At 38.6% G+C, this 144,179-nt stretch overlaps 1 protein-coding gene across 1 annotated transcript; it reads left to right on the forward strand.

Moving 5' to 3' along the window:
- The first annotated feature begins 15,762 nt into the window (after positions 1-15,762).
- trabd2a (TraB domain containing 2A) lies at positions 15,763-100,111 on the forward strand. The gene is made up of 7 exons (XM_041810390.1): positions 15,763-16,414; positions 18,160-18,720; positions 54,846-54,992; positions 55,430-55,604; positions 88,676-88,766; positions 92,067-92,336; positions 98,651-100,111. The coding sequence occupies exons 1-7, from the start codon at positions 16,310-16,312 to the stop codon at positions 98,844-98,846; spliced, it is 1,545 nt and encodes a 514-aa protein (XP_041666324.1). The 5' UTR covers positions 15,763-16,309; the 3' UTR covers positions 98,847-100,111.
- Positions 100,112-144,179: the final 44,068 nt, after the last annotated feature.

The raw sequence follows: 144,179 nt of genomic DNA on the forward strand, positions 1-144,179 counted from the left end.
GCGACGTACAGGGGTTCAGTGTTACTGTCTTCATCGGGGGATTCAGGTGAACTGGTTTGGTCATCATCGGGAGAAGAGGGGGTTCTGTCTGGGGTTTCAGGTAAGTCTGAGTTTTCCAAACTGTGGGATGAGTTATCCATTTTAGGTTCTACAGCGTCCTGGTCTGGGACAGCTGTGTGTTGGGAGGTTTCAGGAGTAACAGGAGTTGCAATGGGATCTTTTGGGATGTCAATAACTGTTGTAAATCTGGATGGTTCAGGGTTTGGTGGTCCATGGTACCAGTGGAAGGGAATGAGCTCTTCTTCGTCTGAGGAATTGTCCATATCTGTTTGACTGTCAGGTGGGTTATGGCTGGAGCGAGTTTTTGGTCTGGAGGGTCTGTTGGCAGATGTCTGCTGTTTGGGTTGAGGCAGGAAACCACAGGGGAGCAGGAGGTCGCGGCGTAGTGTTCTTAGAGGGGTGTTTTTGCTTTCGGGTCTGACAGTGTAGACAGGAAGGGTACCAGCTCTTTTCACAACAATGTAGGGTTCAGATTCCCATTTATCTGCAAGTTTGTGTTTGCCTCTTAGACGGACATTCCTCACCAAGACTCGATCTCCAACAGATAGATCAGATGCAGTGATGTGTTTGTCAAATCTGGTTTTGTTCCGTTGCATGACTCTCTCTGCATTTTCTGTTGCCATTCTGTAACTTTCTTCCAGGTGAGATCTGAGGGCCTGAACATATTGTGAATGAGATGGTTGTTTCTTTCCTGAAACCGGGAGTCCAAAGGCTAAGTCTATTGGCAGGCGTGGTTGTCGTCCAAACATTAATTCATATGGAGAGAATCCAGTGACATCATTTTTGGTGCAGTTGTATGCATGTACTAGGGGTTTAACAAAATCCTTCCAGTGGGCTTTTTCCGTTCCTTTAGGGTTCCCAGCATGTCCAATAATGTCCTGTTAAACCGTTCACAAGGGTTACCTCTTGGATGATATGGTGTAGTTCTCAGTTTTCTCATTCCAGTCAGTTCACAAAGTTCTTTTATTGTTCTTGATTCAAAATCTGGTCCTTGATCACTGTGAAGTTTTTCTGGGATGCCGTAATGAACTAGGAGGTTGTCCCATAGACATTTTGCAACTGTTTTAGCTTTCTGGTTGGTGTGGGAATGGCTAATGCATATTTCGTGAAGTGGTCTGTGATCACTAAGATGTCTTTGATTTTGCTTTTATCCGGTTCAAGTGACAGAAAGTCCATGCAGACGAGTTCAAGGGGTCGTGTGGTCTTTATGTTTACAAGGGGTGCTGCTTTTTCTGGCAATGATTTTCTCTTGAGACATCTTTCACATGTTCTAACTTTGTTATACACGTCGACAGACATTCTTGGCCAATAGAATCTGGTTCTGATGAGGTCAAGTGTTCTTTCAATGCCCATGTGGCCCATTTGATCATGCAGATTAATTAAAACGATGTCACGAAATTCCTGGGGTAGAACAAGTTGATACGAGTAATCAGGTCCTATTTGCCTCCTCCTCACAAGAATGTTGTTTTGGAGCTCCAGTTTGTTAAATTCTCGCAAGAGAAGGGAAGTTCAGGAAGTTGGTCTCGTAAGGCAGGTGGTGGTGCTTCTCCTTGTTCTAGCTGTACTATGATGTGTCTTATTGCTTGATCCGATCTCTGTTTTTCTGCTATTTCCTTTTCTGTGAACTGAGGGATAAGTGAGGTTCCAAACTGACTGTCATCAGTGAAGCTGTCAGGAAGTGAGTCAGCAGAGGTGGAGAGGGATTGTACAAGGGCAAGGTTATGATCTGTGAAGTTTGAACTGTAAATGAGTTGTCGGTCGCAGATGGCTTGAACAGTGTATTGATCAATGTTAACTGGTGTGGGGTCATGCAGGTGGTGTTGAGCAAATCTCCAGATTCTCTCTCTCTCCTTCTGGGACTTTTGATCATCATAGAGATTGCCATGAGGTCTGCGTGACAGTCCATCAGCATCTGCGTTTTGTTTCCCTGAGCGGTACTGGATCTTGAATGAGAATGTAGATAAGGCTGCTAACCACCGGTAGCTGGTCGCATCTAACTTTGCTGTGGTGAGAAGGTATGTTAATGGGTTGCTGTCTGTGATGACCGTGAACTGGTTCCCGTAGAGATAATCACTAAATTTTTCTGTCACCGACCATTTCAGGGCGAGGAATTCGAGTTTATGCGCTGGGTAGCGAGACTCGCTGCGTGAAAGACCCCTGCTGGCATAGGCAATTACTCAATTGGTTCCATCATGCTCCTGGTAGAGCACAGCTCCAAGACCAGTGGAGCTGGCGTCTGTGTGGAGTTGGTAAGGCTTGGAAGGATCAGCAAAAGCGAGAACAGGGGCGGTGGTGAGTTTTTCAATTACTGTTTGGAAGGCTGTTTGACATTCTGAGGTCCATCTGCCATTGAATGGTTCTCTTGGGTTTAAATATGTCTTGTCTGGACTCAAGGTTGTTTTGAATTTCTTTTGAGTTGGGGGATAACCAGATGTAAGATCGTGCAGAGGTTTTACGATGGCAGAGTAACCTCTCACAAATCTTCTGTAGTATCCAGCAAAACCGAGGAATGACCTGAGTTCTTTTAAGTTTTTGGGCACAGGCCAGGTTGTGAGGGTAGAAATCTTGTCAGGATCTGTCTCAACACCATTTCTGGAGACTACATGTCCTAGGTAGCGTACTGATGTTTGGAAGAAGGTGCTTTTTTCTAAGGATAATTTTAGGCCAAACTCCTTCAGCCTATTCAAAACCTTCATCAGCCTTGCTTCATGCTCTTCTAATGTAGGGGCAAAAACAATCAGATCATCGATGAAGACCAGGACTTCTTTCAAATTTATTTCTCCCATGCATTTCTCCATGAGCCGCTGAAAGGTGCTTGGTGCATTTGTCACTCCCTGGGGCATGCGATTGAACTCCCAGAACCCAAGGGGGCATACAAAAGCTGTTTTTGATTTGTCTGCTTCATTCATTTCTATTTGGTAGTACCCAGATTTCAAGTCGAGGACTGAGAACCATTTTGAACCGGAGAGAGCGGAGAAGGTGTCCTCAAGCTTTGGAAGTGCATAAGCATCTTTAATGGTCTGCAGATTGAGCTTTCTGTAATCGATGCAGAGTCTGACACTGCCGTTCTTTTTCCGGACAACAACGATGGGTGACGCGAAGGGAGATTCTGATTCTCGTATTACACAGGCTTCCAGAAGTTCTTCCAGATGTTTACGAACTGCATCCATGTCTTGAGGATGGATGGGTCTGGGTCTGTGTTTGAATGGAGTTTCATCAGACAGTTTGATTTGGTGAGTGACTTTATCTGTTCTGCCAAAATCAAGATCATGTTTTGCAAAGACTTCTGGGATGGTGTTGAGCTTTGCTGTGATGCGGTTTTTCCATTCAGGTGAGAGTGGTGAGTCAGCAAAGTTGAACTTGAACTGTGGTTCTGGAGATGTTGGATCTGGAGAGTGGGCTTGGACTGGATTATGGACACTTTGTTCTTTGGAGATGATGGCTCTTATGGCACTTATTTCTGCAATGGAGGATCTAGCAGGGATGATGATGTCATGATCAGATTCATTGGTTATAATGACTGGCAACTGACATGGCTGATGTCTGGGAAGGTCAACAAGACAAGATTTAACAGTCAAGCCACCTGGCAGAGAGAAGGAAGCTGGGTGCTCAATCATGACAGATTTTTCAAGGGTTATGGAGTGAGTGGTAATGCTGCCCTCTAGTACTACAGTTCTTCCCGCTGGGATGGTCTGGGGACTGGTTCCATGTAGTTTGAGGATGGCATGCTGGCTGTCATTGGACTGTTCGTGTCTCAATTGGAGGATGTGTAATACTGCTCTATAACCAAAAGGAAGAGGATGATTAATGACCAATTTGTCTTCAAGATATCTTTCATACAGGATGTCCAGAGTGTTGGTACCAATAAGCAGAAGAGACTGGGATGTATTCATGTCAGGTACAACCAGAGCAAGGGTGTGGATGTCTACTGGAGAACCTAGAAACTCAGCTGGAAACGTGATATCAAGTTCAATATATCCAAGGTATGGTACAGCTTGGCCATTAGCACCCTCTATCTCCAGGATATTGGTCAGAGGTTTGATGTCTTGGTCTGATAGGTAGCTATTGTAGAAGGAGTGGGGAATGGTTGTCACCTGAGAACCTGTGTCCAATAAACAGCTGAATGGCATATCTTTAATGTTGACTTGTGCAGTGCTTTTGGTTCCTATGAGTCCTGACGGTAACTGCCAGTGATGATGAGTGGGGTGTTGTAGAGTCAATTTCTTGGGACATTTCTTGACTGCAGCCTCCATCTGTCCCTCCACAGAGACTGCTTCTAGTTTGACTTTTTAGACAAGTGATCTTTCATGTCCCACATCTGTTGTTTCTGCTGCAGTTGCTTTCTTTTGCTTGCCACCAGCTCTGGATTTGCAGCATTGGTGCATGATGTGCTGATGTGGCCATCTTCACCACATTTAAAGCAGTACCAGGGTCTGGGCTTGTTCATCTGTGTTGACACGGGAGGAACTGCAGGTCGAGATCGAGGTGTGTAAACTGGGCGTTGTTCATGGTGGGGTGTAGACTGGGTCTTTTTCTGGGAAATCAAAGATGCTAATTGGTTCTGTAGTTTGTTCATTTGTTTCTGGAGATCTTCTATGGCTTTGAAATCATATGGTGGGGTTGTAGCACAGGCACAAGTGTGTTGAGTATTGATGTTGACTCTTTGTCTAGATGAGCTGATGTGTTTTTTCATTCGATGTTCTTTTGCAAGCTGTCTGTCTTCTTCTGTGCGCAACTGGAGTAAGAGGTCGGAGAAGGATGGAGGATTTTCTTTTTTCTGTTCCAGCTGCAGGTTGGTGATGACTGTGTTGTCCCAGCATCCACGGCAGAATTGTCTAATGAGGTGTTTGTTAGTCTCAGCTGGCAGAATACCTCCTCTTTGACGACAGAGTTCAGGAGAACTGGAGTCTCTGGAGGTAGGATGAGGGCTTTTCACCAGGATCTTGTAGAGTGTTTAAAAACTGAGCAAAAAGTTCCTCACCATCTTGGACTGTGGCAAAGGCTGAATCGAGGACCTGGAGGTAGACAGCAGGTAAGGTTTCAGGACCCAGACCTTTAACCACGTCAGCTGCAGGGGACAACAAACTCTCTAGAATTCTCCTGGTCACATTTAAGGCAGACAAACTTGGATCAGTGAGCAGCAACTCGATGTGGGATCTCCAGGTTTCATAATCTGTTTCATGGCTGGGTTTTGGGCATTTTCCAGAGAAGGCACGTAGTCTAACTGGAGAAAGTGCAGAGGTACTGAAGTCATCTTTTCTTACGATGTGCTCAACTACAACTCTTTGTATCTCAGGTGGGTTTAGGTCGTTTGCAGAGAGGAGACTGTTCCTCTTGAGGTAGCTGTAGGGTTTGTCTGAGGTAGGGGCTGGGCAGGCATGGAGGCTTCAGGTTGTGTGGGCTCAATTAACTGAACTGAGGCATCTTCAGTGTCATCTACACTGCTCTGCTCTTCTAACTGCTCACTAATTTGGTTCATCATATCTTTTAGCAACTCTTCAAAACTTTTACCACTGTGGCTTGCCAACTTTTTAAGCTCATTGAGGTAGTTAGTGGTATAGCTGCTACCTTCTGTGGCTGCATACTCATTAGCTAGGGCTTTAACGCAGTATTTTATCTCAGGCACATCTTTTGGAGAATGTGTGTAAGGCAAAAGTGGCATTAGAGCAGCTATAGCTGAACTATGAGTAAACTCAACGATCAGGTTTTTGTAATAAGGGCTTGTCAAATCATCAACAGGAACTATTTTCTTAATAGAACCATATCTCTTCAAACAATCAAAAATTTCTTCATCTGTTTCAGTGTGAGTAACACCACTAATAATAACTGAACATGAAATGTCAACATCTGACTTAGCAATGAAATCCATTTTGATGCTAAATGAAACTTTTCAAACTCAACAAGTTATTCACACAACATAGGCTCCTGGCTAGCTCGCCATTTTTTGTAACATTTTGAATATGTTAACCTAGATAAACGAAAATTATATTAATTGGAAAAAATTGAAATAATAAATAGTGGAAAATTAGGTAATTCAGAAAACTTAGGTTCGTCTCAAAGGAAGCCCAGGGTGTGTGAATAATACAACAAATACAGAAGTTAAGTTTAAAGTAAGTGTATTGACAAATAATATTTTTTCCAAATAATAAACACAAACAACTTCAAACAATCCATCAATAATAACAAAGGGAGGCCTTTTTAAAAAAATGCAAAAAAATTAAAGTTCTGCCCTTTCTTTAATCGACCTTAAATCAGTTCAGTTCCTCATGTCCCAGAGTCCTTGTTCCTACCCTAACCGTGGTAGTCTTCTTTGGGGAAGGGGGGGAGGTGTGGGGAGTTCAGAGTTCCTTGGGTAGCTCGCCAGTCTTACGACGGATCCAATCCAGGGAAAGGAAGGGGTAACAAAAAAAACCTGACCGCTGAGTCTCTATAATGTTAGGATCGACCGTTTAGTGAAGGTAGTGTGTAATTTCTGCTGCCAACCAGCCGTGCTGCCTGCGTGACCCCAGGTGAGGAGATTGCCAAAGAGGAAGTGACCTTGTGCACCGGATATTTATGTGTTATGGGATGAGCTCGAATTGGATAATGAGTTGCGGATTTGGGGTGTGGTATGAACGGTTTGTAAACAAAATAAACAGTTTAAGGAAATTAGTAAATCAATTTGGGGAAAAAATAAAATAACCAGTTTGTTATGGCGGCACAAGGTCACTCCTGCAGGCAGGCAGGATGGCACAATCTGTATACATTTAAATTAATTCACTGGGTTACAAATGCTTGATAATATTGTATGTAGGTTCAGAAGTAACAAAGATATATGGAACCAGTGTCAGGGTTTAACTGGTGTTGGATGAAGTGGTGTCTCCTGCTTGCCTATTTTGGGAATTTATAAGTGTGTTTTGAAACATTAATGCTACTAGGGGGGAGTTTGGGCCACACAGTACATTTATAGAGATGGATGTTAGATGCTTACTAACGATGGGAAGCAACGTAATGAAAAAGCCTTCGTCTTGAGCAAAACAATTCAAAGTCCAGCAGACAATCGGTCTGTTTTAATGTAAGGGCTATCAGTGGAGCAGTCAATGCGTCTAGTCAGACATGTGATAATGTCTTTATTTGCGGAGGAACCCCCTCCCTATATCTGTCTGACTCTTTTAACTAAATTAACATGTTCACAGTGGCTTCATGTGACCCAGACGGATTCTGCAACTCAATCAATAAAATCAAGTGTTTCAGCTCAAGCCTTGTAAGATGGCTCCACCTGATGACAGAAATGGAATGTGGCCAGTCCATCATCTCTGCAGGGTTATGAGGTATGACCCCTGATGGAAAATCAAAAAACTAAGCAGACTTCAGATGAGTTGAGCCTGTACCAGATGGTGAAAGTGCAACATGAGCGATCTCCCCTCTGGCTATGGCTGCAATTGAGCTATAAACATGAGTAAAACCTTTTATTAAAATAAAACAAAACAACTAAAGAGGAACTTTGCCCTCGTGTGACAAAAGAAATTTTGCATTTATTCTTTTGACAACCTCCTGAATTCACAGTGGCTGTTTTTACACATCTGCCTCATGTTTTTTCCCATTTCCTACCAGTTGTGAATGCATCTCCTCGACCAACCCTCACTGACAGGGAATGCAAGCATGCAGACAGTCATACTCCAAATACAGTGAGACATACAACACACAGACACACAGCTATGCAGACACCAGTGCCAGGCCTTTTAAATCAGAGTTTAATGTGCTGTGAAGGAAGTGGACCATGGTTGATATGGCTGACCATCTGTAAATGGACTGAGTCACATGAAGTCAAACTCTTACTGGAAGACTCAGCTTCTCTTCTTCCTTTCCTCTTCTTTTTATCTTTTTCTTGTCTAATCATGTGTAAAATAAGCGGATACATCTGGCCGGCAGTCTTTTTACAGACAGTATGTCTTCTCTGGTATTTGTTCAGGATTATAAAAACAGCAGAAATGTGTAAACGTAGTGTGCACACATGCTAATCATGCTGAGTGTAGAAAGGGGTCTGGAAGCATTTGAAGCCAACATACAAACACAGGTCCTCTTGTTTATTAGAAATATTGTTTTTCCAGCTTTGCTTGGGGCTTAATCAATCAGAAATCAATGTTGTGACTGATTTTCTGTTTCAAAAATAGATGTTGGTCATTATATTCCCATGTTAGTGCGCCAAATTGAACACAGTTGGGTCACCTGACAGGATCAAACACATCCACCTCCCAGTCCATATAAAACCAAACATATGTGCTCATTTCCATATTGTGAAATCCTTTTGAAGACTTGTCTAAAGAGCGAGAATCAGGCATTTGCTCGGGGACTCTCAGAAGAGCCCAGCACTGTTTGATCCTCACAAACAGAGCCACTTTAAAGTGGAAATGTACAGATGTGCCATAGTATCAGTATTGACGGGAGGTCAATGAAGTCCAGGACCGACTTCAAACAGATTCCCTTTCATAAAATAAAAGAACTGCATAAAAATGTTGCAGGATTTGTTTTATGTTGAGATTTGTTTTATGTGAATGTAAAGGGCTGGGCAAATAAAGGAAGCAGGAAAATAAGATGCAGGGACAAACAATAAAACATCAAAAGCTTTGAGGTGTTTTTATGACAGCCTGTTTCATCCATTTGTAAAATAATGCCTCTAATCATTTGCACAAACTGTTGCACTACCATGGACCTCCACCTCTAAACTAAATTGAAAATTAAAATGACACTGGCAAAGCGATTTCATAGACAGAATGTGTTGTAAAAAGTGACATGAAATCTAAGATAGATCTTTTGAGAAAGATTGATTACTTGTATATCTTAAGCCAGATATACACTGTGCAACTTTGAACTGTCCCAGATGAGAGATGACCAGTCCTGGAAATATCTTTGGCTCTAAAACTGAGGTCTCATGTCGTACTGTGAGACAAGTTGAAAGTCATAGTTTTGCAACCAAAGATAGCCTGGAATAAAATTCTGATAGTGTCAGAATTTAGGATGACCATCTCACAATGTGACTGCTGTTACGACCTACGTCAACTAATCAACCAATAGGAATGCAGGAAGAAATGATGAAACAATAAACGTGTCAACAGACAATTTAGCACTGGAATGGAGAATATACCAAAAAGCAGAAGTTTGTGGGATTTGAACAAGGAGGAAAATCTTGAGCTCATATGCAACAATTACAGCAGCTTTGTTGTTACTTTGCTTCGTAATTTACCATGATACTGGCAGATGGATGACACACACTTTATTTCTTGCATATCGGTGTACATCCCAGCCTCCAATTCAGCAACGTTTAAAGGGAGTTACCATCATACAATCTGCACACATCAAACTTGATGTGATATGAGATTCATGTCGTACAGTGTAGCATACCAGAAACGTATAAGATTGAGAAAAATGCGCAGTCTTTAGGAGGCTTTAGGCCAGATAGGAACTCCACCAAAAGCCCTCGCAATCTTAATAAATCCCTTTAAATTATGAGATTTCCAAATCATTAAAAAATCCTCAACGTTTACAAACATTACCAAAAATTTCTGTAAAATTTCAGAAAACCCTTTAAAAAATACCCCAAATGTCCTCAAATATTCTCCAAATGTTTCAGTAAACTTTTCTGAAAAAGCCTAAAGATATGCATGAAACTTTCATCAAAGATTCAGAGAAAAAATCTGAAAATTCTCTGGTAAACTCCCCAAAATTTCTAATAAAATTTGACCCAAAAAAATTGCAGGTTAATTTCCCCAAATTTACAAATAAATTCCCCCAAAATTACATGGAAATGTGTGAAAAATTTCTGAACAAATATCCCAGCGCATCCAAACACATTCCCTAAAAATTCAGGAAATGTTGCAAGTAATTCCCCACTCAAATTTTCAGTCCCAAAACTACCAAAAAATTTCAAAATTTCAAAGCACACTGCCCAGACTCCATGTCTGTCATCAGGCAAATCCATCTTGAAAAGCTCCAACCCACAACATCCGTGCTGTTCAGAACAATCAGTGTCATTTGAGGAGAACGAGGTGTCAGCTATGGGTGGGTTTTAATTGTAATAGACGACTGCCATGGCTGCCTCTAGTGCAGTAATTAGCTCAGATTTAGCTACAACATAGAACAGTTTTGTCAGAACTGAACAACATTTCCTTATTAAAACAGAGAAAAAAGCCATACTGAAAGCTTTTCATGATGAAAAAGATGTTTTTGCTCTCCTTCCAGTCTGCTTCGGCAAGGGTTTGCATTTATTACAGATGGGGTCTGCTGGTGTATCCAATGGCTGCTATGTAGCTTTAGGAAAGCAGCAGTATAATCCGAACTGAACCACATTTTCCTTTGAAACAAGAAATAAGACACACCAAAAGCTTGTCTTGGCAGAGATGTTTTTGCACATCTCCTGACTGGCTTTGACATAAATTTATTCACAGAAGAACTCCACCATTCACAGCTACGGCAGTGGTAGCCTGTCTGCTCAGGAGAAGCACATGGCCCGGCATGAATGTGACAGACAGAATATTCCTCCAATCACCTTCCGAGAATTTCTTTGAAAAGTCCTGCACTTCAATAGGTATATGGAACAGTGTATCAGCTTTTTTTGACAGCTATTTTCCTTTATTTTATCTAAAGGAAATGGTAAAAAAGAAAGTTCAGTAAAGCTTGCAGGGTGCTGACTGACTGAAATGAACCCTCAGTCCAAGACAAGTGAACATTGAGTCTGGATGATGTAGTTGAGCCATGATAAGACAGAGAGCCATGGAAATGATGTATTGACTTCCAATCTCAGGTTCTCACCACAGATATATAAATTACTATACTCAACATGGATGCTAATGCAAAATATAAATAGGGGAGTCTGCTTCAGCAGCATGCAGTTTTTTTTCAATACCTACCCTGCTGCAATTTGAAAAGTCATTACAGCCACTCTTATTTTGTTGGTCTTGTGTGCTACATGTTAGCCCCATCCATAATTCCTGAGCTGTAATCAGCTCTGTCAACAGAATTAGTTAAGACATGAGTGGAACTGGACTGATGCTAATAAACAAAGATTTTTCCTGCATTCTTGGTGGACCCATTACTTCATATTACTCACACATAAAACACTGAAGAAATAAGATTCAGCAGACAACTGATTTGATGTCCTAGCTGATTTGATGCTAATGAACAGTATATGTGGTGCATAGTTTAATTTAAGCACTTATTGAATGCAATTCACTAAATACTTACTCTGTATGAACTAAATGCTTAATAAAAATCTTTAAAAAAAAAAGATTTTTCCCCATCAACATTATACCATGTGGGTTTTAGCTGTGGAAACATTTTGCTTTGTTATGTGACCGCTTATGTTACTTGTTATGAATTCCTGGCTTAGAGGTATGACCCCAGTGTTCCTCCCGATCCCCCGTTTAGTTTTTGAAATATGTGGTTTCAAACCCAGCAGCAAATACATCTTACCTCCAACATATGTGATGCTCCATGGAGCTGAAAAAGATGACGTATGTCGGATGAGAATTTATGTAAAAGATCCTCTGTGGGCTTAGTGGGGAGATAATGGAAATCAGAAACAGGTGTGAGTGTTGTATGTGTGTCTGCACTTCCCCGACCTTTTCAGGCATTAAAGAGGAAGCTGTTGCAGGTGTTCTTTTTACATTTCTACAGATGCACAACATAAACAAAGATCAGCAGACAAACACAAGCACATCTAAGTCCTCCTTCATCCCTTCCTGTCAGGTTATTTTTACCTCTTTCATTGTGAACTGGCAACAGCTTGGATCATTTCACAAGAGGCAGATGCAATTTTAAGCTGGTTGCATGTGTGTAATTGACATTTTCTTTATTTACAAGATATCAACGTGATTAATGGATTTTTCTCCAGGGCTTTTGATGCTAAACAAGACAAGTTTTGCAGATTTTCCCCTTTCAAATAAGTTGAATGATATGGATAGTGATGCTGTAAAGCACAAATAATGACTTTTTCCACTGTCTGAAAACAATACAATGAGAGCAAGGAAGTCAGAGTTTGAGCACGAAGCAGGCTTTAATTTATGGTATGTTCCAAACAGCACTGAACAAAAAGAACAACAGTGAGACAGAACAGCCAGATCCCAAATTCTTCCGATTAATGCATGTTGGAGCGACATCAGTCAGTCTTCACAAAGTCCCTATCTGTTACTGTTTGTCTCTCCCAGATGCCTTTAGTCTGTTTTTTTTTTCCTTTCTTGTCTGTGTTTTGGCTTCTATCCCTCCCTCCATCCGGTATTAGAAAAAAAAAAACCCTTGTGAATGGCAGGATAGGGCCTGGTGTAATGCTGTCAAAGCCTGGACTAGTTACAGCACAGCTGAATGAAACTGGCAAGGCTGAGTGGAGCGATGCACTGCTGGTAATGAAGAATGTCTCCACTAGGGGGAGCTTTAGCAGAGTCACACTACAACCATAGGCCCAAACTGCACACAGACTGACAAATCTTTGGCCCATGTAGTTAATTAAAATGTATATGTGCAATGTCCCTTTAAATATCAATATATATTTCATTTCAAATTTATAATTTATAATTTTATAAAGGGGATCTTCTCTTCTCAGAACAAAAATATAGAGAGATTTCTTTGACTGTAAACGATGAACAGAGAAACCCCCAGGTCATTCCTCACAACAACAACCCATTTTGTATTTACTCAGACGTCTGACAACATCAACATGTGGCCCCTGCCCCCGAGTGAACCAGCAGTTTGACGGCAGGATACACAGCAAAGCACATAGATGGGTCTCCAGCACACAGGCTTTATCAGAACACTGTGAATACAATCCAATATCTGCAGTTTTACTTCAGACCATGGACTTCTCAATGATTTCTTTAGGGGCGTGATTATAGAATTAACTACAGGCCTATGTTTTTGAAAGCTTTCATGACAGATGAGGACAGAGTTGGTAGAATCTAATATTGTAGTATAGTCTTGCAGTGTTTTTCAAGATTCATGTGATCTGTATTGTGCTTTTGTGTCAGCTATGTATAATTTATTAATCATTGTGCCATGCAGTAGTGTCCAGTCGGTGGCATATAAGACATTATAGCAACCTACTAATAAACAAAACGATAAAGTATGGGAATGTTTTCATTCTATGGTGGCCTGCAGAGGACAAGCATACTTAATTTTCCAGCTCTAACAGCTACATTTTGGGTTCTCTTTTAAGATCTCCACTTATTTATACCATTATATTAGGATAAAAATGCTGGTTTTCCCTTGCGAATGAGTTGATTTAAGTTGTTTTCTTGAGATGTTAAGATACTAACAGCAACACCTCTGAATAATAATACTAAGAACGACAGGATGGGAAAAACATATATTTATGTTTGTATGTGTTGTTACAAGTCAGGCATTCAACCTTCTGTTAAGAGTATGATATTGGCATTGAAAAATGTCTCAACAATGAGCCTTTTACACTGAATAGCTTTAAAATAATACACAAATGATCATAACAAGTTGAATAGCCAAAAATTTTTTTTGCAAATAGCAGTGTATCTAGTCTTGTGTTTCCTTTAAAAAACTAAAACATGTTTTGCTTCTTTCTACCATTGTTAATAATTAAAGAAAAAATGTGTATAAGGAAAATAGATCTTCTTGTTAGGGGAAATGTATGGTGGTCCTAAAGGCCAGTTGTAAAAATATTTCATGGTTGCAAAAAGAATTCCACAAGACTCCATAAACATTTAACCAAATTCAGAAAAAAATCACTAATTGAACAGAAAAATATTGTCAAAATCTATTATTTAATAAGGAAACATTAAAAAATCTTCAACTTACTGCCAACATATTTGAATATTTTGAATTTTTTTGCAGGTTTTGCAGATTTTGTTAATTTTTTTTTTTTTTTTTTTGTCAAAATGCTGGTGGTGTCCAGTGAGATGTTTTTTTCTCCTGTGAAAAACCTGTGAAAAACCAATGTTGGTATGTCAAAAATAAAAACAAAGAATGAAATTAACTTTACATTACTTTTATCACATAAAATAAGGTGCATGAATTTTTGCCCACTTGGGGCTTCAATATAATTCCTCTTGCCATCGTTTGCATACATTTTCACTCCTGTGAATGCTGTTCATGATATATATTTTTAAAGCCTATTAATTTCCCACTGAGACTAGGATTCACACCCCTGAACAACTGACTGAGTCCCTTGTATTGTTAGTGTGAATAATTTGGCCACTAAGGCAGGTTGATTATTCCATGTGAATACATTAAAATGAATCACTTTCTTCTGCTGAAAGTGCTGTATATTAAATATGATATTTTTTAGATATGCAATATTACTTATACTGTCCATTCAGTGGTATTTATGCTATTATACCAGCTACTAATAAACAAAACAATAAAGTAGAATTGTAACTATGATTCTATAGAAGCCCTAAGAGGACAAAAATCCTCAGTTTCCCAATATTAACAGCTGAATTTTTGGTGCTCTTTTAAGATCTCCACTTAATAATCTCATTGTATCTAGATAAAAATGCTGGTTGTCGCTTGCTTATTAGATCAGTGTGGTTACCTTTTTGAGATTCCAAGATAATAACTTGTTTTAGCTGAAAAACCAATGTTGTTATTCCAAACAAAATCAAAGAATTACATTAACTTGACATGATTTTTTTCACAAGGTTTAAAATAAGATGTATGGATTTATACCTGTGGGTTCCTTATGTTTACCATTGTCATCATTTTCATTAGTTTTCTTGTACGTGAATGTGTTTATGATAGATTTTATAGTCGTACTAATCTCCAACTGGGACTGGTAAACATGTATGAGTCCCACTGTTGGGGCCCCTGCTGACATGGGTGGTAAGCCCCCTGTATTGTTAGTTTGAGCAATCATGCCTGAAAGGTAGCTTTGTTATCTAACATGAAATACATTAAGATAAAACCGATTTTATAGTTTCAAGTGCAGTTTATTAATGCGATGTTTTTAGAAATAGACAGGAATTTAATTCCAATCACATTTTTGCTGGTTTGACTAGTTTGTGTAAGAATAATATAAGGTCAAACATCTTAGCTCGCTGGCTTAACTAGCTTTCTAAAGCTTTCCATATTTTAGAAGCTTTTTTTATTTTAGCTTAAAGTAGTGGTTGAAGACGTAGTTTTTTTTATCAGAATTAGAGCTTGTTGAGGCCAAAGAAACTCTGAGGTACTTTTTCTTTAAATAAGAAGTAGCAGTTCGTGTCTGTGCTCAATACAACTCAAAGCTAATTGCGGTTTTCTCATGTTAATGCGGCCAGTTTGTGAGCCATTAACTAACCAGGCCCTAATCTTTCCACGGAATCTCCACTGGCACCTTTGAGCTTTTTATAGTGTGACAGCAAGACAGTTTAGTCTGTAACTTAAAATAAAATTAGTTCGTGGTGGTGTGAATTGACACCAGGGCTAAAAGCTTTATTAATCAGGCTTTTAGTCCGCTTGTTTACCCAGTTATTGTAAAACTTAATGGCTCTAGAGGTCTGCAGGCTAACACACCTTGTTTATTGACATAGCTGATGTGAATGGAGACTTTACTTGTCGCGGGCGGGGTGGTGTTTAATCAGATTACTGCTCTGTGTTGGTGTGTACGTGGGAGAAAGAGGGGGAGGTGGATCGGAGTGGGAGGGAGGGGTATGCAGGCGACCCAGGGGGTAGGTAGAGTTGCCGGACGGGGATGCTCGCACACGTACTCGCCCGAGAGAGTTGCAGAAACTAACACAGGCGGGCTAAGCGGTGTTTGTGTTGTGAAAACGCTTCGGTTTTGGACTTACAAGTGCAGCTTGCTTACTCACTCATTCACAGTTACATTCAGCAACCCACCATCAGGGAAAGGGATCAAGATTTTACAGAGTTTGGCTCCAGGTGCGTTAACGCGGCGCGGACCTGTTGACTCTTTAGCTGCAGATCCTCAAACTTTTGAAGAAACTCGCACTAACTTTTCTAACTCGCGAGGCAATGCAGAGGGGGGAGATGTGGGGAAAGCAGGGTGATGTGACCCTGTGTAAACTCCAATGACCACCTCTCTCTTTCCCAAAACACACGTGTAACAGCAGCAGCGCGTCCATGTCCAGGCTGGAGCCAGCATGACTCTGTCCGGCGGTTTGTCGGATACTTGTCAGCTCGTTTCACGCGACCGCATGGAGCCCGAGCTGTGGAAATAACTGAGCTTCACTCATGCTTTCTCAGGATTAATCGCTGCAACGCGTTGGGAAGCAAACACAAGCCGCCGCGCACACTTTGGGAGAGAGAGGGAGCTACGATGCGGGGCACTTTGGGCGCTTTCATTCAGTCCTGTGTGATCCTCCTGGTCCGAGCAGACCAGTGGAGGTTAAAGGACTCCGCCAGCTGCGAGCTTAACAAGAAAGTAAGTCAGTAGAAAGTACAAATAGACAAATTATTACACTGTTTCACGACCAAATACCAGCTTCTTTACAGGATTTGTCAAATTTGACACGTTGGTTTTTAATTGGCAGTATCAGATGTCAGCAAATGATCCCTGAAGTGTCATTTTCCCTTTTTTCTTTCTTTCTGCTGCGTGAAACAAACCTTTCTGCTCTAGAGATAGACTCTTTTGGCATTTTAAGGCTTTTTGAAACATATTTTAGTCTCAAACTGGATTGTATTGTATCATATGGTGCTTACTTTTAGTAAGCTTAACTCTCTATTCCAGCAGCTGTGACAAAAACAGTTAAAATGTGCATCAAAGCCCCAAAGCCCAAGTTATCCTCTATAAATTGTCTAGAAATAGTCCAAACCCACTCTTAACTCAATCAAAATCAGATTTAAATGACTTTATAGTCATACAAAAACGTACATTCTTGAAGTATATGTTTTGTAATTGTTGATATACTCCAATAATGCAGTGCTTTTTTAATTCAGTCCACTCATTGACGGATTTTTTTGCATCGTGTTTGTGTAAAAGGTATATGCACTGTTTTTATAAGCGCTTATATCTAAAAATTCACCACCTTATGTCATATTTAGTCTGTAAGTATTACATCTTTCACTTACAAATACGGTGTAAAAATTTCCAACACCATGATAGTTTTTGATAGCTCCTGGTTTAAATGATACAATCAATATCACTGATGCCATGGAAGATCACTTAAGCTTTTAAAACCCAGTTCTCTTTTTAAGATGGGTTTGTACTGAAGGATTAAATCCACAAAATTGCAAGCAAACTCCTGCACAGTGTCAAAAATGCACCAATACAAAATTGGCAGACTTTCAGTGTTGTTTCTGCCTATTGGGTGTCTGGGACTCCCGTTTTTCTAAGCTGTGGGAAATGAGCATTACTGTCAATGACTTTTACAAGAATCAAATCAAAATTTTAAAAATCTAGTCATGTGACAATCCTATGACAAGCCTCTCTATGTTAAACTTATCAGATATCTTCTTTAAACCCGCCGAATTATTAATTTTTGGCCTGATCTGCAAGACACAGGAAGCAAAGCATTCAGCACACTGTCTGACAGCTGCTGATGTGTATTGTTGGTTTGGCACTCATGCTCTAAGTGGCCTGTTAATAAGTCATTATCAGTGTGTTAGGAGCCGGTCTAATAAACAGCCTCTTGTAGACAAAGTGTTGGTTTTGCTGTTTGGTGTCAGACAGGCACAGTGAAGGTTATTGTTGAGTAAATGGTATAAAGGGGAAATTTCTGCAACAAAAAACTGTCTGGATGCCAGTGGGTAGATCAGGCACCCACAGACAAAAACAATGGTCCTGTACACACTGGCCACAGGTTCAAATCCTGATCCCAGCTCTGTTTGGTGGATGTCTTCCTTCACTCTTTCTCCCCCTATTTTCTGTATCTCTTCAGCTGTTCCTTATGGGCAAGGGAAGGCCCTTATAAATATTGTCTGGCTGTTTTGTGTGGCTGCTTTTTGATTTACTTCTATTTGGGTATGACTTCACTAAATTTTTGTGCAAAATGATAACGCAAGAATTCATTTTTTAATAATCGTTAACATTAATATTAACCCTTTAGTATTATTTTTACATCAATGAAAACTGAGAATTTAAAAAGTGGAATTTTAACCATTTTCATAACAAAGTCCTTTACCATATACCCTGTTAACCTTATGTTAACCTTTTCATCTCCCCCTCAGCAAACTGACCTAAACTCCTTCTTGTGGACCATTAAACGGGACCCTCCTTCATATTTCTACGGTACAATCCATGTCCCCTACACGCGGGTTTGGGACTTCATCCCTGAAAACTCCAAGCAGGCCTTTCAGGAGAGCAATATTGTTTACTTTGAGCTGGACCTGACGGACCCGTACACCATCTCAGCCCTTACAAGCTGTCAGCTGCTTCCGCAGGGCGAGAACCTGCAGGACGTCCTACCCAGGGATATATATCGCAGACTCAAAAGACACCTGGAATATGTAAAGCTCATGATGCCTTCCTGGATGACCCCAGATCAGAGAGGTAAAGGACTCTATGCAGACTACCTCTTCAATGCCATCGCTGGAAACTGGGAAAGAAAACGACCTGTTTGGGTGATGCTGATGGTGAATTCGTTAACAGAAGCTGATATAAAGACACGAGGGGTTCCAGTGCTGGACTTGTACCTGGCACAGGAGGCAGAGAGGATGAGGAAGAGGACAGGGGCCGTCGAGAAGGTGGAGGAACAGTGCCATCCACTCAACGGGCTCAACTTCTCCCAAGTAAGTTTGAAACTGTACAGATTATTCAAGTCTGTAGGTTAACAACCTACTTTTTGGAACAGAGTGTGTGAATATTTCCTGTGATTTAAAAGCCTTTTACAGAGAACAACAGTGGCTTGTATTGTGGTTGTGCTGGTACATTGAAGAGGGCAGCTAAAAGCCAACAAACACTCATGGCGACAAACACTCAACTTTGAGTTGGGTTTATGCCAAGTGTGTAAAGGGGTGGCGCTGTCCCCTGCCATATCCTGAAGGATAGTGAGCTTGCATGGACCGTGAAGGGTGGCGGACCACAAAAACAGAATGTTTTTTCACAGAATAATATTGGAAACATTTCTTTGATTATGTTCCTTTCTGGTAGTTTGGTAAAAAGTAAAACTAGGGGTGTAAAAGATTGGATTTTTACCAATAAAAACTGATATGCCAGCTTCTCCAAACTTATCTTAACTGGTACTGATGAGAAAGGGTGAGTCAAGCATAGCTGGCAAATGAGCAGGGGAGTAGACGGGCTGGTATTTGTTTTTTCTTGGGCTTCATGCAACATGTTCAGGGCTCATGATGGGCCTCCTTCAGTGTGTGGAACCTTAGGCAACCAACTTTACCTGATGGTACAGTTGCTCATTTTGCTGGTATTTATGGCAGATATATGATCTGTGTTGCAGATATGTACAGCTGATATTGGCAAAAAAAAATCGTATTGGCTGATGCTGATATCATACTTATGATATTGTGCATCTCTCGTAATAACACCCAGATGTCTGGACCAAAATACTACAGAGGTGGAACTGTCAGTCCTTCTTATTTTAGGCAACTTTTGATAACACAATGCTCCAGTTCCTCCTTCTAATTTTGTTTTAAAGCCCCCATCGACTCACGCTTTCATGGCACAAGCTGAGCCTGTGAGGGCTCAGACTTTTTAGGCTGAAGTTTGGGATTGGTGCAAGAATAGTTTTTAGTTGCACTGAACACCTATTTATGAGCTGCTGCATTTACCACATCACTCCTGCATTTTCCTCTCAGCAAGTCCATTTTTATATGAACACGGCAGTAGGCCATCGACAGTGACATTCAAACAAACATATGTAGCTAACCTAGCTCTACTTCAACACATTTACACACCTTGAAGGGAAGTTCGTTTGGAAATTTTACACGAGCAAAAAGCATTTCATTACTTTATTGGATTTTTTCCTATTTTTCCCCTCCATATGCTTTTTATTTCTAGGCTGTGTAAACATACTGAAATGGTAATGACACTTTTTTGAAGTGGAGTTGTATGAGGTACTTGTCAATAATAAGTGTATCAGACATATAAGGATACGGTCAACATGACCCCTTCGCCAAGAAACTGTTCAGAGAACTGGCTCAAAAGCTGAGATATACAAAGTTATGTTTTTTTTAACCACCTAACAAATTAATAAGAATAATCCAAGAACAATTCAGGCTATATTCAGTGCTTTACTTTGCTGTCTGCATAGCAATTAAAAACAAACAAAAAAGAAGTGCTATGTTGCTATGTAGCATATGCAACCAGCCAGCTTAAAAGAGAAAACAAATGACATACAATCTAAACCATTAGTGACGACAACAGCAATATTGACATGCCATTTAATTGTAGATGGAGGGGTGTGATGAGAGGAATTGCTCTGAAATTAAAGGCTTGTAAAGCGATGCATCAGCAGTGAAACTGGAGCGACTGGTGTTAAAGACACTTTGCTGAAGCTTCGTTGTTATAGGTTGGTCTTGGCTTTTTTGACCAAATGGTTTTAACATACTAACAGGATGTGACACAGCTCATGCTTTAATGCTTTAAACTCTTTTAAGTTAGTGCTAACTAATTCAGTTTCACATCCCTTTTTGTGAGGATATGTTAAAAAGGACCAGGGGAATAGATCCACATGAATTTATTTACAACAGAGGCCTGTAGTTTGTCTTTTCCTACCTTTTCCCATGGCTATCCCAGTGGAAGAAGGTGTGCTGTTAATAATCAGCTGTACAAACATTCAGCCATGCTTCACCATGCTCTTTGTTATTAAAGAAAAATGGATCCTAATGACTCAAGTCTAAAATCACCAGAAAAAAGGGACCTTGTTCCTCAAACCAACACATAAGTCCCCCCTGTCTGCCTTCCTGCCTGTCAGTCTGTGCCCCTCACTGACCTTTTCAGTTTTACAAACATCTCTTAAAGGCAGCAGTCACTATGAAATCATGTTGCGTATTATTGAGGAATTTCTGCTAAAGCTGGTCAGGAGCTAAGGGGATTACACTTGACCATTTACCTTAACATCCAGAAGCTTTAAGTGTTGTTATTTTAAAGCAGGCCCACTCAGCCCCTCAGACTATAAGTCTCGGAAACCACCCGGCAGCACTTTTATTGGCATTCTCTTGAGTCGTAGAAGAAGAAAGGGGGGCAGGTAACAAACTGATTTACTACTGCAATGTTGATGTATTGAATGAGAGTTAATAAAATATATCTGACAGAGATGAGGTGATTGAATTAATCTTTTTAATAAAGAAGTTTTTGTTTCTAAAACCCTCAATTATGTCTTGTTTTTGGCTGAAGAATCAGCAATTCTATGTGTTATTTTAAATAAGTAAGAGTGTTTTTGACAAGGCTGTTGTCACCAGAAGTACTCCAACATCAGCCAGTAGTTAACCTTTTCTCTGAATTGCTTTGGTGTGGTTGTTTGATCCAGGTCCCCCAACCACCAGGCTTCAGACTGGTACCAGACCTTGCGTCATTTTGAAGAAATGATTCATTTCCCTTTTTGATATTGGAGTCTACATGGTGTTTTATTTTGAAAAATGACTGTTTTCTCTGCCTGTCACATCCGTCCGTGCCTCTTGAATGTCAAGACCCGATAATACCCATGTCTCAGCTGTGATCATGCAAGTATAGACTACTTGACTTTGTGTCCATAAACTCATCCGACTGTGTTATGAGCATAAATGTAAATAATTATACTTGAATATATGCTACATGTGCTGCCAGACATACAAGAGACTTCAGGCTGGATAACTACAAGATGTGTGGGATGTTGACTACAGCAGCATTTAAACAATCTGTATTACATGGTCAAAAATACATCTCTGTGCATCAACTTTACACTTCTAATAAAATGGTGTATAAGCTCGAAGACAGGTTAAGGACAGCTAAGTGATTATATTTGGTCTCTTTTTGCACAGCTTGTATTAAACAAAGCAGTGTCATCTCCAGTTCCCTTTCAAGCCACTGTTGTATCTTGGTTGGTCAGAGACATGGTGAGACCACAGTTTTTGGCCTGTGCAGGGCCCTTGCAGAAATCCAGCAAAATTCCCTGAAATGAAGCCCCATCGAAAAAGGAAGTACATTTTAACTAAAGAGCTGAAGACCATTTGCATGCAGGCTTCACAAGCAGAACAATACTGTGCAACTGACTTGACATAATGTTTGTCTTTTAATGGTGCCATTGCTTTCTGCTGCCTAAATTCTGTCTTGAATTAAAGATGCACTCCTTTTTTAATCCAGCATGCAGATGAAGAAGCCCAAAGACTGGTGCAAACAGGACAAGCTGATGTGGCTGTTGTATATTTAATGTACATTTGTTTAATCTGACTTGAAAGTTGAAGTGGAGCAGCCCAGGTTTATGGTCCTTTGTGTTGTTAACAGTTTTGCATAAGAAACTTGTGAAAGAAAAAGAAAAGAATTTAAATTCTTGTGGTCCTTAGGTTTCGCTTCACTGTTTTGGCAATTTTGTCAGAATTGTACATCAGCTAAAGCAGATCTCTAAGTTTATTAATACTTACACTAAAACTATGGCTTGACTGCTGAATGTGGAAGTATAAATTAAGTTGTGCCATGATCATGCTGTTGTTTTTGGAAGACATTTGCTTATTGAATTACTTTGCCGTTTACACATGGGGCCTTTTTGTTTCGGATATCAGAGGAAGACAGTGGGTGGCTCAAACTGGATTTGTCAACAGGGCTATAAAGAAAGAAAACCTCCCATCATCACAGCTTTCATTGAAATAGGTCCACAAAACCTCCATAAAACTCAACAATGACTTCTAGTGTCCTAGAAACCACCCCAACCCCAACAAAAGCATACAACCCGGCACACAGCTTGGCACTCCAGAATTTCCACACTCAGTTTCATTCTAATCAGCTGCAGCTTGATGGACGCCTTCACCCTGCTGGCTTGTGGCAGCCCGCTTGATATTTCTGTAAACATTTCTCTCACAGTTTAGCAGCGTAGTTGAAAAGGGCAATTCCATTTAAAGCCTTTTAGCTCAACTCAGCTGTAAGATGTCCAGATAGAGTGTGATGAGTGAGATACACCAATGGTGAAACAAAACTCCTGCATCAGCTGCCATTGATGACTGAGACTTTAGTTAAATCAGGCTACAGCTCGACCACTATATTTATTCTTAATAACTAAACCCCTCTGTAATGTTTTTACAAGCTTTTTACATCTGGCATGACGCTGACATCTATGAAAGGGAAAGGAAATTAAAGTAAATGTATTGATCATATGACTCAATGCCTTTAATTATATCCCGATGACCTGATTTTGATTGCATAGCTTGTACAAATGTTGTATGGTAAAATTCAAAAAACAATGCAACAATGTTTATCCAATTTTAGTCTAAACAGGTGAAGGTGCTTTTAATAAGCAGAACGTTGTAAACAAAGCCCTTTACAGCTGGATGATTTGATTTTTTTTTTCAATTTTATAGCAGCTTTGCAATCATGCCTTATGCCAACAGCACAGTTTAAACTGTTTTCTTTGATGTTTCAGGATATCTCAAGACATTACCTGTCATCTTGGGCAGGTCTTTAATTTGAGTGGAGCACTAAAGGAATTGATACGAATGACGGCTGCGTGACAGTTTTCTCTGAATGTGATTGTTAAAATGCCTTCCAGACTGGTACTGTTGTAAACAACAAGAAGTGACACAGTTTAGCAAAAGTTGAATAACTTTTGAATCGTAAATCGTTACCTCTTACTCGTTTTTCCTCTTGAAGCTAACTGTTGTTCCTTCCCATTGGTGCTGTTGATGCCTTTGAATCCCGTGCGGCAGCATTTTTAGTAAGCCTGGAACTCGTGTTACTTTTGGGGACTTTAATGATTAAAACCACACCAGCAAACCCGATGTCTAACGTCTTTTTTAATCCATTTTAATCGAATTAAAATCATTTATTACTGCTAGCTTGAATGCTTACTGCCATATTTGTTTGGGTCTGTCAGCCAGTTGCAGGCTGTTCCAAAGTCACGTCATGCTGCCCAAATAGAGAACAACGGAGAGAGAGAAGCCTGTGATGCAGAACCCTGTACTATTGTTATTATTGTAATATTTAGGAGTAAAACTCAATCATCAGCAGGAAAACAATTTACGGTCACAGAGATGCTGTACATTATGATTCTATTTGTTGAGCCATATTCTGGGTCAAATATAGGTCTCAAATAATTTGCTAGTCTGCACAGTCAATCCAGAAAGTTCACACTGTAATGGATCAGTACTCTGTATCGTCTGATACCCAAGACCTTGGAGTTGCAATCGTATCGGGTGGGAAAAACTGGTATCGGATAGGGATGCACAATATTATCAGCAGTATATCGGTATTGGCCAGTATTGATGCGAGGAGGAGCACGACAACACGCCTTCAACACCACCACTTTAATTTTGCATCTTAAAAACCGTCACCCTGATGACTACAAGGACATTCTTAAGATAAAGAATGACAAAACTTCGTGCCAGGGAAAACTCGACAGCAGCCTCTACTGAAGTCATTTGACAAAGATTAAAAAATACAGCAGTGGTCACCCCAAGGTAAGGGGCTGAAGAGGAAAATCATTGAATTTATAGCTCTTGATAATCAGCCTTTCAGCGTGGTGGAATATACAGGCTTCCGCGGGCTAATGATGCATTTAAAACACAGCGACGTTACACCTAGCAGGTGCTTATAGCCTTACCTGAGCTGCAAAACTTTGTTTCCAGTCACGTGGAGAAGCTCCTCGTTAAAGCTAAACATATTATCTATGGATATATGGACATCAAGTGTTTGTCCTGTTGAGCCTCACTGCTTAGTGGTTAGATGAGGGTTTCACTCTCAAAAAGCCTGTCCTCCACTCACAGGAGTGCTCACTCAGCAGCCACAGTTGCATCCGCTTTTGATAACATGTTTCGGATATGGAAAATAGAGAAAAAGAACGTGCATGTCGTGCTACATCACAGTGCGCAAAACATAGCAAAAGCAATGACAGATTTCTTTCCGTGCATGGCACACACTCTTCAGCTGGCTGTGCAGTGTGCACTAAGGTGCTCTGTCTCCAGCATTGATGTGGGTGTCACTGTGTTGTTACAGAGCTGTTTACAGAGAAATACCCATTAAAGTTGATTGCTTAGTTAGTTAGTTAGTGCTGTTTGAACCAGAATCAGGAGAACTACTTCAGTTGAAGTTTTATTTCTGTTGTTTGCCTTGAGTCTCAAAAATTTTAAAGCATATTTAAGCTCTGATCTATAGCTAGATTTTTTGCATTCAAGAATCTGTCTTTTTGTTGTTGTTGTTATTCAAAGCACTTTGTCAGGAGTATCTCAGGGAGTCATCCTGCAAACTGGCTGAGTAATAAGGAGAATCAATCTAAATTTATAGGCTATATCTTTTTTGCCCTGTGGAGCTCTGTATCAGCAGGTCATTTTGCTGCTGTTTATTGCCCGCAAAGATGCAGATGACTTTGGCTGTACTGTTGAAAATACATGTAGCATGTAATGCACATGTAACCCAAAGACATTGCTGTAAGTTTTTCATTAGTATATGGCTGTATTTTTAAAAAAATCCTTCAAATCTGGTAAAATCAAGTGTTTTGTCAGTTTCTAAAAAAAATAGACTACCAATATAAAAAAAAATTAGTACAGGATGGAAATGGTGTTTATTACACTGGAAAAAAAATGTAGTTAAATATCGGTATCGGCCAAAATGAGTTTTAAAATATCGGCATATCGGATATCAGCAAAAATCTGATATTTTGCAACCTAGTACCAGAACATCCCTAATTTTAGGAAAATTAATGGCAATGCCTGATTATCAAACTAAACACTTGTTATGCAGTCTGAATTTCTTCAAGCTGATGATCAGATGTTGAGTGTCTGGGCTGTTTTCTTCTTACTTTCTCCCTAATCTTTGTAAATTGCTATTGCTCTGATTAATTACTCCCCAGTAATCCTGCAGTGTGATGAATCTATCACCTGCTGAGCTGAATCAGACTGCTCAGATGTGACACAGCTTGTGAGTTAAATGATCATAAGCACCATGTTTTCTTTTTTACAGTATGATGTTGTGCTGTTTTCTCTTAAGCTTTATTTCAATTCAATGAATGAGAAGATTTTGTCCTCTCAGATCAGGTTGTACATTGTTAATTCAGAAAAGAAGAAAAGGGTGGTGCTTTTTTGTTGATGTTGAGAAAAATAAGGTCTAAGAGTCGCCCAAGAGATGCCACATGCTGCAAACTTGGCTGATCTGGACAGACATCCGGAGGGGTGTGTGCTCACAGCAAAAACTTGTCAGACCGCTGTCCATCCTTTCTTTTGTCATATTTCAGCATTTTTCTTTTATAGCTGCATGCACTTCAGATTTGTACGTTTTACATGTTTGACCAACATAGGCAACTATCGTGTGCATGTCTTGCATTTTTTGCTGATGGGCTGATGAGGCTTCACAAGGCCGCCATTGGCCGATGCAGATGTCCCACTTACGCACTGGTGCATGGTTTTTGGTAAGCACACCAGCATCACTGACTCCGGCTGTGTTGCAAACAACCACAACAATCACTGTGCACTTCCTTCACTCGTCCCCTCATTGTACGGCTTAACACTCCTCCCCTCTCCTGTCTGTGATCTGGGAAGTCTGCATTTTCTTTTTCTTTATGTAAAAAAATAATCTAAATCGTGTACTGCAAGCATTCCCTATTTTGTTGTTCCATTTAAATGAAGAGAAAGCTCAAACTTGTCCTGTAGTGGATAAACTGGGGGACAGAGCTGGCTTGCAGGAGGACCTTCAGGCATGCATGGATAAAGAGAGAGGCATTTATGTGCTGAAAGAGCAGGTATAGCTTGACCAGTGAGAAACATTTGAAACAAGTGTGTACATGAATTCAGATAGGAATAACATTCGACACATTCCAACCCTCTTATTTAAAAGAAATTTTATTTTGAATGGACCGCATCCCAGAATCTTTTGATTTGTGTCCATGTAAGCACAGCAGATTGTTTGCATCATGATAATGACTCTCTACACACAGTTAAAAAAGAGATTTGTCACCTGCATCTGTGTTTGAGGGCAACATTTGTTGCATTAAACAGCTTGATTTATCTAAAAAATACAACTTAAAAATCTCATCTTACAAATGATATGTTCATTTTTGAGTTTTCGTACTGCTATAAAAGAAGCCCATTGAGCTCATTATTTCCAAAGCACAATGAATAATACTTTCTTTACTCAGATCTCTAATCTGTCTAAGCATGACTGCTCTTATTCTTGTGCTGTGCCCCTCGTCTTTTGAAGAGCGGCCTCGGCCTTGCCCATTACACTAAGTGAGCTTGTTGAGGACAACAATGGCCGCATGAAGGCCAGCTTTCTCTGTCACTGTTGTTGGAAACCCGCGGGACATTCCACACCTCAATGGAGCAGACCTGCTAATGAAAGTGTTGTTTCTTTCCTGCCATCACTGGGAGTAATGGTGCATGCAGAGGTGATGAATGCAGGTCTCAGTGAACATCTATGAGAACAAGGACAGAATGTTTGAAACTCATTTTGGGTTTCATTCATGACGGGGAGGGAGAGGGGCAAGGAGAGTGGAGATGCAGACTGAGATCAGTAGAGGAGCCATTAAGGAAGGAAGGCGTGACTCCGACTCCATTAAAGGTATCATGACGTTACATCTGTTTGACAGCCTCTTACCTTCAGATGTGGTGTTTTTGTTTCAATTGAACTGACGGCGATACAGAGCTCAGGATATGCTGCATTTCTTAAGAAAAGGTCAGACGAAGTACAAACAAAAGACACTTTTACAACTTTAGAAAAAAGCAAGGCTTTAAACCTGAAAATACAGACTTTTCTCTTTTAAAAGAGCAAAGAGTTCTTGTTACACTTTTTACCTTCATTTCTCTCCCTCTCTTTAATCTTTATCTTTGCCAGGAAGAAACATTAGATCTGGAAAAGATTACTTAAGCCATATAAACTACTCCCAATGTGCACCAGACTTCATACACTGATACCCACTTTAATGAAAATGCACCCCCTTAAATATGACTAAGAAGCAAAAAAGTAACTCTTCTATATTAGAGATTGCCTTTATCTTTCTAAAATATGTATGTCCTTATATAAGAAAAACATTCTGAATTCTATGGTAGAGTTAAAGTTTCAATGCACAACTTTTGAGGAAACTTTGCAGATAATAAATACTCCATGCACAAAGGAACAGTTGCCTTTTTCAATCACAGCAAACGCAAAGTTATGTGTTTGTGGATTTTTAACTGTAACATAAAATAATAAATCAAAGTTTTGTCTTTTCTTGAATCAGCAGAATTGTGGGAAAATGTCTAGCATTATAAATCAGTTTTGAGAGGACATACGACAACAGATGGCTCACTCTGCACCAAAATCATTGGCCAGGATAGTTGCTGTCACAAAGTGTGAGCATCTCAAAGCTCCCACACCCACAGTGTCGTCCCCATGGTAATAACCACTAAGTATGTTGGTTTTGTGGATATTATGAGAAGTGAAGGTCGACATCCTGGACAGCACAATGACTGTCCTTATTCTCCAGCACGGCATGGGCGGCCCTTTGGGAAAACTGCTGCAAAATTTGCCCATGGAGGAAAGTCTGTGTAAATCCCTTCAGTAATGAAAATAGATGGCAAAATAAGTATGATGATAGCAACACGGTGGGGATTCATGGGAAACCTGTAATTTCCCATTTTGATTCTTAGTGTCATGAATTGAATTTTGCTTAATTCCTGATTTTTCATACTTCACTCATTAATGAAACTTCTTTGTTTGAGCTTCCTGTGGTCACTATAAAGGGCCAAGAAATGGCTCCCCTAGAAAACCAAACATTCAAAAGATCTTAAGACTCCTCTGTTCTTTTTTATGCATGATTATAATAAGAAATATTTGAATAACCAGATTAAGAGGATTTTGCTTTTGACATAATTTCCTTCCTTCTGTCCAGTCTTGTTAAGGAGTTAAACTACTTGGCTCCTAGAGTAGCTTCATTTTTTCTGTGCAGCCTGATCTAATCCTTGTAATGAAAGCAAATATAAACTTTTCCAAATGTCCCCATTCCCTATAAAAAATAACTAAGGTGCCGAATAGATTCAGTTGCTGTATTTACCTGCTGTATATGTGTTTGTGTATCTTAAGGAAAAAGAGCATGTTGGCATGGTTAGAGTATTACACGGTAATACACAGGCAGCAAATCTGATTAGATCTCATTTGTCAAACTTGCAAACCAACAACCATCCGGTCTTGATTCAGAGATCTTCTGAGTAGAACGGCCTGCAGTGAAGAAATGCATACGGATGAATCTTCACTGCTAAAGTCATGACAGCAGTAGTGCGTTTTGCATGTTCTTGGATTAATGAGCTCATTAAGGTACCCCAAGGGGGATTTACAAACTCTGCCAGATGATGGTTTGGCTGAAAGATTTTTCACTTGTTTCAATAAATTAAGAAACATAGACCTCAATAGCTGATGGAAGATTTTTTCCAAGATAATACCATCCTTGAGATATCAACAGTAAAAAGGCTATATAATATAGAACCATAAAAAAGTGTAAACATGTGTAGACAGGCCACAAAATGTGTTTACATGTACACATTTTAAAATGCATGAAATTATTTCCATTTATACCAGAGTGAAGTAATTGTGCAGTATAGTTTATCATCTAATGTGCCTATAGAGGGGTTTGTTTAATAAGTTTATGCCCCCAGATGGCTTGCTGATAACGATAAGACTTTGATAAATTTTGATAAAATACATTTCAATGTTTTGTTTCTAGTGTGCATTCTTAAGTATACTTGTTCACTAGGGGTGGGTAAAAATATCGATTAATCGATGCATCGCAGTATTTCCCGCCCAATTCAATGTCGATTCAGCAAATCCTCTGAATTGATTCACCTCCTGGCCACGCTGTGCGTGTGATTCGCGTTGTATGGACGGAGGCTGACTCGACCAAACAACAACATACCATAACCATGTTATGTGAGGTTTATCACAATTTCCAAGAGGAAAGAAATATTATTAAAGTTTACATGCACTTTACATATTCAGTGTTTATACAGCACTGTCATGGTTTTTACTTTTGTTCTCCATATGCACAATTAAGTTTATTATTGTACATTTTTTTATTTTCAGATGTTTTATTGCTCAAAAATGTGAGGTGACTTACCAAATATGTTCACATGGGCACGAAAATGATTATTAACAAATTGTCAACAGGTTATTTGTGTATTTCTACTTCTTACTGAATCGACATTGAAGCATTTAAATCAATATCGAATTGAATCGATATCGAATCGAATTGCAACCTAAAGAATTGAAATCGAATCGAATCGTGAGGTTCTTAACAATACCCAGCCCTATTATTCACATAATTGCGTGTATCTTTCAGCTTTGTGCATGCTTGAAGAATGCACATAAGCATATCTGTACATTCTTGCAAGAGCTCATGCTTATGTCTAGCTATTATGTATGTGTGTTTATGTGTTTGCATGTGTGTAAACAGTTCTGTACTTGAATTTCCAACGTGTCCTCACGTCTTCTCTTGAGCCCCTGGTTTCATGTGGCACTGAGATGCTTGATTTCCTCTCTGCTGTTGACCAAACAGTTCCATATTAGATGTCTGACGTTCCGTCAGACATTATCTGTCCATCTGTCTAGATACATGACACCGGAGATGAGGATGCTGTGCGCCTCTCGTTTCAAACCCCGACTTTTTTTCCCTCTCAAAAGCTTCATAAACAGAAACTTGAGTTAGGTCTGCAAACAGTTTATGAAGAAAAAAAGCTACTGAACAAGGAGCCCTGGATCATCCATGTGTTCTGTTTGCTGTATTGTACAAGCTAAGGCTGTTAAAATGTTCCATACTTCAATACTGAATGATGCCACAAGTTAGAAAACAGTATAGCCACCTAAGCTTTAAAGAAATACAACTCTTCAGGAATTATTTTAAGACAAATCTTAAAAACACAATGTTAATGTCTTGGTATTGAAGCATTGCCAATGTAATTCTAAAACCAAGACCATTTTCAGGAATTTGCTTGTATTTTTTCTTGTCAGTCTCCAGGACTTCTGTTTCTGTTGTGAGCTTGGAAAGGTATAGCTGTTTCTGATTTTTGTTGGTATTTGTTGAGATAATTTAAGATGATTTCACAAAAACTGCTTTTAATTAAATGTTAAAAAAAAGAAATGTTTTTAATCTCTGTGCATTTTTTCTTTTTTGAAACAGTTAAACGTTTACAAACATTGCAACACTTTCCATTGATCTATAAGCAATTCTTGCCTTCGCTGCTGCCATATCAAGGTAAATTAGGCTCATACATTTGATTTTTCCATTCTTGTGAAAGCCCATCCACTTTCAAAGTTTTGTTTTTCCTCGTGCCTTTGATTGAAAGCGGATCGGATGCAGCTGGATGGTGCCAAGTGTGTGCCAAAAAAGAGCTTAGATCTTTGAAAGTATATACAGTAATACACTCCAGTGTGGAGAGTCTGACTGCTGCTGACTGCCGCAGGCCTTTCCTGGTTGTGTAACTCTGGTTTCTGCAGCTCAGAAAGGGATTTAATAGCTTGTCTCTATGACTTAACACCAGGTCATGAAAACCTTTGCAGACTGTGGAGAATCCTGGCACAATCATTGCTTTGCACCTCTGCTAATGTTTGACACCATTTGATAATATTTAGGCTCTTTTACATAAATGTTGTTGCCTGTAATTATCAGCCCTTTGGAAATGATTCAAAACCTTAAAATAGGCAAGAGAACATACTTTTAAACCCAAAAGGACTAGTTTTTTCTTTGACTGCTTCTTATATTAAAATAGATTGATTCTGATAAGACCTAATGGTACTCACAGTAATACTTTCATTGGCAAAGAAGCTCTAGAGTAACACCCCAGTTGAACCTTAAAATTAATTATTCAATACCTCCATCCACACCAAAGGTTAATGCCTACTAACTTAAACGAAACATGTAAAAATAACTCTGAAGGCAATTATAGATGAAATAACATACATCTCTGCCATTTTTCTGTTTAAGCAGGCAGCTTCCCAACAGCCCTGTGATTGTGAAGGCTTGCAGAGGCCAAAAAGCCTCCAGAAAAACAAGGAATGCATTTGTGTTTGTTACCTTGCAGTTTGTCTCCACCTTCATTTAAGTAAGAAAAGGTCAGCATCTACAAATGTACTTAGCGCTCACTAACAGCAGCCTTCCCATGTTTAAAGCTAATGTCAGTTTTACGTAAGAACCATTAGAGTCATTACGATGCTAATTTGAATTTGTTTGGCGCCCATCATTCCCTCTGTTGTTGTGCAAGTTAAGGTTTTTGCAGGGTGAATGTTGCAGGGACCCCCGGGTAACTGTATTACTGAGCTATGATTAATTAAATTAGCATGAGTGATAAAAATTAAGAGTTGCTATATAAACTTAAAGCAAAAAGTAAGAAAATTTGTGTTTGGTACATTATTTCTTAGTTGTAACAATGCTTCTTGGCAATAAATTTTATACTGTTGGAAAGCCTGTTTATTACCCTTTTAAATGGTGCTGCATTTGTAAGGATCATGCATTTGTAGGATGAGCAGCAGAGCTGAGTATGTGGGTTGCGCCCATGAAAAATGTGCCAAAACTTCTCTGCCAATGCCAAACAGCTTTTTTCGCTGTTGCTATAGACTCTTGTTTTGAGCTTCTGGTACCCCCCCCACCCCCAGGTGCTGCCAATCAGGCGCCTGATTGGCAGCACCTGTGAGCATGGGCCCTGCTACAGTGGTCAGTAGATGTCTACTTCAAGAATTGGCATGCCACGTTTGACTGATCTGGATAGGGCCCGTCAGTTGGGCAACTTCAAGCTGGTGTTCCGCAAAACCAAGTTGTGGCATTGTTTGGAGTGAACCCTAGTACCATCTCCAAACTGAAGGCCAAGTTCCATATAATGGGGAATGTTAGAGACAGGCCGCAAAGTGGGCGTTCCAAGAAGACGACACCCCAAGAATACTGTTTTTTCACCCTGTCAGCAAGAACTCTATCCTCCAAGATGACAACACTCGCCCCCATAGAGCGGGGTTTATCAGAGACTACCTCCAGAATTTGGGAGTGGAGAGGATGGAATGGCCTGCCAGCAGTCCTGACCTTAACCCCATTGAACACTTGTGGGATCAGATTGGGTGTGCTGTTCGTGCCAGAGTGACCAACACAACCATGTTGGCTGACTTGCGACAAATGCTGGTTGAAGAATGGGATGCCATCCCACAGCAGTGCGTGACCAGGCTGGTGACCAGCATGAGGAGGAGGAGCCAGGCTGTTGTGGCTGTGTATGGTTCTTCCACACGCTACTGAGGCTCCTGTTTGTTAAATGATGAAATTGTTAAATTGTCAATATGTCTTGTTTCTTCAAACTTCAAACATCCAATCCACCAAACAAGAGTCAATGGTAGCGTCAGATTTTTGGCATTGGCAGAGAAGATTTGGCACATTTTTCATGGGCACAACCCACATACTCAGCTTTGCTGCTCATCCTACAAATACATGTTACTTACAAATGTGGCACCATTTAAAAGGGTAATAAACAGGCTTTCAAATGGTATAAAATTTATTGCCAAGAAGCATTGATACAACAAAAAAATAATGTACCGAACACAAGTTTCCTTACTTTTTGTTTATAAACAGTATATGTGGAGAAATTAGTTACATTAATTGCCTTTAAAGATTTTGTCATTATAAAAACAAGTGTAGTTCAACTCCTCTTTTTGCTGGGTGTTTGCAGATGTCTTCTGTTGCATCATAATAAGATTTTAGTTAAACCTTCATCCAAAACACTCAGAATACCTTGTGTGAGGCTGTCATTGTTTCAACATGTCTCAACCCAAAGGGCACAGTTTACAAGGTGGTTTGATGTGAAGCTGTGATCAAATCCTCTCCCTTTAATTTCCTTTTCCTGTAAATAAAGAAGCATTAATTTTAATTGGCTAACTGCAGTGTCACATGTTTGGTATTAGTTGTGGCTAAATAATACATTTTCTTCCATTAGATATGTACTCACTTGAATAAAGCTTTCTTGTATAACCCCAAATCCAAAATAGTTGGAGCACTGTGTAAAATGTTATTACAGACAGAATGCGGTAATTTCCAGGACCATTTTCTTCTTTTTCTACTCAGATAAATTCTGAAAAGTGCTCCTAAACCATGTAGCAGATGCATTGGTAAGAAATATTGTTCCAGCGTGGAAATCCATGGTGGAATAAGCAGGAATAAAGTTAATTAGCAAATTTCAAGGGCTGAAAGATGTTTTTATGATGCGTTCAGGTAACCCCAGTAAATTAGACAACAGTATCCAGTATGTCATGCCGTGTTCCCTTGTCACATAAAAGGGGAAAAATTAGTTTTTGACAAGAAACTTCATTAACTACAGTTGTGGATATAAGGGCTGTGTTCATATTTGAGAGAATTAAAATAGATATAACAGACTGAATCATAACTTTTCAACTCAAGCACTACTCAGCTTAGACCACTTACGATGTTGTAAATATTTGTCATCATTTTATCTTTCCACCAAACACTAGAGTAGTTGTATCTATAAGGACTCTGGTCGAGAAGAAGTATTGATAAGGGTATCAGTATCAATAAAAATGAATGATCTCTATCCCGAGTCATGATAGATAGTTTATCTGTACACAGCATAATGGGACTTAAGCAACAGTGATCTTATCACTTGAGCTACAGTAACAATAATACAATGGTACAGGTAGACCACCTACTCTTCTTGAACATAAACCCCCTTTACATGAGATAGGACTATGGCACCTTTGTTACTCATAACTGTCAATTGGTGCTTACAGATTGCCTGTATAATTGAACCCCCTGTTACACCTCATCTGTAATGTGAAACACATGGAAGTGGAATGGTGGGGCACAGTTGTTCTTCCCCTGATCTGCTATCGGAGGCAGTAATAGAGGCGTAATGGGCGGCTTGGACAGGCAGTGTTTGACTAGTAGCCGACAGGGCAGAACGGGGCTTTGTGCGTGTGCAGGCCTTGTGTGTGCAACTGAAGTCCCCTCGCCATGTGCCTATATGCTGTGCCTCTTGTGCTCCCTTTGAACTTCTACAACCCTGTAATGAAATGCAAACCCAGTCTCTTGGACACCATTGTAATGCTGTTTTGGTTGCAATGTGTAAGCTCAAAGGGACAAAACTTTGTTATAGTACAACTGAGGAAAAGCAATCTGTAAAGGGTCTTCTGTTAGAGATGATGTTATGAGTTAAAGTTGTTCTGCCACTGAGACGGCATCAGAGGTAGTAACATTTAGAACTGGGCAATTTCGACCAAAATAAATGTAGTGATTTTTTTGATTTGGCAATTCCCAATGTTTATCTCTATTTTTTCTGTAAAGAAATAACAAAAAGTTTGAAAGTTCTCTGTCGAATATATTGATCTTTAAACCTGTACTTTTGAAAGTACTCCGTTCACATTGTTTTTGTTGTTTTGAAAGTTTTATTAGTGATAAGGGATATGAATAAATCATGCACTTATTAAGTACTGAGTTAAGCTATTGTGATCTGAACTTAATATGCACAGAGATCTAAGATAAAGGTGCTTTGAAGACAGTGTTTTCTCTTTAGTTGTTCCATCACAGATTGATATGAACTCATAAATATAAGCCTTCTACTGTAGTGTGCATGTAATTTCTCTGTTCTGGCCCGGCCTGTGACTGTTTTGGAATAAATCAAACCTCTCCACCCAGCAGCAAAAATGAGCCAAACCTGGCTGGATCTCAGCCGAATACATGAGGCCAGAGCTGTCCGCACATTCCAACACAGAGGAGTGACAGTCTCTGTATTCTCAAAGATTGTCACCTGGAGCCTGTGGAAAGATTTTCTTTGCGATCAACCAAAGGATTAAAGATTATTTGACAAATTTGATGGCAAATTCAAAAAAGAATCCTTTTTAGTTTAGGAACTTTAGGTGAATACTATTGACAACTGCATTGTAAGTAAGATGTTTGTTTTTTATACTGATGCTGATATCAGCCCATAAAGCACTGAAATTCAGTCAGATGTTTACAGAGTTTTATACCTAACTTGCTCTTCAGTCCACCTGTGTCTTCCTGGCTCCAACCCACATATTTGGTGGCTTTTGTGGAATCTCACATGTGAATACAACACTTGAGGGTTTTGTGAGACCCAGTTTTCTACAGGTTTTCGACCAAACTCAGACTCAGACAAGCACATATCTGGGCACTGCTTGTTATTTTCACACATATGGCTGTAAAACTACGAGTTGCTTTAAACATGGACAGGGTTTTCTCAGCAGAGAGAATTTTTCAACCAACACTGCCAAGTTGTTCCTTGCATTCATGCTGTTGTGTGGCTATAGAAAATGTAATGTATGTTAAAGATCTGCTACTGAAAAATGTTTTCAAAAAAAGCATGCAAGCTAAAATGGCAGTTAACCAGATTTTGGATCGCTAAAATCTATTCTAACTTTTATTGGATGTAAATAGCAAGTAGCAAGTAAATAGCAACAAAGACAATCAAGATAAATGACATAGTAGCTTTGGGAGCTTGTAGATACTTAGATGTTATAGTAGCCTAATGAGTTATCAAAATAATGGTCAATGGTCAATAATGGTCACCAGCTAGTCCAGTGATCAGTCACTCAGTTCTCTTCTTAGATGCAAAAATGTAATTTTATTGTATTAGTGGGACACCATTGCACTTTTAAAATACCTGTAAACATGTTATTCTGACTGAAATCATACATATTTAGATTTCTCAGTCAGACTAACACAAACAGCAGGGGTTGATTTTAGATAATCAAGTTTTAATTGCAGTCATGATTTTGGCTTCCAACGATTAGTAAAACAGGATACTTGTAATTTAAAAGTTACTCTGCCACCTGCCATATTATGCTTGTTTGGTCCATAGGTTTTGTTACATGGTAAGTAATTCAGTACTTAAAAAAAAAATATGTGCATATTTTTAAATTTCTGAACATTGTGATGAAACAGAAATAAGATTTAAAAAATATCGAAGACTACCAGTTTCGTCTACCCAGCTGTGACTGAATGGGGTATTTTGATACGAGATGGTCTATTTGCAGCGTTTCCAGCATGTAAAACACTGAAACCCTGAGTGTTGCCAGCTCAAACAGTCCGTTTAGTTCCCTGATAAGATCTTTTCATTGGAACACATCTTGATAAAAATGTTGTTGCTTCTTGCATGACTGAGAGATATTGGTATGACCAGCACTGTAAATGTGATGGTCTGCTGCTCAGACTTGTTTTGCATCCCTTAATTAAATGGAGAGATGTTTTATAAATTGGTGGTAGTTACGTTTTTCTGTGCGCTGCATGTCTGTCTGCATGTTGTATGGTTATCTGTCAAGTTTTCAGTAAAGCATGCAACAATCAGATGAAAATATGTCTGTCTACTGCACTAAAGTAAAGATGCTCACATCAGTATTTGCCAGAATAAAAATGATGATGCATCTGTGATGCATGGTCCATCTAGAGCTGTCTCTTGGATTACAGCTACGATACAAGGACCTGCACACAGAGGCACACAGAAAGCTCTATCATGCACACTTTCTTAAAGCATTTGTGTAAGTATCCACATATTTCAGACCAACACAAACATGTATTGGATTCCTATGTACACCCTGAGTCAGTTCATAACTCTGGATGATATTTTTTAGAGTTGTTTTAATGTCCTGTGTTTCCTGTAGACTGTTTGTTCTTTGGGGATTTGTCTGCCTGTGGTGGTCAAGGTCATAAACCTGTAAGAGCCTAACAGCGACGCCACTGTCTGGTCTCCTTGCTCATTTCACCACTCGGTTTTACTCTCTTTTTGTGTCTTTCTGCTATGTATTTCGACCCATTACCTTTTACAAACCTTGGTGTTATTTTCATAGCTTTGGCTGCTAAGCCAATATCATAAACTTTCTAGCAGCCTGGGTGTTCGTTTGTAAGGCAAAGTCAGTCAGTGAAATGGTTGGACCACCTCTGTTGTCCAGACTTCACCTTTGTAAGACAAACATTTTTCCTTTTAGTTCAATGTCATCACAGCTCTGGGATGGCCAGTGTATAGTCATAGTCCTCAGATGACAAAACCAAATGTTTTAAATGACTTTTCATCCAGTGCCACCAGTAGGTACTCTAGGGCCCTATGAAATCCATTTTATTTTTTGCCAAATTCCATTTTTTCCATTTTAAATTTTTGGAATTCTGTTTTTTTTTTAACCTTTCCACAAATTTTACCATAAAAACGAGTTTATGTAAATAAATAAATGTTCACTAATTAAGTAGAAATAACCATAAAATTATTGAAAAAGGGCCACAGTTGGCCTAGGGGCCGTTGTTTTGATAACCCTGATATAATTATAATCAGTCTAACAGTCAGATATTTCCAACATTTTAAGACACATCCATGTGTATAATCACACCCTAACTGATGTTTATAATGCAAATGAAGAAATCCTTCTGTTCTCTCAAACACAGAGTAATAGTGACTTAATAAGAAGGTCAAATTAAAGTTAAATAGTTAAAAGTAAACCTGTTACCTAAACTTTTCTTTACCCTCACAGTCTGTAACAGTCAGTGAGATGCTGCATTCTGTTCTTCTCCTGACTGTAATGGTTCTCTCATCATCTCTCTCCATCCTCGCTGTCTGTCCGTCTGCCTCTATATTGGACCGCTACATTAATGCAGACACATATTGGCTCGATAAGCAACCAAAGGGAACCACAGTATCTACAGGAGGAAATATTAAACTAATGGTTACTCGAATGTAGCATCATTTAGACTATGGCGCTGCATAAAATCTCGAGTCCGTGCAGCACGAGTTTGAAGCCCTCGAGGGATGAGGAGGTCTTCAAGTTGTGACTTCAGCTGTGCGCCTCGTGCACAGACACACCACAACTGTTTAGGTACAGTTGAAACCAGAAGTTTACATACACTATATAAAAAGGCACACAAACTTTTTTTTCTCACCGTCTAACGTTAAATCAGATTAAACTTCTCCTGTTTTTGGTCAATTAGGATTACCAAAATTATTTCTGTTTGCTAAATGCCAGAATAATGAGAAAAGCATTTTTTTAGACAATTTTTTATTATTTTCTTCAAAGTCAGAAGTTTACATACACTAACATTACTAGGCCTTTAAACTATTTGGGAAAGCCCAGATGATGATGTCATGTCTTTGGAAGCCTCTGATAGGTTTATTGACAACATTTGAGTTAATTAGAGGCACACCTGTGAATGTATTATAAGGCACACCTGAAACACACTGCTTCTTTGTGTAACATCATGGGAAAAGAAAAGAAAAGAAATCAGCCAAGATATCAGGAAGAGAACTGTGGACTTGCACAAGTCTGGTTCATCCTTTGGTGCAATTTCCAGATGCCTGAAGGTGCCACGTTCATCTGTTCAAACAATTATACACAAGTATAAACACCATGGGAATGTCCAGCCATCATACCGCTCAGGAAGGAGACAGGTTCTGTGTCCCAGAGATGAATGTACTTTGGTCCGAAAAGTGCATCTCAACCCAAGAACAAAAGCAAAAGACCTTGTGAAGATGCTGGCTGAAGCTGGAAAGAGTGTGTCATTATCAACAGTCAAACGAGTCCTGTACCAACATGGGCTGAAAGGCCACTCTCCCAGGAAGAAGCCATTACTCCAAAAGAAACATGAAAAAACCAGATTACAGTTTGCAAATGCACACAGGGACAAAGACTTTAATTTTTGGAGACATGTTCTGTGGTCTGACGAAACTAAATTGAATTTTTTGGCCATAATGACCACTGTTACATTTGGAGAAAAAAGGGGGAAGCTTGCAAGCCTGAGAACACCATCCCAACTGTGAAACATGGGGGTGGCAGCATCATGTTGTGGGGTTGTTTTGCTGCAGGAGGGACTGGTGCACTTCACAAAATAGATGGCATCATGAGAAAGAACATTATGTGGAAATACTGAAGCAACATCTCAAGACATCAGCCAGGAAGTTAAAGCTTGGGCGCAAATGGGTTTCCAAATGGACAATGACCCTAAGCATACTGCCAAACTGGTTACAAAGTGGCTTAAGGATAACAAAGTCAATGTTTTGGAGTGGCCATCACAAAGCCCTGATCTCAATCCCATTGAAAATTTATGGGCAGAGCTGAAAAGGCATGTGCAAGCAAGGCGGCCTACAAACTTGGCTCAGTTACGCTAGTTCTGCCAGGAGGAATGGGCCAAAATTCCTGCAAACTATTGTGAGAAGCTTGTGGAAGCATATCCAAAACATCCGACCCAAGTCATACAGTTTAAAGGCAATGCTACCAAATACTAATGAAATGTATGTAAACTTCTGACTCTCAAGAAAATAATAAAAAATTGTCTAAAAAATGATCTCTCTCATTATTCTGGCATTTAGCAAATAGAAATAATTTTGGTAATCCTAATTGACCCAAAACAGGAAAAGTTTAATCTGATTTAATGTTAGACAGTGAGAAAAAAAGTTTGTGTGCCTTTTTATATAGTGTATGTAAACTTCTGGTTTCAACTGTATATGGTGATGAAAGCTGGCGCCACATAGTCACTTGGATTTTGCCAGTTAAATTAAAAAACCCTCAGGTTTCAAACTGTAGAGGGCAGTCACCGTGCATATTCGTAACACAAAATGTCAAATTTCCTAAGCTCTTTAATGTCAAGATTTGGATCCTCTCTAATCAACAATACGACTAAACATCCATATCCATTTTATAAAGAATTATATGAGCCTCAGCTCTGTGTTTAAGTGCTCATTAGCAAAGGTAAATTAATTAAATCCTGATCTTACTTGTGTTTCCTCAGTTGATGTCCATCCAGTACCGCTCATTGTGACAGGAAATCTGTTTTTTTAAGAGATCCAGATCATTTGGCTCTGCTCTGTAGAGCTTGTTGTTTGGCTCTTCATCTGGTACCAGTCTGGCTTTTTAGATGTGCATTAAATGACGACAATGGATGGAGGAAAGGAAACTGGCGCTCACACAGGAGCTGGGCTAAGATGGCTTACAATCTAGAGCCTTTTAGGAGGACAGGCTCGTTCATGATAGGCACATCATTACCCGGTCTCTCACCCCACTAGGTTTATTCTGCTGATAGTACGTCGCATCATTTTTAATAAAGAGATGTTTGTGACCAAATGATGATTTTTTTTATGTGTTAAAGGGGCTCAGCTGGACTCTTAGCTCAGTACTAGACGCCTATAGATTCTCATCTTCCTTCATCTAGATAGACAATGCTAGAAGATCCACAGGGCTGAGTATTTGGGATATCGATCACATTCACACCAGGTAAATCAGTGAAACTGTGGTAAAAAACACTTTTTTGTAAAATGTCGGTACTGTACTCAGTGCATGTAGATTTTTTGATGATAACTGGAGCATAGAGGTCCATTTAGAGCTGTAAAGAACTAATTTTCCTCTGTTCACATTCATTCTTAACAACTGACCCCAATTTCCTGACCCCCATCTGGAATTGGGGATCACATGATTGCAAACAACCTATGGCAAACAACTCTTGTCAGATGAGTGATTCCAACAAGCCCTGTGTCAAACTGTTTTCACCTTCAATTTGTAATTGAATGCAATATAAAAGGAAAGTACAAATTATCCCATTCCAGTTTCTGAAAGGTGAGTTTTTTCTTGCTTTGTTATCATTTTGAATTAATTTCATCTTTGGGTTTTGGTGACTGTAGTGAACTGTTAAGGAAATAGTTTGAATGAATTGTCACTACATCACAGAGATATTAAACCTCATTAAAGCCTTTGAACAGTTTTCAGCTGAATCCCCTAAAACTGGGATCAAAATCAGACACAAACTTTTGTCTGTGCTGTGTCTCTGATGGGGCCTTCATTTACTGTTTCTCTTCCCATAGAAGTTCTTCCCTGATCTAAAATTAGTGGAAATCTTTTTTAGTAAGGCTCACGTTGTTTGTGTAGCTTTGACAGTTGTTATTTTGTCTTAAGCTTTCATAACCAAAGTAAACATGTGTCTGATCTAAGTGAATGGAAAGAGACACTTTCTGAAACCTTCGCTCCCAACACATTTGGGATGCGTGGATGTTTTTCATATTTTGCTGGATTTTATAGTGCTGTGGTTGTGTGTTGGCAGACGTTTGCAAAACAACAAAGAAGCAATCTCTCTCTTCTCTCAGTCTCCATCTCCTTCATTCTTTCATCTCTTTACCTACTTCTGTTAATCCTTTCTCTGCCTTCCTCTCAGACGTGGTTCTCTCTTCCTCCAGTTGTTTATCTCTTTGAATCTCTTTGTCTTCTTATTGATCAGTCTTTCACCACAAGAAGCAAACACATTTTCAGATGGTTTGGATTTTAGGTCCTGCTTTCCATGACATAGAATTACTCAGAATGTAAAAGTGCATGTGAGGTTCAGGGTTTGGACTGGTGATGCTGTTTAAGGTTGAGGTTAAGCATAATACAGGTCAGGGGTTTGTTTACTTCTGAGGAATAAATGCAACATGAACGCAACTATTTACATACATATTAATGTGAAGATGCCTGGTTGTGTTCTTCCACATTTGCATGCTTTGGTTCAGACTCTGGGCCAGTGGTTTAGGAGAAATGCAGATAAATGCATAAATAGCATTGTGTGGGTTTTGATCCCTCCTGTTCCTTTATCTGACTTCTGCAGAGTCAAAAGTTAGAGATTTACTCCTGGTGCTGTTTGCTTTTCTCATTTTCAACTGTTATGAACATGTTGTCTTGACAAAATTATAGCCATCATCCTATGTGGGAGGACATTTGGCGTCTTAGAAGTTATCTCAATTCCTGACAGGTCTTTGGGACCACTTCTTCCACCACTTGAGATTTAAGCTTAAATAAGCTCAAATAAGCTTAAATGCAACAGAATCCTCTTCTAAAGAAAACTTCTTTTTCTGTCTCATCTGAGAAAAAACAACACTGCTCACAACTCATGTTAAATCAGTAGTCGTAACTTTCTGCCAAACTGCTTTTCCAAATGTGATGATTGAAATAAGTATGTATCCCAAGTTTAAGACTCCTGTGAATGATTTTAGTTGGTTTTTAATCAATTTGATGGAGAGGGGCTAGAATAACATGTGATTACATTTGGTAAATTTAATGGAGCACTAATTTCCATTGGGAAAAACCAAAGATTTGGTGTCACATGCAAAGTGCAAAACCTAATTTTAGGATCTTTCTCTGTCAAAAATCACAGGCTGAATTTTTCCCAGTGCATCCCTGCCCATAAGCACAGCAGAGTTACGTCTTTCCAAGCAATTTTTCAAGTAGTTTTAGTGATGATTTTTATGTGACCTCAGTAATGGAGTGGTCAGCCTGGATATCCATTAGTGACTTTTAGAGGATAGGGAGGGGTTAAACTGTCTAACCTCAGTAGTTATGTGTAGATGTTTATTTGTGATTGCATTCAAGTGAAAGCTAAAGCAAATTAAATAAACCCTCAAATTTCATATATTTTTGTGTCTAAGTGTGTAGTGCTTAACTCGCGTGTAGTTACATGCATTGAAAAAGTAATAACAATGAAGAGCAGCCAGCAGATGATATTGCAGTTGTCCACTGCAGGGAGTTTATTTCATTTATTCCTCCTTCCATTTTTGCATGCTAACACACTGAACATTTCTGTACTGAGCACTCACAGCTGTATTGTTTGATTCTCAACATGAAGCAGCTTGGTAGTGTTGTTACTGACTCATGCTGTGTTAAAGAATAACATTGTTCTTTCACTCAACAGACATGTTATAGAGATTGATTGCTGTTTTGTGGCTTGCTGTGCTTTCAGGCTCTGGTGTTGTTTCTTAGAGGATTGGTGGACTGAGTGGCTGGCGTGGGGTTTTGTATGTGCGTTTGTGTGAGAATATGAGTAACAAGAGAAAGAGAAAACCAACTGACAGACAGAATGAAGTACATGAAAAGTAAATATACTAGTTTACAGAGTATTTAATCCTGTTTGGTCAATGTGATGATCTGCACCTCTCCACTTTCAGTTCTGACAAGTTCAGTTTACTGAAAATACTGAAGAATCTGGTCAGGAAAATAAAAGTAGCCTGCACTGATTGGGTGCACTGAGAAAAATGAATATGGGCAAAAGTAAATTTGACTTAATTTAATCTTCGATATCAACAATAAAAATCCAGGTTTCTAGTTTCACATAAGTAAATCTAATTTTGTTGTCAGTTTCTTTTGTTAAAAATACAAGACACTGACTTTTTTCCTCAACAAGAATAATTTAGGTAATGTAAGACAATATTCCAAAGTTTATCCATATAACTAAGCCTTCCTTTCATTTAGTTTCATTCTGTGTTTCAAAACTACAAAATACTACATTATCAATGAATAAATGCCCCCTGTGATGCATTGTGGGTATTTAAAATTAGCGATAAATGGCTTTTCTAACAATAAGGTATAGATGAACTGCTAACTGAAGACATGGCAGTGACGATAGATCAGATTGCTGGGAAACAAATCTGGGGATATGTAGGCAGAAGTTTCCCATGATGCCCTGGGGCAGAGTGTTTCTATGTGGTTAGATTTGTTTAAGTATGGTCAGTTGAGTTTAGATGTCGAATGTTGTCCGGAGATCACTGCTGGGATTCCTTTGTTCATCTTTCTAAGGGATTATTGTTGATATTAATGGGCAACACTTTTGCACCATGAGTGAAAAGAGGACTCCTGAAAATGAGTTTGACTGCCTGACTTACATTTGTTGTCTAATATTTAACCATTCTCTGTTAATTACATTGATGAGGGAAATAAAGAAGGTGTGGAAACAAATGCAGATACTTCCTTTGCCAGCGGGTGTTTCTCATGAATACTGCTCATGGGAGAGAATCATAAATAATACTTTTCATATTATTGTGTTAGACTTTATTGAAAGTATGAGTCATTTTTACAAGCTGAGTTTAATTGAAATTACATGTATTTCAAAGAAAAAATTAAGTTAAACAAAGATAAGTCTTGTTTAATGTACTTGAAAATGTAAGTAAATTTCATTTTGACTTTTTTTGTTCTTGAACTAAAACAGACTAGTAGTTTTTACAAAGATTAATCTGTAAGGTGTTTATAAAAAACACCTGCTCACCTACAACATCATCAACAGTGAAGGCTGTAGATTCATGATTGTTTTTTTCCTCTGACAAGTTTCCAATAAATCCTTTCTTTAGCCAAACCTTTTTCTTTGCTATAACTGCAATAGAAAAAGGCTTCAAAAATGCTAAAAGCATTATTTCAGCATATTTTATTAAGCCTTTTAATGCCAAATAATAGCATACAGCCCCTTAATACACAGCAGACTGGAGCAGATGCCGATATTATCACCTCCATATAGGAAATAGGGAATTTATTTGTGGATCCTAAATCACTAGAATCGGAAATCAATTCTGAATCGAATCGTGACCCCCTGAATAGGAATTGAATAAGATCTTGAGATTTACATCTATACTTCTTGGTTTGCTTCCCTCTCTCTACCTGGATTGCCCACTACTACTTCTCTGTTTCACCAACCAACCAACCAACCAACCAACCAACCAACCACATTTACCTCCTTGCTTGAAACATTGCAGAAATGGGGCAACAAGGGCATAAAACATCTTCCTGACACCGGTACTGTGTAAAGGGATTTTGAATATCAGGATTGTTTGTTGACAAACTATCAGTTCATGAATAACTCAGCTACATGTCTGACCTGATTGAGGAAATGATGCATTGTCTAGTTAAGTGGTGATACATGGTCTCTCTGAAGTGTGTCAGTCAGCATTAATGCTGTCAACTGATTGATGGACTTACCAATTTTTTTTTTGGTCAAATATTAATCATTTTTCATTGGATGATCATTGTTTCAGTGTGCTCAACTCTGGTGTTGATACAGTTGTTTGTTTAAGTTGTGATGGACCTGTGAAAGGCTTGTTCATGGTGTCGTGAAGCAGTATGGGGTGGGTGTGGGGGGTGAGAGGTTGACATTTCAATAACCACAAACTCCAATACACACACACATGCACACAGACCTCCAGCCATTTGGTTTGAGGCTGATTCTCAGTGACAGTCTAAATATTTGGCTGCGTCCAGGCACCAAGGTAAATGCACCCCACAAGAATGTTTTTACAGAGAGTGAGAGAGGGAGAGAGATGCAGATTGAAATGGAGAAGAAAATAGCACCAAATGGCTTGACGCTGTATATGTTATTGTGTTGTACTTGTCACTTGATCACATTTATGTTGTAAAAGTAGCCATAAAGCACATTATAACTTCACCCAGCGTACTGCTTCAGGCAGGAAATGATCAATTGATTATAAAATAATAGTAAAGTTTAGTTTGACATTTTTAGAACCCATCTACTTTATTGCATTCACATTTTCACTTGTATTCATTGTCAAACAGGTGGAGTTTTCTTGTTTTTCATTGATATGTGCTCAAGAATGAATTTTACTTTTGAAAAGGGAGGGTATTACTATCAAAGGCATAAGCATGGAGACCCATGCATGTGCTGCCTCCTATGTAGGAAATCTCTACTCACCATATTTCCTTTCATTTATCTCATATCGGAAAATTAATAAAGCTTCAAAGGTCTGCTTTGAGTTCTGCAGAGCCTGCAGTAATCCATGATGATGAGGCATTTAAACACGTGCTCATATATACATGTACATAGAAAAGACCCAACCCTGCACAGGTGTATGCACATGTTCATGCACGTAAATACACATACACAGAGGCGTGGAGGGAGGAGGTCATGATTGACCTGAGGAATGCAGGGGTCAAATCTTTAAAGACCTGGCTGATAGAGGGGATGTATGGGATCAAAGGAGAAAGGGAGAACGGGAGGGAGAGATGGATGGAAGGATCAGAGGGAGGGAGGGAAATGTACAGGATCAAAGGGGAGAGGAAAAGAGGACTGAAATGATGAAGGGGTGAATGGAGGAGTGAGAGTAAAGGTGTACAGGGGGGAGAAGAGTGAAAGAAAAGGGGTTCGGGGGAGTAGGGAGAGAAAGGAAAAAGGGAGACTGGTGGAAAGAAAGAGAGAGACACAGTGTAAAAACAATAGAGATAACTCAACCTGACAGGTGTGTGTATGTGTGTCTAAATGGCTGGTTTTCAGACTGAAAGGGAAAGCTCACTTGGAGAGTGCTGAAAGATTTATACATGAGAAGTTGTGTGAGTGTGTGTGTGTGTGTGTGTGTGTGTGTGAATGGGGAGTGTCAGTGAATACCTGCTGAATGAAGCTTTGACCTTTCTTGCAGTAGCGCTGATGAGCTACCATTGACTTCTGTCATGTTTTCCTTATGTGACTGAGTTAAAACAAAGGTCTTCCAAATGTAAGATTCCAGTCTGCAATAAGATACATTTTCCGCCACTAAGGACAAAATTTTACGAAGTTTAAGAGCAGCCTAATTTGGTGTGATGTTTGGAGCGAGTCAGGGCAGAATCACTGCCCCTCCTCTTGGGCTCAGGATGGGTTAATCTCTAGGGGAGTCAAATATTTCCTATCAGACGTAGAACTATATCTGTAAGTTAGATTATGTCTATTTTTCTTAAAATTACTTCTCACCAGCTACCCTTGGTGAAGACTTGCTGCATAAATCATGCTGGCCAGCCTTGGTAAGGTTTACTGTTTTATAAAGTCTAAAAGACTACACACTCCAACCAGTTTATTTACAGAGCACATCTCGTCTTTGTGTTTTTTGACATAATGAAGGACAGAAGCTGTCAAAAAGTTGAGTGTGGGAGAACGTCTCAAATAACGCTGAGTCATAAGCTTCAGATTGAACCAAAATAATTCCTGACAGCGAGTCCTGAGGTTGCAACAGTTTAGGTGTGTTTTACCTTCAAATAATGAAGAAAGTCTTTTTATGAACCAAGGATAGGTCTGGCGCATATCAGTCCATTAAAACACCCAGCAGGTACTGTTGGCGGTGCCTGCTCTTGTCCACCACACCTGTGATACCTGGCATGGCTTCACTGAGGTGGGGTCGGCTGCATCCGTGTGGGGAGACATAGCGAGCTGCAGGTTGACAACCGGTGAAATCTTCATGACGGTGACTGCAACCCAGATTTTACCTCTTAAAACCACATGTTTAAGAAAGAAAAATGCTGAATGGTGCGCAGACTGTTGAAAAGACCGCTGATTATCGGGAAAGTAACCCATTGCACAGCTCACGCACAGACTCTCAGCCAGAGGAAAGGACGACATGGGCCGAAATAGACAGTTTGGCTCAAACAGCTGCCCCTCTACTCTCCACTTGACTTATAAATCCACTCATGGAATAATTCACAAGAAAAGTCCATTGTTTCGCTTATAAAAATTTAACTTTGGCAGCCATCAGATGCTTTGGTTACGCTTTTTTTCCCAGCATACTTTGCGGTCATGACCAAAACTTAATGACTCTACTCCATTGCACTCAAAAACACTCACACAGTCACTTATCTCTGAAAAGTTGTAGAATTTACATTTAGATTTTCTAAGTACTGGTATAAAACTTGGGAATTCTTAAATGCATTTAAAAAGTGAAATGCGTTTGAAATCCAGGCTTACAGTTTATGCAACTCAGTTTACTTATGAAATGAGTTCAGACTGAAAAAAACTCCAAACATTCAACGCACAGTGATGTCTGTAAGTCTACTCCTCATCCTGTCTGCTGTTTATCATCAACAATAAATAGGCCGGATCTGCAGTGCATGATTCATTGTTATGCTAATTGCAGTGTTTTTGCCATAAAAACAACTCTGCCTTGCAGTTTCAAAATCAAATAATAAGACAGCTTATCTAAAAGATGTCAGGTTTATGTGGGCTCCGGTCCATACGCTGAAGGGGATGTGCCCTGCTTGGGCAGGGTGGAGCTGGAATTTCTTTGGTAAGATCTAAGCTCTGATCTAGGGCACAAGCATCTCCAATGCAATCAAGCAAAAAAAAAAAAACAGACAAAAACAGGCACTGCACTGATTCATAAATGCTTGTTCTATTCCATGATAACAACCCATTCACTAATCATTTTCCCAAAGTATTTGTCCTTATTTCTAGTACTGTTAAAGAATTTGGTTATGTGTTCAAGCCGAGGCGATATTGATTGTATTTCAGTGTCTACTGAATGCATCTAAGTTCTTTTCGTACTTGTGCTCTTTTCCTGTGGTGGATGCAGGTTGATACCAGGTGTAAATGGGGCCACAGAAACACTGTACAGTGAACCCCTGGCTGTGTTACTGGGCTCCTGATAGGTCTTGTTTTAAGGCTAACTGCTCTGACTTACATTTCACTGATAACATCAGTCAAAAGTGATGTAGAATCACAGTCTCCATATCTCCAGTGTGCTGTTGTTTCTCCCTGTGCTCTCATCCCTCTTCCCTATCAGTTCACTTTTTCTATCTCTGCTGATTTTTGGTAGCAATCATAGAAGATGCATATGTATGACAGAGAGGGAGAGAGAAGAGAGAAAGTTGTGATAACATCAGGGAGTCAGACGGAAACAGAAGAGCTGCTGGGAGTCTACATTTGTTTTTGGGATTTGGCCAAAGCTAAGTGAATTTGCTGCAAGTGTATGTTTTTTGTGGGAGAGAGAGTGTATTTTTGAGCACAGCTTTGGCAACATGTAATTTTAAAATGCATATTTCAGCCGGATGTGATTTAATCTACGCACACATACAATAAAGCAAGGAAACAAGGAAAAAAATCAGCAAAAAAGAGAGAGATAGTATCCAGGCACACACAAACTCCTCTTTTTTCTCATTTATGTTTAATTGTCAGTGATGTTGATACACTCTCCAACTCCAGTACTATCACTATTTAATGAAAATAGCACCAGCAAGCCACAGGCTCCACCACACTAGACATATAGGTTTTTCAAAATTGCAAATGTTAATTTCGAGCTGTTGATATTGAAACCAGGACTCAAACATAACCAAAGTTTTATGGCACATATTTTAGACACTTATTTAAAACTATATTTGTAAGCGATGCAGAGTGATATCTCAACCAACATGCCAGGATTCTTTTCAACCTCTTAATCACTCAACTTCTGCTGTGATTCCTTGACATTAACTGACTGTTATGTAACTAGTGGACTTATAAACTGTGAGGTCATCTATTTGTAGCCATTGCCATGTTTTTTCTGTTGTAGAAGTGACCGTATTTTGCTGAGTATGGCACAAGCATTTGATGACCAGTAATACAGTGTTCATTGGCTCTTTTATAAAGCTAGTTTATGGTTGTGTTCTCCGTTAAATAAGACTTTAGTCCAGTAGCTGTTGAACAGAGTAATTTATTTAATTGACAAAACACCTGATAGAGCTTCGAACTTTGCGGGTTGTCTAATTCTCCCCCATCACACCTATATCTTGGCTGGCAGAGTGAATGGCTCATAACCAGCCTAGTAGAGTTCTTTTTATGTTTGGGGTCTTATTGTAGAGGACAGCAAACAAAAAAACGTATCCCCATGCATGGACTGCAAAAATAGATCGATATAAGTTATATAAGCAGGGTATGGTTCCCATTAATTTCAGTACCTGCTATGTAGCCTACTCATTGATAATGTAAAACTACATTTTACTCTTTGAAAACGCTTGAGTACCAATTTTTCAGATACCCTGTCAATAAACTACATATTAGGCTTCAGTGTAAGTCCAATATTTGTTAAAAAAATAACAGCAGCAACACAGCAGACGTAGGTTAAGTTTCATTACTTGAATTAGCTCAGGTGACTCCTGGTTGGCAGCTTGTTGCAAGCACCTGTCACCTACAACACCATACCCCTAACTAAGCATTACATTATGTACCGAGTTTTGTTATTAGGTCCCTGCTTAGTTGTAATGATTAGGAAATTACTGACAAAACGTCACTCCACATCATGTCACATCATGCAAAGTCATGCCATGCCATGCCACGTCCTGTCACTTCACGCCGTGATATAAAGTCATGCGCGTACGTTTTGGGCAGGGTGCTAAGGCTTCGTCACAGGGCCTGATGTGCCACCTGGAGCTCAAGGGGGTGTGAGGGCAGCCAGCGCCAAGCTTGATACATGTTGACACACTTTTGTCTTGGTCTTTACACCCCTGGTAATACGCCCGGAGACCACAAGCAGTTTCTGGGCTCTTTGGACATCTACTGCACCACCAGGGGCTTGTGGTAACCCTTCTACCTGCCTGTATGTTACCCTAGCCAACCCTTACTTGCCATGTCCACCCCTTTTTCTGCCCTAAGGGTGTGGGTCTTTTTATTTTTGCAACAGATTATTTCCCCATGCCCCTGGTAATATGCAAGGACATTCAGAGCATGACTGGGGTTGAGTCAATCCTCCTTCCCTCCCAAGGGTGCCCTCAGGCATCTTACTTGCCACATCTATGCCTACTTCAGCCTACAGTCTTGGGCCATGCTTAAAGTCTCTGCACAGTACTGTATACCATCTCACTTAGACTCCATTGGATTAATTAAAATTTTGGTTAGGATTGCAAGATGCATTGGTTTACCATTGGTATTGGCAGATATTGACCCTGTTGCCAATTTTCTCATGAACTTATGTCAGTAGTGGATGTTTATCTGACGAAATATCTTATGATATTGACTTGATTTGTCATATTTCCTTACTTTTTAAGCTAATAAGTGCTGATTCTGATATTATGCAATCATACTGTGCATCCCTATTAAAAAGTTTCTTCTAAATTGGTCTTAAACTCATGCATGCTCAGCTATCCTCTCTTAATTAGAATAAAAGTATCTCTCTTTTTATTTTATTCATGAGAGAATGATACTTTTTGTGACTGTTGGACAGTGATCCGGCATTTTATTATTGTACTTATTGTAACCTCTCTTTGAAGCTACTTTGCTAAGCTTTCTGAATACTTTTCTTGCAAATCCTAATCTAAGCCAACCCTTCAGAGCGAGAGCAGCAAGGGCTGTTTCATCTGTGCCGCTGAACACTCCAAAACTCCACATGTGGGAATCTGCCTGTGATGATGTTTGCTCTGGATGCACACACCCACCCCACTCCATCCCAACAAGAGGGGACATTTCCATGACAAAGGACAATTATTGACTTTCATTGGCTCCGCTTGCTTTGATATCAGCAAGGGGTGTGTCTGTGTGACTGTGTGTGCGTGCTGGAAGGGGCAAGATAGGGGGCAGCCGTGGAGTAGAAGAAGAAACAGGGGGGACCTGATGAAAGGAGCCGAGTGGGAAAATGCACCCACTGACCCACAGTGCACTAACAGAGGAGGAGGATCATAGCAGAGAGAAAGAAATCATTCATTAAGGCTTTTTCTGTCTTTCACTTCTCCTGTCTGCTCCTGTTTTCTGTGTCCTTCCTCACTTTCTTGCTTGAGTTTCCCTCTCTGTCTATTTCTTTCCTTTCCTAAATCAACCCCATTTTTTACTCTTTTTATCTTGCTATGACCGATCCTCCCCCTCTCTCTGTTCTCCTTTCCCTCCCTCCCTTCACAGCCATAATTTAAGGGGCTGAAAGGCACGGCGAGTGGAGAAAGAGGAGAAGAGAGAGCTGAAGAAAAGGGGAGACCCTGCAGATGAGGGCCTTCCTTCACGGACGTGGCACAGATGTGAGGGTGTTTTTTGTGAAATGAGCCGGGGAGGGGCGGCGATAGGCTAATTTGCGTGGCATAAAGACGGGCCTCTTTTCATATGCAGAGCGCTACTTTGATGCGCGGCCGATGAAAGCTGGAGGGAGTGCGGAGGAGAGGAGAAGAGAGAGGGTGATGGAGGGGTTCTTTGTCCCCTGACAAGAAGGCATCTGCTCCACGCTGCCCTCCTCTCCTCCTTTCCTCTGCTATCCCGAAGCTCCCACAATGAGCCGGTCGGGAGGGAGAAGTGTCATCGAGCACCTTAGAAAACAGAACATAAAAAAAGAAACAGCCGCTTGGGTTGGGTACGGGTATGCATATCAATACTGAATTCATTTGACAGAGATCTGAGGACAGGAACGGCATATTTCCACAGCTGACAAACCACATCTTCACTTTCACTGATTGTTCCCTTTGAGAAACAAATAAACTATACAAACTCTCCTCCTTTATTAGAATCAACATCAATGGCTGCCAGGGTGAAAGGTGCGTTTGTGTGTGTGTTTAGTGGAGAGATCAGAGAGAGTCCATGTGCTGAAGCGAGTGGCGGTTTCTGTTTGTGTCCTGCTGTGAGTAGACCGTAGAACCTCCACTGTGTTTATCTGTATTTGTGTGCATGTATGCGTATGGGTGTCCCTGTGGCTCTGATCACAGGCAGTGGGCTCACCAGGGCCCTGTCACCAAACACTGACTGATTTCATGCTTGCACAATAGCTGAATCTTTACAGCAGAGCACAGGCTGTTTAGCCAGGAGAAACTCACACTGTCTCCTTTGCCTTAATGGGTAAGGTAATCATTAATGTCATCCAGTCGAAGGGCTGTAGATCAGATCTGAGAGTCTGTCACCCAATCAAAGTTTAGCTTAAATCATCAGTAGAAGGATTTCTCTTCTACTTGGGATGTATCTACCGGAGAATCTAATGCTTTACATACTTTTTATCTTTTCAGGCCAACAATTGAAGTCTAATGCTCTGACTAAAGTGAAATGCAGCTGCCAGTCACTAGTAGACCTTGAAGCTGTCTTCTGCCTTGCTACAACGATGGCGAAGTTTGACAGCATCTCGTAGGAACAGTGTGGTTTAGCACTATTTTTTAAGATATATTTTGGAGCTTTTTATGCCTTTTATTTAGAGAGGAGGATAGTGGATCGAGTCAGAAATAGGGAAGAGAGAGATGAGGTGAGACATGCAGGAAAGAGGCCACAGGCCAGACTAGAACCCATGTACATGGGGGCACCTAAGCCATCTGAGCCCCAGGTGTAGCACTATTTGGATTTAGAAAATTGGGGCAAAGTTGTCCAGAGCATGTGTGAGGTTATATTCACATTCAACCAAAGCAATGAGTGATGATTTTCAGGACAGGAATGTGGACGTTAACCTGTGAAGAGCATTGAGGTCTTGCAGCGTTAGCACTGCGAATGTTCGCCACACTCTGCAAATCAGCTTTACACTGTTGTAATTTGAGGTTGGTGCACTGGCACAGTGGTTTACAGAGTTTGTCTTAAGACTAGTCAGCTCAGCACAGTTTTAGTTTGCTCAGTATTGGTCCTGTTGCTGGGTAATTTTGTTGCTTCATCATCCACATTCAGGGTGAAATAACTAAAATACACTGGGATATATTGGCTTGACATTTCACGTAGACAGTCATGGTCCCCAAAAGATGAAGTATCTTCTCTACTGAGAGGGGAAAATATTTTTCATGGTCCTCTGAGGATTAGTCTTACAGATACTAGCATTCCCCTGTTTCACTTGAGTTGTAAAAATTTCAGCTGCTGTTTTGACAGATTGCAAAAATAACTTATTCATACTCTTCAGATGATGAATACCACTAAGTTTTTGTGATCTGACTTTTGCTCCAGCATATCAGTGGGCCAAAGTTTTCCTATAAAATACCATAAATATATATATATATATATATATATCTGAAAGAATTACTCAAACAGAAGTAGACTGACATTTTCACAGTCCTCAGAGGATGTATCCTGCTAACCTTTGAGTTCCTCTCATTTTTGATGCAGCACACTAGGATAGGGACAGGATTTTCAAAGCTGTTGCTTTTCGTTCAAAAAAAAAGCGGTAGATTTGCAAGATTGAAAGAAAAAATAATCAGCATTCATGATCTGTAAGCTTATTAGATGAAATTGCAATTTCTTGCTACAAAATTCATTATTAAACTTATAGGGGCCTCTGAAATCACCTGGCTAAATGTTGTCTAGCTCTACTAGTAAAACTATACTGTTGCCAGAAGTGCTTTGGGTCTTTGAACAGAGAGAAATTACATAGATCGATAAGTAGATACCATTGTCTCATTTTAGGTGATCTTTGCCCTGAACCAGACGTTACTTCAGCAGGAGTCTCTGAGGGCAGGTAGCCTGCAGGTCCCATACACCACCGAAGACCTCATCAGGCACTACAACTGTGGAGATCTCAACTCAATCATCTTTAATCACGACACCTCACAGGTCAGTTTTATCTGCTTTAATCATGTATTTTCTTATGTAACAGTGGTCTTTAACTACTTTCGCTTTAGTTAATAAGCTAAGAGTCATTTTGACCTCTCGACCTTTGGGAGTGTCCCAGTGACACAACCCTTGACCTATTACCTTCACCCTTAACCCTCTAACTAACCTTTTGGCCTCCCCCTCCTTAATTCTTCAGTATCCTCTTCTCTGGAAGCTTTTCTCTACTACCAATGCCAGTTTAGTACTTTACATAACTTTTATCTTAAATTTGATAATTTCCTAAAAGTTAGGAATAAAAAAAGAAATTTGTTTATAGTTTCTCATTTTCTTTCTTGAAATTTAAATTAGAGCTCCGAAAAATACAAAACCAAAGAAATATCCTCTTCTCCTTGTCATCCCTGTGACATGACTTAACACTCACTCCTTTAACCCACCAGGTCCCTAATTTCAACAACGTGACACTGCCACCCAGTGAGCAGGTCACTGCCCAGGAAATAGACAGCTACTTTCGACAGGAACTCATCTACAAGAGGAATGAGAGGATGGGGAAGAGAGTGAAGGCACTGATGGAGGAACACCCCGACAAGAGCTTCTTCTTTGCTTTTGGAGCAGGTTGGTGTGAGAAAAAAATGGTATAATGGGGTAAAATCTCACAGAAAAGGTTAACACTTAGGTTTGTTTGTTCGGTGAGATTACTTTTATCCTTACTACAAAATGACTTTAATTCCTCTTTTTGTTTGGCGATCTCTCCTGCAGAGTTGAGAGAGTAAAATAACGGTGTCTTAGTCCAAGCAGCTTAACAAATCTGTGTAGAAAAGGAGAAAACAAAGACTAGAAATCCCAGCTGATCAGATGAGAGAGGGAACACACTAATGAGCTTCCCTTTGTAGTCTTGCAGGGCAGTCTCGTTTGGGAGATGTATGCATTTAAAAATAAATGAAATGATTTACTCAACTTTTCCACTCTCTCTTCAAATATGTTGGGAAGCCATCCTGTTAAACAGCCTTCTAACTTTAGGGCCGATCTGACTTAACTAGACCAGACTAGACTGAGCCATTGATCTACTGCTTTATCAGCTCAGGGTCCAAATAAAACAGAGCTGTGGTTGGTCTTCCCCAAAGCCAAGGCTCAATAAATCCTTTTTTATCAGTTCAGGCCTAACCAGAAACAGACATTTGGCCTGCTTGATCCTCTCCCATACTTTTAAACATGTCAGTTCAATACTTTGAATTCCTCTATAACTATGCTGCAGCCTCATAAGCAGCACCAGACTGATAAGAGCGTTGACTTAAAACGGAGAGGATAAAAAGGCCAGATAAGAGCCAAGAAGATTCCACACAGTTGTCTACTCCAACGTAGATGTCTTCGTGTCTGGGTGTTTCTTGGCTGGATGATGTGTATCTAAGGCAGACAGTCTTAGGTCTACAGGATTTGAACTGTTTTAAGACCTCAGGTTGTTTAATCAAGGCATTGTTCCCACCTAGTTAAGAAGTAAAGGTAATTTTGTAACATTCAGGAAGGTTTTCAATATAGATAAATTAGCTGTCCCTTTTAAATGCCGTACCAAATGTTTAATGTTCGACACACAATGAAACAAACTATGTTTGCATAAGAATCTTAAATCATCATTCAGTCTTTCCAACTCAGATGTAAGACCATTATGAGTTAAAATCAGCCTTTTCTGGTCAGTTGTTGATTTATTTGTTTTGTCTGTATTGCATTTTATAAGGACTTCCTCTGAAGACATTTCCTACATACTTAGTGCACATCAACCCATTTTAACTGATATTTTAACTACACTTTCAATGCAAAATAAGCTTAAGTCAAAACAACAGAATCGAGCAGTCCAGATTAAACAGATCCAGGGCAAACGTCATCATTAATCAGCATCATCACTAAGAAAAAGTTTTAAACTTTAATTTTTCAATCAAAACATACTGCTGCTATTTGAAAAGTACATTTACATGCCATAATTTTCAAGCTAGTCCTCAACACATAAATGTCACACTGTAATTTTTGACTTAAGTCTATTTATGGCCACGGAAACCATAAAAGCCCCCTAAAAGTTTATGATATTTTTATAGTGAGAGGTTCATACACTTTGGAAAGAATCTGTATGCTCAAAATTTGATTTAGCTCATTATAGGATATGTATGGAGCAAAGAGCTTCAAATTTAAGGGACAACTAATCTCAGTCAGATTTTCATCTTGATGACATCATTAGAAACCTCCTCCTTCAATAACTCTCTGGTCATTCAGATGCAGAAAAGCAGCAAAAATCAGAGCAAAAAAAAAGAGCAAGACCTTCACAGTCTGTTGGTGCCTGAGCTGGCAGGAAACAGCTGAGGAAAAGCAGAAACACACACACTAACACACACCAGAGCTCTAACAAGGAGTACATTTCACGGCTTGTCCCAAAGGAGGTGCCTTTACAAGGGCTTGGTCTTAAAAGGTGTGTGCCTCTGTGTGTTAGTGTAGCTATGTGTGAGAGAGAGAGAGTTGGTGAGTGAAAGTGATACGGGCAATCAGCCCAGAAGCACTAGTCGTAGACATACTGAGGGCAGGTTGGGTCGTGGAGTACAAGAAAAGGGATGGTGCACATTAAGAAGCCTGCACATGTGCACTCACATACGCATAGACACACACTCACATGCTCAAATTGTACAGACTCACATGCAGACACACTCAATACCTAAGACAGGCCTGGGAAAACGTGTCCTTGATTATCCCTGGAGGGGTCAGGACACAAACGCAAACTAACAATGGTCTCCATTATATCAGCACCTCAATGTTATAAGTACACCATAGACCGTTCTTGTTAATGATGTTATAATTTCCCAGCAGATTAAATTCCAATTTTAATAGCGTTTAGCCAACTAGTCTTAACTCAAATAAACATATTCTGTAAACCAACTTCACACTGCAATGATAAATGTCAAGTCGGTTTGCAGAATGTGGCTATTAGCAGTGCTAGTGCCACTGGGCTTCCATCTATTTTGCAGGTTAACATCCACATCATGCTGAATATCATCACTCAGTGCTTGTGTATATAATATACCTTAGAAATATGATAACCAATCTGATGTATGTATTTAATGTATCGAAGAAACTAGAGCCCTATTATGAGCATTGGTAATGACAAACACTCTTTTAGGGTGACATAATTGACAAAGCATCCTTGACACCCATGACCATGATTCAAAAAGACCAGCATGTCTGAATTTTTCTTGCAACACTGCCTAGTTTGACACCCTGACCCGACACCAGCAAAGTGAATCCTGATGCTAACCAATAGAAGAGGATTTGCTTTAGTCATCATTTAACAGGGTGACTTGAACAAGTCCTCATTTTTTCCTCCCTTTATGTCTACATACAGTGCACACATATGATAGTACATTGGAAAAAGTCCAAAATTGTTGGACTACTAGCATCACATAGGGCAGTGCTATGATTCACTCCATTTGGCTAAGACAGGACAAGAGTCTCATCGCAAAGTTTGATGTGGTGCCATCATGAACGACCCAAAAGATCTTGTAGCTTCAACCAGCCTTAAGACAGTGCAAACATTAGCCCTTGGGCCATTTATATGGAGACCCTGACAGTGTGATATTTGTCAAATCACAGTCACTGTCAACGTAGCGGGAAGCGCAAGAGCGCACAGCACAGTGGGAGCTCACATAGGCACACATGCTGTGCCAACCCCACCTGCTCTGCTGATCCTGTTCTTGCCTCTGTAACACCTCGGTGACTGACTCCCATGCCAGCAAAGAGGTGGATCACCTCGTCTCCCCTTTACGCCTCTATGAAATCCATAATGAAGGCAAAATGGGACATCAGTAGTTTTAACTGCACTATGAAGTGGGCCACACAGTTAGCTATCAAGTACAATAAGTGAAGCCCTTATTAGGGTCATATTTAGGCATAACTGGTGTACTGTTAAGTAAATAACTTTGTGGAGTGCTGATTTGTTTGAAAAGAATCCTCAATTAAAGACAGCGATTGATCAGTTGTGTTGTACAGCGCAACCCACTGGCTATGGGTCTGTACTTCATAATTTTAAGACTCGCCCTAGAGCTTAACGATCGTAGCTTACCGGAGTGCAGACTTCACATAGCGGAAACAAATGACATAGCTACACAGAAATTGCACATTGTGGACTTTCATGGACACATTGAAAATTGTTACTCAGAAAGACTATTGGAGCTATTTACTGTATGAACAGACACTTGTAAAAGAACGGAGAGCAAGCAGAAATCATTTAAAGCAGCTTGATTACATGCATGGAGATTGCACCGACTTCGTGGTGTAAACATCGTCATCCATGCCAACTCACTTGATAGTAATTTTTAAAAATATTTCTTGCACTTTTCACACAGTAGCTCACCTTGATCTCACATAGTCATTTTAGGGGCCCGGCAGAAAGAATTCAGCATCATGTTGGGGTGAAAACTACAGCTTTTTGTGTAGGAATTTTGTGCATGTGTGGAAAGCTTTAACAAAAAGTTTTCCTTGCAACCATAGTGTGTGCCGATGTTGATTGTAGTTGTGTCTCCAATAAATTATAGAGTATAGGCTAGATTGGCTCTGTATTTAAAGTTTTGTTATTTGGAGCTAAATTATATTTCAGTTAGTAGATTTATTCTGACTCTTCTCTAAGTTTAATCCAGAGGAATTAGCTTTGTGTTTCTTGATGGAGTAATCACATGTTTTTCATACTTCCCATCCCAAGTAATGATCCTGTTACCCTGCAGGGGTCGACCCGCAGATTCCTGACTGACCTATGTGGAAAATTGTTGAGGGTTTTCATTTTTTCTTGTAATAAGCCTTATTGCCACAACAAGTTAGCAAAACAGTTTATCTATGATGATATGTTTCCTGTCACACTGCCAACATGGATTCAGATTGTGCTCGGTCAGAGGAAAGAGATGATATTAGAAGAATCGTTGATGATGATGTTTTGATATCTCAGTGATTTGAGGAATCTTCATCCATGTTTCTTTGTCAGGAATTATCTTTTTTATATGATAAGAAAAATGCTGAAAACTTATTTGAGAGATCTGTTAGTATTCAGTATTTTTGATGCAGCAGTAGAACAAAAGACTTCCAGAAGATATCAGACTTTATCTTGAGTTACATAACTTAAAATTACAGAAGAAGCAAACACTGTATTGAGTCATAATCACAAAAAGCTGATTCTGCACTTTGGCTAGATCATGTAGTGATAAAAAGTGGAACAGAAGTGAAGAAAAATAGACAACCAGCTTCTTTTAATTTGTTATCTGTGTCTGCTGGGAGGAAATATTTTGTGTTGGTTTTGGAAATTGTTTATGCAAGAGGCATTAATGGTTGACAGTCAGACACTGCCAAACCAGAGCGAAGGTTTTCTAACCATAAATGATTTCTCATGTGCTTACGGCACGCTCTCACACAAACCAACATGACCAAGTATTCATTTTGCTTTTGCTTTCAGTATGTGTCTGCACTAAGTAGGCCAGATCTTTGCTTTTATAATGTTAAGTGTTTAAGAATAAAGGGTAAGACTTTCAATATTTTTTTAGAGGTTTTGAGTCTTAGTAGCATCATTACAGCAATAACAGAGGCTTATGTTCTCAGGTTGTATGTCTGTCTGTTCTTGTGAGCCTGGTATCTCAAGAATACCTGGAAAAATTGTACTCAACACTAATGCCAGCTGTGATTCAAGGATGAAATGATTAGATTTTGGAAGTTAAATGCCAAGTAACCAGACACGCTAGATTACTTTTTGATATGGAATTCATTTCATATGCATCTTGGAAACCTCCCATAGAAAGCATTTGGGAAGGGCAGGACTTTTCACAAATTTCTTGTAAGGTGGTTGGATGAATGGTCTGTCTGTCACATTCATTATGGGTCAATTAGAGAGCAACAAAAAGGAGGTGGCAGGCATGTGTAACATGAGTAACATAAGTGCTGCAGGCTGGCCACTTAAACAGTGGAGCTAGTAGGTGGATAAAACTCATGCTGAAGGCGGCCGGGAAACAGGACAAGTGCAAAAACATACTCTTCACCACGAAAGGCTGTCAGTGTGGTTCTTTGCTCCTCTTTCTGTAAAGAAATATTGTCTTGATCTGAGCAAAACCTGTAATTGTAGCTACATCCAAGCTAAATGCTACACCAGCCATTGCTACCAGCTTTTCAATTAAACCAAGACTATAGCTACTGCCTTGTGTTACTAAAAATGACACTGATTTGTCTGATCCAATCTAAGACTGGGCACAGTTGTTTCAGATTGAAGCTTTGCAAGCTGGATTTTCCTTATGACAGACATGGGATCTGGCCTATCCATCTCCCTTGCAAGGAAAAAAAATATAACAACTTTGGGCATATATTTATCTCTTGCTTGTGATTGCTCAAGAAAGAAAAGCCCCCCCCCCCCCAAGCCACTCTTCTTGACTCACCACTGTGCTTTCACTGTTGGGTATTGTATACCTTATTATATGCTGTGCCTCTTAAAAGTATTAACCCCCTTCAATGTTTTCCCCTTTTTATTGGTTTTAACATCAAACATGGTCAATATGATTTCAGTAACCCTTTCTCTGAGTTGCTTGGAGTGTTCTTTTGTCTTTATGGTGTAATGGTAGCCAGAGATACTTAGAACTAGTGACTGGACCTTCTATAAACAGGTTTCTTTATACTACAATTGCAGACTTTTTTTTATACATCACAGACCCTTGTTTTTTTTGTCGGTGGTCTGGTCAGAGTAGTGGCCAGAAAGGCAACCATCAAATAAACAAGAGTGGTCACTGGTCAGCCCAGAGAGGAACACACACATCTTTCACTCTCTCAACTCCCTTTCCTCTCTCTTTGCTCCCTTCTTCGACCCTCTCCTGCACCCTGACCTCAGTGTCATTTTATTGTGTCTGTTTGAGATCCGTCCTCATTTCTCAAAGTCATTTTGTCCAGAGACGTTCTAGGCTACACTTAAAGTGTCTTTACTCAAAGCAAAGAAGTGCCAGACATGAACAAAGAACTGGGATTGAAGGGCTGCTTTTTAAAGTGGCACATTTGCAGTCTACATCCTCAGTGAGCGACCACCCTGTACTTTGCTTGATATCTAAATCAGAATCACAATCAGCTTTATTAGCCAAGTATGTGTACATAGCCAGGAATTTTACTCCAGTTTACAAGGCTCTCTTTGTACAGACACAACACACAACTGTGCTTTATGACAGTTGTGCAAGGAAAGTAGGTAAAGAGGATGATGACATTACTTCATTGGTTCAAAGAAATTTAAAGTTCTCACTAATCCATGTTTTTACAGTTTTAATGTATTGAAAACAGGATGCATTTTAAGCTCACATTGTTTGATCTGTTGTGAAAATAACATGTAACACAAAGTTTCTTCTGAAATCAGCTTCTTCTGATTCTCATGACTAGCAAGCCTTTCTTTGCAAAATACTTCAATTTTCTTCCTTCTGTGATCGTCTCGTCTTGGAAAATAATCTTTGACAGTTAAGATTTCTTACACTATACAGCGCTTGAATCTCAGCAGGCCTGCAGGATTTTGGAAGTCTGACTTTGCTTGAACACTAACATGAAATGCTCAAGTGTATTCATAAGGGTGGAAATATGAACATTTGTTTTCCAGTTTTCTGATGCATGGCTAAACTGCTGCCCTCTCTGACCCCGCTTTGAGTTAAAGGCACTGTCATGCCTCGCTATACTTAACTGTGCTGTAAGTAAATACCTCCTCGAAATTTGTCTTTTCCCCCCATCTGTTTGTCTGAAATACCACGGCCATCACTCACCATAAATGATGATGTATAAAAGCACCATATGTTCAGACAGGCATATGGAAGCGGTTATTGCTGCGCTCCATAGGTACAGTAACCTAATCCATGTATACAACCTGAGCCTGTGTTCCCTTTATAATCTCTGCCATACCCTGGCACCCCTGACGTTAATAAAATGATGTGTTTACATATCGCTGAAGGCTGAGAGCTCCAGTTCTGCAGGCTCTTACTAATGCTTGCCTTTTTTCCCCCTTGGACTGAACTTGAATGCATCCATGTTTCAGTCTCAGCCCCCAAGCCGCTCAGCACATCATGATTCCCCCTAAACTGCACTCCAAAACCACAAATTTAAATATTTGCGGTGGTGTAATTGCCAGGGAGGTTGACAGGCTCTAACGGTTACTGTACTTTGAAATGTTTGACTCTTTTCACAGACAATTAAGGTTTGCCTTTGGATCTTGTGCTATTTAGGTTGGTAGGGCCACGTTGAAGTGAATACTCCTGGGTTAGTGAGGCTGTAATAAATGGATGGTTTGGCCCTTGCGCTGCGGCTCATGACAGAGGTTGACATGAACTCATAACTCACACAGAGCACCTTGACTTGTCAGTATGTGGGCAACTCTTGGTACTGAAGCAGGGAAATAGTCACTTAATACTCTGTATTTACTGAAACCAATGTAATGTCAGTGTGTTACTGTGTGCTGACAGAGGCAAATTTTTAATAGTAAAGAAGAAAAATGACCTAATGTGTGTTAATGGAGGTTTATTTCACCTTTGGAACTTGATCTTGTTATACCAAGCACCAATGAATACAACACATGAGACAAAATATCAGACACAGCAGCATGTTCTCTTTGATACTGTTCAGTGAAAGTAAGCCAAGAACTTATACATAAATATATGATTAAGCTGCAGATATTATAGGCACTGGCATAATACCACGGATAAAAGATTAGTGTAAGACATGGAGGAGAAAAAAAAGGATAAATGTTTGAGAAAATGTGAATATTTTTGTGTCTGTGGTGTACCATTCGTATAGTTAAACAACTGCAAAACTTGCTGAGTTTTAAATGATTTTAAAGACCAAAAGTCTGTCTTTTATCTTGATTACAAACATATGCTGTGCAACAAAATTTCCTTAAAACACACAGATCTTTTTTTAAAATTCTGGTGGAGAGCTCAGAGTTTTCCAAATATGCCAGGTTATGATGTTAAAAGATTTGAAAAAGATGGAAGAAAATGATGACTGTGATATTACAGATATTTAAGATGAAAAAATCAGGCAGCAATTAGTGTAATTATAATGAAGCTCTATAAACTGAGCTTTTATGATATACAGTTTAAAACTGTCACACTTTATGCAAAAAGTAAATGTGAATCTCATTTAACAAGGACATTTGAAGACATTAGTGTAAAAACTCCACTCTAACTACCCTTTATGTGTAGTGTTTTACACCTACAGTCAAAGCTTATAGACTGTACATTCCTCTTTCATTCTGCTCTCAATCCCCAAACTAAACCTTCCACATACCTGACCCAAATCCCCTTTGTGTGTTTTTCACACTGAGTACTACATCATTACAGCAGCCCCGTTTTTCTCTTTGACTATGTTTCTTCCACAGATGGTGTGAAAGTTAAAAAAGCAGTGCTTTTTCACGGCACCTCACGCTCATAAACAGCCAGTTTACAACTGTTTTGGGCCGTCGCTGACATGAGTACACACATGTCATACAGCACCATTAAAAGTCCAGACCAGACCTACCACACACTTGGTAGCGGGCAGGCGGCGGTGAAACATCTGCCAAAGCTGGATCAAGTCCCAGGTTTACATTTGAATGACACCTTTATACTAAAACGGTTTTTTTATGTTTCCTGTTGCCTTCATTTCTGCTGGAATTAAAAAAAGTTTTCTGATGTTTTTTCCTCATAAATGCTACCAAAAGGCCTTTACCAGAAGTTTAAGATCACATTGCTTTTTAAACATGTAGATGTTACCTAATACAGGGAAGCAAAAACAGTCAAGCTTTATCATGTTCAAAATGTTATAACGCATGCTTCTTCTATTGTAAGATATAAATAAAAAAACAGGCAGTGTCAGGAATTTAGTTAACAGTCCTTTTACACTAAAGCAAGGTTATACTAAGTCATTTGATTGGACATTAGAGGTGTTTTAATATGTATTGCATATATTCTTGTAAAGACAACAGTGTGAGACTTAATGCATAAATCAACTTCATATTATTGTGTATACCATTAGCTCATAAAATGGTAGTAGCTATACCCTGTCGAGGATAGGCCAAGACAAAAAATGCCCCAAGTCCTGTAAGTCCATCTGGAATTAACTCTAAGGTGAATCAGGCCCAGGTTAATAAGCAAAATGAGAACTTGCATATTGTTTTTGGTACTTGTGATTTCAATGTCTGCCTCACATTTTTAAATTATTATGTTATTATTTCCTTCCTTACAAACAAAAAGCTATGAAACACAACAAAAACACATCATTAGTTTACAATGGCTGACTGTGGCTCACTAGGCAGTTGGTCGTCTCTCAACTAGGGATACATGTGGTCAAACAGTTAAATTTGTGTATCAAATTAGCCTGCACAAGATTTATGAGTCTGTTAAACTAGTAACCCATCATGTTTTATAAATATAGGCTTTAAATCCTGGTCTAATGCTCTTAAACTGTAATGAAGCCTCCTGCCACTAGAAGCCGTTTAGCTTTAGTTAATGGCCGCTGTCTCCCCCTGGCACGTAAATATGAGAAGCTTAGCAGTTAGCGTGTAGTAGGAACAGCACGATATGACCATTTTTTTAAAGTAGAAAATAGAAATAAAGTGTTATGTAGGCCGTTGAGGGCTGTACTCGTGTATAACTACTCAACCAAAGTGAAAAACACCACATATCGAAGCAAGATATGAATCTACAAAGAGGAACGAGCTGGGCCAATGGAGCCAGCTGCTAATATTAGCCATGCTCCACAGAGAATATCAGGCTCACATCATACCCGCTGACACAATGACCCTCTTTAGAGTAGTTGGTTAAATATATCTTCATTCGGCATTTAGACAAACAGGGAAAAAGATGCCTGGGAACATCTATACTCCCAACCAGAAGGAAGATCCCCAGATGCCATTTGGAGCGGGGGATTGAACCCACAACATATCAATGTGTTCGCTGGCAAGACACAAGCTCTATGCAAGCTCAAGTCCACCTACCATTTAACATAAATGTTGTATGTGTGTAATACAAATTGGCTTGATTTCTATAACTTATACTAATACACAAAGTAGTAAACCACAGGATGTTTTTTTTTTCATCAGCACCACTTGTGTCGACAGAGCCACATAAAAGAACAAATCAACAAAAACTCTTACTCAAGTTACTCAAACTTGATTACCAGGCCTCTTTTGCTGTTGAATAGATACAGTACCTCACTTGAGGACATGGTTGACAACTTCTGGTAACAACCATTCGCATATTGATAACCATTATTCATATTTTGATTCTCAGGAGCCATTTATATTGTTTTAACTTGCCTCAACCTATGTGAAATGTAACCCCAACAGTAACTCCAAATAGTAACTCCATATGCTAAAAAAGTCAAGTCCGATTTTGTTGTGGAGGTCACAGTTTGAAGGTATTTTCTTCATTTTACACGTACTAAAACCAGTATATTGCATTTTTGTCAAATTTGTATGGATAAGTAATAATTCTTCAAATTTAAATCCAACCCTTGTAGCTAATGCTTACAGCAAACATGGTATACAAAGGAAAATCATGACACTTAAGGTCCTGCTCTCTCCTCTCTGATGTGACAGTGGTCTGTCTCTGCACAACATATTTACGATCCTAAATAAAACCCAGATAAACATGAGAAACTCTATAACCAAAAGGATGTTAACATGTCAGGAGCGTCTGTGATGCATCATCTGCTACGTCTCTGTCTCTTCTTAAATGGGAGGATAAACCTGTCATCTCCTCTGAATAACTCACCCTCTGTTATGCTGCTGAGTGAAAAGCACCTAAACATATACATTTTGTTGCACTCATCGGGTCAAAGGCCTCAGTCTCTGTACTTGAAAGACATATTTTATACAGCTCACACTTCTCTCCCAGTCATAGCGCTGCACGCCTGTCACAACAGCTTGTTGTGATTTATTGAAAGAGTTGAACTCCTCACCCCTGACCCCATTCAAACCCAGCAGTATTTCCTTCTGCACCTGGAACAGGCTTTTAACATGCCTGCCCAGAGGCCAAACTTTCATTTGGAGCTGAAATACCTCACTGCTATATGAAAGGGAAAGGGAAGGGAAAAATTATAGATGCAGCAGTGCGGCTAGTGATGATAGTACGAGGGAATTGTTATGAAGGAGCTGTCCCTTTTCATTTTTAGGGGAAAAAAATATTAAGTAGAGAAAGACTGCCCAGAGGGGATGAAGATATGAAGAGACAACAGCACTTTTGTGATTTGTGGCTTCCACTTTGTAACTCTCTCAGTGGAGGCATTGAATACTTGCTTGTTTGGCTTGAGTAGGGAGGCTTTCTGGTTCACCGTATCAATGAGTCGTGTTGCTGGCATTCCATTCATGTGTGTAAACCATAATATAAGCTATGTGAGTGCATGCGGGGCCAGAACAGGGAACCAGCTAGAGATATGGCATCATGCTATGGTACGATATGTGCCATTTATCAAAACTGGTGCTGTAGAAATACGCATTAATTTTGATTAATTTATCACATAAACACAATGCGTCACAGTTTCTTCATTTTTCCATCGTAGTGTAAACTGGATGAAAAATAATAAGGCAGGGTAAACTGTACACTGAATTGCCCTTTGGGGATTAATAAAGTTGTCTGAACTGAACTGAACTGAAAACAAGCCATGCATGTCATGGTCTTAAGATTATTATTTTATACATCTACACGATACGTTCCATCAAGGATTGATTAATAAGACAGCCTTTAGTTTCTCTCTTCTCCTCCTGCCAGTGTCTGTCTCCTCCAGAGCATGTGCACACAAACCAACACAGAGACAAGTCACCTGCAAGCATACGTCTAAAACGCTAAATTCATCTACTACCATGGAGACCTCCCTGTTTAAAAGTTTACTCTAAATTTAAAATTAGACAATTCACAATTAAATTAGAATATTCACAATTAAAAATGTGAAGACCAGAGAAAAATACTGGCTACAAATGATTACCTATACATAAATTTAGATATATAACAGATTAAAAACAGATAACAAAGTAAATCTACCCTTTGATGTATTCCTGCTCATAATATCCATATATGGTATTAATTAATATACAATTTATTGCAATTAATTAATCAGTAGGGCTGTAACTGATTGGATTTTTTTCTAATTGCCTGAAAGCACTAATCAAAACCACATAAAATATTTTATCACATTGTATCCAGGGGTTTGTACTGGCAAGAATCTGGTGATACGTATCCCGATACAGGGGTGCTGATATCGGTAGATTGCGATATATTGCGATACTATGAGCAGGGCAATATATTGCAATATTTATATTTGTATGTATATGTGTGAGTTAATATATAAATGTGTTCACTGCACAGCACATGTCCTAACAAATAAATCAAAATATTGATTGTATTTATGGTTGCATGAATAAAAAACTAGCAGTAGCTTCAGCAGGCTTCTTTCACGTTAGCTGAGCTATCGATATGTTGTCAGGCCCGTCAAGTTGTCTGAGGTCTTTACTCTGGCGTGGCATATCTTACAAACGACTTGACTCCTGTCTAAGTTTGTACTGTCTTTAATGGAAGCCAAAACAAGTCCACGTATCTGCTAAGAATGCAGCAGAAGCTGCACTGCTGTGTAGGCATGAGCAACTGGCTCGCTCAGATACATCAGTGTATCAATATTTTCTTACACCCCTACTTGTATCCTTTACTAGTAAACCCATTGTGTGGTGTCATATTTTATTCTATCATCTCGTCTCATCTCATTTTATCTAATTTCATTGCATCGTATCCCATCTCATCGCATCACACAGTATCATAGCATAGCAACATAACAAAGCATAGAATATCATTTCAGATATCCTATCCTATCCTATTCTGTCTTATCTTGTCCTGTCTAAAGATAGTGTCTCTTGATTTTTTTTTCTCTGTGAAGTTATAGAATATTTAAAATGTGTTTAAATATTGTGTATGGTGTCTGTGGTTTTTTCCCGTTTTTTTTCAATTTATTTTATTTTATATTACATTTCTCCAAAATGTACTGAGCAAAATAGAAAATAGAATAGCAAAGAAACTGCATTAATTGCAAATCTCTACTGCCTGTGCAGCCTGAACTAGAATGATCTTGAGGTTGGGGTTGTTAAAATGATTTTTCATGACAAGAATGATCCAGATTTGGACATTTACTATTACTTGATCTCCTGTGTCTCGGTAACCATTCAACTATTCATCTGGGAACTCTTGAGTTTTGGATCCAAGTTCTCCTTAACACCCTCTTAATTTTAAAACGACATAAAATGGAGGTTTGACCTTAATAAAACCATGATTGGATTACTTGATCTCATCTGATCAAATTTTTGTCATCAGTTTTTATTTTCTTTTGATAAACACAGTTTCAAGATTTGATCCAATCTGATATCTGTGATCTGATGAGATTACCTCTGAACAAGTGGACCCAGGATTCAGCACAAAAACAGGCTTTTTAATGAGCTCTGCACTGTTGAAATAGCTGTATTTTGTTTTGTAACTTCTGTTTTCCATCACTGAAGATCTGAAGCCATGAGAGATGTAATCATGGAAACACAATTTTTTGTTTTTGTTGAGCCATTTTCAGATGTCAGACTTGGCCCTTTTCGTTGCTATGCTGAGATATTTTCAGTGAGCTGAAAGACTTTCTGATAAACTAAGTCCAAGTTTCAATCAGCTTTAATTTACTTGTTAGTGAGGGGTATAGGAAAGAGAGTTTAGACCCGATAGCAGATAGACAGATGTTTGGTAATTGAAAGAAAGGCAAATTGGGTAACAAAATCCTTAACAATGTGGATAGATCGAATTAGGTAGGACAACTAGAAAAGAGAGCATGTGTGAATGTACAGGCCTCAATTCTGTGGATCTGCTCTTAGTTATAAGTCAGACCTAAATCACAGATGCTACCCAGGCCTCATTTGACATCTACAAGATCTCCTGCAGATTACTCAAACTAAATAGGCACAAAATTGCACCCTGAGCCACATGTTTCAAATAGAAGCTCTTTGAGAAACACATCTGAGAAAAACTGCAAAGTGGAATTCAGATTTCAAAAATGCATGCAGTTATCTGACTCCACTCGCCTCGGTGTCCTTTTTCTGGACAGAGAAGGGCCGAGCAGAGAGTCACAGCAGGATACGAGGAGGGGTGTGTTTTTAGAGGAAGCAGTCTTGAGGTGCTGTATGCAAACTGCAGGAATATATTTAGCAGATTAAGACAAGCGGAGCACACGTTTATGAAAAAGTTAAACAAAAAGAAACCATTACACTTTTAGTAATCGTAAATGAGACCTGTAATTGTGATTATGGCACCAGTGAATGGCTGGTTGTCTTGTTTTGATGAATCAAATTTAAGTTTTCTTCTTTTGTTCACTTCAAATGAAACTTTTTTAAAGCTATATCCAACTTTTTGATGCTTTTTGTAGAAGATTTTGCTTCTAATACTGCAAATCCAGCCTTTTTGAGTAAGGGGGCACTTACCTTAGGCTCCCCCCTCCCCTTTCCCCTGCTGGCTTGCACTCACATTGTTCCCGGCACCAGGCCTGAGTACTTTTAGGTCTTGTACGTAAGTCAATGGGTCATATAGCATATGCATGGCTTTCTTTGCAAGCAGTCTCAGAGTCAGCTCAATGGCAAACAACACAGAGAAAATGCAGTTTTACTGATTTTGTGACTTGTGCTGAATCATTTCTGACCCATAAACACCAGACCTATCTGTTATGCAAGGTGGCAATTCTGACTTAACTCTTGTTGGGTTGTGAGAATTTGTACAACCATCTGTTATCACGACAACTATAGAACAACTAAAGATACAGTAAAATGTATTGAAATGGCTACTTTGCATGGATATTGATATGGTACACCTTGGGATTTTGTGCTTGATCTTAGCTTTGACTTAAGTTAAAAAAAGTGAAAAGTACTGCACTTGACAGATAATCTGGACCTTGGTATGGAATGGACTACAACCAAAATCATCCTCCAGCAATGTAGGCTTTCAGTAAATACTGTCTTTTATCATTGTGTCTTTTCGAAAATTTGATGTGAGGAGTCAAAAATGTGTGGTATTGACACTGACAGAGGGACTTTAGACATTTGTACTGTTACTTCTAGGTTTGAATAAGATTTTCTCACTAATGGATTAGTCCTGTAAGTAGAAATTTTAAGTACATTTTAGAAGCGTTTACTTTTTATTACAATTGTTGTGAATTGTAAAGTGCTGTGTAAAGAGTGCATCACTGACTTTTTTTATCGAAATTTAGAGTAGTCTTAGTTCATACAGGACAGTTGTCATATGCCCAGTCGTGGTCAGCTGACGGCCAGCTGATCCTAATTATCACCTCCAAGCTCCCACAGCCAATCACACCTCTTTCTGTCAACACAGTGGCCTATTCAAATATAACATACTTCTCACTAATCCCTGCTTGCATTAATGCTGATGCACCACACTGCTGCTGCTGGCAAAGCTGAACCTCCTCCACCCCAGCCTCCTCCTTTATAGCATAAAGCTTGTTGCACCCTCAAATTCAGATTCATGCTTGTATAGAATCATTGCTTTTGGAGTAATTGTATTGTATTCGGTGCACATTTTCAGAAATGTATCTATCCAATGGCGGTCTCTAGCCATGCGCTCCCTGGAAAGTCAAAGCATGCTGTTTGGCGAACATGGGGAGCATCTGTAGAGCAGAGCCTTCTCCTCCAAGTAAAACTGTATATCCATGTTGCAGTAAATGGTTAAATGTATGATGAGACAACACAAAATGTTCACACTTTAATCTTATTCCACTGAGCTCGCTGCCACATGTGGTATGGGTGTGTTTAAGTGCCATCATTTCTTAGTGCAAGTTAGAAAATTGAGGAGTGCACAGAGAGGGCGTGTAGAGACTATTGCAGCCTGACAGATGTAATCCCAAACACTGCTCCAAAGTGCTGTGTGCCACCACAGAGTTTGAGTGAGGGTTTATTTGAAAAACAACCTCACACCACAGGCCCCTTGTGTGCTCTGTTTCTCATTTATTCGCAGCATCTATTCAAACACGCTCAGCCCGATCTCAAGAAAACCTGTGCACAATATAAATCCATTTTTACTATTGTGATAAACACTGTGCAACATAATTCATGTGAAAGAAGATGCTAAGAGCCAGAGAAAGTGATTTGAATGGTGGCATGTTTTATAATACATCTTTTTAATGATCACAACTTGGCACAGAGCTGCTGTATATTATGCCTTTGCATGCAATATCATCCAAAACGCCTTCTTTGTAAGCTAAACAAACCACCTTTTCCATCAAAATGCATGTCACTTTCCCCAAAAAGCTATAAACAAAGAATCACTTAGCTGCTCTTTAAAGTAATTTATATCTAAATTTGTCTGAGGATGTGAAACAAGGACTAGAAATCTAAAGATGTCTCTTCATGAAGACATAAAAGGTTGACATTACAGATGGGGTAAAGGAAAGGAAAGCCAAGACTCACATTTAATTTGCTATGAACTACTGTTTGTTTAAAGCCTCATGATAGAACTTCTTCAGAGATTAAAAGTTTACACTTTTCTCAAGCCATTTCGCTTCAATCAAAAAAAAAAAAATCTAATTTCAGACCAAATTTCCCTGTTTTAGCTTCTCTGGAGACATTTGAGACTAAAAATGGATGGTAACCTGCAAATCAAACTGAGATACCAAATACCAGATACCAGCAGCCCAGTTCCACTCCTGCTTTCTACAGCAGACTTTACATGGGCGCTCTGTCAAGATACCATTTCTGCATTGTTTTGCATACCTTTTCTCTTTGTGTCTATTCCTGTTTTTCTTTGTGTTCAATTCAGTCTCGCCTTTTTTTCTGTCTCAAATCCTATTTTTGTCTGTCTATATCTGGTGTTTTATTTTCATCCCTGTTTTTCTTCTTTCTTTCCCTCTCTCCTTCAGTGTTCTTTAAAGTAATGATTAATATCGATTCAACCATCAAGGAAAGACCTGTTGAATTCACATGTTTTGAACTGTGTGTCTTACTATGGCTGACGGATACAGAAAGAGAAATGTTTGGGTGTTTGAGATGTTAGCATTCTTTGGCCCAACTTAAGAAAAGCCTTCTTCATGGATCAGAGGTGTGTTTGCACCTTTGGGTGCCATTTTTTGTCTTTCAGATTTACACAGCCATATCACAGCTGTCTTTTATCACAGCTTTCTCACATCACTGGTAACCTAAATAAAAATCCTGGAGGAATTTCAACAGAATTGTCTGATTCTTAAGATATGTTGTCAAACATAACAGAACTTTTGTTAGTGCCAAAGGTGCCAATAACCTGTACTGCTGTTTAAAAAGAATCGACTGTGGAGAAGCCCGAACAGATGGTGAAATACAATTCCTCTGATGGCATAAATATTTAACCCTTTTAAGTCCGTTTTTAGTAGATGCACCTTTGGCTGCAATCACAGGACTGAGTCTGTGTGGATAGGACTCAATCAGGCTTGCACATCTGGACACTGCAATTTTACTTCTTTCTTCTCAACAAAACTGCTGAAGTTCTGCAGGTTGCACAGGGATCGGGCGTGAAAAGCCCTTTTTCAAGTCCAGCCACAAATTCTTTATTGGATTGACATGGCCACTCCAGGACATTCTCCTTGTTTCTTTAAACCATTTCCATGTAGCTTCTGCTGTATGCTTCGGTTCATTGTCTTGCTGGGAAATAGATTTTTTCCTACGCTGTAGTTCTCTTGCAGACTGAACAAGATTGTCCTCCAGGGTTTTCCTATATTTTGCTGCATTCATTTCACCCTTTACCTTTACCAGCCTTCCAGTGCTGGCTGCTAAGAAGCATCCACACATCATGATGCTGCCACAACCATGCTCCCCAGTGAGGATGGTGTGTTTGTGGTGATGAGCAGTGTTTGGTGTGTTTTGGTGGTACCAAAAGTACCATTTCGGTCTCATCGGACCAAAGAACTTTCTTCCACTAGACCATGGAGTCTCCCACATACTTTTTGGCAAACTTTAGTTGAAATTTAATCTGAATTTTTTTCAACAATGGCTTTCTCTTTGCCACTCTCCCATAAAGCTTTGACTGGTGAAGAACTAAGGTATCAGTTGTTGTATGCAAAGTGTCTCCCATCTCAGCTGATAAAGCTTGTAACTCCTTCAGAGTAGTCATAGGTGTTCCTGGTGGCCATAGATAGTTAAATAGTGCTAATCAATCCCAAATAAACATCGCTAAACAATAAACAAAAATAATTACAAACACAGGGGGTTACAGAGCTGTTGTAAGCATAGCCCTTTGAAATATTAGGTTGTTTTTTATCCAGTTGGTCAATTCAATTCGGCTTTAATGAAACTTCATAAACACAGATTATCATTGAAGTCTATGCAGGCATTTATCGTTCCAAGAAGAGGTGTGGTGATACATAAATGCTTTTTTATCTGGGATCTAGATTTTCTGTCAGATTGGTGCTCAAATGTCAATCTGCAGTTGACTTTGGCATACTTTTTAAAGAAGTGATGACATCTTGTATGGAAAGTAGGTCCATACTGTGGGTTATTATGAGCAAAAAAAGCCCTGAAGCAGTACATAAAGTCAGTGGGCTAAGTCAGCTGTTTCGCCCTCACAACGCAGTTCTCTGGGTCTTAGTCATTTTTTTTCATAACCTAAATAATAAATGCAGTAAATCATATTTTTTAATGATTTATTTAAGCATAATTTAGAGAAAAAGCCCAGAGGGCTATAATATAGAGATATAGATGATTGCAGTGAATATGTGATGGGATGTAAAGTGTCTGTTTGGACCTGTTTTAAATAAATGACAGTAACAGATTTATTTGTGGGTTTTTATGAAAACACATTCAACCAAGTTAATCTTTGGCTTGGCTTCTGACTTTCACTTCTATGCCATGATATTATGTGTAGTCTAATCCTGTAGGGTATTTGAATCTAAATGGTAATGTATAGCTGCAAGTAACATGACTTTAAATTGATTCCAGACCAAAACATTCAAATGAAAACACTTATTCTGTGACCCATCCACTGGCAAATAACCCTGGTGCCTGCTAAGACAGAAAAAGTTTGATAAACACTTTAAGTTATATCTGCCAGTTGACCTGTGGTTAACTTAAAACATGGCGTACTTCTTCTCTGCTTCACCCTCATCCAGTCACTTTCTCTCCAAAGGGGAATCGGCTGATGAGGGCGCCATCTCAGATTTTTACTATCTCTGCTGAGGGGAGAGTAAGCAAACAGTGACCATGAAGCACCAGGAAATTTAAACATATATTAATGATAGGGGCTGGTTAATCACTACTGTGTTCTTGATAACTGTTTAGTATTTCACTTTCATTCTGCAAATAGAGGCCAGAAAACACAAGGGAGACTTCCTGGTCTTCACCAGGGCTGAAGGTGTAGCTAACTTCAGGATTATTCTCCATCACTTTAACTCACCTGCAGTGAGCAGCAATAAGACGCAGATGCCTGGCTTCAGTCTTTAGGACTTGGAAGATTTATAGTTGCACACACAGCAGATTGTTCATTTGAACAATTGTCCTGTTATTTCTTACTCCGTGCTCTAGTCTTGACAACATTACACACTCCTGTGTACTTTTTGTTTGTGTCCTCACTTCCGCTGCCACCTAACTGCAGTTGCACACTAAGCTACCTACAAATAAGACAGTAGAAAAGTATTGCTTATGAGATTTGTGATTTGAGATCACTGATATGTCAGCATTTTTTAAAAAAGGAAATGGACCACTCTGTTATTAAAATCGTTGACATTTTTCTCACCGATCCAAAATTACAGTCATGCAGTGATATGTCTTGCATTTACATTCTTTATCCCAGACCTCCAAACATTTTCCCTCGAACAATGCATACACAATATTGCATTTTCCAATAACCAATATGCCAATATTTCAAAATTAATTAATCTGATACTGATATCGATAACAATAAATATAAATGTTGTCCAAACACAAATATTGAGTCCTTAAAGACACTTTAAAGTTTAAGTAATCAGGATGAATAAAGAAAACAACTTCAGCTGATTTTGATCTGTTAGTCCTAAATTTACTTTCACAAATGTATTTATACACATTACTGATATTTAAGGCCGGGTAATAGGGTTATATGTTGGCAGACATGTCCATATCTGCAAAAACATTAACTTTCTAAGCTAATATCTGCCAATGATGATGTCATGCTGTCAATACCATGCATCCTTACCTTGAACATTACATATTTGGTGTTTCGGTTACCTGTCGACTTCATTAGTTGCAGCCCCGCTTGGCTTATTGGTGGGTGAACCACTGTCAAAAATTTATTGAAGATGTTTTTCCTGAAAGAATGAATTCTGTCTACATAGCATAGCAGAGCCCATGGTGCTAGTCTAATGACACAGTGAGCTTAAAATCTTGACATGGATTTGGTACAAACCCGGTTTCCAAAGGATAAGCACTGCTTCCATCAGAAGGTTTATGGTTTCAGGACTCTGGAGAAAATTCACAGCATCTACACGATTGAAGACCAGAAGAGAGTTTATACAGAAATTTATGATTCCTAGGAAAAGCTCCAGAAATAACTTTGGCAAGGGATTTTTTTAATCTTGTGCCATCATAACATTTCTGCTATACTAAGGACATTCCTTTGTATGGACAGCATTCTAATGAACAAATCTAGGCATAAACATATACTGTACCTTGTATTGTGTCATAGTAATTTGGTAGCATGCTGATGTTAGTACAACACGCCTCCATGTTGAATTATTGGAAATGAATAGAAGTGATTTGACCTGATGCAAGATTAAAAAAAAGAGTATCAGTTACAATAAAAAGGTATTTTTTTTAACCTGATAGGTTCACTTTAATACAATACATGCTGAGTTCAGTTCAAGTGAATACAATGAAAATCCCTCCTGCTAATCATTTGTGTTTATACATGCAAAAAATACTAAAAAACCTTTAGAGAAGCATCTTTTAAGTGAAAAGTATTCGTAAAGTAGAAATAAAGGTGTAATTCGTAAATTTTAGCTGGTTTTGGAGGAACATTATCTTCACCAGTAGTAGATATATTTCAGTATTCAGTGAAATAAAACATTTTTAGAAGCCTTTTACTCAGCTTTAATACTTAACCCTACTTTCGAAATTCACACTGCAGTCTTAAGGAAGGGCTGCTTTTAACCTTTTTTTTTCTCCATAAAGTAAAACCTAAGCACCGTCCTCTTTTCCTAAAATTATATTACCTTAGAATACACTATGCTCAGTTATGCAATGAAAATTGTCGTCCGACCTGAAATCCATGAAGAATGAACCAAAAATGTAAAACTGTATTATAACGCTACTTAGCTAATATTAATCATATTTTCTCTGTTTGAAGACCGTTGCCAGTAGTTTCATGTTCTTTGCAACTAACTGTTTTTGACTGATAAAAGATGAGATTTTAATTGACTACAGCAAGGGCTTCAGTGTCCATCAAAGACAAAAAAAAGAATGATTTAAGCAGACAGAAGGAGAAGTGCTATGTTAGCAGAGCCTCTATTTCCAGACACTTGATATGTGCATTAATATAGAGCTGGCATTGTTTGCAAAACACCAGGATGACTGTGATGTCTATGCCAGTGGATAACCAGTAATTTTCCTGTTATTTGCCTTTGACATGCATGTCACTTTCATTGATGGCTGCTTCTCCTTGACTTGAGGTTTTCTAGTCTGTTAGCAGCTTTGTGATTTTTCCAGTAAAAATTTTTGGCTAGTTAGAACTTCCGATGTCCTAGAAATGTCAGATCTGAGAGCTCAGTCTATTATTTACTTTTGACATTAACATGAATAGCTTTACTTTCTCTTTTTAATATCTCTCTTTCCATTTAATTCATATGGATTGATGTTTGTTAAACCACTGTACTGTAGTGTCAGTTATCTACATAAAAAGTGAAAATATTCAGTGAAATATTCAAGGCAAAAGTTGGGGCTTTTGTCATTGGCAATAATTGTTATTTTTCATGAACACCACTGCAGAATGACAACAGCAATAGACACTTCATTGTCATCCTCCTTAACAAAAGGCTTCATTCAGTTCTTAACAGCAGTGATTATGGGCTGCAGGGTTCAGCTGACTCATGAGGAACATGTGGACATAAACAGCTAGCTATGAGGCTACATGAGGCGGAATAGGCTGAGTGCTGCCTGTAGCGTTTGTTTATCCAACATGCCGTACTGTTATGAGAACTTCTGCTCAGACCCTGGTTACAAGTTGTAATGTAAATATTAATGTGTATGGAAAAGGATCGCTATTTAAGGCTTACCATATGTTGTAATAATTCGAGCTGCTGATTGTGGAGGCAGGATGTCGTTTTAAGGACGGACCGTGGCACGGCTTTAACCCATTAAACCCTGAATACACAAAGTATAGCCAGAAAATTCTCATTTTTTGGACCTGAAATGTTTATTTAACTTTCTACTGAAATCCAAAAAAACAAAAATTTTCATAAAATTTAACATATATATTTTTTGTTTCTCATCTAACACATCAGGTGTTTTTGGTAACCGATAATCCACTTGAGGGCATTTTTTTGTCATTTATCAGATTGTATTCAGAAGTTTTGTTTTTTTTTTGTAATTTCTTGATCATATTGATTAGACAGAGGTATCATAAAAGTATGTATCAAATATGATACAAAAGGCTTTAAGGGGTTAATACGATGTTAGTGTGACTGCCCACAGGTGTGCAGAAAGGTCTCATTCTTGGTAAATCCACAGTTGTTGTTGGAGAGATTAATGTGTTATTTATCATTTCTAACTTACTACTGCTTTATCTGGTAATTTACATGAAGATCTGGTCTTATAAAGGTAATAAAAACTCCCTGTTCCTCAGAGTGATTTTAGGAGAATATAAAGCAGCTGCAGTGTCTTGTTAATCAGTCAGCTGATTTTTTTTATTAAAATAGTGCCACCTCACAACAAAAGTAATCCAATGATATAACTGTATAAGCTGGTTTAGACCAGGCCCACCTGCAGGAATAGCTTGCCCCTGAAAGGCTCAGTAAATGGGCCTTCACCAGGTGTCATTAAATAGTATCTGTGCATTGATCTGTAGTATTCTGGTTAGTATTCGCCTCCTTGGCCAGGTTATGGAGTGGACTGAAAAAAAAACCTAGTTGCAGGACTTGATGGGTGAGCCCAGTTTTTTCAGTGAGTCCAGCCATACTATGTTGATATTGCCATCAAAATAAAGGCTCTAACTATTTTAAAAAGGAGATTTATTTTTGTAAACAGGCAACAATAAGTAAAATGTTTATTTTGTTGCTTTAGCAAGTAATCTGGGGTATCTGTGTTTTGATAAAGTTAAAAGTTGCTAAAATTGTGGCTGGTTTCTAACCATTACAGGCCTTTTAATAAAAAGAGATTTCCCTTTTCTCCCGTCATGAGAAGCCTTGGTCTTGACCAGCAATTCCCCACCTTTGGAGCCCTGCCATTTGTGTTGAAAAAGCTGTGCTTTACCAGGACCCATGAGAATAAAAGTGCACATTGTTGCTGAAAAACAACAACTTGATTGATTTTTGTTCACCTAAATTACAATTGTGACTTTCTAAGTAATATGGTATTTTTAGAAATATTTAAGAGAAATTTTTACACAATTATATCTGCAGATTGTTGAATCAAACTCTACATTAGATGTGTTATTCATATTTCTGTACAAATCGGATGTTGACTACCTCAGAGCAGACCGAGCCTTGAGATCTTTGTTCTTTGGTACAGACTATTTGTAACTTGATAGTTTTTTTTTTGTTGATTTTTAGAAAGTTATTTTTTTACTAGAATGATTTGGTAAGAAAAAGAGTTTAATAATGAAAAGGTCAAATTGCCCCAAAGATTTTTACCCTCTTAAACAGTGTTTTAGGACCTTGGTTTCTCAACTGGTGGGTTGGGACCCAAAAGTGGATCACAAATGTTTTTTTTGCAGATATGTACCTGGATAAAAATACGCGGAAAAAAATCTATGATGTATATCTTTGTTTTTTGTTTAATATGCTCCATATTAAGTCCAAACTGCCCTATTTTCATTGAAATACCAGGATTTGATTGAAGAATTAAAGAAATTTGGGTCACAATTTATCATTGAGGATGTAGTGGTCGGTCCTGAGACGGGATCAGTTGAAACCCACTGTTTTAGGAGGCACGACCAGGGATGCCAAGTCTAAGCAAAGTCCTGATTTTAAATTAATGGCAATCTTTTGAATAAAATTTGAATTTATCCACCCCTCATCCACTTCTTGCTTCATACCCAATTAAATAGAGCACAGAGAAAGAGTTAATTAGCTTTGTTCTACCATATAATGGAATTTGTCAGTGACTTGCTAACAGATTACACTTACTTTAATTTAAAAAAAAAACTTCTTCTTACTCAACAATATCAGATAAAATTGAATTTGAAGTTGATCGTTTACTAAGCACTTGGGATGCACAGCATGGAATTTTTGCGAATTTCCAATTTGCCGTTATTTACAAACTCTTACTTAGAATTTGTAATGTAACAGCTGTCATCTAATTAACAGATTGTTCCAACTTTACTTCTTTTTTGTTGTTTAATGACGGTCAGCAAACATCATTATAATGTGTGGTTAATCCACCCTCTGGCAGTTTCACTGAATTCCTGAAAAAAGAAGTACACTCAAATCGAATGGAAAAAAAACAACTTTAAAGATGCATGTAAAAAAAAAGTACAAGAAAACTGAACGGTCAAAACACAGCAATGTCCTGTTAGGCTCTTTTGTTCTGGGCAGTGGCACTGCACAGTCCACAATGGCTGAGTTTCAGCACGTAGCCTCCATTATCAGAAGTAATGCTAAAAATATTTATCAGAATCTGTTTTCCAGATGAGGTTAAAGTTGAGTGAAATCTTTGAGGTTTAATGAATCAATGACAAATAGGGTATTTAAAAATCATGTCAAAAATCATCAGCAATCCACCTTGGAGCCAGGCAGCAATGTCCTTTAAAATGCATATCCCAGCAAATTAAAGTAGCGGTGACAGTATAAACATATTTGGCTGGCGACATCTCTGAAATGACAAGGAGACTTTGGTGATCATTATCAAAACTGTCACTTGATTTATTGCTATACAGTAAAAAAAGAAAAAAAAACCTAAGTTTTGTCATGACTTGACTGACAGATCATGACTGATCTGTGACCCTCTTACTCCCATGTAAAAACGTCGCAGCATGTGGCGCGCTAGCTGTGAATAAGAGCTTTCAGTTCTGTCCTTGCTCTTTATCTCTACAATCTGTCCTCTCTCAGAGCTCCTGGAAAGACATACAGTTGACATATTGTGCACCGATGTACATATTTTTGGCCCATTTCATAGATTTAAAATGTATGAAATTGGCCTACATAAATAATCTGTGGAAATACATGTCAGATGTCACTCCTGTGTGTCTTAAAGTGTGGGTGGGGCTCTAACGTGGGCTGCAGGCCAGTTTTTAATAGGAGCTCAAATGAATGTGACCATGACTGCTTCTTACATGGAGAACATAAAAGAAAACTGAAGTGACTCATATCACTCTGTTAAAAATCTCCTTATTTAGAAGAAAAATGGTTAAAGTGGCTTTATTCAGAACACTGTAAAAATGTTTAAAGCTGGTTCAAAAAGTAACGTTTTCATTTTGATTTGCCGTGAGACAGCCAACAAGCAGAAAAACTGATCTTAATTATGTGAGTCAACATGTTTAACAGAGCCATGCGGTGGAAACATCTGGGGATCCAGTGCGGCAAAACCAGAGTTAACACAAAGCAGAAACATGCAATAAAACTATACAACATCAGCAGTTTTACAGTTATCATGTGTGATTTGTTTTGAAACAAATATGGAAGTAGAAAAGTAAATGTGGAAGTAGTTTTGTTGTTTGCAGAGACAGAGACACGTGACTTTGAAAAATGTCCTCTCTGACCGAAACTTTAAACCTGGCTTTGCAGCAGAAGATTCAAGGAATACACATTTTACTAACCCCTTTGTCTGAAAGAATTTTATAACACAAATATTATGAATACACTGGAAAAGCTTTAGATTAGGGATACATGATATTGGATTTTTGCTGTTATCCGATATTTACAAATTAATTTTAGCCAATACCGATATCAGTACCAATACTTAAGAAAGTTTAGACCTAAAACTATCCTTTTAAACACAATTCAAGTTTGAGGATAAACAAACTGCAGTTCTTAAGACACACTTTAAAGTAATGTTGAACAAAGAACTAGACTACTGGTGACATTGACCTGTTGGTCCAGCCTAAGGCTCTACTAACATTAGTTTGTACAGCTGGTGTTTACAGCTGATAAAAGCAGATTTTTATAGCCAAAATAACGGTTGTAAATATTGGCAAAAATTTTCATATCGGCCTGTACTGATATTTAACTGTTAAGCTAATATTTGCAGATACCGATATGCTGACTTTAACGTGCATCCCTACTTGAGATATTTTCAGGTCAAAATGTTTGAGATGTGTTGGATGAAGCTGGTTTACTTTATATGTCTCATTAAATGGAGATATCTTTAAGCCTAATTTATTCTTCTGTCCATATAGCCTTAAACCTTTGGCAGAGGCCTATGTGCATAGCCTACATGCACCTCCTCAAAAATGCAACTTTGCTCCAAATTGTCTCACACCACAAGCCCTGTGATTGGTCCACTGGTTTGCATGAGTGGCTGCCAGTCTCTGAATAATATCTACTGGGTATTTTTTCTTTACATCAGTGTGAGATAAATAGCTAAAGCAATACAATCGGTCAAAAAACTACTTGCTGACATCCAAAAAATATATCCATGTCTCCCTCAGTTGCCTAATGAGTGCAAAACAACCCCCTGTCCTCTATTGCAGCTGATACAGCAGCCTTTCTTTCCTCCTATTTTTGTAGAACACATTTGTTTATAATTCCTTAAGCGCTGCATTATTATGAACATAGTGATAATAATCATTTTCCTCTCCATTGTGTTATTTTCACCTTCAAAAGTCACAGTGATCAAAAGCTTCGTCTGACACCTTCCCCGTGTGGCATCTTTAATGACTGTGACCACGGTCATGGGGTTGGTGTCAGATGAAAGCATTTCCCCCAACCTATTAAAACAGCTTTTTTTTTTGGCATTTTCTAAAGCAAATATTCACAATCAATGATACATTTGACAATTTAAACAAGACAGGAGAAAGTACATAGGCATGTAGAGGGCAAGATAAAAAAATAATAATAATCAGCGTAAATCCAAAGGTTTCAAACAAGAGGTTTAATGCAACACTTCATGCCATCAAGCAGCCTGGGCCCAAAAACCCATGACAATCAAGGTCTAAAATAGATTCAGTTAGTAAAGATTGCAAATACATGCTGATGATGTGATGCATTGCAACATCATATCCATCTGACTGCACTAGTACAGTATTATCAGCACAATTAGTTGACTTAAAAGGCTTGTAATCTCTCTGTTCTCTGCTCCTGCTCAGTCGTCTTCTTCATAGACTTTTAAACTCCCTCTCTTTTAATTACATTGTCTTTTTGGGCAAGGTGATACTCCTACTGGTAAAACAAAGATGGCTTGAATTTTCAGAATGTTTCTCCTAAGAGTTTCGTGTCAGCTACAGAAAAGTTTTGGGGATAAACAGAAAAGAATTTCCATTTTCTCATCAAACTTTTGAACTTTAAGACAAGATTTATAGACTTGAAAGAAAATGATTGTTAGTTTTTATCTTAAAGTTGCTTATTTAGATGTCTAGGAAAAGAAAGAAAACTAATCCATAATTCTACATGGAAAAATGATGTTCATCCTGTAATGCATAAGCTCAATCAAAAGTAGGGAAAAATTACAAAAATGCAGAAAAAAACCTGCTCAAACATATTTGATTGTAATTGTAGGAGACTATGGGATAAAGAAAACGAATACTTAAAAAATAATAGGCTTACATTGTGTTATGGGACTGAGCCTGATATTTGATGATCAGGACATTTAATCAATGTCAGGCATCTTGCTTCTAAGCCTTCCCCCCTTCATTAAGATTGTACATCAGACTTTAACTCTCCTTTATATACAGAAACCAAAGACTGATTTATTGCTTGATACCACCATCTTTTTGCATAGTGAGAGAGTAACAAAGAAGGGGCAGTTGTCACAAATCACCTGGCATATTTCAGCCTTAAAGTTCACGTTGGTTGCCAAAGGCTACATCATACACAAGGCCTAATTTCAGGAAAAGGCAGACCTTTTAAAACATCATTTTCTTTTCCTACGTTCTGCCTCTTTCCGAGCAATCAATCATTTTTAATCAAAGATGTCTGAATTTCATTTCTGTTTGTAATTCCATGACTGCAGAGCGCCGGCAGGCTGCATGTTCAGACCATTTTTTTCTCTTCAAAAAGTATGAAACATGTTCTTGTTAAGGTGCTGGTGAGAAAAAATGGCCTTCATGTGAAACCCTTGAAGCATTCAATATGCTTTTAATTTATCCCTCATCCTTTTTTAAACATGGAGTTTTAAACAAACATGAAGAAGAATGGGCTCTAAGAAAACTGTGTGAGACAGTAGTTACTCCAGCAGAGCAGAGGGTTCAGTCCATAATTTTTGAAGTCACTGTTCGTAAATCAAAGATCACAGTTACTCTACCCTCCTTTTCCAGTCAGCGGTCGTCCTAACTGAGCAGTGCTCTAAGTTAGACAAGCACTCTGCGCGCTTTATTTACTCGACTTTTTACATCCCATTTCCTTTAAATACACTGTTAAGATTCATCGAGGGGGGGAAGCAGTAAAAAGTGGGGCTAACCCTGCAGGTGTGGTTTGTGTTGTTATGTATTCCAGCACTTTCTGAACACACACAATTAATGGGAATGAATATTCAATGATGTTAGGTCTCACACACTGTGTGACAGTGGCAGCTTCACGCACTTACAGTAATAACTATTGCTGTCAGTTTAGAATATTTAATCACAGGGTTGCTGTGGATTAATTTCGATTAATCATGATTAAATGTCATTCATTTTTAGTCTGTATTAATCATGTTTCATTTTGCATAAGCAAACAGACTCAGTCTCCAACAAACATATGCTTCGCGTTAATGTGGTATTTTAAACTGGAAGTGCTTTGGTGAAAACAAAACTCCTTCCTTCAGAATATGCATAATACTTTATGCTGATCGACTGTTCCGTCTTGTTTTTTTTTTTTTTTTTTTTTTTGTATTCAAATTTCTCATCCAGAAGGCCAACCTACTGTATAGTGTCTTCCATATCGAGTTGGTTGGTCACTACCGGATCAACGGCCCATTTGCGCAGCGGCGGCATGCTCGACGGTAACCCTACTTGGACAAACTGCCCAAAATGCGTTACCAGAGACGTTTCAGGGATTTTGAGTCATTCTGCGCTGTAGATGGGTTAATTGCGTTAAAATTTTTTAATCAGATTAATCATGATGATGGATTAATCCACATTAACACGTCAATTTTGACAGCTCTAGTAATAACGTTGTGTACTCAGCACTTTATACTGGTTGTATAAGTCGTCCTGGTGTATAGGCTGCAGCCATTACTGTTTTTTGATGAAAAAAAAAAAAGGTATCAAAAGTGCAGGTTATAAACTGGATTTTATGGTACTCAGTAGGACTGGTTATTTCCATAGACTGTAGAAAGAACTGGACAAACCCCATGTGACGTCAGTTGTCTGCTTACAATAGGCGGACTCAAACAGCTTTTGAGGCCAATCCGTGGAGGCTTCCATATTAAAATCGCAGTCTCAACTGAACTTTGGATCAACCTAATGGCCTGCCCACTAAGCATGACTTTCTGTCAGCCTGCAAGCATTCCGGTTGACAGAAACGGAGCCTCTGCCTGCTGAGCTATCTGTCAGTCAAATGAGACTCGCCAATCAGCTTTCATCCTAAATATAATCTGAACGATCGTGGTACAAAAAAATTCACCCCCCGTACAGTGGGAGCACAATAAGACAATAGCTAATGAGACATGTTTGGTGTTTTGAACCAGGCTGTCAACCAGTTTATTTCTAGTGTCAAAACCAGCTGTTTAATAGGTGTCCAGACGGGACTTCCGGTGTTCCTGCAGCCAGCCTCAAGTGGACACTTGTAGTATAGCAATTTTTTGCACTTCCGCATTGGCTTCATCTTTCAGGACCCAAGGTTGCCGCTTGGTTATTTCCCACAGCCTCGTGATAGGGTACATATCATGATACACAGGCCACGATGCGTTTCATGATACACGTTGATTTTGGGATAATAAACATGTCCTTCGCTAAATTCACCCCTGATCTTCAGAGATCCAAGAGATTTAGAGTTGTCTATTCATAATCACTAAGCTATTAATAAATGCAAATACAGTAATGTTTAACTTTTCAAACTTAAAATATTACTGTCGTGTCTTGCTTGCTGTTTTTTTAATGCTTTTTGTATAATAATGTTTTCACTTTACTACAAGCCAACTTGTTTTGTAAGAATGACTTTTTTGCTTAACTTCTACTTTAAACGGCATGGCTGTTTGTTCAGTGAACTGACAAGTTGGACTTAAGAGCATTTCTCACACTGCCTGAAGCCTTCATTATCAGTGCACTGTTTGACACAATCCTTATGAATACAGCACATAGAGCTGCTTCTCATGATCCCGTATTAGAAGTTGAGGTAAAATTTGAGATAATAGCATCATTGAATGCTGGTTTGGATGACACAGACTAGCCCAGTGAGCCTAGCTCTTGTTGCCACCTGCTTACTAGCCGTGTGTTATGTGCCATTGGTGTTTACCTTGTTTACTGCATGACTTATATCTAACTCCTGGCTTTCTGGTGTTTGAAAAAACCTGAAACAATCCAGTATCTTTGCTTTTAACCTTACTGGCACTAGATAGACACTATGATCGATGTTACCAGTGTGACTACCAACTGGTTTTGGTGTGAGGCATGTGCTGCATCATGCGATTTAACAACTGCTGCCTTCTGCTGGCTTTTTTGTTAACTGCACCATAGGGGATGTATGTTAAAACTGCCGTCACAGCATTTACGGTCGTATCAATTCTATATTACTTCATGTATCATTAAGGTGCATGTGATAATATTTTGCCATATTGATTTTTTTAGCACGGGCCTTGCACTCAGAACTTTTGGCAGAGGTGGAGTGATGCATATTGGGAAAAATCTCAATCTTTTTTAAATTAGGGTTTATAATAAAAAAGTCCTTTTTCAAACTCTTTGAAATCACACTCTTTGAAAACACTTTAAAGCCTTTAGGGCATGTCAGAATTGATGGTTTTCCTCCTATTAGAATTTGCCTGTGTATACTCACTTGTGTGTATGTGTTCCTTTGAAGTTCTGTTGTCCGCCCACCCTTCTGCAGCCCGACATTGTGCCCAACAGCTCCATTTGTCCCACCTTAATCCCCCTGACGTAAACTCACATAAATCATACTGAGTTGTTTCTAACCGTGGGTAGGCTGGAGAACTGGACCTCTGTGTCCCTGTCACACACTGGTTTCCTGCTACCATGGTGAATTTAAGAGCTGCTGTGTGTTCATTTAAGTGACTACCTGTATTGGAAATGATCTTAGCTAAAGCTGAAAATAAATGTGGTTTTCTTTTGCATGAAACTGCTTGTTATTCTCACATAGAAGCTCAAAAATAAATCACACAAGGCAAATTAAGTAGATGCACGCCATTCTCACTCAGAAAAAAATAGAAAAAGTTATTTTCATTTAATGGCACCAGAAACAGACCAAGTAGAGGGTGTGTACACCGCTTGTCATTTATTTAAAAGCTCAATTAGGATTCTTTTGGTGCATTGTCCTTCTTAGCGTTACAGACAGTCTTGCACTTAACAAAAGAGTTTTTTGGTCACCAGACCAGATCAAATGTTGACATTGCACACTTCAGTGGCACCCTCCTGGTCTTTTTTTCCATGACTACATCACAACCTGGGACAGAGTTTTAGCTGTAGAGATAGGGCAGCATCATGGCACCCATAGTCCATTTAGGCCGACCCCTCTCCATGGATGGCTCAGGGCCAGATTAAAGTGCCGGGGCTCATTGTTTACACAGCTCTGTGGTGCCACGGCTGAGCAGGCCCAAACAATGAGCCCTTGCTCCCCCTTGTCAGAGTGTGGGGAAGAATGGAGACCTCTTGACATGGCAACCTGAAGCCTCAATGCCCCCCACTTTACGCAGCGGAGAGGGTCAAAGAGAGAGAGAGACATGAGGGAGAGGAGGGCAGGTTAGAGATAAGGAAGGAAGGAGAATGGAGAAATACAAATGTAAAGGGAAGAAGAAGGCAAATATGTGGGGGTATGGATGGAGATCAAGGAGGAAAAATGACTGATTAAAGATGGTACCTGCAAAAAAGTAAATGACAGTAAAAATGAATGAAAATGGAAAAGTAAAAAAGAAAGAAATGGGAAACTACCATGAAAGTTTTAAGGGGAAGAGAATCTGGAAGAGAAGATCTCAGACTTTGAGAAACTTAATTAAAAAAAAATTCTGTCAGACTGGCATTTTCAAGTGCATTTTAAAAGTCCAGTTTTAGTCTAGCAAAGTAATTCTAATTCTTTTTTTTTATGCATGTGACTGAACTGATTGCCACAACTCTATACAACCTGTCCTCTCTCTCCTGTTGTGTCTAAAATGGTATCAAGAAGATTAGATTTCTGCTGAAACAATGGTCAAAACTTTGCTTTCTTATTTGCAGGCCACTTTCTTGGCAACAATACGGTCATTGATGTGCTCCGTCGCGAGGGATACGAGGTGGAGCACACCCCCGCTGGGCAGCCCATAAACAGGTAGGTTTATTGCTTAAACACCAGTCACGGATACCTGCACAAAAACCTACACACACACAGGCACACTGTTATGTAATTGTAACAATTCAACGTTTTTATTTTTGTAATTCTGACATTGTTTTATCGGGCTTTTGTTGCACTAATGACAGGAAATAATGAAAGCTAGTGAGAAGGGTTCAAGCATGAAGCATGAGCTTAACATACAATAATCTAACTCTGAAGATTAAAAGAATAATTATTTGTAATGTTTTGGGTGAGGTGTTCTTACTGCATCAAGAAACTGAAAATAAACAATTTCTCAAAGATGCTTGAAGTTTGAGGATGATATTTGTAGTGACTATTCCAAATTTATGCAACGGTATACAATTTGGGTCTGGTGTGTTAAGCAGTAGAGAATTTGAGAAATGTAGAGTTTGTGGGTAGATAACTGGGCAGAAAAATGTCAGTTTTCTCATAGCCATTCGAGATTTCTCTTGAAACACAAGTCTATAAACTTAAAGGCCCATATTTTATCATTTAAATGGGTGTAAGGTTTCTTTCCCAGTCACATTATACTGGGCAGTCGTTGCCTCACGGCCCTTACAGGAGTATACATTTCTCTCAACCTTTTCATCGACTGCATTTGAAATAGGAAATCATTTTCCAAGTAAGCACAACTTCATAGTCAGTCAGTGTTCCTTTGTAGACCTAAAACAGATGTTGAAGTACTGCTTCAGTCCTTTTGAGTAATGTGTCATCTGTAAATAATTAGAATGTGTACACAGAAGCTGTCCAATGAGTGATTCTCCTTTTCTTGAGTCGTTAGTCTCTCCAAATGTCTATAAACAAAAGTAATGGTTTTACTGCTTTGTTATGAAGTTTGTTGAAGTTTTATTTCTAACCAACATTATTAACAAGGAGGAGTTGACGTCTTTGTTTTGAACTGCTATGAGCGATCAATCTTCTGATCACATTAAAGACTCACTGTAGTGTGGAAGTTAACGAAAGAAAAGAAAATGAACAGCTGATTCAGAGTACTGTTGTTGTTTTGGTGAATAAAGTGACTTTCAATGGTAATGAACTGTCAACGCTAGAATTATAAACAGGATTATTTTTATGACAGTATCCCTCCTATTGTTAACTTTTAATTGGTTGTACAAACAGTTAGATTTACATGTATTTGCTGTTTGCTATTTGTACCATTGAATGAATCATTGTTTAAACCAGTGAATTAATTTATATCTTTTCAAGATGAGCTGTACAGTAAAATTTCTTTATTTCTGGTAAAATCAACCTCTACTTTTGTTGTCATTTATTATGGGAATTGCAGTGTATCTTACTGCAGTTTCTGAGTTGGACTGAAAGTACTGAACAGCTGCTGATAAAGGTATCTACATCAGACAGTCTTAACTTTGTATAGATTTCAGATCGTTTGCAGGCAGTCTGCATCACTACACATGTTTTTGCTGGAAGAGAAAGCAGTGTTTTCTTTCCTTAAGTGTGAGTGGACAGCTCCACTTCACAACATGTTGCTGCATCGATAATTAGCTTATGTGGGGGCAGTTACATTAGTTTCAATTTGGACAGGAGTACAGAGGTGGCTGCTGAGCTCTGTTGGAAGAAAGTTGTAACTCATCACAGTCAACGACTGACATGGGGTTCATGCAGACCTGCTTGGTTGGCCAAATTAAGTATGTGGGGAAAGTACTCAATGTGCTAGTTGGGCTAACTCTCTTCAACGATTGCTGTGCGTTAGCAATAACAACAGCCAGTTCCGTGATTTTCCCTGTCAAGCTACCATTCTGTAATAGCAGACTTCAGCACCTCAGCGTTATTTTCTCCCAGTATTTGTTAACGAGAAGATGAGTTTAAACTCACTAGTTTTTATTTGGCCATGTCCGTCAGAGGTCTAGCTGGCTGTTATTGAAACTATCTGCATCTCTGAGTGTTTGACTTTCAAAAGGATGACACTTCCACTAATGCAAAATTTTCCTCTGCTCCTACATCTAATGCTAAATAAAATGCAAAGTAAATGATTGAATGTATTTGTATTTAGCTAAAAGAATACTTTCAACTGTTTGGGTAACAAAATCTAAACCAATGATCATGATCCAAGCTTGAACTTTTATAAAAGAAAGTCTGATAAAGTCTGATAGACTAAACTAGCAGTCCTGTTTGTATAACAGAGTATGCAGAGTCAAAGAGCGCAGTCTGGAGCAGGAAAACTGCAGGGATCTTTTATTTAGATTTCTAAGTTGAAGGGGAAAAGAGCTCAGTGATGCCTCTCATCTTGTTTGGGCGTTTTATTATTTTTTTCTGCCGTTTCCACTGTGCTGATTGTACTGAAGATAATTCTGACAAAATCCCAGCGGCCACCAATGAAGAGTTGCTGAAAAGGCCAAGCCAAGCAGAGCTCATACCTCCTGCTGTGAAGCATGTAGTGCAGTCTACCATGGTGCACTGTGCGGGTGATATCTCACTGTTGATCTGTGTTCTTTCTATGTATGAGTCAATCTACTTTAATGCAAAAATGCTGTGTTTGATGTAGGACTACGAGCCTGTGATGAACCAGCTTTTGACTGACTCACACCAGTCATGAATCCGTCCATTAATTAGACATCATTCAGCCATTGTTTGTCTGTCTTTAGAGTTTGATCAGCTGTTGTGTAAATAACTGTAACCTCAATGAAATTGTGTTGGTCCCTATGGGGTACAAGCGGGTGTCAACCTGCATGGTTAAAAATATTTCCAGCCTGCAGTCATCAGTGGCATGGGCGTTTAAAATCTGAAAGATAAATGTAGGTTTTATCTGCGTACTTATCTTTCCTGTATATTTTTCTCTCTCCCTTTATCAGCAGCTTGTTCCTCTGCAGCAGAAATTTCTCCACTCGCTTTATTGTTCTCCTTTCGTTGTGTTTGCTTTGATTTTTATCAAACCACACTTGCACCTGTTCTTTCCTTTCTGATGGCTTATTCTTCAACACATTTGATTATCATATTCATAAATATGATAATATGATAATTCATGCTTATACCTCTACGAAGACATGCATCAGCCGGTAACAATGGCATCTGCATCAGTGTAATATTAAAGTCAAAGTAAAAAGTAAGAACTTGTTATTTTATAGAATCCAAAGACACTGTCACACAGGCTTATTCCACTCTTACACTACTTTTCATCTTTTGCACAAACATACTCAAACTTTTTAATTTGAATCTCCTTTTCAATATTTTTAAAAAGATGATGAACATCTATTGAGAACATTACCTTTTTGGTCATACTTACTGTATACAATCTTTTTTTTCCTGTACACCTTTTAGAAGATCTTCATCCAGATCCTCATCAGACTCAGAAGGCCACCCTGCTGAGCTGCCTCTCCTGGAGCCATTCCTCCATGAGCTCCCCCACAAAGAGGAGGATCAGGGGCGTCCCCTGGAGGACGATCTGTTACCCCACATGCTTCTGCCAGTAGACAGCCTGGAGATGCTGGAGAAGGCAGAGAGGAGGATGCTGAAGAAAAAGAGGAGAAACAAGCAGAAGAAGCAGCGGCACCGGCATTTTAACGACCTCTGGGTTCGAATCGAGGAGAGGTAAGACAACAGGGAGTAGTGTGGCATGGGTTTTGTTTCTGTCTGTTTGTTCTCTGGTTTTGAAACTAGAAGGGGGAAGAATTTAGAAAAGGGAAGACAAAGTTCTAAGGTGAGGACAAAAGAAAAGAAAATATCCAAATGCTTTAAGCTCAGAAAAGACAGACAGGGAGGATGTGAGAGAGGAAATTGTAAATGTGTAATGCAGCCTATCCGCTTGTCTATAGAATAAAACTGACACTTCCTGCTGTGATGCCGCAGGCTTAAACAACCAGCATATCAAATCACCTAACTTCTCATGCAGTCTGCACACACTTCAGCACATATACACAGCCTGCAGTGTGGTATGAGTCCAGACTAGTTTCTAGTTGGTATAAGTGTCCTCAATGTGAAAATAACAGCCTGGGAATTCCTACCAAGTATCCGGTTTTTGGCTCACAGTAGCTCCAGGCAGGGACTAACCGGACAACAAAACAAGCTCACCTTTCAGACTAAAAGGAGACCTCGGCACAAGGTGTGGTCTAGTGAAACTTTTAGATTGTCGTGAAGAGATTTTTTTTTAATGGATATGTTTGTGCATGTGTGCAGATAGCAAAAAAGTTCATTCCACCCTCCATCCATGGATTTTTTACACCTTCCTATCCTGTTTAAAATATTTCAGCATACTTTGACAAGGGATTAAAGACATTAATTTACACCCATGGGCAATTCAGAGTTCACCTGAATTGCACATCTTTCACCCGTGGGAAGAAACTAAGACAGTTAGGGGAAACACAGTCACAAGAAGGCAGTTGCTAAAAAGCTTAATAGATAGTCCCAAATACTTCCTAATTTCTAACTTTAGATCATATTTTACAAGTATGATTTCTTAAATTATATTTTACAACACTTTATTTTAGAAAACTTAGACTCAGTTTAAATTCAAATGTGAAGCTATGACAGAATCTTTGAAATAGGGCTTAACGATTTGTGAAAATAATCTAATTGCGATTTTCCCCCCTAATATTTCAATTGCGATTTAATTTGCGATTATTTTTAGGTTCTTAATCGTATGTGTTGTTCAACAAACATCAGAAGATTATTCTATATCATAACAAGCATGATATAAAATAAGTTAAACTAGGAATAAACAATTTAGAACAAAATATCTTATCGCAGTTTTGGCCCATACAGCAAATTTGATATCAATTGCTGTATTGAAGGAGATGATCTTTCTTCATATTCTTGTTTTGATTAAGAAAACCATATACATGAACAAGAAAAATTGGATTTTTGTAAAAAACTAAAAGACACTAGAATGTTTGCATGATGTCTGAGCATAAAAAAAGACTATCAAACCGAGACTTGAGACATTTCAGTTTAAAGAAATATTGTATTATCTGCGAACTGAAAATTGCAGCATGCCATATTGCGGTTTAATCTAATTTGCAATTAATTGCCTAGCCCTACTTTGAAATAATATTTAAATGTCTAGATCACAGTCTAGTGATGTCAGTAAATAGATGGAGAGCAGCAGCAACATAATGGTGTCCAATGTTGAACTAGAAATTGCCAGAAAAGAAAAGAAAAGAATTGCCAGAATTTAGGCCTAACCTAAGAGTCCAACAAGGTCCACATTTAAACATAGACTGTCAACCTCATTTTCCCCATTAGTAAAATATAAATAACACTGATTTATAAGTTATTCTGAAATTCAAAAAGTCAAAATAATATGTTTTAAGGCTCAAAGACTGAGATAAAAAGTTGAACTTATTAGTTCAATAGGTCAAAACACAAAATTTAAAGGCAAAATAATGTTTTTAAAAGGCAAATATATGAGAAAGTCAAAATCACAAGTTTTAAAGGTGAAAATATGACTGGATTTTAAATTATAAATCCTGAAGGTCAAAATATGATAGGAAAAGGTCAAATCATGAATAAAGTCAAAATCATAAGTTTAAGTCAGAACTGTGAGATGCAAGACTGAACATATGTAATGACAACATAATTTTTTTTTTCCCCACCTTCCTTACTTTCACTCTTTTTCAAATTTTTGTAATTTAACAAGGATATTTTAAATCATCAAGGTAAAGTTTACACATTTATACTGGAGGAAATCTGCAGACCTCATACTGGTGGGTCAGTTATAATAGAAAAGTTGTATGATCTTGCAGACCGGATACAACCATACCACGGACCAGATTTGGCCCCCAGGCCTTTAGTTTGACACCCCTGCCATAGAGCCTTTTTGTTATTCTGAGCATAAACAGTTAACAGATGCATACTTAACAATTACAAAGGATCATAATACCGCCTTTGTTTGGGGTTACTGTACACCTGTCATTTTAAAACTAAGTTTAGCCCTTTCATGCACAAGCACTCTTGAAAATTTCCCAACATCACCTGGGAGGGCTGCATGTATGAATGCAAAAGTCAGAATCTGTAAACCCCTGGCTTTATGAAGACTTCTTCCTGTCCTCTCAGTAAAAAGTCTGCAAGAAGTCAATGTGAGCTGATGTAAACCAGAATATTATAGACTGAGCAACTTAGTTTTCTGCTTTGTACTCTTTACTTCTCACCTCAATTGCCAGTTTTGTGTTTTTTACTGTTTGTATTGCAGAACTACTGCAAGACAAATCCATCACAAACTCATTAAGTGTCATGCTCCGAGAGTAGGTAAATCAAACCAGAAGAAAGACAAATAAGGGAAAAGTTAACATAATCCATATTTAGGCAGTCCATGTTTTTTTGCTTAGTCTGAAACCAGAACAATCCAATTTGCATGTTGTGATAGAACTGCAGGTATAAATTTGTAAAACTTAACTTGTGCAGGACTTTGCTTTTAAGCATTCAGTGATTTTTACCCATGTATGAACATGCATTTTTCCATATATACAGTACACACTGGTTCAAATGAAGAAAAAACTCCATGTATCGTCTGTCTTCACGTGAACAGAGGTCGTTTGTGAACGTTTGTGTACATTCTGTCTGCAGAAATGTTTTCTTTCTTTCTGAGAGACTCTGTCGAATGTTAAGGAAGTGGACTGTTTGTGTGCACATGTTACAAAGTGTACACCGTGCACGTCTGTGTATATTTTAACTTCTGTAAAGGTGGCTGAGTAAGAAATGTAGACGGAGCAGAGACAACTGCAGCGCTACAGTTCTCTTTTGTGTTTGAAACATGGCTACAGAGCAATCTGACACAAAGTTTCCTTACACCTTTACTCACACGGAAAATCTAAATAAACCTGCTTCATGAATGTAAAAAAATGCTTTGACAAAGTATATTTTTAACTCAAAATAAAAGTTGTTATCACAGATCTCTGAAAACCATCATCTAGGTTTGTACAGAAAATCTCACGCTGCCAACATTATCAAACAACAGCTAATTTTAACCCTCTTATTCTGACTGGCAGTAACATTTCAGACTATTTTTTAAAGTTGAATTTAAGTGAAGCCCGTTTTTTAACAATCGTGCCTTTATGCAAAGAAGAATATGAGGATCTGTGATTTAATTTCAATGCTGGTAATTTATATGGCTTTTGAAAAGTGATGATCATTAGTCTCTTTTAGACATTTTAGACATCTGTGTGCCTTTAAAAGCCTGTCAGAATATTTTCACCAAAACTATATATATATATATATATATATATATATATATGAACCAGTAAAATGAGTAATTTAACTTAATCATTAAGTCAAGTCAAACTGTTTTTTATTTTGCAACAAAATGTGCTTCACATTTAATCAATCAGCCTCCCTTTTTATAGTGTCAGTTCATAGTAAATGGTATCTCCTTTACAAAAAGAGCATCAGGTCTATAATTGCATACTATAGCTTATAACATTAGATGGTAATTGGTCTTTCAAAGTACTGGTTCAGCTGCATTAAGAAGTACAGACTCCAAGTTCAGGAGCTTTCGTGTTTGTTTACCCTGGTCTTCATTCTAATCTAAATACAACAAGCATGTCAGGCACAGCATCAAACAGAAGAGCAGAAATGATTAAATTGTTCGACTTGTTTAAAGATGGAGAGATAAAAACAGAGGTTGGGACAGAGTAAATTATTTTTTAAAAGGAAAAGTTAAAAAGAGTGAATCAGACAGGAGGATTAGATTAGAACCAGGATCTGGTGAAAGAACTGCACAGGCAGGAGTGTTATAAAAGCTCTGCTGATTGGTTAATGCTGGAGCAGAAAATTCCATTGCCTAGAAATTTGCCTTTATGGACTTCACACTGTTTATATTTCCATTATCTCCCTCCTGGAAGCTGTATTTCTTTCTGGAAACAGTGGCTGATAGAGGGATCTGAGAAAGGTATGTTCCTATGCTGATTACATAGTCTTTTTCTTTTTTTTTTTTTTTTATTCAAAGTAGAAGAGGAAACAGAAACTGAGATGTAAAAAGACATTGTTAAATAAAATAGAAATAAACTAAATTGTTAAAATCATTGTAGTTAACAGAAACTTGAATAATGCAAAAAACATTAAAACTAATTAAACTGCATTTTGTGTCTACGAAGCTAACTAAATAAAATAAAATTGAATTGGGGTAAAAATATCTCTAGTTGTAGTCTTTGGCATGAGCATACTGACTGGCATGTCCCTTATGATTTCTGCTGATTTTGAATTTCGTTGAGTGTGTTTGTTACAGAAATCTAAAATAGTTGTTTCCTTTATTAAACCTTTTTTAAGAACTTGGGGGCCCTGGGACACTTACTGATGAACTTATGCAGGAGTGGCAAAAAAGTTTTTGTGCACATGTGAGTGAACAGAATGTATATTCATGTTCTAAAACATATCTCCCAAAATAGTATCTACTTTTACCTCTGCTATCACAACCCTTTCCCCTGACACCCAAACTTGGGGAGATCAAAATTACCTGATTTGATTGGTCCAGACGCCATACAATGGTAATTTTAGGTCTTGAGTTGTATCCAAACATCAGATTTTCATGAATTAAATAAAAAGTGAAAGTGGGTTATTTGCACATATTTTAAAAACTACATGTTTACTTTTTCTTTCACTTTTATGTCTCCCCCTTTAAATGCATCCAATTTTACTGAGAAAACTACTTTTAAAGCTCAAAAATGAAGCATTTCACAAAATAAAAACTAAACTAAAAAAGGCAGTAAAACTAATTAAAATGTAAGTTTAATTGAAAACAATAAGTAAAAAGAAAATAAACTGGAGACTAATAAAATATCTAAAACTATTATAACATTGATTTTCATGGGCATAAAGAGTTAAAGGACTTACCAACACTTCTGTACCTCCGGAATATTTAAGAGTGTTTGAGATGAGTTAATAATATCATGACACTTGTTTGAACTTTCTTGAGCTGTTTGTGAAACATGTTAAAACTTTGAGAACAAAAGTTCAACAGTTAAAAAAAAAATCATGATGCTTATATTTGATGGAAAAGCCTTTTAGTTTGTTTTTCATTAATATCGGATCTCATGTTAGGAACTTTTGGTTTGCATTGAGGTGGTGACACATGGTAGCAAACCGACATCTTTTATCTCTTTGCTGATTTTTGTATGCTAAATTTCTAAGCCAGGATGTGTCTGATTTTTACAGTTTTGCTAAGGTGAAAAAAGGCTGTTGTTTAAGTTTGTTTAACAAAGGCATTAAAGGGCGTACATATCTTCATCTAGTAAAACTCCCAGATTTCTCACAGTAGTGGTGGATGCCAGGCTGATGCCATCTAGGGCAGTTTTTTTTATTTAAAAATGTCTGTGAGGGGTTTGTGGCCAAGCACAATAATTACAGTCTTTCCTGAGTTATGCGTAAGAAAATTTCTGCATCCTCTGTCATTCAGGTCCTAATGTCCTCAAGGCATGCTTCTGGTGTACACTGTTTATAAGATAAGATAAGATAATCATTTTTAGTCCCACAAGGGAAAATTCCAATTTACAGCAGCAAGAGTGGTGTAAATAAAGCACAAATGCAGAACTAAGATCTAATAAAACAGAGAGAAGCCAGTAGTAGAGCAGTTACAACCAGTGCAGTCTCAGTGCAGTGCTGGGGTTTGACTGAAAGGACTCAATAAAGACCTGTTTTGGAGAAAGTCACCTAACCAGGTAGCCACTACTTTGTAAAGGATCTTAAAAGGAAAGGTTACTTAATAGATCTGTAGTCAGTTAAAGTGCCTGGATCTGTGGTGCTTAAGCCTGATTGAGGCATCAAAGTACTTTACATACAAGCCTTGTTTTCAACAAAACTCTACAACCTTGGCTACGAAAGAAAGTCTTTGGGGCTGTCTTGTGAATATGCTGATATAACTGAAAAAAATTACATTCTCTCCTTTGTTTTTTCTACTTTTTGTCTTTTCGCTACAGCTCTATGGTCCAGTCGCCACCTCCCCCGCTGGTTCGCATCATAAACGGTTACATCACAGTGCAGCCACCTGACAGAGTCCACAGCCACCATAGCCACCATCACACATCTTCAGCACAGACCACCTCCTCCTCACTATCTCTACTCATCTTCCTCTGCACAGTGCTCACACTGCAGATGTGGACTATTTTCCTCTAATAGAGCACATGTTTGGACTCTTTAAAAACATGCAGCTTTGTAGAGGAGAAACTCTTCTATATGGTGGTTTCAGCTCATGCACTCTTGAGGTTGGATTCTGCATGACAAACTAGAAGAGGACTTAAACAATGAAGATTCTCAAAGCCTGTGCTGGAGCAAAAAGCATGGAGAAATGATGTGAAATCAGTTTTAGCTGTGAGGTACATTTCATTGATGTTAGATTACATAAAGTTTGTGTTACTGAAACTGGTTGGAAAAATAAGTCAATAGAGCACATGTTTTACAAACTGAGGCTTCAATGGAAATGTAAAGACGTCATACTATTTCATTTTTGTGCACAAGCAGCAGATGAGAGTGCACTGATAGCAGACAGGAGAACAAATTGACAGTTCACTCATATCCCTCATTAACAAACGTGTTAACATAACTCAGCATTCATTACCTCTGAGGTAAAACATTGAAGTGATTTTTTTAGCAGAAAAGAGAAATGTTAAAACTATCGCTCAAACAAATACCTTCAATAAGTACAGCTCAAACCATTTGTCTTCTGTGTGTGTGTTGTGTATGTGTGGGATTGAATGTGTGAGTGAGAGAGAAACAAAGTCTATCAGCTCTTAAACCCACAGGCTGTGCAAACAGGACTTTAATTCTTCCTTTGCTGAAGAACATTGCAGAAAAGCCTACAGTGGGGTAAATTGTACATATTGTTTCTAAATATTATAGATGTATTTTAGAATTATAAAAAAATGAAATTATCAAAAGTGTTTTTGCTGTTTATATATATATATAAATAGATATGCAGTATATTTTTGAACAGAAGAATTCAGGAACTAACCACCATAGCCCACATGTCATATGTCTCACTCAAAAGAAAGGGACATGCGATTGTATTGTACTTTATATCAGTGTTATCACTTTGCTTTACTGTATGTGTCTGCTGTGAGAATTCATCTTCAGTGTTTTTACATAGAGATTTGTTGTTTTATTTATTTAACTTCTATAGTTTTGCTGTAGACCATATGAAACATTCCCTCTGTATTTTTAAATGTTTCTTTGCTGTCACTATAATGTCCAACTGAGTTATTGTCTTTTGAGCTCAAGTATAATGTCCAGGCATATGATTGTAATAATATTAATATTAATAATACAGATAAAAATTCAGTTTTTAACCACAAAAGATTGTCTGCACAGACAGACGACATACAGCATAGGGCTAAAGGACTCAAATGTTTCCCTTATGGTATGAAAAACTGTTATAGTGTTACCATGACGACAATAAATATTTATCTAGATTTAAATCTCTTTGTCATCTGCTTTTTGGCATGCTCTTTAAAAGTGTTATTTTGACATATTGTCCCCTCATATGCATTGCTGTTTCATGGAAAAAGTTTATCTGTCACTCATCACCATTCTGACTTTATGAGGACTAAGTATTTAGAAAATTTACTTCTGCTGTCTTGAATATAGATATAGTAATAAACCTGGAATATATATATATATATATATATACATATATATATATATACATATATATATATATATATACATATATATATGTATACCGTGCTTAACAAATTTATTAGACCACCACCCAAAGTAAGGTTAATGCCACAGCTGCCCTAAATTAACAGCATTAGTAATTACCAAAATCATTTGTTATGTTTCTGCAATGGTTAATATATCAATATGTTAAAGCTCTTTAACCAAAATGATATTTTTAATGCTAAAATATAAGTATTGTTGTTATCCATGAATTTTCGAATTTACTGATTTACAAAAAACCTGAAAAAATAGTAAAGCAACTTATTATTTCTTGATTAATATGTCAAATTATAGTTATTTACTTGCATTCCTGAACAGAAAAATTAGTGGTTGAATGTTATGCTTGATTCATTTCTGACTTCTCAGAGAAGCCCAGTGAGCCGGCTCAAATTTGGGTATGAAAAGGTGAATTCAGTTTGAAATTCCTCATTCCTGTTCAAAATGGTAAAACGTGGAGAGCTCACTGAAAATGAAAGAGTCTGCATTAAATTACATAAGGCGCAGTCTTACCATTTGGTCATCTACAAACCATTCAAGCATCTTTACTATTTGATTTGTCCCACAGCTTTATGTTTTTAAGTTAAATCTCCTAATTCCTCTGACTTTTTTTTAAGCCTCTAACTTTAGGTGACCTCTCTTTACATCAGTGCCAGTTATATTACTCTAATTCACTTGAATTCATACATAATGTCAGCCATGGAGGGGAGATCAATCAATCAATCTTTATGTGTAAAGAGTCCATTTATTACCAATGTTGTCTCAAGACAATTTACAAAGACAGCAGGTCAAGCCAAGACTCTTTTTTTGTAAGACTGAGCCAATAGCTTCATTTTACCAGCCAGAAACCTTGAGCAGAACCAGACACATGTTGAACAGTCATCTGCTGAATAAAGAAGAAAAAAATCTGTAAAAGATATTAAAACTTCTCACCAGTACGAGGTGGTAATCGATCGTGTGAATAGTGCGTCAAGGATTACCTGCTAAGAACCAAGCTATACTGGCACCCAGAGCCTGGGAGTTAAAGTGATCTGTCAGAGATGTCTTTTAACCTTTTTTTCTTTTAATGACTTCAGAACAACTTCTAAATGTTGGGACCCACTGAACAAATCCAATCTGACCAGAGACGCGCTGCCCAGCTTTGCTGTTCAACATCTTTAGAAGTCTTCAAAAGAAAACTAGACTACAAGAGTTTTTTTTTCCAAAATATATAACTGTTTTCTTTAAATGTATCTTTTGATATACATTACCTTTCTTTCATTCCAATGTGTTGTCACTAATAGATAAGATGGCAAGGTACATAAAACAAACATAGACTATAATAAATTAAGTAGCAGGATGTCTCTAAGTTCAAGTGTCTGGACCTTGCCCTTGTAAACTCTGGCATCTAATGTATTTCTACATGCTTTATGTTTACATCAGAGAGGGTTCGTTTATGTGAGCTATCATATAAAGATGGATTTGTTCACAGGCACTTTAAGATAGATAACTCTTTGTAAATACTAGTCAGTGTTATGGTATCACAATTGCATGGTGCTGTTTAGCTTTTTCTAAACTAATGCAAGCAAGTTCATACACACTTCTGCCCTCCTGCCCTGACCCAGGGTTCATAGCATGTTTATGTGGGGTTAATGTACTGTGATAAGGCTGCTATTAGAAACTGTTTGATGTGTGCATGTGGTCTGACACAAACAAGAGCAGCTGCTCTGTAAGTCGACTCACAGGAAACAAACAGGAAAGCAGCACTAAGCCACTCTTTAGATGTACAGGAAATGAGAGTTAATTGATTTGTTGTATCAACAGGAAAAGAAAGTTAATTGACTCATTAGTTTGTGCTTTGATTTAGGAGTGACTTTGTTAGACGAGGTCACAGAGGTCTGCATATAACTGATGTGCACGAACTGAGTCAGGACAGGAAACACTGATTTACTGCTTTAAATAAGGTGTGAGCTATGAAAGGAGACGTAACTAAGTACTTTCTGTCCAAAATGACATTTTATGTAAATTGTGGAACAACAATGTTAATGAGCAGTTGGGCTAATAGTTGCATGCAGCATGCAGAAAATTACCATGTTGAAAGGAACTCTGGGAAACGTAGTAAAATCATTATTAGAGCTTGACAGAAGATTTTAACCATCTTACTGCTACTGTAATTACATAACAGCCAGCAGTCATGTGCCATTGCAAGCTTAACACTGATTGGTTTATCATAGAAAGTATGATATAGAGGAGTGGTTCTCAACTGAAGGGTTGGGACCCAAAAGTGGGTTGTAAATCTGTGGTCCAGTGGGTTGTGAATGTGTGCCAGAAATAAAGGAAATTGTCAAAAAATTAGATGTTAAAAAGAAGAATAAAATAACATACAGTTCATTTATTCAGTTTTTAAGGTTTTCCTGAGATGCTGTGTAAATTTTGTTATTTTTCTCAAGTTGACTTATTTATGTCTTTTCCACCAGTTGAGAAAGCTACTTTTCCCCAAAATAGTAAAGAAATAACTCAGGAAATTGCAGAATTTCCATATTTTCTTGGGAAGATTAAGTGAATTATTAAAATATATGCATGCATGTCATTCTGCAATAATGTGCTTTTTCAGCATGTTTCTTTTATCATGTCTCTTAAATCATATTTTCTTTTAATGAGGGTCCAAAGAGCAAAATTTTTCATTAAATACATTTGAGCAGTTGAACTTTATAAAAAGTTGGGTCGAGATTTCACACAAGACGGTGGGTGTGGGCTCTACTGTCCTACCAGTTAAGAACCACTGATATAGACATCAGGCACTTGGATAATATGGTGGTATCTCTTGAAAGTGTTTACAGCATCACAGATAGCTTGATAAGCATTCATCTTGTTAACTGATCAGATCAGTGCTTCAGTTCAACTAGTAACCCTGTAAACTGGTTACTTTCAGCTGAGTTCATCCATGGCTGTTTGTATTACTTTAGTTTTTCAATATATTCAAATCTGATGAGAGTATTTTGACATGATAATGAAAAACTATACAAGCTGACATCTATAAACATGGTCACTAATTAAACCTGAACACCAGGGAGCTACAGCCATAGGTAGAGGAAACGGAGTGCTGACTGTTTTCTGAACACCAGACAGCAATCTACACTGACCTGTTAATACTGCTGATAATTGATGTTGTATTACATTAGTTCAGAGCTCAGAGTTATCACCATTGTTGTAGTTTACATCCAACACATCAGGTAATTTATCTTCTCCCTACTGGTATGCCCTCAAGTTGTGTCCTCCAGTATAGTAACACGTGTCCCATATAGTTAGGTATAATTATAAGATCTCTTAAGATGCAGCCAGATGCATTTATGAACACTGGGTGAAACAAGTACATCTTTAAATGGGCTTAAATAGAGAAAATCTAATATAGTGCAACTTAAATTTGGGATTTTCTTGTAACTTTAATTGCCAGTTTGAACCGGCAATTAATAACACATTGACTGTTTTATTGATCATTTTTCTGCACTGTGCTCAAAGTGCAGATATGGACTACTGACCTCTAATAGAGTGTATGTTGGGTCTCTTTAAAACACGTAGCCTTATAGAGCATGAACTTTTCTATATGGTGGTTTCAGCTCATGCCCTTTGAGTTCTGATCCTGCATTATGAAACCTAGAAGAGCCCTTAAATAATGGAGATTCTCAAAGCCTGTGCTTGAGCAAAAAGCATGAAGAAATGATGTGAAATCAGTTTAAGCTGTGGGGTAACAGTACATTTCATGAATGTTAGATTGCATAAAGTTTGAGTTGTTAAACTGCATGGAAAAATACATCGACAGAGCACAACTTTTACAAACTTCTTAAAATGCAGATTTTCCAGGGGCACACTCCAAACCAAGTGTTATGGTAAATCTCCCAGAATTCCCTCATGAATCACTGGCAAGATTTGAAAACAACAACAATACAATATTGTAATTTTACATTGTTTCAATGCATCATGGACCTTTTCATTTTGAAGAAGCACCCAAAAATGGCTCATAGTGATCCCAGGAATCCATGAGTAGCATGGGACTAAGCAGGGCTGAAAGGGCACCTCTGCACTACTCAGGAAGCAACCCAGCACCTCTCCAGCTTCCAGACTAGTTTACAGATGTGATCCAACTGGGACTTGAACAGGCGACCCTCCGGTCCCCAACCCCTGCCTGAGCTACTCCCCAACGTGCAGAGAAAAGGCGTACTTCATAATTGAAGTCATAACTTCAGCCAATTCAAACTGAGCAAATGCATTAAACCGACATCATGTTACAAACACAACGTGACACTAAACAAGATCTTTCCTGGCCTCCATGTAACACGAAACTTTAAAACAACAGATGTTGTAAGTCCATCAGTCAATCCATAAAGAGAATCAATAAACAAGTGTGCAGGTTACTCTTCTAATTACTTCCCAATGAGGGATTTTACTGGCAGATGTTACAGCCCATTTACTATCAGAGAAATTGCAAAAAGAATGATTTCAGTTCAACTACTCAACTACAAACTACACTAACTGCAAGAAAAAATCATTTAAATGCATAAAATAAAGATCAGGAACTGAAAATGTGGATTAATACATAATATTACAAAACAATAATTCAATACTCTGACCCTGTTGTGGGTGTTTTTTCTGTGTTAAAAGGAATAATTCAAGGAAACCAGCAAATCTTGAATTTTTTATTTATCATGTGAATCTGTTGCAGCATAACACTGAACTTCTCTCGGGATTTTTTTTAGTATATGGCATATTTTTAGTTGACATCATCACCTCTTTCATCAGGATATGAAATAAATGTGCTCCTGACAGACATATACCTCTCAAAACACAATCAAACATGAAAACGGCTCTTATGAAAACACACCACACTGAGCTGGAGGTCGGGTTGCCAGATCGGACAAAGTAAACCTGTAGGAATTGAAAGCAGATGTCCATGCAGACGTCTATTTCCTGTGGAGCGCAGAACTGGCCAAATATAAAGACATAACATTGAAAATCTGATATAGTTTAGCTTTTAATAATTCTGGAAAAAGTTGAGTTGTGTGGTACTTAATGGTGCTTACTATAAAGCTAAAGTCCTCATTATAAATGTTGGCATACCTGGGTAAAAAATGGAAAATCACCCTTAATGATGCAAAACTTAGTAGTTTTCTTTTATTCCTACTCCATAGAGAGACACTACATGGAGTTTTTCATGGAATTTCTACCTCCCAGAATAGAAATACTATGTTTACTCCGCCGTGACTAGACTCCCTTTAATGCAGACACATTCATACTTTATTTTACAACCCACTGAAACATCTATTCTCCCAATTATAGGATCAGATATGCAGTCAGTTCCTACGACATGAGGTCAAATCAGTCTCCCATTGTTAAAACAAGCGCAGCATATTATTGTTTATCTGATAAAGCGCTGGCCAGTCCCTCAAAGTCTTGCAAAAATAAGCCTATGTGTGTAGAGTCAGTCTCACTGTGGCTATTATTACTGCATTAGTACTAGAGCCAGGCCAGCGTGTTGATCCATGGAAATAACAGCACTAAAGTCTAACTTCTCTGTGTATTTGGATTGTAAATCTCCATGGGGTTACATATACTATGGTATCAGTGCTTTATAGAGGTTTGGCCAGTGGGACTCGTATAGTAAACTGCAAGACTTTTCAGGACATCACATTTCTAGAAATGTTCAAATGTCTGTGTTTTTGTAAGAGCTACCAACAAACCCAGTGTCTATGGGTGATAAATTATATCTAGGATAGACAGGAAGTCTCTTTTATTTATTTTAGTTTCTTTTATTTAATATGTGGTTTTAATGGAACATACTGGATTTCAGCTTATAAAGCACATTTCTAATTGTGCAGGTCAAACATGTAAATTCACACCGATGAGAGTTGCACAATACCACGTTTTTATTCAGACCAAGCACAGGTAGGAAGATGGAGCCAGCAAAGAAATTTCAGGGTAGAGTCAGGGGGAAAAACTCGACATGCTTTTACATTAGCAGCTCACCCAGGTACATTTGTGGTTTTGTGCAAGAGTGAATAAAGCTAATGGGACTGTCCTTTTTTACATATGTCACACTTAATGTTTCAGGCTACAAGATCTCAAAAAGCAACACATCCAGGAACAGATGAGAAACAAAGTCATTGACACCTATCAGTCTGAAGCCATTTCTGAGGATTTGGGACTCCAGGAAACTACAGCTTACAGAGCCATTATCCACAGAAGGAGAAAACCTGGAAGAGTGGTGAACCTTCCCAGGAATGGCCAGCTTACCAAAATACTCCAAGAGCGCATCAACAACTCTTCCATGAGGTCACAGAAGAACCCAGAACGTCTAAAGGCCTGCAGACCTTACCTGACTCAGTTTAGGTCAGTGTTCATGATTCAACATTAAGGAAAAGATAGGGCAAAAATGACATCCATGGGAGAGTTCCAAGGCCAAAACCACTGCCGACCGAAAAAAAACAAAAAAGGCTTGTCTCACATTTGCCAGAATCATCTTGATAATTCCCAAAAGTTTTGGGAAATATTCTATGGACTGAAGAGACAAAAGTGGAACTTTTTGGAAGGTTTAACATCTGCTGTTAAACAGACACAACATTTCCTTTAAAGAACATCATACCAACAGTCAAACACAGTGGTGGGAATGTGATCTGAATGGTTAAAGAATTAGAGATCTGGGGTGGTTTAGTCAAAGTCTGATTGAGATGCAGCAGTAAGACCTTATACAAGCCATTTATGCTCCGAAACCCTCCAAGTGGCTGAATTACAACAATTCTCCAAAGAAAAGTGGGCAAAAATTCCTACACGGCGATGCAAAAGACTCATTACCAGTTATCACAAATGCTTGCTTACAATTGTTGCCACCAGGATAGCACAAATAGTTATTAGGTTTAGGGACCAATCATTTTTTTTTCACACAGGCCCAGGTAGGTTTGGATGGCTTTTTTCCCTTAATAAATGAAATCATCATTTAAAAACTATATTTTGTGTTTTCTCGGGTTATCTTTGTCTAATATTGCAAAAAAGTAGAAATCAGGAAGCAGGCAAATAGTTTTCCACAACACTGCCTCTCCTCTCTCACTCTTCTTGTCTAGATGAGTCCGCTGCATGGAGCCTCATTTGTCAACAGGTAACTATGGCCCTGTCCCTACTTTTTTCAGATGTGTTGCTGCCATAAAATTCAAAATTAGCTTATATTTTTATGAAATGGTAAAATGTCTCCATTTAAACATCTGATATATTGTTTATTTTCTTTAGGTAACAAAATATGAGATTTGTAAATCGATGTATTTGGTTTATGTACATATTCCAACTTTTTTGGAATTAGACATTTGAAAGAGGCTACTGAAACAATCAAAATCTGAGGTAATAAAAATGACTAATCAGGCTAACCCAGCATCTCTTTGTGAGTAGTTATTTTGTGTTATGTTTTTGTCCATTTACAGCAGGTATTATTTTTATCTACAGTATGAACTCAAGCATATTTCCCCCTGAGAGGAACAGGTCATCCCTCTGTGCTCACAAAAAAATCAAAACCGTTGTGTAATGCCAGTAAACTTCAGATTTTCAGCTCAGTGGAATAGAGAGCCAGGCATTGTTCATGTCCCTCGGAGCCTCTCACGGTTGGTCTGCCTGTGATTGTCAGCTTATAAACAAATGAACCATTTGAGTGCTGGCACTACACCACAGGGTGTCACTCAGTTATAGCCCGGTTCAATGCATCCCATTCACAGGCTGGATTTTTTTTCAAATGTGTTATTGATAGAAGGAAGCCCACACTGGGAGCTCGAACCTGGAGTCACTACCCACAGGTACGCTGATTCACTACACAATCACACATCACACCGCTAATGTACACATGTGAGAGGGTGACACATGCACCCTAAAACACTCATGGCTAACATGTTAATGCAGTCCAAGTGGACCCAGGGATGTTCTAAGTGGGTTTTGTTTTCATCCTCAAAATAATCTCAGAGTGAAAGTACCCCCCTCAGAGGTTCTCAGGTTCATACCCAGGAATGTGTGCTCAGGGTTGACGCTGTCACAGGGAGGGAGACAGCTGGAGCTCAAAGGTCAAGGAAGGAAGATTTAAAGGAATGAAATTAGCCTCTTTCCTCTTGCTAGATACTTGTGACCTTCAAATCACCTTCTGTTTGTGCTCCAACATCAGCAGCTACAGGGCTGTGAAAAAGTATCAGTCCCCTTTTAGATTCTCAAACAAATTTGACCATTAAAGAATAACATGAGTGAACACAAAATGCCACTTTTGAATGATGATTTCATTTACTAAGGGAGAACATAGCCATTCAACCTACCTGGCCCTGTGTGAAATATAACTGCCCCCTAGACCTAATAAGAAGTTGTGCCACCCTTGGCAGCAACTGCGAGCAAGCATTCTTGATCAGTGGCAAGGAGGCTTTCACATCATTGTGGAGGAGTTTTGGTCCACTCTTCTTTGCCGGATTATTTCAAATCAGCCACACTGGAAGGTTTTTGAGCATGAACAGCTGTTTAAGGTCATGCCACAGCATTTCAATGGGATTAATGTTCAGTCTTTGACTTGGCCTCTCCAAAACCTTTTTTGTTTTTTTTCTTTAAGCCATTCAGAGATAGACCTGCTGCTTTTTCTTCCAAGATCATTGTCCTGCTGCATAACCCAACATAATAGGACACACACCTTCCAGGTATTTAGATTTTTGTCTCGTCAGTTGACGGAGCATTTTCCTAAAAGTCTTGTGGATTATCAAGATGTTTTTTGGCAAATGTGTTCCTTTTGGTCAGCAGTAGTTTAGGCTGAGTCAGGTTAGGCCTGCAGGTCTTTAGATGTTCCGAGTTCTTCTGTGACCTCCTGGATGAGTTGTTGATGGGCTCTTGGAGTATTTTGGTAAGCTGGCCATTTCTGGGAAGGTTCACCACTGTTCCAAGTTTTCTCTTTTTGTGGATAATGGCTCTCACTGTGGTTTGCAGGAGTCCCAAAGCCTCAGAAAGGGCTTTAGACTGATAGATGTCAATGACTTTGTTTCTCATCTGTTCCTGGTTGTGTTGCTTTTTGAGCTCTTTAGACTTCACTTGTCACACGGGTTCTCTTTGAGCTAAAATGTGGTTAACCATAGTTCACAGTTAACTCATGATTTAGCAAGGGGGCCTGGTAGGTTTAGATGATTCCTCCCCCTGAATAAATGAAAAAATCATTTAAAAAACTGCAGTCTTTCTTTGTTCAAAATTGAAATTTGTTTGATGATTGGAAACATTCAAGTGTGGCAGATATGTAAAAAATAAGATATTTGGCACAGCACTGTAGCTACTATGTAGACAGAAAGTTGCCATAAAGCTAGCAGCTGCCATCAACAGGATGGTCAACATAGATCTGTATAACCATCAAATAATCAGAAGAAAAACCTGATTTACATGACCCTTGATTGGACAATTCTGATCTGACTTGATCTCAGTAATGACGAAGTTTGTGTTTTATTGTACACTTTTACAGTAAAGCATAAATTCAGATATCAAATGCTGTTATAGATGAAATCAATCAGAAAGGGACTGCTCCTGGGTGGTATGATACTTCAAAGTAGCTGCAAAATATGACTAATGCTGCCCTCTGCCTGTAAACTGAAGCACTACACTTGAAGGACACTATGGTACAAGTCTATCTGGGATGGCTGGGATTTCATCCATCCATTAATCTATACTGCTTGTCCTACTTGGCATCCCAGGGGGCCTGGAGCTGATCCCAGCTATCAGAGGTGGGGTGCAGCCTGGTCCTGATCATTATGTGTCCGTCTTCTCAATCATGAGGCAGACATGTAGAGACTGAACCACAGTCAGGGTTCATGTAAAGATTACATCATTAAATTTAGAGGGATGGTAAAAGAGACTGAGCTGTTCTTTAGCATTTTGCTCTCATAAAACCTCAAATGAAACATAAATAAATGATTAGGCTTTAACACCAACACTCCTTACAGAATAATGCACTTTAATTAGGTCAGTTAAATTGGCTGCCTTTAAGCCATTACAAGTCCCAGTTATCACACAGCTATTTAAAGAGTTATCTTGGCAGTTCTGCATTTTTGCTCAGTAATGAAAAAATAAAATCATGGTGTATTTTATCCTTATTGCCTCCATCATAGCATTAGTTCCACATAAATTATTACATAAGAAAGGAAAAAGAGTGATTAGATAACATTAAATAGTTTACCTTGTCACCTATAATTATTTGATTTCTTTGGTTTGTTTTTGCCTTAAGTTTACTGTAATAATTGTACTCACAACATCATTATTAATCAGTGCATTCTCAAATTAAATAAAGTTGATTAAATGTGGGGTTTCTAAAACATCAATAATATAAATAATTGTGAGAATCACTACAAGTCATTGAAAAGCAGACAAAATACATGCATAGAGTTGTTCAAATCCTCAGATATGTAAAATATGTAGAAATTTTGCTCTACAAGTTACATTCATTAAAATGCAGAGACCAAGACACCCTGCTCATCTCTGCCCATCTCCACAGCTTACTTGTTGCTTTCATTTGAGGACTCTGTTCAATAAGAAACTGCTACTCACAGGGCAGTCTGGGATGGCTTGCAACAATAACCAGGAAGGCCACTTTTAACAGCTTTTCTCCCTTATTATGTGAAATTCATCCATGAAACCAAAAGAGTTGTTAAGTGATAAAAGCATTTGATAGAGTGCAGCATTTGATTGAACAGAATCCTTACTTTAAAACAATAAAGAAGAAATAGAGGAGGGCACGGCTGAGCTGCTATATTGTCAGAAATATCAAAGTTCGACCTATCACGAGCTACCAAGTTGAGACAATGATATTATGCTCCTGCAAGACAAAAGTTCTTAATATATCAACCTATACTTGGCTGTTAGTGCCAGTGTTTGTGAATTAGATTATTATTATCATTAAAAAGGATAATTGCAGACAAAGGTAGATTTATGTATTGACTGCTTTAAAAGCTATCCTTAATAAAGGAAGAAATGAATCATAGTGGATTGTGGGATATGTAGTTCCTGCATCCTTGCAAAGAAAGATGTGCAAGTCTTGTCAAGTATGGCAGCACATGCACTTTGTACTCTACTGCTATTGCCTCCTGGTGGCCATTGTCCAGGCCCATGCCCCATCTCTCCAGGTATCCTCCCAGCTGCCCCCTCCACGACTCATGCAGTTGCTCCCGGCATCTGGACCAGCCCATCGGGTCCAGGGAACCTATGCGATGAGTTGGATCAGGTCGGGGAAAGTGCACCAGGTGCCTGTAAAAGTGCTCCTGCCCATCCCATATCACACAACTGACCCTTCCCATCCCCTCTCTCCTGAGCACATCAGCATTAGACACATGGTTTTGCCAACAATACCCAAAGATACGCCAAAGACAGGTTCTAACAAAGGAGACCAGCTGACACCTCTGGCCATTTTAAAGGATAACACCTAATTTCTGCAATAAATATCCATTGTTGTTTCAAAAATTCTGGTTATCATAATAAAACTTTGTTTTTACCAGAGTTAGCAAGCAGATAAGTCCTGATAATGAATAAATAAACAAAATGTACACAATATCTGGGAAAAAAGGAGTAAAATAAAATGTTTGAATGTATGTCTGCTTCCGTAGATCCTAATACATCTTAAACTGATTGAAAATGTCCAACAATAAAGTTTACTATGACAGCCATGAGTGAACTGAAGCAACAAGAAAAAATGAATTAACCAGGAAAGAAAATACAGAACCAGAAAGTTCAAAACTCAAGGGATTGTATTTTTTCCTCAGCTTTGAAAAACAACCAGAGGGTAAAATCTGAAAAGTTCTGTTGTGTAAAAGAACAGATAGCATCAGAGTCATAAAAACTGGCATTTTCCCAACATGCCTGCTGTTTTAAGCAGCAGACTGCATGCTGATCTCTGGTAAAATCTTAATATATTTGGAGTTAGAAGTCACTTGGAAGCACCCGCTGTACAACTTCATATAAAGAGATGTGAGTCACCTGTTAGCGTGATATTTACATGTTTGAATACAGCAGAAGCAGCACTGACCTGAACAATGCTAATGTCAAATCTCTGCAGAAAACTGCTACAACTAACAGTGCTTATTTACTCATACATATTTATGAAGACCTACTAGTTTCTCACTCTATGCTCCGTGTTCATGCACCATGTTTTTTTTTGCACACACAGAAAAAAATCCATGGCTGGAAATGTTTAACTTAGCATGAATTACTTATATTATGTCATGCATGACGTTTATTGCCTAATGTTACAGGGAGCATTTATTGCAATAAAAATATGCCTCCTTTTGTCACAGATATCCCTAAAACTCCCTCTGGACAACTGCTATGTTAATCATTTTCTTCTAAATACCCTGCATCCAATAAAAAATGCTGCAGAAGGCACAGTTTATCTCCTTGACTATAAATCAATTATGATAATAAAAAGGCCTTCATTAAGATTTACTTTTCTGCTTTTGTATTTATCAGAGACAGGAGTCTAACCAGGATTCATGATATTTCTAATGTTTGTGCTTTTTCATCCTGGGAAAAGTCAAAATCCCTGCTGGAAGAGACGCTACACATATTTCCAACATAACTAATATAACAATGGATTTAATGTAGATAGCCCTAGTTGTTTTCCTTAAGTTGATCCAATTCTTCTACATTTCCACAATCATTTAAGCTAGATTGATTTTCTGTTTAGAGTAAAACCCTCAGGGTCCTATAGGCATTAAAGGCTGATTGAGATTTATAGTTTAACCTTACAGGAATGGACCTGAAGATAAAGGTCATACCATACATGTTTGCAAGATAGCAACAATTTTGTGTATAGGCCAAAACCACTTACTCACTAAAGGTCTTCACAAGACTATAAGCATTTTGGAAGATAACCAACTTTGATGCACATATTATTTCAGAAGAAGACATGTTTTTACCCTCAAGTCTTAAATTAAAAAAGCAACAGTCTTGCTAGGGCCTGAGCAGAGGTGAAAAATTATGTGTTTTGGTGGTTTCATGAATTTTAAAGGAGTCCCTCTACAAAGTTTTCAACTAAATGCATGAAAAACAGTATACATATGTAACATCTCCAGACAAACAAACAAACAAACAAACAAAAAAAAAGATTTACTGTCTTTCAAAAGTATGCGCAGGAAGTGAGAACATAGCAGGTTAAGGTACAATTTTGCACCTTTTTGGTGGATTTGCAGGTGTCATATCTAGAGGATTTTCTCCAAAGGATTTCATCTGATTGACTCAAGGACACATATTTTTCATTCTAGAAATGTTAGAGATCTTAAGTCGTGGTCTGCAGGTGTTTTCGCCATAGGCTAGAGCAGTTATTAGGCACCAAAGTTGGAGGACAAAGCTTGGCATTGTTCCAAAAATGTTACTCATTATAACGCTATACTGCTGATGTGAATCATCATGAAACTTCACAGACATAATAACACTTCTACCCTGAGTACATTCACAATGTTTTCATTTTGTCACAGTGGCCACTGTTGACATTAGGAATTCACTTCTTTGGATTTGGGCATTATGTCAATCCAGGGCTTAAAGGTCTGCCTCCAACCCTGTTACCAAAGCAATGCTTCAAAGACAAAAAAAAAAAAAACAAAAAAAAAAAACAGGATGTGTGTGTGTGTGTGTCAAATCTATTGCTAAAATTATTTTGACCATGATTAATTTATAAAATCAGCACAAGGGTAAAACATCCAAGGGGGTGAATAGTTTTTGTAGGCATTGTGCCTGCTTGCAACCAGGTGACTTACCTGAGCCCAGGTTTTTAAAATAATTACTCCAATAAGAAGCTCCAGTTTTGATAATTTACCTTTTTCCTAGAAACTCATGCCAGTCTGAATAGGATTGACTTGATCCAGGTACTGAATGTCTATGAATATCAAATCAGTGTGAGTGTGCGTGGAGTGTTAACTCTATATGTCAGGCCTGTAACTGACTTACAACCAGTCCAGAACATACCCTGCCTCTTGCCCAGTGACAGCTAGGATTGGCTCCAGCCCCCAAGGACCCAAGACAAAACTGGTGCTTTAGAGGGAACTTTACAATAAATATGTTGTCCACAGGGGACAGCAAATCCACACAAAAAAAAGTTTAAAAACTACATCCAAAATTACATGTTTGAGTCATCCATCCATTATCTATACTCCTCATCCGCGTGGGCAATTTGATCAATTTAAAGCCCCAGGCTAATACCATTATAAGGCCCCTCCTAATTAGCTAAAAAGTAATCATAGTAAATAAATGAAATATTTTGAAACATCTCCTTTCAAGAAATAAAACCAGAGAACTACAGGACATACCCAAATCTGAAATATGAATACCCAGCAGTCCTTGCTCATCACGTCTTGGAGGAGCATCATAACTCAAAATCACCACATTGAAATATTCAAACATTTCTCAAGGCTGGATTTAATAAAACAACTAGAAACGCACTCTGAGAGCACAGACCTCCACCATTAGCCCTATCTCCCAGTAGTAAAGAATCCTTTAAAAAATTCCTGGATCCAGATGGTGATCCGAATCACTCCCAAAATCTAATCAGTATTTCCTTATGCCATTTCTGACATTTCCTGAAAATTTCATCAAAATACGTCTGTAACTTTTTGAGTTATATTGCAAACAAACTTACAAACAAACAAACAAACTCTGCTGCTCACATAACCTCCTTGGCAGAGGTAATAAAAATATACACTGGAATATCTGCTAGCCTGCCACAAATCATACATTTTTATTAATTCTAAGGCCTATTTCATTTGAGAAAAATGAACCCACCATTTCACTGATACAAAATAACTCCTAATCACAATCCATGTTTATGCTTTTATTCTCTGTTTGCCATATTTTTTTTAATATAAAATGCACCTCTAAATCACTGCAAGTCATTTTAGATGTATACCTTGTAGTTGATAGACATCTGTAACCAATGAATCTTGAGGCCTCTTGGGTAGTTGCCTGCCTTTGCTTAATGGTAGGGTCACTTATGAGCCATAGAGCACACCAAAATAAAAGAGGCAGCTACACACACCCCAGTTTGAACACATTTTCATCATTTCCTTTTGACAGATCACTGGAATCATTTTATATATGGCAAAATAATGAAATCCTATTCTTCAGTGCATTCACAGGGGGAATTTGGGACACATAAAGAAAATAATGCTACCTTGAGGGATAGTCAAATTAGAGGCCTTCAACTGGATAGCTAAAAACCCAGAAGAGCAAATGGATGATTCAACCATACTGGGTTGTTCCCAATCATTTATGTTCTGATAGGCCTTTGTGAAGCTGATGAGAAGAGAAGTAAGCACAAATGGGGTAAAGATATTCAAAATTTTCTCATTATAACATCATGAATGAATACAGAAGACTCCACATAGGAAGAGGAAAGTAATTCATCCATTTTCCAAATGAACTGGAATTAAACCAGCTGCTGTGGCATCTTAATTACACAGCCGATCCTAAATTATAAATGCACGCTGCAGCTTTGTGAAGATTTCCCTTTTGTTTATCCTGATTTGTATTCATCTAACTGCCCTGTATTTGTTACCTGATGCATGACCCAGAAAAAAAACATTCAGCTATTGATGAACACAAGTGAAATTCAATCACTTTTACAGGAGAATCTTTCACATACATATGTAAACCTTTTCTGAAGCCTTCATAATAGCTGTTTGCATGAGACTGAGGAATGGGATTTATGCCTGAGATGGATGTTGATTGCTTCTCTCTCACATATCGATCCTTATCTTTCTGTGTGAAGCAAAAGTGCAGGTTAACATAATTGAGAACAGTCTGTCTTGGTCTTATTCTGATTAAAAATGTCAATCTTTCCCATGTGTGTTCTTTTCACCTCGTCATCTTTTCCTTTTGTATTTCTGACCTTTAGCTGTGCACAAACATTTGTGTTTTTCTCCCACATGGGTGCCCATCCCTTGCACCGATGCTGCAGCAATGTTTGTAAATGAGTATCTATTAAAACGCCATTATAAGAAATGGGGAGTGATGTTGTCGCTGGCAGGACTTTATTGGAGAGTAAATGTAAGCTCCCACACAGAGAACACCTCATTAACCCGGTGGATATTTACAGCGCTGCAGCATGCAGGCATGAAGAGGGATTGAGGCTGCACCCATCTAACTAGTTTCTCAGCTGATAAGACTGCAACTCCCATTCATACCTGCACTTTTAATGAGACTTAGTCTGCACCTAATGACCCTCATTGATCCATGCAGGGTGGCTGTCTGTGACACAAAAGCCAAAGCTGTAGAAGTGGCTGGCCTGTTCAAAGGCGCTTTAAGGGCTTCATGCTGATACAAGCTGAGGGCTGATCATTCAGGATGTTGACACAAAATCAATCTTTTTGGCATTTTATTCAAAGGAGAAGGTAGAATAATTATCACATTAACTACAGGGGAGTGGTGGCACGGTCAGTTGTATTAGTCAGGGTTTCAGTCAAACGTGACACTAGTGTGTTGATAGTACAGTCAATATACTGTACAGCCAAGTATGTTGAAAAAAAAGGATGTATTTGTATCTTCATGATGGTGAGGCAAATAGCAGAACTGGCTATGGAGTCTAGACACTGGTGTTGACGAGGGATGCAGGATCAGATGAGGAGTAGACTTCTGAGAAGCTCAACCAATGAGGAGGCTTGGAGGAGAAGACTGAGGTGTGCAGGTTCAGATGAGCAGATGACCCGTGAAGTTCTGGTCCGGATGCTGATGAACTGAATAGAGGTGGCTGGGGTGGAGGAGCGTTGTAGCAGCTGCACTGAATGACAGGCTGGCTGTGAGAGAGAGAATGACAGATTTTAAATATGACTCGTGCATGATGATTGGTCAAATGAGGTCGTACCTGAATCTGATTAGCTGAGTACTTAAGAAGGTGAATAGCCATAATCAGCTGATTAACAGAGCGGGAAGAGAGAAAGAATGGAAGAAGGGAGAGATCTGACAAATGAATGAGTAGAAACAGTCTTCCTGCTTGAACTTTCGCTGAGCTCCATTAAAACTAACCTCATACAGGTGAATGCTTTAACTGAATGTTTCAGGAAAGAGAAAACAGCCTACATTACAGGCCCTTGTCAACTTTGGTTATAACTGGATTTGCCCCTGCTCAGGATGAACAACAACCCCTCACAGTGGAGAGGGGGATGCTGACAGCTCATCTCCACATTTAAACCCAAAACAAGAGAAAGCTGCCAAAATTTTTCAGGAGTGTTGGAGCTTGAAGATGATAAGAATGACAGGCTTTGTATAGCAGACCTTAAGATGGAGGAGAGAATGAGTGTGAGTAATGCTGCTATTTACTGCGATATTCCCCATGTCTATATTCATCAGGGTATCATGAATCAAGATGTTGTTATTATTGTAGCTGTCAGTATGTTTACTATTTAAATTGTCATCTCAATTTAGTTCCACAAAAAAAGCATGTCATTGAATTGTCTTTGTCAAAATGTTTGTTTACAGATTTATTCCTGCAGTGCTGCCTTATGTGGAGACTAACCAAGTACAACACAGTCAAGCACAAGCATCATGTTCTATTATGAGCCATATTTCCTTCTTTTTTCTATAGTTTATTCCATTCCATTCCACTTGTTTGATTACTTGGTACCTTTCTGGGAAAAATGGAGCTCAGCAAAAGTACAAGCATGAAGACTGTTTCTACTCATTCATTACAGATGGGAGCGATCCGATCCAATATCGGTATTGGGTCCGATATGGACATAATTAATAGATCGGATATCTGACTGACGGCATCAATCCAAATAACCGATCCAAATCCATCCTACAATTTGCAGTAGACCATGATCGCACCACAGTCTAACAGGAGACAGTCTGCGTGTAACTGAGCTAGTATTAGGATGTTCTTAGCGGTAAAATTACCTAGTAGATTAAACGTAAATCCATATTTAGAATAGTTAAAACTAGTCTAAAGATGAGAGAACACAAAGAAGAGTGGGTGTGACGTAAGCCTGATAACGGGCAACGCTAGCATTGAAAGCTAACAGGTTAGCCAGCGCCCAGGTTCTCATTGTTTATATCCAGCGGTGAAGGGTCAGAGAGGAAGGCTGCGGCCATTAACTGAAGCTACAGCGGTCCCAAGTGGTGGGAGGTTCATTAAATACAGTATAGACAGGGATTTATGACTTATACTCAGTTGTTGTTTTTTGGATAATGTTGATATTTATTTTTTAGTAGTAGTTCAAATAAATTTGTTTGGAATACATTTAAATTCAATTCTTTTTTTTTTTTGGTTTTTAATAAGAGGAGCTGGGTGGTTTACTACAGCCTCATGTAAACTCACACATTATACCAACAACAATAATAATCGTAAAAAAAAAAAAAAAAAATATATATATCTATATATATATATATATATCTATATATATCTATATCTATATCTATATCTATATCTATATATAGATATATATATATATATCTACATATATATAGATATATATATATAGATATATATATATATAGATATATCTCAGTATTAGTAGCGGCACATATTTATTGGAATTGGACTGGAACTGAAAAAAAGTGGATCGGTGCATCCATAGTAATGATTTAGGCGCAGGCAACCTGCTCCCCCTATTGGCATAAACTTGGAAGTGCACCAAAAAAAAAAAAAAAAAAAATCTCAGGACCAAACTAATGGATAGCAGACATGAACAGAAAGTTAAAGGTGCAGTGTGTAAAGCCGGGAGATGTTAGCAGCAGATTCTAGATTTGGATGCTCACCTGCTGTGGTAAACATGGAAACCAGTGGAATTTAAAAATGGACTTATATTATTTGTTCTTTTCTGTAGTACTAGTGTTGTAGAGCTCTAGACCAGTCTCCAGACCGTGTTTTAATGTCTTAGTCTTAGACTGGCCGGACTTGGAATTGTCCATCAAGACTGGTTGAGACCACCACTGATCTGCTATTCCTCACTTCAATAATGTGATAATTAGGAGAAGTATCCAAAAACAACATGTAACTTCTTCTTTACTGATGGAGGTGAGTTCTGACTTTTGAGTTATGTATAACTGAATTTTGTTCATGAAGGGCATATGGTGTCATTTTCAGTTTAACTGTTCCTGATAAAACAGCTCCAGTTAGGTCACTGATTGTTACACCTCCTTGGAAATCTATTCAAGGTCCTCATGTGTCCGACACCTGCAAAAACTCAGATTTTAACAAACCAGTCCATCTTATTTCTAGTCAGAAATACCTCTTGACACTTATTTCAGGCCTCAATCACCTGACAAAGCCAGATAAACATGTCATTTTCAGATACTGGAAGCAATTCAAGATTTTGTCAGGATTTTTTTTGACAAGAAGTTGAAAAAATTAGCTAAGATTTAATATTTTTGGATAGCAGTGCTTTAAAAACAGAGTTGCATTTGATGTTTTTATTGCTATCAGATTTATTTAAGAAGATTAAAGAGTGAGTGCTCTTTATCATTCACTGTTTTTTTGAAAATAGGTTTGTACGGTCTTGGTCTGGGCTTGTCTCAGTCTCGACTGTGTCTCGGCCCCCAAAAGTCTTGGTCTTGGTGCACTCTGGTCTCAGGCATGTCTTGGTCTCAGACACTGTCGTAAAACTGTAAGAACATCCAAGATAAAAAAATCCGATGGCAGACCCCATGGAGGGCACCTCTCTATGTTTGAATAAAAGTCTTATTCTTTGTAAATTTGAAATAAAACAATTCTGTATATTTAGGTGAATAACAATAATTGAAATGGGCCTACTTATACATGTTGTCTTATTTCACCAAGTTCCTCCTGCTAAATGCTAATAGGCTAAATATTACACACTGCACCTTTGAGTTTGGCAAAATATTCTACATTTTTTATGTTATAATATTTCACATAAGTGTTAAACCTTGAGCTGTTTTAATATCTATTTCACTAACATGTTAGAGTACTTCTGTGTTACCAAATATGAAGACTCTTACCACTGGATTCCAAAAATAGCATGTAGCTGACGGCACATTTGCATCTGAATGTGAGAACACTACTGTCATTGTACCACCTTATTTACAGGCCATAATCTGTGATTCTACAACCTGATAACATCACTAACCTAAAAAAGCTTTACAGCTCTTTGATATGCCCACAATCTTACAATAAACTTGGCAGAAGCAGAAAGAATTACACTGTTTGACTTTTATTGCATTTTCCACCAATGTTACACATTATTTTCTCTCATCACATAGGTCTGATAGAAAGGTGCATGTGTCTCATGCAATTCCCATTTTTTATTTTTTGGGAAGGAAGCCTGTGGTAATAAATTCACTACACTTTTCTTCCATTTGTTCAGCTGCTGCCTGCCGTTTTGCATCAGAAATGCATCAAATTAATTTGTAAATCCACTCCACCAGAGGAGCAAATACGTTAGAAAAGTAGGGCATACTATAGTATGATTATTTAGTTTTCTCTCTCTAAACAACAGTTCATTAAAATTGCAGCACTGAAAGCACAGCTCCCTTTACTGTGTGTTCATTAATAATATTGTGATCCCCAGACCCAGAAGCACAGAGGTAATACTAAAGCAATAGACATGCAATCTCTGAGCTAACTGTTTCAACTGACCTGCTATTCTACGTAGTATGTAATATTTGGAATTATATTTTAATAAATGGCCTGGAGGTGGTGATTACTTTAAGAAGCTGTTTTTACAAAGAATTATTGGAAGAATTATTGGATTTATTCCCTCAACACCCAGTCTCTGCATGTTTAAATATGAACTTTTGTATGAAGACCTTAATGTCAGTATATTTCACTGTCCTATATTTGTTGCCTCCACACACAGGTAAATCTACAAGCCCACAGATAAAAGGACAGATCATAAGTGCAAGTATAACTGGACATCAGCTGAATGAAAGGCATTTTTTTTAAACAAAGATATCTGCCTAAATGATTGTGATCCGTGAGGATGATCTCACCAATCATTGTGTTTTACATGTTTTTCCTCAGAAAGTTTTGCAATAACAATCAGAGATTCTATGAAACAGTTCTCTTCTTAATTGTAATTTAATTCATAACTTTGAAACCAGAATCTAAAAAACTAAAGTTTTGTGGATGTGCCCTTAAATCTTCGGACATAATTCCACTAAAATCTTTGTGCAGCAGCACTCTGATGACATGTCAGAGTTATGAATTGAGTGTGGACTGAAATGCTTTACTTTTCCTGTCATGCAACATTTAACAACATATTTATCATGTCTGTGATCGCCGAGTTTCTGTGCAGACAGCATGGAAAATGTATGACTTCATTTATCATATTTTTGGCCACTAAAAGTTAAATGATTTGCTGTCTACCCAAAATGTGGACATGATTAAATGAGCTCTGGATTAACAAAAAAGATCAGATTATGATGGGAGCAGAGCTCTTTACATGGAGACACCTAGGGGAGGGAACGGACTGAAGAAGATTTAATATGACAAAGACTGACTAATTTTGCTAAAACAAATGTTGACCTTAATTGTAAACCTTATGAAAGAAAGAGTGTTTTCACCTCATCATCATAGTAATTTACAAAGCTGCTATGATTACGTAGCATGCCATGCATTGCTAGAAAGTTGTGATTCTTCCAATTCTGAGATTTTGAGACCCAACCAACAAATCGGCCACAATCTATGCATACATATGAACATGGGCAAATAAACTGATTTATAAAGTAGTTAAATGTACCATTAGAAGCTCTAATTTCAACAAAAAAGAGGCCCTGCTGCATCAAAATGAGTCCCCATGATTCAAAGTTTAAAAAACAGTGAATCCAAAAACATTACACCCATTAAGATCCATGGATTACTTCAAATCTACAAATAACAGCAACTTTTCTGATTCACTCTAGAGCAGCTATGGAAGCTTTAAAAGTTAAGCTGCATTTCACAATAAAAGCACCCTGGGGATTTTGCTTGGCTGTTAAATAAGTTCTCTTAAGTCTTGGAGGCCATATGCTCTTGTCTTAGAAATCATATTACAGAATTCATTCAGGAAGACTCTCGTCATACATTTAACCATTTTATTGCAAAATAGGTTTACAGTTTTACTTTGCTGAGAAGGCCCTGCTCTAATATGCTCCCTGGGTCAAGCAGCATGCTCTGACTTTCAGGGGAGTTAATACCTAGAAACCCCCAGAACAACAGAGCCCCAATGTCAGCTTAACAAAACCTCCCATGCTAAGTATCAGCCAGATGTGAATATATATACGCCAGCAGCAGCTTACTGGAGAACTCTAATTTATGTCTATGAAGCAGCATGCATCTTTAGAAGACCCAATTTAGTGCTAAATGAGCAACTTTCAATGTTGTTTTTCAGCAGCCTGCTGATGCCAAACTTGACCTCTGACACAGATTGTATGCTAATGGAGGCATCCTACAGTTAAATGGCATGTCTTCAATAAAATGTCTGTGTAGCAGCAGCTTCCTGCAGACCTATTTTCAGGTTGTTCTATTATCATGTGGCGAATTTAAGACTTATGTAATATGCCTGCAATAAAACTCAACATTAGTTCATGCAGGACACGGTAGTCATACACCCAGCCATGATCAGCTGATCACAATTATCGCCTCCGAACTTCCTAAGCCAATCACAGCTCTTTCTCTCAACACAGTGGTGAATTTAAGTTGAAGTACATCATTTTTAAACACACCGCTGTGTTGAGAGAAGGAGCTGTGATTGGCTTTGGAAGCTGGGAGGTGATAATTGGGATCAGCTGGCCGTCAGCTGATCACAGCGGGGCGTATGAATTCTTTGTCCGACATGAACTAACACTGACCCTCATTTAACAGAATAAATATGCTTCCATAAACATTTTTCTAATGTCCACATTTTTAATGAATAAAATATAATATTGAACAGATTGAAGGACATGTGCCAAGCTCTGCTAAAAATACAGTGAAGTCAAACTGTTGAGTGAGTAAAGCTACCCCACACTCCTGCCATCAATCCTTTTTCCTCATTCCTCAATCATCTCAATGCAAGTGACAGAAAGGAAAATAGGAATGAGGTGATCAGAGAAAATGGTCACACCATACTGTGGTGAATAGCTCACATGCTGTCATTGTAATCAAGCTCTTTTTTTCTTTTTTGCTAACTCTTGCTCCCATTGTCTCGGCCACCACATGGGATAAGAGAGACAACCCTGTCTACTCAGAGACCTGGTTTCTAGAGGCATGGCAGGTGAGCATAGCGAACCAACAGAATTTCAAAACCAAAGAAAAAAGGAAAAACAGATAAAACTGAATCAACTCAAAGAAGCATCTTGTCACTTAAATTTGACCACAATCTTCTTTTCAGATGATTACCAGCACTTTTCTGCTGCTCTCTCAGACAGTTGCTGTTGAAACAGGAAGAGAGGCACAGAGAAAGTGTGGAAACTGAGGATGAATATGTTGTGTCTGATGAGAGCATTTATGTTGGCCTGAAGTCTCAGAGGGAGTAAATTTTTAAGCCACTGCTGTAGGGTAGATGTCACAAAATCTGATGCTGTAGAGATAACCTTGCATTTTCACAGCAAAGACTCGGTGAGTGATGCATTTGACCTTTAAAAGATGAAAAAATTAAGTGCCCATGTACAGGTCAGCAAAGAGACAAACCAAAAGTACTTCATTGGAGCTTTAAATTAACCACTGAGAAACATTTCTTCTTTTGAGCACAGCACAAAGGACCGTTTTGGCCATCTACCACCTCTGTATGTAAGAAAAATTATGCCAAAAGCATGCAGGGTAATCATCTGGTTCATTAATTCAAACTGTAATACCACTTTGTATGCTACAAACAAATAATCATTAAGCATGCTACATTTCACAGAGCATTAAGATTTGATGGGACACATCATCAAAGCACCTTGTCTGAAGTTCATCTTTTGGAGTTTGCCCTTTGTAGTCCTTCAGCCGAACACAACACTGATCATTAAACTGTCACTTTACTCCGGTTAACTGCTTCTTTTGTGGCTCAAACTGAGGTGTCAGAAGGACAGCACAACACAGAAAACTTTCTTTCTCAAAGGAATCTCCAACAATTCAGACTTTCTCCAAATATTTCAACTCTCCTTTATGCTGAATCCATCACCTCTTTGAAAGATGGATGGCTCTGCTACCAGCCATTCTGACATTCCAAGCCATCCTTTCCACCTCTCAAACGTTGTGTGTGAAGGCTCTTAAAGTTCTCCCTCTCCTCACCTCAGGTTCTTTCCGAGCAAGTGTGGATTACATTATTGAATATAAAGCACCTGGGACTGACTCCTCAACCTGCCAGGATCAATTTTGAATCAGAGGCCCATGAAAAGTGGTGAAAAACTGGAGTGAAACTGTGAAATAGCTCCCTGTCCCCAAAACACCTCCGAATACAGGGCCTACTTCTTAGAATGTCATAGAATAGGATTCACCCATGCAGCTACCGGAGCCACTGGAGACATTAGTTCTGAACAGATGAAAGTTTGGAGAGGAGAAGAAATTTGGAGCTAGTTTAACATTTATGAGTTTATAAAACTAGGACTTAATCAAGCTAAAAACCAACAGAGGATGAAAGAATGAGGGACTTGGACTTTTTCAGTCTTAGCAGTCACTTCTTCTTTGTTAGTAGGTCATTTGATAGGTTTTTGTTGTATCTTTAAATCTTGAAGATTGTTAGATATGTAGTGTTGTCAATGTTCCCTCATGTGTCTGTGGTGGACTACTATGTGAACTTTATTAAGTGGGTAGTGTGAAATACAGGCCTATGCACTATTTGCATTGGAAAGCTTAACACCCATTGCACCCTAGTAGTGAAGACCCCAGTCTTTGACTTTATATGGCCTCTCGCTTTGTGGAAGAGTTGCTGTTGAAACAAACAACCAGCCACACTTACAGTTACAGGCAATTAAGAGCCACCAATTAGCCTAATTAGCAGGTTTTAAGATTGTGGGAGGAAACTGAAGAATCTGGAGAGAAACCACACTGGGAGAACATGCAAACTCCACAAAGAAAAGCCCTTGTCCAAGCTGGATTTGAACCTGGAACCATCTTGCTCTGAGGAGACAGGAATAATTCCTGCATCACTTTTTAGCCCCATGTACAGACAGTTGCAAAAAATATGTTTCTTTTTCATACTTACAATGCAGAATATAATGGTGCAAGATTTTATAAATATAAATATGCATCCTACATGTTTGGTCTAAAGGTATTTCACAAAGGTGAGAGTTAATTCAAGTTTAATTTATTTACAAGTTGGGAAATGTTTGGAAATGTGAATGTCTTTGGAGAATAGACGCCATCGTAATGTTTTTATAAACTTAAAGGGGAGTTGGACTGGGACACCGTTGAGATGGCTTGGCGGTGGTAATAAATGTAGGATAGCACAAAGGAGCTGGGCCTGGACAGTAGTGAGTTGTAATGGAGGTGGCTGGGGTGGAGGAGGGTTGCAGAGGTCACACTGAAACAACAAACCGACTGCAGAGGAGAGGCGAACAGATTTTAAAATACAACAGCTATGGGATAATTGGATCAAGGTAAAGGTTGTGGCAGAATGGAATTGGCTCAGAGCTCAAGTGCGTAGACGCCCGTACCAACTGATTACCAGAGTGGGAAAACAGAGCGGGGAAAGACTTACAGCTTGAACTTATGCTAAGCTTCATTAAAATGTAAAAATGTCTGATAGTGATGAATGCAGCAGTGGGAGTAAAGCCAGTCTACAAAGGAGGGCTTGCCTGCCTCAACAATCCACAAGGATGTATGAGACAAAAGAGCATGAGGTCTCCCTAGAAAACACATTTAGTAACATGCATTAGTGGAGCATGCTGGCAGACAGACCAAAAGAGAAGGAAAGAAAGAGCATGTTGTTGCTAGTCTCCAAGTACTCTGAACTTACAGTGTTAAATCACTGGGCTGGTTAAAGGCAAGCACATTAAAGCTTTATCTCTTCTCTCCTTTCCTTTGCATGTGAAATCAGGTTGTGCCTTCACAGTTGATTTTGTAAACAAACATTTCAGCAAAGTGTTATTTTGGCTTTAGCCTCCAGAGCAGCAGTAGAGGACGAATTAATAGTCTGGATGTTTACCTGCCTGTCAGACATGAGCCTGTTGAGACAGCAATTAAAATAAAGCCTAACTCTTTTCTTTTCATTCCTCTGTCTCCCTTCTTCTTGGCCTCTTGGTTACACTGACATCGTCTGACAACAACAAATAAAAAGTTCTCGCTTTGTCCCCCTTTTTTTAACATCATTGTGAGAATATTTGGAAGGTGCATTGATGCAGCTATTTGTCACTACAGAGTTGGTAAGCACAAAATATAAGCCTAACACCAAAGAAGGCCATTAAATGTTGCCTTTTAGTGATTGTAAATGCTTTAATTTCAATGATACGCTTTTTATTCACAAAAAGCCTTTTTTTAAAATGAGCATCCTGGCTTTCATTGAGCCCTGCTGCCACAGCTTTTTTACCATCTAATAATCACACTCTGGTTTGTAAATAGCTCATGATTGCATTTCGCACTGTTGTGTTGTGCATTCATTCGGGACAAAAGAAAATTGTTTTCTGCGATCTCAACTTTGTTTCAAAAGGACAGGAAAGGGACACGCTCCAAGAGTGGTGTTTTTTTGTCTGTCGGGATTTCGCCGCGAACAGATCTCATCAGGTTTTTTTCATGGAAATCCAAATATCACTCTGGAGGGGAAATTTTCATCTAAATGCTGCACGGCAATTTTAAAAATCCCTGCAGACAGAAAGCTGCCAAAACCAACTCAAAGGAGGATCGCAAATAGTGAAATGGAGAGATGTGACCTGTTAGACCGATTTGTGTGCCAAGGCTGCTGAAAGCTATAAAAACTATTATTTTGTAAGACAATGTACCAAAATTATAGTCAGAAATGGGATACATTTATGCAAAATGGTTGTTTTTACTCTTTGCAGCTACAGGGAAACTATGCCATCGACTTGCAAAGTGAATATTCAATCTAAAGAAGTAATTTAGATTTTAAGTAATCATTAATTAAAATAGCTGTGTTCAAAAAATGGCAGCTAATGTACTTGATTTGTGTTTTACTGGAGCCTCACTTACTCTCACTTGACAATGGATGAAGGATCTGAGCCCTCACACCCACCTTGACACGCTGTCTCTGTCTGCAGAACATGCTCAGCGATCATTTCAGCAAGATGTGAATATAACCTCTGAGGTTGTTCCGACCTGAAAATCTCATTATAAAGGCACCTCTGTATAGAGCATTGAATATTCAGCTCATGTCGAACAGCTTAAAGCCTCCAAAAAGAGGCGAGTATAATCCAATCAATCAAAAGAAATCATTTTTAATAGCTTAATCATTTTTTTTTTTTTGTGGATCCTTGAAGGCTTAACCATGTCATTTTTAAGGGCTGATAATACTTTTTTGAGGGTGAGGCAAATGATTGGGGCTTGTGCTACAGATAAAGGCTGCTCTGGTATTTAAAGTGAGGCACAGATTGACATGGCAGAGCTGGAGCAGATGAACCTCATCGACACAGGTGAATATTAATGCAGAGGGAAAAAGAAAAGACCAGACCTGGACAGGAGATGCAGAGGTGCTGATGTGATCTGGCACTGATAGTGAGCCTGAAACAGGTTCTGCCTAACCTTGCAAAGCAAATGGATATGCAAGTTTCCTTGTTTCTCACTGGTGAATCCATCTTGCAAAGCTCCCACCTGAACTGTTTGGGCCCGATTAGAAAATGACAGGACCAATCAGCGACGAGGGGCAGTACTTTCAGGCTCAGCCAGTGGCGGAGCCAGACAATTTTCATCGGGGTGGCCAGTCTGAGACCAAAGCTCACACAGGGGTGGCACAGAAATGGATATCTTTTTTTTCCCTACCTGTGACCTCCTCTATGGCGGCGGGAAACAGAGCTGCAAACTGTGACTGCAAACAACCTATTAACCTAAATGATTAAAAAAAGAATCAGCTGCAGAGAAGCACGTACAATCCCCTAGATGGCCCTAGATGGAGAGCGTCTCTCTCCCTAACTCTCTCTCTGAACGACATGGATGAACCGCTGCCTGTTTCTCTCAGGGCTTTCCCGTTAGTGCTACTGTGATTCAGGTATCCAGTGATAACAGCCTGCTAGTGGATGTTGCTAACTCTTCATCTCAGCTCTCAGCTGCCTACAGGTGAGCACTAACTCAGTGTCTGCAGGTGCATCAGCTGTTGTTCCAGCGACTGCAGCTGATTACTTCTGAGTCACAGCTGTTTTTATCTTTTCTATCCATAGGCTGCAACATACAGTCAAAAACAGTCAGTACTCCTCTACACACTACAAATCTAACACCCAATGTTATGGTTACACATACTCGCAGGAATGTATTATTCACTCGCCACCCCTGGAGGTGCTGGATCCAATCAAATAAGTGCTGGTCACGATCTGAAAGGTGACGAATCTTGTTCTGGCGGGATCCGGCCCAAATTAAGCCCTGGCGTCCTCCTCCTGTACCTATCTTCACTCAGAGCACACATGCGCAGCTTCTTCTTCTTCTGTAGTTGTGTTGGTGGTTGACATTCACGCACTGAGTGTATTACCGCCACCATCTGTTTTGGTGGATAGCTATTTGTTTGAGGTGCGCTGTTGAAATGCGTCCATATGGGAACACCTGCATCCAAAAATGGTTCTGCATAAAAGTTGCTGCATAAAGCGGTGGGTGGGGGTGGCCGGAGAGGTGGCCAAAGATTCATCTATGGTGGCCTTGGCCACCATTAGCCACCCCCTGGCTCTACCCCTGGGCGCAGCAGAGTCGTGACTTAAACAAGCAGCAACAAGAGCTGGTGCAGTTATGGAGGAAGAGATTAGCATGGATGGTGCTAAAGCGCCAGTTTTATCAGAACTTGATGACATTTCTTCGTTAAAAGAAGAACAAAGAACAGCAGTGAGTTGTTTTCTTTTCAAAAACGACAAAAGTACTTACATGTCTATTGTCGCCATGTTTCGCGTGATTCCTCAGTAGCTGTGCACACCGAGCTTGATAGCGGCTACGTCATGTGTTTTGTTGCTCTGATTGGCCCGTAGAGATGTGACAGAACGTTCATCCAATCCAGTGTTAATTTTGTTGACTAATTATCTTCATAATAGTTTTGGTAAAAAGCCTTTTTTCCCCTGACGCAAACGAGACAGTAACTAATAAAAACAAGTGCACATGGACAAAAAACTAAAACGAAATTAACTGACTGGTATGTGTTCTGATTCTTTAACTGGAAAATTTAGTGTCACTACTTGAAGAACTACTGTATTTCATACACTTTCTTTTTGAAGTTCCTGATAGAATAAAGGAAACACAAAAGTGCTTTTTTCCAACCTAAATAATTCTTAACCTGCTTTTGTGAATTTACCTGAAAATTCTAAGGAATTTTGTCTGTGAACTTTTGAGTAAACTTGTCCATAACAAGTTTCTTTTTCTGTGGATAAGTTCATGTAAAAATCTGCGATCTCCCCTATCCAGTCAGCCAGTATCCAAACAGGAAGTCAATTACCTTTAGGTCAAGATGGTGTAATAAAAATAAAAAAGTGTAATTTTAAAATGTGATAAAACTGATACTATAAATCAAGATTACAGAAATCTTCAGAAATCCTGGGGTAATTAAAGATTTTATAGAAATAACAACCATTGCTTTAAGCAGAGTAATACAAATCCAAATCATGAAGATGAACATCTTCATGATTTGTGCTTCAGTCCTGACATAATTTCACTCACTGCTGTGGGCTTATTTGGTGCTACAAATCTTTTAAGTCTTGGGTACAACTGTGAGACTACCACTTTTAGTTTATTTCCTACTTTTTCTTTGTGCAGAAAAACCTCAATAATGTCTTGGACTTGAACTGGTACCACATTGTTGAATCTGAGGGGACCTCAATGAACTGCTCTTCTTCTGCAGTGCCTTTCTGTGGCTTTCAAATGGTATAAGATTTATCGCCAAGAAGCATTGTTAGAACAAAGAAATAATCTGCCATACACAAATATTCTTACTTTTTGTGTTAAGTTTTCCTTTCTGTAATCTGTACATATCAGATATCCAATATCATGCATCCCTTGTAATAGTTCTGAAAAGATCAAGTCATTTTATGCATTCCTTTTTGTGGAGTTTTCTGAGGCTGTTTTTGCTTTGCAAATCAAAGAAAATTTCATAAGAATCGAGTAACTCTCAGGCTTTTTCACCAGTAACTTACAGCCATTTTCCTAGAAACTTTTTTCAGTCTTTTCCAGAGAGTTTGGCATTTTTGAGCATATTCTGTAGTCCAAATTGTACCCTTTAAATAAATCTAATTTACTGAAAAATAAAGGACAAATTCAGACCAGAAATTTTTTGTGAAGGAGTTGGTGGTGGGTCCTGCGGCAGGACCAGTGGACCAACACTGCCTTAGGCTTTTTACCGTAGGTCTGTGAATCCCTGAACCTCGATAGAGGCCCACCTTAGCCTTTCATCTTCTGCTTTCATTCTTACTGCTAAACTTTTCAAAACCCTGTTATGTGGCCATGTATACTTTGAGAATGACTGAACATACACCTTGTCAAAATGTAAAATTAAATGCTTTAAAAAATTAAATTTTACCACATAAATCATATCCTGCCACAGTGTGTTTTGTAGAGTATGGACTGTGTTTGTGGCTGCTGGAACAATGTAATTTTCTGTAAAGGATTAAAAAAAAATATCCATATGAGTGCCTGCACTGAAATCTAAAGAGATCTATCAGAGAATAGGAGGCCTTCATCCATATATTCAGACACTAGATGGCAGTTTGACATAGGCTGCTTTTGTTCTCTGAGCTCTCTGTATAGAGAAAAGCTGAATTTCATTTTGTAACAATCATTGTAATTGCTGTTGTTTGGTGATGCTGATTGAAGACGTGTTTTCCTCCCTCCAGATTCTTATCAGGTTTCGATTGTCCTGAGCCTCATTTGATTTCCAAATCACTGTGTGGAATATTAAACATGGTTCAGTACATGTTTGTGTGAGTGCTGGTGTATGTGAGTGTTTAGAAACAAAGAAAGATGTCTGGTTTCAGAATGAAAGGTTATCACAAAGATGTCATATGAAAAGAACTCCATCAGAAAGGCTTTATCAAAAAGATCTCTCCTATTCTTTTATTGCTTTTCTTAGGAATAAAGGGAAAAATCTGAGGTTTAATTTTGCAGGTTCAAAGCACTCACAATCATGTCTGTCTGACTTTGTACTGCAGACAGCCGATCCATACACCCTTCACAGAAAGCCAGAATCATCCTGTCACATCCTCAGTCTAAGTGACACAGTGAGCCTTTGCTGCCTCACCTAATACAAAAAACTGCAACCATTTTTATTCACAGTAGAACATAAACAACATAGCAGGTGTTGAAAGTGGTAAATTCAGTACTCTATACAGTTCAAAAGCCTGCATCTCTGATGGTATGGGGTTGCATTAGAGCCTTTGGCATGGGTAGCTTATACATCTGGAAAGACACTTTCATTGCTGAATACTTAAGAGGTTTTAAAGCAACATTTTGCTGGTGTCAGGCCAAAACCTCATATCTCCAAAATCATCATTTTTCAGGGTATGAGAAAAAAATGGAGATATGAGGTTTTGGCTTGATGCCTGTGATTTGTACATCTCTTTTAGGGAAGGCCTTGCATATTTTAGCTAGACAAATGCTAAACCACATACTGCATTTATCTCAACAGCACACCTTTGCAGTAGAAGAGTCCAGCCTGCAGTCCAGACACCAATAGAAGACATTTGGTGCCTCATTAAACAAAAAATCCGGCAAAGACTTAGAAGTGTTGACCAGCTAGAATCCTACATCAGACAAGAATGGGACACCATTCCTTTCCTAAAACTCCAGGAACTGGACTCCTTACTTAACAGACTGTGGTTAAAAGAAGAGAGGATGCTACACAAAGGCAGAAACATGGCCCTGACTCTACTTATTTGAGTTGTGTTGCATTAAATTTAAAATGAGCTCATATTTTCTATGAAATAGTAAGATGTCAGTCAAGAGATAAGACATTCCCACTAAGTCCCACAAGGGGAAATTCCAAAACATCTGATGTTTAAAGTTCAATTGTGAAAAATATACGTTTATGAGGTTTTCAAATCATTGCATTCTGTTTTTACTCTACACTGCCCCAACTTTTTGGAGTTAGTGTTGTAAATTTATGGAAGCTTTTGGAATGGGAATGTTACACAGATAAGCTCATAGAATAAATTCTTTAAATATAAACATTGACTTCAGTCTTTATTACATCATCATCTAAATGTATTCATTTGACTTTCATTTATCCAAATTTTACAAAATGTATTTTTGTCTTTTTTTTTCAAAGATCCATCTTTGGGCCTTTTTCATGCCTCTATCCAACAGGGTAAGGACAATGGACAGACCCGGAAACAGGGAAGAGAGTGGGGAGAGACATGAGGCAAAGGGCCACAGGCTGGACCCGAACCCGGGCCGCCCACGCACATGGGTAGCGCCCCAAACCACTCGACCATCTGTGCTCCCAGTATTTTTGTCTTTTTAAGTCACAGAGACTTTCTTAGCTCAATGAGGTTTTTGACTTTACTGAAATTAAATAGATCGTTACTAAAGCTATGAAGTTGTACTATGTGAAGTTTTCACGAGAAATCAAAGAGAAGCACCAGCAGTTTGTCGGACAGTGAAATTAACTATTAGCTTCTGATATGCAACTTTAAACAAGTACATATTTGTGTATTCATCTTTATGTTAATATCACTGAATAAATCTGTCAGGATCAGGGTAGTGGGAACAATTGCTGACAAAGGATAAAGATAAACACTGGAATCACAATGATTAATGGGTAGAGGGGGAAAAATGAAATGGTATAAAACTATCATCAAAAGCTACAGTTCATATCACTGAGAAAAGGAAACTAAACCACTGCTGCCATGTTGCTGACTAGAAACAAAAACGTTGGGTGGACCAGGCCACCAGGCTGGTGTAATGAGAGAAACTACATGGCTGGTTAAAGATGCCTGACACTACTATCTTTGAACAACTGGTAATTCTTAAAAAGTTCTCCTAGAAAAGTTTGGTCACAACCCACACAAGAAACCACAAAGATGCTCTCACTATTTCTGATGGTGAGATAATGAGAGACCAGGAGTTTCTATCAGCTCTCCACACCTGGCGACAATCAGGGTCAATCAGCCACACTCACACCTGACACTGAGCTGATTGATTCAAACTCAGTGAGTGACCAGACTGATCTCCCTCACACAAAAAGCTGGTGGTCATACCTAAGGCTGCCACACTAGATGATCAAATCGATTTTAAAAATATGAGAGACCACAGACACAAAGACAGTTTCAAATGATTTTGTATCCTATGATCTTTTAAGCACAGACACCAGATGACTCAGCCAGACCATCAGACCGCTGGAGACCACACACCTGCTGACCTGCCATCGACCTCACAGTGATGATCTCCCACACAGAAGATTTCGCCAAATGTGTCTTGAGAAGACAAACAAACATGGATGACTATAGATATCCTAGGCTGGCTGTCCCTTTACAAAAGGCTGTCCTGGCATGTCTTACAGTTGCAGCAAAAATCATGAAACAAGGAAAAGAATCAGGATGAAATCCTGGTATGAAGCTTCAGTTGTGTTTATGTTTGTGAGCTGTGAAAGTAACATCTGGTCTGCTCACTCTCTTTTGTTGTTGTGGGTATACTGTCACAGGCACTCTACCCCAGAATTGAAATATCAAATGTGTTTGATATCTAAGATTCGAGTGAGCAGTAAGATAATCTAATTGACACCACACACTTGCAGCAAATAATCACTTGCAACAAGCCTCCACTGGGTATGTCCAACAATCATCAGGGGAGGAAAATCTTGCCTAGAATTGGGCTCAAATTGTGACCAACCACTTTTATGAACATGTAAACAGCCTCAAGCAGAAAGTCTGTATTAACAGAAAAAGTTTATTTCCAGTTTTATGGCTCCATTTCTTTACATGAAGCTTAAGCTTTGTCAAGCTTGCTTAACCAAAGAAACCTAGCTATGTTGGGCCCCCCCAGTTTGAATGGGCATAACACTCCTGCTCATGTTAGTTTGGCATGTTGGTGGCAAAGAGAATAATTCTAAAGGACTGGAAGGACACCAGTACTCCCTGATGGGTTTGGGAGCTAGTGTCAGCTACACATCATAAAAAGAAAAGGTTTAATGAAAGATTTTAAGTATCTAGGACCCAGTTATAAAAGAACTTAAATCTTTCACTTTGCAATTTAGGTCCCTTTTAAGATGCTTAGGCTATGCTATAAACTGCCAAGTCAGTTGAAGTTTTTGTTCAACATTAATTTTAATCTCAAAGTTTGATTTATATCACATCTGTAAACATGGAGGGGGAGCTCCAAGTGCTTTGGCTTCACTGTTTGGGAGCTGTCATGCCATCATCACGTCCATTTTTCATAAAGAGGATATGTTGGTGGGACTATGGTTGCATTATAAAAAAAACAAATAAAAAAATAAGTAAAAATAATGAAATCTTGGCTGCTGTTGGCTCAGCTGCTTCCTGTCCTTTGTACCTTGTGTATACTCTGTTTTCATTATATACGGCTCACACAGAAGACCTAGAGTGGCAGTTTCATTATATTCTCTGAGATCCCAAGAAACAAGCCAGAGTCCCTGTGCTGGAGTAAACCCGGCCTCTCTTAGACAGTTAGTTTATCAGTGATAAAGGAATATAACAAAGTTAAGAAGATCTATTAGTTAGTAGACTCCAAAGGGCCACCATATAAGGCAAAATTGACTAAAAATACAAGGTTGATTCACTTGATATTATACTTCAGTGATACATATTTCAAAACCAAATTGAAATTCATCAAATTCCCACAAACTGAACGATATTGTATGCTCAGAGGCCCTGAAGCAGTTGCCCACATTGTCTGATTGGTAATCCAGCCTTGGCAGAGGCATCCTCGGGGATGCTTCCACAGGACACAATGTGGTTCACAAACACGTTTGGTGCAAAGGGGAACAAGCCTGTGATTTATTCTAACCTGCAGACAAAATGAGAATCTGTCAGAGTAATCACATGCTTTTTTGGTTGTTAACCAGCACTGAATGCAATATGTATCCGTCGGTCCCTCCAAACCTCTGGCACAATTACCCAACAGACCCTTCAGAATAAAGGTAACAAGCTGCGGTATAAGGTTTTTGGGCTGAAATTAAAACAGAATAACTTTAATAAACCCTCATTGAAAAGTCTAATGGAAACTGTAATGGCACATCAAGAAGGAGAGCCTGTAGGGACGGCTGAGCCCAAACAACAAAACAAAGATTAGATTTGCTTTTGTCTTACAGCGCTCGTGTGGATATATTTCATTATAAAGAAAATTGCTAACAGTATGAAATATTCTGAGCTTTAGGTCTTTCATAAAAATTTCATTGGGTAGATTTAATTTTGTCCTTGTTTCACCCAGTATAGGTTTTATTTTCATCTGTGCTGATTTAAAATCAGAGCTGATGGGCTAAAATGATATTTAAACAACAAAATAAGATTTCAACCCACTAAAACAGAACCGTACTGAGGAATATCATCAGGGTCTGTTTTTGTCCTCGCTGAAAAGTATTTTTTTAAACTCCCTCCTGCACCATTTTAATTGACTCATCATTTGTGCTCATAGCTTCAGCTCCCTTTTTATTTTGGTTAAATACAACAACTTCTCTTTCCTCTTGTCCTTGACATTCATTCTGATCCTTTCAAACACTAAGGTGGAATTTCTCGAAAGGAAAACACTCTTTATTTCCTGTCCACACTTTTGATCCTCTTATAATTCTTTGTGAAAAGTCCAGTACTTGTGTATTCAACTTGAGGTGCCGTAAGAAGGATTTTAGGCTGACAGAGAAACAGAGTTGGCACGCATTTTATGATACCTGCTCTGCACTTGTCTCTCCCTCAGGCCTCAGAGGGATTTTATCCAGCTGATACGTTCATTTTCTTCAGTAATATCTAATTTCTGCGGCTTTGCTCCAACTGTCTCGAATGTTCATCTCTGATTTCTCATCTTGCCTTCATTTTGCTCTCAGCTGTTTCCTTCTGATGTGCTCAGAGTACGAAACAAAAGATTTATTTGCTACCGTTTGCCTTTTATTCTTTTCAAATATGGCAGAAAATGCCCCCTGAGAGAGAGAGAGGTGGAAAAAAGCAACAGCAAGAAGGCAAGACCTGTGATATGAGAGCATTTGCAGGCATGGATCGAGGTAGACTGAGTCAGAAATGTTTCCGACCTGTTGGTGGCAGTGTTGATGCTTACAACTCTATGAGCACTTGGACTTCAGTAAACCCTTACCCCACACACACGTCTCTTTTGATAAATGATAAGGATAATAGTGCAGCCCGAGGCCGAATGAGGCCTTAAGCCGAATTTGATTTGGGGGGTTGGAAACCTTTTTATTTCATGCTGGTGAATCCACAATACACAAATTGATTTGTCACTGGAATATACAATGAGATCTACAGATCATAGTGTTATCTTTGGTTTCCGGACTTAAGGAAACAATGAATTCAGGTTTTTCCCGTTTGAATCCGTAATATTGCTTTATGCAATTAGACCGACTTCACATTTTGCCTGCAGTTTGTAAATTTTTGTCTCCAAATATTTCAAAGTGTGTCAAAAGAGTGCAGCAATTTCACAATATATCCACTTCCATTTTTCACAGCGTGCCGGAATAACCATCCGGACTGACGGCAGTAGTTCCCCCCTGGGCAAGTCACCCCGCGGGTCTGCGGCGAGTCCAGCAACACTGATAAGAAAAGATTAAATTTGGAGGAAAAAAAAAAAAGCCCTGTGCTATTCAGTCCCGCTGCAGACTGTCTGGTCGTCTCCATGCAGGTACGTGAGCAGAGGAGCTACACAATAAAAACATCTCCTGAGACTATTTCTCCCTGCCAGCTTCTCTGTCTGCTTTTCATACACCAGACTGATGATGATGGAGTGATTGTGTAAAAGTTTGGCACAGTCAGTTGAACAAATGTATTCTGTTTGTTACTTTTTTAAAATACCTGAGCTTGAAATGTACAAAAAAACATGATGTTGAGTACATATGGAAATATTCAAAGTTTCACTTTCAGTTCTGAGATATTCCACTGCAATGAATCATTTCATTATTGTCTGTTGTCATTATTGTCCTGAGATGCAGAGGTCAGGACATTTCATTCTAACAGACACCTATTGGTGTATTTATTTCTGCCATCAATCCTCTAATTTACTCCATTAAGACTGATTCATTATCACCACCTGACTGTCTCTCCTTTTCACCTCTGAAGGAAGAAATTTGTCATTAACGACTACTCATAAAGTTTAAATATCTGGCATTAAAAGTGACAGACTTCATGACATCAGTAGATCACTCAGTCACTAACAATGTCCTCTGATTTTGTCAGTTTGTCTACAAAAATGAAGTTTTTATATTGTGACCAACAGGGTCCATTTTTTATTATCCCTTCTCAATTATTGTTAATTATCTACAGTACTGTGAAAAACTCTGCTCTCTAGAAAATCCTGAAGACCAGTGTCTGTACCCAATGTACACTTGGGTTATACAGCAGAACAATGATCTAATACACACCAGCAAGTCAAGTAAGCAAGATTTACTTTTGCCGTCTTACACCAAAGTGTGACTTGAAACAGGGGCAAGGGATTTTTCTAAACACCGCTTTTGCAGCTCCTACCTTCAGTAGTAGGATTCAGGTGTTTGGGAGCTTGTCTCTTTAAATCAATCATATCAGACTAGAAAGACCTTGGAGGATGATGATCAGGTTGCTTTGACAAAAAACTTTCAGCTCTGTGACTCAGATTTGGTTGATCTGTGTTTGCAGTTTTTGTTTGTGTGTGTTATTCATCTGTATTTCTTTCAAATGTACTGATGCCTGAGTTGACCATGACAGTTTGTAAATGAGATCTTCAAGGGGCATGGTTGAAAGGCAAGACTGAAGGCCCACAATCTTTAAAACCACAGGCGGCACTGCATTAAAAACTGATTTCATTCAGTGATGGATTCTGTTAATTAACACAGTATGCTGCTGCATCTGCAAATTTAAGTTAAGACTCTACCATGCAAAGTGAAAAACAGTATACAGATCAACAACATTCAACTTCTCTAAGCCCTAGCTCATCTGAGATGGCTGTAGAGACACCCTTACATTCCATTCACTCAGACATGCATTTACTGATGGCAGAGGTTGCTATGGAGCATTGGCAATCAGAATTAGGTAATTCCATTTTAAATGCATCCATACCCATTTACACGCCACCAACAAAGCAGTAGGGAGCAAATTAGGGTTAAGTGTCTTGCCCAAGAACACACTGGCATGTGACTGCAGGAGCTGGAGATCAAACCCATGACCTTCTGATTGTGACACGACTGACTCCGCCTGCTGAGCCACAGTTGCCCCAAATTCAGGCCAACTAGTCCTCTGGCTAAAGTTGGAAAGAACCATTCAGATTATTGTCAATGCAAACTGCAACATCCACCATCTTTGATAGTTTTGGGGTGTATGGTGTCAATGTCATGGGTTACTTGCACATCTGTGAAGGCACCATTGATACAGAGAGGTACATACAGGCTTTAAGCAACATTTGCTTTTATCAAGATGATGTCCTTTCCAGGGAAGTACTCAGTTCACCAAGACAATGCTAAGCCACATTCTGAATGAGTTAAAACAGCATGGCTTCACAATATAAGCTGCAGGCATTTGCAGCCCAGACCTGTTTCCCCATTTAAAACATGATAAACGCATATTGTGAAGTCCAAAATACAACAATAGAAATCCTGTAATGTTTGGCAACTGAAAATGAATGGAAAAAAATCCACTTTCAATACTGCAACAATTATTGCCTTTGTTTCCCACATGCATACCAAGCGTTATCAGAAGGACAAACAAAATAATAAACTGCTCTTGTCTCAGCTTTTTTGGAGTTTGTTGTAGACAGCAAATCCAGAATGTGTGTATGATAAAAAAATACTGAAGTTAATCACTAAACATTAAATATTTCAGTCAGGAAAACTCTACATTTTACCATCTTATTGCAAGGTGGATATAGGCCTACAGTTTTACTTGGTCGAGAGGGCTCTGCTCAAAAGACGCTATCTGGGTTAATCAAGCAGCATACTTTTACTTTCCAGGGAGCACATAGAAACCCATGTGGATGGATACATTGATGACAATTCACACTGAATACAATACAATTGGTTCAAAAGCAGTTAACCCATAGTAGCATGAATCTGATTATGAGGGTGCAACAAGCTTTATGATATAAAGGGGGAGGCTGGGGTGGAGGAGGTTACACTTTGCCAGCGGCAGCAGCAGCAGCAATGTGTTGCATCAGCATTAATGCAAGCAGAAGTATGTCATAAGGCACTGCTCTGTTGGGATCAGCTGGCCATCAGCTGATAACAGCTGAGCATATGACTATCATGTCCTGCGTGAAATAAGGCTGAGCTTCATAATGTCTTTGTGCTCTGTTCTATTCAATATAGGTTGAAAAAGATATCCACATTTGTTAGTGTTTGTTTACATTTTATTCAGCTTCTTCAGTTTTTTTTAATGGAGGTCAGTAGTTTGCATCTACTGTCTAGACCTTATCACAAATTGTTTTGCATACAAAAAATCTGGGGAGTGATAAAGTAACAACTAAAGTCCCCAGAACCTGCAGGTAGATTCTGGGGTCAAAATAAGATCACAGTCCTGGTGGCAAAACAGGGGAGAGAACTAGAAAATCTTGCAGCTTAAACTGACCACAAGAATGAGAGAATAGGTAAGTCAGGTGATTGTGCAGAATGATGCAAGTGTGAAATCAGTGCTGCTTGAATGTTGTGCTCACTGGTGCAACTCCATTCATTTTCTTTGGACAATGGAAAGCTACAATGGACTTTATAAGAACTATTCATGTTGCAACTAAAGCTGCAAACTTATGTCACCCTGAGGGTGAAAAAAAAATCCCCTTTAGGGCCTCAAATATCTGCTCCAAATTTGAAAGTAATAGATGTTGACATACTTCAGTCTGGATCAGAGTGTCAGACAGGCTGACACCTCTGCTGTTGGCCTTTATAACGGTATGTTGTTGCTGCTGTCAGATTTTGAAGTGTATGTCAAGGGTTATTATAAGTCTGCACAAAGGAGGAGAGGTGAGACAAAGACTATAAAAGCAAGGGAAAATAAATGAATCATCCCCACAGTTCTACTAAAAGAAAAAATGTTCCTGCTCTTACTGTGGTTACACACCATTCAAATTGTATCGCAACACATACAAATGTAATATTTTACAGCTCTTAAATGTAATTTAAGAATCTATGAAAGGAAGCATGATTTTGTGGTTTTCCTTTTAGAGAGTGGGAAACGACATGTGGGAAAGGAGCCTCAGGCCAGATCTGAACCTAAGCCACCTGCTTTGAGGACAACAGCCTCCTACACTAGGCGTGTGGACACTTGGCTGCTGGCGCCATTTCTTTTCCCTCTTATGAAGGACAGAAATTACTTTAAAAGTCATGCAGCTGAGGGGAAAAAAGGCAAAAGCCACTGGGTTTAAAGGCCTGGAGCTGTTTACCATCTGAGGAGCAAAACAGAATAATAAAGCATCTTGTACTTCCTCCAAGAATAAACAAGTTAGTAAACAAAATTTACATGCAAATTCTTACGCAGATGACCACCTGCTGTTCAACATTGTTTCTAGTATGCTAACTCTGGCATACAGATAAGAAGATGCCTGTCTTGTCATTTATTGGCACTCTTTTTCATTATGTAATTTTTTCTCTTTTTTGCATGTTTCTAGCTGTGTTCCTGCATTATGTATTGAACAGGTGCCTAAAGGCAAGGCTTATACATCAGTCCAACAGGAAATGAGACTTCAAAGCAGCCTGGCTCAGACGCCTGCCTTTCAATCCTACGTCTGGATCCAAATACTCAACTCAGACATTTAAATGAGCTGGCAAGAAGGCAAGCCCACACACACTTTAACACACACTATTGTGCCTGTTGTATTCATAGGGATCATTGCAAACACACAGCCACACAAACACTACAGTTACAACACACCACAGAAAGCTGATTCAAAACAACAAACGAATAGTAACACAGTAGTCTGGCTAATTAGCTGACTGTCTTGATTACATTCTTCTAATGAACATTCAAAATGATGTTCTCCAGCTCTGTCCAGCAGAGCTCTTTATGTAACCATTATGCTAGCTTTAATGGGCTATGAATAGACACTGTGCTTTGGTGTTTATTCCACTAGAGAGTCTCTCAGACTGAATGGCGTGAAATTCAGTTATTATGAAACACAAGTCTGCTGAGGATTGTCTGGAAGAGAGAATCGACTAGAAACCATAGCTATATACACTGAATAACACCAGGACTTGACAATCGCACTGCAGAGTGGGCTTGAGGATTAATTTTCAAAGAGAGATTGGGAAAAATGTTCTGACTGGAACTGCAGCTTTAATTGATGTGCAGACAGACGCTGTTCCACCTGTTGCATCCAGGGAGCCTTTCAGGCTTAATGATATGAAACATTATTATTGCAGAAGCTGAGTGTGTGCAGACAACTGCATCAGACAGCTAACAAATGAAACACATAACTCAGGTATGAATTACTTTAATCCTAACTGCTACATGCTCTGGGAATTATTTAGCAGCAGCAAAGATGACTGGCCTCTGATGGAGAGGTTAATAGTGTGCTTTATAATGAAATGTATATATGGTGTTTACATTTGTCCTATTAATGTGTCAGGGCTGTGCCAGAATCCATCACAGGGTGTTTGCTGAAAGATCTTTAAAGGGTTGCAGTCCATTTTATTAATACTCCTCCTGGTTCTGGGCTTTTTTAGTGTTTGTTTCCACTATAGGGCATCAAAATGTTGCTCTCTCTTGAAGTTCTGAATTTCTGTTCTTAGAACAACTAAAGGTATCTGTTGTCATCTTAATGGGATTCAGAATCTGTGGTTTCAAGAGTTAAACTATAAAGTCAGTGTCCAGAGTGGAAAACCATAACAATACCATCTGTTACAACAGAAAATGTCCTCTTGGCTCAATGCATTGTGGGACAGCAGCTACATTTATATAGCACTTTGGGTTCAAAACAAATGTTGTATCATTTCTTGCAAAATTCATTAAAAAATGTTCCTTATTGAATTGTTTGTATCAGATAATCTTTTATTGTATTGTATAATATCAATATATATATATATATATTGTATCATATCTCTTTGTTTTATATTGTACTATGTCCCATTGAATTGCATCCCATCCTACTGCTTCATATTATACAGCTATAATTATTGTATCGCTTCTCATCAAATTCATTTTTTATAAATATACACCAGCAACAACAACAAATTGTTTCTTATTGAATTATTTGTATCATATTAACTTTTATTGTTTTGTCTAATATTAGTTTATATCCTATCCTATCATGTGGTATCATATTATATTGTGTTATATTATGTTCCACTGCATCCCATCCCATGACATGGTATCATATTATGCAGAAAAAAAAATGAATTGTTCACGTTCATTGTATTGATCATATTGAATTGCATCGACTATTATCAGTTTGCATCCTATTGTATCTTCCTCCAGTGTGATGAATCATATCATATAGTCTACTCATGTATTGTGCTGTTGTATTTTGATGTAGAATATAAGAAGCATATTGCTCCTTATTGTATTGTTTTGTATAATTTTAAATGATGTTAAATCAGTTCTTAATGCACCTCATAGCACAGCATAATATCACTATATATCAAATCATTTTGTATCAAACAAGTACAAAACGAAGCTGGCAAGTTATTTTATGTTATTATGTTGTTATGTTATTTTTTTGTTGATAATATTGAGCGCAATAATTCACACCTGACATGCATCACAATCAAATCACATGACTCATATTCTCCTAAATTAGTGGTCTATTTAAGTTGCAAGATTTCCGGTCTCTTCCTCTGCTCTAATTGGCCTGCCCTGCCTGGATCAGCACTGTGCTCTCGTTTCAACCCGCCTCCACCCCAGCATCCACCTGTTGGCTCCGACTGGTGGTTTAAGCTGTTATCTTATCACTCCTCAAATACTGTACTCCAAATCTGTGAGGAGTGATTAAGTGGAGCCTGACGCCAAGCATGTTATGTTGCCCTGATAAATGCTTAAACAAACCACAACGTGAGATTATTGGCTGAAATTAAGTTTTATTGTATTGTATTAAATCTTTTGATGCCATGTTGTATCACCTCGTATTGAATTGTTTTGTCTTTGCTCCACTTGACTTGTGTCTCGACATGCTGTATGGGATTGTTTTGTATAACGTGGTATAGTATGGTATCATATCACATGGTATTGTATGGCATCGTATTTGAATCATATCATATCCTATTACATACATGGTATGGCCTGGTTTGTTTATATCAATTGTTTCATATTGTATACCATCGTATGGTATCACACCATATTGTCTTGTCTTGTATTGTATCTTATTGTATTGTAATGCAAAGTATCATATTGTATGGAATGCTAGTGAATAAATGTATAAATGGCATTATTTAATCTCTTGTTCTATGGTATAACTTTGTATTGGATCAATTGTTATTGAACCTTATCACCTCACTTTGTATTAATTTGCTTGAAAAAAAAAAACAAAACTTACCAACCCAACAAAATAAATGCAACAATAATTGCTCCTTTTGTGTTGATTGTATTATTTTGTAGTGTATTGTCCTATTACCAGTTCATAATGCATTGCATAACATAGCATAACATAGCATAAAATACCATTGAATTTTGTCATATTGTGTTATGCCATATTGATGCCCTTCCCAAACT

This window comes from Cheilinus undulatus, linkage group 17 (assembly GCF_018320785.1).
Source record: "Cheilinus undulatus linkage group 17, ASM1832078v1, whole genome shotgun sequence".
Lineage (NCBI taxonomy): Eukaryota > Metazoa > Chordata > Actinopteri > Labriformes > Labridae > Cheilinus > Cheilinus undulatus.

What these genes read in the sequence shown, in the direction of transcription:
- trabd2a (XM_041810390.1), top strand. Translation starts at nt 16,310, where the DNA reads ATGCGGGGCACTTTGGGCGCTTTCATTCAGTCCTGTGTGATCCTCCTG. An exon ending in TTAATCACGACACCTCACAG is followed by an intron (nt 54,993 to 55,429) that starts GTCAGTTTTATC and finishes TTAACCCACCAG; the next exon opens with GTCCCTAATTTCAACAACGT. An exon ending in CTTCTTTGCTTTTGGAGCAG is followed by an intron (nt 55,605 to 88,675) that starts GTTGGTGTGAGA and finishes TCTTATTTGCAG; the next exon opens with GCCACTTTCTTGGCAACAAT.